Source organism: Anguilla anguilla, chromosome 2 (assembly GCF_013347855.1).
Source record: "Anguilla anguilla isolate fAngAng1 chromosome 2, fAngAng1.pri, whole genome shotgun sequence".
Classification (NCBI taxonomy): Eukaryota; Metazoa; Chordata; class Actinopteri; order Anguilliformes; family Anguillidae; genus Anguilla; species Anguilla anguilla.
In genome coordinates this window covers 9,093,263-9,236,320 of record NC_049202.1, presented here as the reverse complement: position 1 = coordinate 9,236,320, position 143,058 = coordinate 9,093,263, and the positions used below count along the sequence as shown (strand labels likewise).

Sequence of the window (143,058 nt, the reverse complement as noted above, 5' to 3'; positions counted from 1 at the left end):
AGTGGATGTGGGTTATGTGGTTTTGTGTGAAGACTGGGAAGTGCATAAGGATCAGACACTGAAAGATTCTATTCCATTACTGCACACTAGATACTTTCTAACAATCAGATAGAAAACTATTTACATCCCATGTCACATCCAGAATCCCTTTTCAGGATCATTTTATATCTAATTTTGCCAATAATAATAATAATGATAATAATAGTAATAATGTAATGGTTAACGATAGTACAGTATATTATTATTATTATTATTATTATTATTATTATTATTATTATTAATAAAAATAATTACATATCCCCAGTGACAATAAATGAGCTTTCCTGCTGTGATATCCCCAGGGCTAAAAATACAGAACACAAAGAGGACTTCCGGTTGCAATACATCAACCTGCACAATATCTGAAGTAGAATATTAATTTTAACCGAAATTGTTCAAAGCCTTTACACTTTACACTGACTGTACAAATGCTGTTCAGTCTGTTATATGTTATAAATGTATATTATTACATTTGCAGAACATGTATGAATTGAGTTTAAGATTTTTTTTTTTGTATTTATTGCCATGAAACACATTTTAATTAACTCAGTGTAATGTTATATATATATATATTTCTCTTAGACTTGTCACTAAGAGCTACCTGGAAATGTTCTGTGGGACTGTGAAGATTTTTTCAAATAATTTTCGGTTTGAAGTCAGCGGGTCAGGTGTGACTGTGGGCAAACGGTCCCTCACACCGCTGCCTGTGGTCGGGCTCGAAAACCGACGCCGGTCTCAACGCGATGGGACGTTTTCTCTGCAACGTAAAGGCAAATCACTCCATTCTGGCGATTACGGTTAGTGCGTTTTTACTTGTACCGATTTGGCACTTCCACGCGGCTCTCTCTGAGGGGGAGATGATCTGTTTGCCCGAGCGCCCTGAAGAAGCTCTTTTCATTTCACGTGCATCGGTCTTTCACTGCTGCTGGTGACAAAAAAAAAACAAACAGATTTCCTCGACAGAAAAATCTATGACTTGTGTTCAATCTCAATTAATATATACTGTGTCAATGCTATGAATTCAGTAAAATCGATTCGCACACGTAGACATGAATTTCAGGTTTTTTATTTATTGTTTTTGTTTATAAATTTCAAACGAAATGAACAGCGTGTAGTAACTGCAGTAATGGCGTGCGTAATATCGAGACAGACGAGGACTTGCCACCTCTCGCAGGCTGATGTGCTTCGGCGCAGTGGAATTCTGGGTGCTGGTACGCTTTCTCTCTAAAAGTCTGTGATGTGGTTGGTGTTGACCTGCATCGCTAAGGAGATTGTACACCTTGGCTGAACCGACTCCAGGCAGAGTCTTTCTGGCCTCGGGGGAGGGGGGGAGGGGGGGGGTCCCTGATATCACACCGTACCCCACACAGCGTATGTTGTGGCAGCGCCGGTTCTGAGCGCTGCGTTCGAAGGGTGCCGTTTTGCACAGTAACGGTTTCGCCTTCTTTTGCACTCACGTGAGAAGCTGGAGGAGAATATCACTGAAAAAAAACATTTTTTTTTTTCTTTTTTTGATTTTCTGTTATATTTTTTTCTGTTATCTTAACATGTTTGACCGCCTTAAAACTACTGTAAACCGTGTTAGTTTTTTTTTTTCTTTTTCTTCAGAATGCTGTTTTTTGGAAAAACTAAAATTGTGAACTTAATTGCTGGAATATTTCTTTTCATTTATTATTATTATTATTATTATTATTACGTAGGGGGAAAAGCTGTGAAAATATGACCTGTCAAGCATCTCCAGGTATTTTGGTTACTTGAAAACTATGAATTTCAGTGTAAAAATAAATTTATTATATATAGCCTATATATATAATTGTAGATGTAGGGGAAGTAATGGGGGAATAAGAATGATTTAATAATCTGTTTTAAAAAAAAGGACAATCACTGTCTGAAGAAAAAGCTATTTTTTTAAGGATTTTGCGTTAAATTGTTAATCTCAACGAGGCAATTTTCGGAGTTGTTATTTGGTTGTTTGGATTCAGAATCTCATTTAGCTTTGACAATCATAGTGTTTTTATTTTCTCAAGGGGAGTAATTTATAAGGCTGTTTTAGTTTTGTACTTTTCTGGTGTGCTCTCAGTGAAATTTTTAAATTGTGTGCTTACTGTAATAAATTATGAGAACTTGAAAATTACATTCCTTTGTCAAATGTTTTTGTTTCAGAACTGTCAGTCTTTTTTGGTTGCAGGGGAAATGTAGTTTGAAACTGCAGATTTTTGTATTATTCACAAGATATTTATGAAAGCATGTGCAGTAATTCATTATACGTGCAATACCATAAAATATTAAATTTTGCTTTTAAAAACCCCCAGTTTTTAAAAGAAAAAAAGACAAAAGTTGATGCATTAAAGCTGATTATCTGATGTAAATATATACAAAAAAATTTTTTAAAACTGAATATAAAAATAATTAGCAATATATTGACAGGTCAGAAGCATGTCTAAAACTGACAGTTGAAGTGACACTGAAAAGGTGATGTGCTGATAAGGAGGAGGGGCTGAGGAGACAGTCTCTAAGCCCCTCCCCTCAGTCAGTGGTTTCCACGGTTTCAGGAATCCATGGCATGAAATCTACGTCCCCTTTGGTCTTCGGGCTGATTTTGGAAACGGTCAGGTCTCTGGACTGGCTTTTCTTGCCCATTTAGCCACAGACACCGCAACTATACGCGTTTTTAAAAAAAAAAAACAGCGTCCGCTTGCAGTGGTGTCTTTGCGTTTGTCGACCAGACGAATGCGAGAGTGACAGGGAATTAATGGAGAATGAGTTTCACATCGTTTCTCTCTCCATTTTTGTCAGACTTTCACCCCACGCACTGCTGGGAGAGCCCCGTTTGCTTCTGATCAGGGGGTGAATGAGGGCCTTCTGCCACTCCACTGTGCTCTGTCCTGGTTACTGCTCCTATCTGCTTCAAATGTGTGTCCAAAAACCAAAAGCCTATTTTATTTAACCTCTTTTTTAGTGCATGCAGTTGGTCTGGATTAAAAACTCCTAAGAGGGGCCATGTGACTTTCCACAGACCACTCTTCTTCCAAATCTCTGAGATCCAGATAATTACTACAATAGTAGGATATTCTGTGGGCTTCTAGTGTTGGGCTGTTGACTTTCAGACCCAACATTTCTTATATTCCAGTCACATAAAATGACCTTTAAAAAAAAAACAACAACGTAGCAATACATTTGTAGTTAATTATACTTGCTTACACTGACACAGACTGCACAGGGCTGGCCAAACCCTGGACTCTGAACACTGAAACTGGGTTTAATTTATTCTACATTCAACACTGTGGTTTCAAATCCACTCGTTCCTTAAAGCACCATACCCTTAGTCGCCCCCGTGCACCTGCTATGGTATTCAGCATTATGTTGTAAGTTAGCGTAAGAATTCCTACCATCGGTGACTTAGTATCACCTCTGTATGTATCTGTACTGAGTACGAGAATCTCAAACTCAAATCCTGCAGGGCAGCTGCGTCTGCAGGTTTCTGATGTGTTCCTGCACTTCAACTGCTGAAAGAAAATGACAAAAAAACCAGCAGAGACTGCAGCCCTCCAGGACTGGAGTTTGAGACCCCTGGCTTAGTACACGCTGAATGCAAATGTTCACCTTTTAACAAAATCAGCGGTGATGAGAGCAGGCTTGTCTGAAGGGTTGGGCGTGACAATGTGTTATTTAGATTTAGGAAACGGTGTGTTTTAATGCAGACCTTATCAGTCAGGTAAACAAAATCACCGGGTTTAGGGTTAGGACAACTTATTTCCTCCCATGCATCAGGAACTATGCCACGAGGAAAAGTGATTTAGAAGTGTGGACCTATGCTATTGTGAGCTGTTATTTAAAAAAAATTAAAAACTGGAACTATGCTATCATGAACAGTTATAAAATCTGAAACTATGCTTTCATGAACAGTTATAAAAATAGGAAACTATGCTATCATGAACAGTGAAAGGAATAGTTATAAAAGGCTAAATCGCCATTGCTAGGCGGGTGATGTAATCATCATAACAGTGCCTGATGAACAGAAGAGATGATATAATCTCACCATAGTCCATGCGGTAGGTTCTAAAAGAGAAAGTACTGAAATGTCAAGGGTATGCAGACATCTTGTTTGTATGTTAAATCCCCACCTTCTTCTCTGGTTTTCAGTCTCCTGGCTGGAATGCTGGCGTGTCTGTTTTCAATAAGTCAAAGGACAAATCGACACATTTCCAGCAGCAAGGCCACTTATGTCAGTTCTGGCGCCATTCAAACTCGCGCTTTTTGTTTCCACAGGAACGCGCATTCCACACACGCGTGGATGGCACGAGGATTGTGTAATTACACTATGTTACAAATGGGGTGAAATCCGCAAAGCCCAAAGTGTTTATAGGTTTAAACAAATTCCGAAGAGGCACCAAATAGATCAATACAGTACAAGACATGGTTCGCAAAACTGACCATCATCTGTGTTGGAGTAAGTTCTCGTGCCCGTTTCCTCTTACACAGCCCTTTTGAAGAAGCATTCCACTTAACCTAATCATTCACACTTGCCAGAATTTTTTTTTTCTCTACTACTTGCAGAGTAACTGAAATTAATATCTGAAAATGCTTTAAATGTGCTGTTGGGTATTTGCGTTTCGCAGGCGAGATATTCGTAGTAAAGTTCGGATACTTTCAAGAGTACGGTCTTATGCTATAGGTACCCTTTATCGATTTTTTTAATTTAAATGAAATAAAGCGCACTAGCAGACAGTAGGCAAGCTTCCAGAAAAAGCACGGACCGCGACACGCGCATGCAAAGAAAAACAAGCCCAGTAAAGATGAGTTCTTTTGCAAGTGCCAAACAAAGCAATTATCCGCTAATGCACTCGCATGTTACATTTTACTTTAACATCTGTTTGAGGAGGACAGTTTGTTCTCAGGTCGGACTGTGCAGTTCGGCTCGAAATTTAGGTCATTAATTTGTAGCTGCCCTTTGTTTACATAAGGAGCATGGACAAAGGGGCAGCTGCAGAAGCATTTGGCTGCGCCGAAGGCAAGCGGGCTCAACATGCTGAAGTCCCTCTGCACCAGCTTGGGCTCCTGCTTTGCAGCTACCGCGCAGAAGTTCGCAGGAGCGCCCTGCCAAGCGGTGCGTGTCTGCGAGCCAGGGGAAGAGCACGCACGCGGATTCTGAGCGAGCGCGACGGCGGCACAGCAAAGAAACAGCCAATATCCCGCAAACAACGGGACCGTCCGTGTGAGCTGCTCTGTGTCCCACAAACAACAAAGCCATTGCTGCGAACTGTGAATGCAGACCCACACACAACAAAAACACCTCTAACGGGGCACGGAGTGGTCTGCTCTCTCCGAGCGAAGCGAACCAATCCTCTGTCCTCTCAAAAGCCTAATTCTAAAACTTTAAAAATGTTAAATTAGGCCCTTCCGTCATATTACTGTTTTCATCACTTTCCTATATTATGGGGGAGTTTGAATCGAAAAATAAAAAGATATCACAGCATCTTCTGACATGCCAGTTTACTGAAATAAAATAATGACACTGAAAGGAGGTGGAATGTAATCTAAAAGGAAATCAAGCCGAAGTCATAGGAAGGTAAGGGTGCTGAATGGCAGATCAGACAGACTGTAAAACGGGACGGGATTTTGCTTTCTTCTCAGTGTTCGTCTCTTAAGTAGAGCATCAAGTGCACAGAGGGGCCTCATCTCCCCCTGAACAATGCTGCAGGCTGCAGACCCTGGCATCATGGAAGACAAGCTGTGTGTGTGTATGTGTGTGTGTGCGTGTGTGTGTGTGCGTGCGTGTGTGCATGTCTGTGTGTGTGTGTGTGTGTGTGCATATGTGTGCTGGGGTGGGGGGTAGGTTTTAGGGGCTCGCTTAGTATTTTCTTGTCCTCATCCTGGGAACAAAAACAAAAGGAGACATGACTCAAACTTCACTGCATCTCTGTGGGAGGAACCCCCAAACGCAGACACGCACGCACACATGCAGACACACGCACATACACGCACACACATACACACATGCATGTGCACACAAACATATATATACACACACACACACATACAAATAACACAGATGCACATACGCACACCCACGTGCACAAACACACACACACACACACACACACACACAGTGTGGTGATTATTCAGACACTATGAGTTGCTTTCGCGTGACAGTAGCCGACTAGGAAAAAGCAGGTTTTTCACAGAGGAGACCGAGCTGAACTTCACTGAGTTAATGTAACTCGAAGATCTACAATCCAAGTGTCAAGATTTATTCAGCTATGTTTCGGCTTATCCTGCCTGGTTGTTGGGTAAAAAACAGGGAAAAGGTGAAATAATAATTTAGAATTCTTCAACTTTTTAATTATCGTTTGGCTGGACTGGGTTTCTCTAATTAAGGTGTTCTCAAACGCAGTCCTGAGACCTCTTTGTGTGTGCTGGTCCCAAACATAATAGCAACGTCTGGACTGTAACAAGCTGTTAATTGTTGTTCACCAGACTCATTAAATATCTAATTAATTAAAGATGATTTACACTCTGATGATTTATCCTGTGACCACAAAATAAGTCAAATGAACACATGCTTTCATTTTCATTAATGTGATACAAGGCAGATGATTCCTTTTGAAATAATTATATATTTTTAGATGAATAAATTATTCTATGTTAAAACTTAAAATAAAACATCTGAGAAGACCTTTGACATTTTTTGAACAACCCTAACTGAATAAGAGATTTAAAACCAGCTGACACAGTGGCCCCCTAGACTGTCTGACAACCCCCCTCCTACCATATGCTAATTGACAATACGTTGAAGCTGTTGATTGAATCGCACAAAGTTTTGGCTTGTTTGGGGGCGGGGAGGAACTGTAGTTTCTGAGAAATTCCCACACATTGCGGCGATTCATACAAATACACAATATATTATAAGACTAATAATAAAGCTTATTATGTGTTTTACCTCCAGCAAGCACACAGATCATAATTTATCATATAGCAGACGTGTATGAATTCAATACTTTTCAGTGCTTTCAGCACATAAGCGACTGAGGTAGTGACTGGCTGAATTGGGCTCTACTGTGTTTGCTGGTTTTTGATTGGTTGAATCGGGAACCACTGTGTATGCTGGTTTTTGACTGGCTGAATTGGGACGCACTGTATGCTGATTTTGACTGGCTTATTAGGGACGCACTGTGTATTTGGGTTTTTGACTGGCTGAATCGGAACCCGCTGTATATGCTGGTTTTTGATTGGCTGAAGCAGGAGGTCTAAAACTTGTGGGGACCCACTGTGTATGTTGGTGGGTCCCGATCTCTTGATAAAAGCTATGGTTGTTTAAAACAGTTTTTATTTTACGTTTGTGGATAATTTCTTGGTTAAACCTGCAGGCGCTGCAGCCCCCCGGGGCTCGAATGCAACACCCCTGTCTTGCGGAGCGGGTCGCTGGTATTTGGGCCACTGGCGGTAACAGATTTGATTGGTCGCCCTAATGAGCTGTGCTCCGGTGCTTGGCGCCCGTCAGAGACCTGCACGCCAAGGACGGGTGACGCAGGGCACCGTCTCTTTGAAAAGTGCAGAAAACGTTTACTGATTAAACATTGTACAGTTTCAAAGTGTTACACTCCCCATTTCTTTCGCTTCTGAAAAAGAAATGGACCAAGCAAAAAGCACCACTTACAAGTGATTAGTGAGGTACACTTCTTATTACTTATTATATTGGAAACTTTTAAAATATGCCACATTCATACATCATGTATATCATATAGTTATGGTTTAAGCATTGCAGACATTAAAGTAAGAGTAATTGATATGTCTGTGGTACACACACATAATGCACACATGCTGATGTTCATTACTCTTGAGGAAATAAATCCATAAAATGTTGAGCCTCACTCACTCACTCACTCTCTTTCAGGCACTTTCTCTCTCTCACTCTCCCTTTCGCTCCCTCTCTCTCGCCGCTTTCCAGATTGCCTCAGACTGACGTCCGAAGAGGGAAGCATGACTGTCCCAAAAGTCTGTCTTATTCTGGTGTCTCCATGGAAACCCTGTAGTTCTTCAGCACAAAGCAAACCCATTTAATCAGGCTTATGAGCTAGTCAGATAGGGTTATTTTAGCAAAACACTTCATATACATATTATATTTTAGAATAAAAAATTCTCTCTCTATTTCTGCTATTTGGAATTGCAGTCACAGTAGTAGGTCTGTCGTATTTATCAGGATTACGCACACCCCTGAACATCCCAGCCAGTCGGTAAGACTTATGTTATGGGCCATGTCCAGCATCACTGCACATGAACTTGAGTATGAAAGAGGCATGAAACTGGAGTTCAGCTATCAGAGAGAGGACAGAAGGAGCATTGTGCATGCGTGTGTGTGTGTGTGTGTGTGTGTGTGTGTGTGTATGTATGAGAGAGATACGCACACATTGGTCCATAAAGAAGGAGAGAGAGACAGAGAGAGAGAGGAGGGGAGGGAGCATGTGGTGGCACTGAGGAGTATGGTGTGAGATGGAAGCAAAGTGAAGAGGCAATCAAAGTAATCAGGAGCAGCATCCATACAGGAAGCCAGAGAAGCTAGTGGACGAGACATTGGACTGCCACAGAACCATGCATGTGTTTGCATGTGTATGTGTACATGGTGTATGTGTGTGTGTGTGTGTGAGAGCATGGTTTGACATCTGGCCCCATCTCCCCAGAATGACTCCCCTACACTTCTGCCTCTCCTGCACCCCCCTGTTATCATTACCTAAACCCCCCTTACCTCCCAGGCAGGCCAACAGCGTGAACAATACCAACACCCCCCACTCCCCCCTCCCCCCAGCCAAAAACATATGGAGCTCATTTTAGGAGTCCGATGGGGAAAAGAGGAATATTCACACCGCCATCTGTTGGGCAGCGTGCGGACAAGCCGCTTTGAGGACAGAGGTGACTGTGGTGTTAGCTATGCTAACGATAGGTTAGCTGATGTGCGCTAGCCTTGCCTGCTTCACCACAGTTTCGCTAACCCCAGGTTAGCTTTTGCATGCCAGTCCTGCCTACTTTATCACAGCTATGCTAACACCTGTCTTAGCAATGGCTGCTCATCATAAAACTTGTATGTATGTTGACCTCTCTAAGCTAGGGAATACCATGTAAAATTCTGAGACAGTCTGAAAATGTTTGTACCATTCACCATATGTTTTTGCAATTATATTATGTTGTATTTATTTATTTATTTATTTAGTTAGTTAGTTATTTATTATTATTATTGGCAGGTGACTTCCAGGAAAGTTTTTTAAAGCATCTTTGTCCCCTGGATGCCCATGTAAAGTATGGCCATAGCTGCTCCTGACTTCATTTCCATCCGCATTTGAATTTCATGCAGATTTGGCTGGGAAAACAAGGAAGTGGATGCCTGACACCCTCCAAAACCACTTCCTGCATTCAGCCTTGCTTCTGAATGGAGCAGCTAGCCTGGTGCTCAGCTACACTACTACTGTAAGAGAGAGCCCAGCCAGCTCAGGCTAAAGCATTTTAACCCCCTATTCCAGTAAATCACTGTGTGTCTCATCCTTAGTATCTAGCCTTTTATCGTATGTATTTTATTTATCTTATTATGTATTTTATTTGTTATCTATTTTATTATTTTGTTGGTGTATTTTTGTATATCCCCCTTCCACCCATTGGTGTACAGCTGAGTCCAAGAGGACCCTGCTAACACTATAATATCCACAGACAAAGCCATCTACACCTTCAGCACCTGCTTTGGGTAGCCTCATTCCTGAGAACCTTACGGAAGATGGACCAAAATACTCCTGGTGAACCAGGTCATTCAGAAAAGATCCGCACTCAGCATCTTTAGCTTTTAGAGGAGGCTAAAAGATTAAAATATTTCAGCATAGTGCCTTCAGCCCTTGGCAGCCGAAATTATTTTATGAACTGAAGGCAATCTTATAGACCCTACTATCAAACCATCACCACAGCTGGTACAAGCTAATTAGCAGTGAAGTACCATTCAGAACCTTTTGTCTTCAGATTGGATTATCACCGTCATTATTGTATAAACATTAGGCACATTATCTATAAAAAAAGAAGTATAATAATGATAAATCATAATAATAAAGATGTCATGACCACATTTAAAACGACGAGTATCTGCTGGTGGATACAAACAGCGCAGTATGCAGTCTGAAAATCAGCTTCCCGAAACCTGTCAACCATACGATCGCATTCCGTGTCACTCCAGAGTGTTCCAGGGCATTCCGAGGCATTGTCAACGTTGCGGGTTTAACACCCTGCTAGGACTCCTGTTTTCACCTGTTCTTATTCCCACCCTGGGTATTCCCACCCCATCCTGAGCAAATATTTAAAGTGAAAACAATCTGGGGGTGCAGTAAACAGCACTTTGGGGTGGGGGGGGGGGGGGGGATGAGTGTTGCTGCTGCATCTGTCCATGTGGGGGGCGGGGGTGGAGAAGAGGATTTTTTTTGGGGGGGGGGGCAGAGACAGCTGCAGAACGAGCCTGGACAAGGCTGGCGGTAACACCTGTCAGTACTGTAGGAACAGAGGGAGCAAATGGCCCAGCTGGCCACGCCTCCCCCCCACTCCACTCGCCTCTTCAGTGTTTTTCGGCCACACCCCTCTGTTCTGCACTCCCAGGGTTCTGGATTGACACAGAATTTTCCCGGGTCTGTCTCTCTCTTGGAGACTCTCAGGTTGAATAATATCAAGCAGATTGTATTTATCCAGGTACTGCAGGTCAACTGAGAACTCAGTTCCAAATCCGAGGGGGTAGGAAGTCCAGCCAATCAGATGCAGGATGGGTGGTTTGCATGGCCAGATTTGTGGGAAAGCCACTTTTGTGGGAATTTGACCAGTACACTGGGGTTAACAAAAAAGTGCCACAGGATCTTGTTCTTGTGAGACTTGTGAAACTGGTCATTGAAATAAATTAAACCATTAGAAAATGAAAATCTTGGTGTCCATTACAAATAAGAAAGATGCCTCAAACGGATTTCACAGCCTTTCACTGTGTGTTTGAACACCGCTGACAATTTCAGCACGGGACCCCCCTCAAACAAACGCTCCCTTTCTCTCGTCCCCAAAGGTCATAACATCTCTAAAATTATCTACCCTCAAACACAACAGAAGTGCATCCCCTGAGCATGACATTATCGTGGATTACATCACGTCTTCAGTTCAGAAAACACCGCGTGCCTTCAAACTCTGTCAGACGCTCACCCGAATACTGCGTGTACTCGCGCGTTTGGATTCGCTTGTGAATCGAACTACAGTCGACGCTTTAATGCTATCTGAGGGCTTATTGTGTGGTGAAAAGAGCCGTGTGAATTTGTTCTCACAGGGTAAAATATTCACCGCGGGGCGATCGGCGCCGAAGGGGAGTTGCCTTCCGGGCCTTTCCATTGGCTCTGGCGGTTGTCAAGCTGTGCGGCGCGCTGGTAGCTACCCCTTGGCTGATTCCGCCAACAAAGGCTGTGGCTGCTCCGCCGCCAGAGCCAGCTTACCACCCAGGCGCTTATGGGACACCGTCCGCAACAGATGTCCTTTTGTGCGCCACGAGGAGAGGGGCAGCCATTGGACGTCCTCCTCCAGCAGCCCGCGCTCACAAGCCGCGCGCGGCTCCCCGAGAAACACGGCGAATATTTCTATTCATCGGGCCGCGAATGAAAATGTGAAATGAGCCCCTTTCGCCTGCTGCCCCACGCTGTCTGGGACCCCCCCCCCCTCCTCCCCCCACTCCTCCCCCCACAAATCTTTATTCTGCAGTCTGCCCCCCCCCCCCACCACTCTCAAAACTCATTGCCTATACCGCCAGCCAAACAACCCCCCTCCCCCCCTACCACACACACACACAGATACACCCCCCCCCACACCCTTTCAGATACACATACACTTACCCACATCCTATTACCCGCGCGCACACATCACTACCCACACACACACACACACTGCGGTCCTTATATGCATATGCATGCACACACACGCGCACACACGTACAAAATACACACACACAATGCGGCCCCCATATGTGCATCCACGCACACACACAGACACACACACACGGACGCACAAACACCGGCCCTCCACTGTTCCTGTTAGCCCCCCAGCTGCCACCCCCTGCCCCCCCACCCCACCCCACCACCCCCCCACCCCCCAGCAGGGGGGAGGTCAGAGGTCAGGCAGGCGGCGCAGCAGACCGTGCAGCTGCCACGCTTCTCAGGGGCAGCAGCCGCAGCGGCAACAGCAGCGCCTGCAACATCTGCTGGACTGGGGGCGGGGCCTGGGAGCCGTGGGCGGGGCCATGGCAGCGGTGGGCGGGGCCACGGGAGCGGTCGGCCCAGCTGCCCGCGCTGATGGCCCCAACACATGTGGCGGCCAGACCACCGGGTCAGAAAGAGCTCCTTTGTGTGTCTGGGCCCTGGATACCCAAGCGCTGATGCATTAATAATGACCCCTCTTTCTCTCTGTCTGTGCTCACACCGCTATGAGAGAGAGGCCCGCCTGGGCAGCATCTGCACGTACACGCCATGAAAAATCAACACTGACAAAGCATGTTTTACACTAACTGAGCTCTGTTAGACTGATAGAGTATGTTTTACACAAACACAGTACCTGTAAGACTATGTTTTACACTTACAGAATACGTTAGACTGTTAGAGTATATTTTACACTGACAAAGCATGTTTTACACTAACTGAGTACTGTTAGACTGATAGAGTGTTTTACACAAACAAAGTACCTGTAAGACTATGTTTTACACTTACAGAATACGTTAGAGACTATTAGAGTATATTTTACACTAACAAAGCACGTGTTAAACAGATAGTGTATGTTTTAAACTAACAGAGAACGTGTTAGACTGTTTGAGCATGTTTTACACTAACAGAGTACATGTAGACAGGTAGTGTATGTTTTAAACTAACAGAGAACATGTTAGACTGTTTGAGTACGTTTTACACTAACAAAGTACACATTAGACTGATAAAGTATGTTTTACACTAACAGAGTAAATGTTAGACTGATAGGGCACGTTTAACACTAACACAGTACATTTTACAGTGATAGAGCACACTTTACACCGATAAAGTATACTAGTACTGTGAATGTGAGAAGCTCTCCCAGATGTGTCCCATGGAATGGGGCATTTCATGCCCTTTCTACACCCTGGTTTCCACTTCTACCCAGACACCTTCTTTGACGATACCCCATTGACCTTTCACCTTTGACCCTTCAGCATTAAACGAGAGTGGGAATTCTCTGATTATTGCAGCAAAGCACAGGGCAAGAGGTGCTACCTGCAAGATGGTACCTAATGCTAAACAGATTTTAGAAATCTATGTGATCCCCCATTCATCCAATCAAAAACACTATCAAGGGAATGCCAGAATTCATTATGAGAGTTATAACTGATAAAACAAAACCATGGACTTCTCTTCCTTTGTGAAAATGTGTCACACGTGCACTTTATAGCCTTCTTTGAGAAGAGCCAACAGGTGACAACATCTGACAGAACACAGCTGTTCACGCATGTGCGCGCGTGTGAATGTGTGTGTGTGTGTGTGTGTGTGTATGTGTTTCCGTGAGTGCGTGTGTGCACATGAGTTTGCGTGCATGTGTGTGTATATCTGTATGTGTATGTGTTTGAGTGTTTGTGTGTGTGTGCGGGGAGGGGGGGAGGGGGTTGCATGTTACCCAGAGTGCCACTTCAGTGTTGCATGTGAAACACACACACAGGGCTTTTTCTAAGAACTGAGCATCACACACTGCTAAACTCTGACAGACACCAGTTAGACATTTGCTACAACAGAGAGATATGTGCAGCCACCAGTGTCATCAATCTATAATGGTTTCATTCATAAATACTAAGTTGTCAAACTCCCTTTGACAGGATTCACAGAAATTGGTCCAAAATATATTTTCACCAAATATCCGAAAGATCAGTATTATGTCATCATTTCCCAGGTTGTCAAAGCTCACGTAAATTATGGAATACAGCAAATGCATTTACATTCATTCACTTTCCCGGCACAAGACATGGAGCAAATCTTATCTGTCTTTATATATATTTTTTTTTTTACATTTCACCAGCAGCTGAAACTAAGACTTTTATCAAAAGCATTCCATCAATCATCACAGCAGAATGTCCCACAATTTGAGAATAATGAATACGTGTGTGTTGCTCCTAAGAAACTAGGATTGGCCAAATGCAGGGGAGAAATCACTCACGGGGTCAATACAGAGCAACTTTTAATTTATTAAATACATCAGTTTATGTATTGTACTTTGGGAATGATAGATGCATATGCATTATAGTTTGAGAATGATAGATTCTGTCATTTATGTGTTACAGTTTGAGAATGATAGTAGCTTATGTGTTAGATTGAGTATGATGGACTCTGTTGTTTATGCGTTACATTTTGAGATTGATAGATTAATTTGTTTATGTTGTTTTCAACTGACAGTTTCCGTATTTTATATGTTACCGTTTGAGAATGATAGATGCAGGCATTTATGTCTTACAGTTTCAGAATGATAGTTTCATTCTTTTATGTGTTACAGTATGAGAAGGACTATTACAGCTAAATGCGGTTGGAATCTTTTTTTAATCCAAGGACAGTCTTTTTTTTCTCCAGAGGTCTGACTCACTCTCATTGTTTGACTGGCTAAAACAACTTCATAAACGTCTCTATTTATATTTGTCAAGTAAGAGACTACATAAGACAGCTTTACATAACCACAGAAGGCAGTCTGACAAAACACAATCAAACAAGCACATACATAAATAGCATTACCTGTGGTCTGATTATTAAAAAGGCACAACAGACGTGATAATGACTACATATTATCTAGATAATGTATTATTTTACAGTTCATATATAATGACTTCTTAATATAAAAATAATGATAATGCATCACCAATTTTAATGATAACAGGCAGCGTATCCGTGGTTCCGGACGTATAATTTTATCTACTATCTGTATACTAGTGTGAGGTTTCCCTCTAGTGTTCAAAATATTAACTGCACCGACGAGAAATAACCATTAAACAAATTGAACTAATGAGCCGGTGTAAGGGGAGCCCCCCAACCCCATTAAAGTAAATTCAAGTTATCAATTGATTTCACCTTTAAAATCATCAGCAGTTCTTGGAAATGCCCAGATGAGGTTTTAATTGAGGTTTTCAGTATATAGCTATTTTGCTTTGTCAATAAAGGCCGTTGCAATGACGTTCATCTGAAAACGTGATCCTAGGCCTACAGCCTGTATTCTTTTCATGGATAGGCCTATATATTATCATATAATATTGAATGTCCAATCGTGCTATTTTCAGTAATCATATATATATATATATAGAAATACATACAACGTGTGATACTTTCCAATATCAATTATTTATCCGCTTCACAACAAATTCAGTTGGCTACATTCAATATAATTATGTACAAATTTCTGTTGATTTAACATGGTGAAATAGTACGGCTTGGTCAAATTAATGTTGTTCGGTTTGTTGTGTTAGCTGATAGTAGCCTACCTGGTACCTGTTTCTTGGTGACACCTGTTCTTGGTTACATGGATGAAGGCCGGGTCGGGTTGCTTGTGCAGGTAACTCAAGAAGAGGACGTTCCGCTGAATCATTCTTCGCGCACAGGGCTGCGAGTTCGGATTCCGGCATAGACTGACCTCACCTGGCCATAACTTTATGCACGCGGACGCGCAGGTAAGCCCTGTTCGTGTGAGAAACTATAGACGGATAACTGATCATAAGAGAGTAACTGGGATGACGCTTATGGGACAGGAAGCAGTAACGTTTTGAAAATGTCAAGTTTCACATTTCAGTTTTTTTCATATTTTCCAGTTCACAGTCATTTGGTTTCCTTTGGCGTGTAGTCGCGTGAGATACATGTTCCGTGTGCACTGGACGGAATTTGAAACATACTTGGAGTACTACAATACATAAACCCGAGACTACAGGTTCGGAAACCGCAGCTCGATTCACATCGTTTTGTAATGTGCGGTCATGCGCTGGTTTCCCAATTAAACGCTGTACAACAGTGCCCTCGTGTGTACAATGTCAGATGTACACGCACATTTTAGTTATTCATGAAGGAACAACCAACTAGTATCTTGTTCCTCTTCATTATTTGGTGTAACTGCAGATTATGTCGTGGATTTTGGGACAATTCAGGGTCGCAGTTTATTTTGAAAGGCCTGTTGCCCTTTTTTGAATTAGTCAGAAATAAAATTACTACTTGTAATCTAAATATATATATTTTTAAATATCATAAACAAACATTAAGGAGGATAGAAACTGCAAGGAGTCAAAATCCCCCAAATATATTACAATTAATTCTGATGTTTTTTTTTACTGTTTTGACAGTGCAAATTAGCTTATTGGTCTTCCACAGGACAACCATAGAGTGTGAGGAGTCTTCAGCAGTCAGTGCATTGTGGGAGGAGTCTTCACCAAGTGGGAGAAGTTTATTCTTCAGAAGGATGGCAGGACCTGGCATTGCTCTGAGATTACATGCGTTTAAAGAGCCCTCGTGTCCCAACGCAGCTGCACCAAATAGGTGGGTTTGCCAGGTATTTTACACTATATGAATGTTTCAGTGGGCCAGTTCAGTATAGAAGAATATGAATTTTACGCACACCCAATGCATGACCATATTAAAAGGCATTTCTGGAATACTTAGCCCCTTTCTGGACTACATTAACACCTGGTCCCAATTACAGAGTCACGCGTCAGGGGAGGGACACGCTTGGCCTGTATCCAGGACAACTGGGACGGGTCCATGTGGCTCCTTCATCCAATCACAGGTGAATAAAAATGGGGGGAGGGGGACAATATAGTGGAGTATTACTGGCTTGTATTTGGCTTTATTACTGAGCATTCTAATACACTGTCAGCTGTCAGACAGTGGAAAAGCTCTTGGTGTGTGTGTGTGTGTGTGTGTGTGTGTGTGTGTATGTGTTCTTATAGTACACCCAAGGTCTTCTGCCTCTAAAAGAGACATTATGGTCTGAACATCAGTATTTCCTGATCAATCAGAAAAAATTTCACCCGATTTGTACCAATCAATTGCCCAGGTTTCATTACCCACAATGCCTGTGTGTGTCTTGGTTTGGCAGAGTGAGGTTTGCCAGCGTGGAGTTTCGCTCCGGTGCTCTGCAGGAGAACCGTGAGGAGCGCTACCCAGAATCCTTTGATCTGCAGACGCTGCGTGCTCTCCAGCTTGCCCGTGAGACCAGCGGCAGCCCGCATGGACGAAGTACCGCCACTAGCCACCAGGCGGCGTTTGGCTCCCTGTCCTGCCTCTACCGTAGGTCCTCTCTGGTCATGTTCTAGATCAGTGTTTCTCAAGCTACTGTTCTATATCAATTTCAGTTCAGGTCGCTAGTTTTAATGAGATTTATCATTCATATTATTTTAATGAACACATAAAAACTTGTCTTTGGCTAAAAGAACTCTGAATTGCAAAACAAAATAGCTTTAAAATAAGGAGTACAATAAAACAATACATGCCAGCACTTCTCAGATGGGTTTTGTGACGCCTGCTTCAACAGCTCCGGGTGACAGAAAATTCACACCAGTCTCACATCCAGGGCCTCTGAAACGTACGGATCCAGCTGCAATACGAAAGCAGCCTGCAGAGGGCGCTCTCTGAACAGCCTATTTGAGTGCATTTTCTACATAAAATACAGTCACAAGGCTTGATACTGTATTTTCTGAAGCAATTTGTGGTTAAATACTTTGTTCAGGGATACAACGGCAGTGCCCCAGCTGGGAATCAAACCCGCAACCTCAAGCCCAGTTCCTTAACCACTCAACTCTTCCACCACCCAGTCATAACAAACAATTAAAACGCTAAAATATCTGATGTACTGTGATTGGTTAAACCATCTGGAATGTTGACACTGAAATACTGTTGTTTCTGTTTCTAGTGCCGTGTTATAACCTCAGTAACTGTGGTGAACACATCAAGACAGGTACAAAGCAGTTTCAAAGTTAGACACTTTTATTTTCTGGGCTTTAGTTTGGATAATTAAATGTCCATGTATCCGAGAGACCCGAACCATACGATCAGATTCAATGTGGAAGATGAAAAGTACAATAAATTCTTAAAAGGCAAACATGCAACCGTCTCCAGAATCACCTTACTGAACCCTGTATATAACAGCACTGAGAGCAACAGAATGTCCAAACACATCGATACGCACGCACGCACACACTAGAATAAGACCGGTCTACAACTCTGCTCCTGGAGATCTGGTTTTCATCGTAACTCAGCACTTGAGTTAAATTAAAGCAAGACACCACACAGGCAACTCACCAGATCTAGGTTTCTGAATCTGAACTAGTTGCTCATTTTCAAATTAACAGACTCTGTGGCTCCCCAGGACTAGGGTTGCAGACCACAAATTTATCCCTGACTTCTTTTAACCTGTTGTTCTGTCTTCCGACACCAAGGGGGCGATGCAGAACTTTCTGAATTAATCATTCAGCTGCTGCAGGGGTGTTCAATCTTTTCCAAAAAAAAAAAAATGTTGATGGGGGTCCAGGTTTTTGTTAAAGCCAGGTATTACGATACTTGATTCAACTAATGAATTAAAATGGTCTTCAACATAGACCTTAACTGTTAGCTAAATCAAGCCTTATAGTGCTGAGCTTGAGCAAAAACCTGCATCCAAACTAACAATTTTCAGACAAATTCAGGCACCCCTTTAGAGACTTGCACCAATAAGCTCTTAAATCTGACCTTATTTGTGTAATTGGTTTTGCTCCTTTGACTGGTGACTGTTGATTACTGCAGTTAGAGAGCCAACAGTGCCACCTAGTGGATAAGAACCGAAATACAGGTTAAAGGTTTCCCAGGTTACATGTTCAGGAAAAACTCATGATCCAAACTGACACAGATCATAAACAGAGCAGCGAAGTAGTACAGTAGACTAGACTGAGGCCAAGCTTAAACATTTGTGCAAATATGCATTAGTATGACAAACAACTGAAACAAAATATGGTGGCACAAATGAACAATTAATTGGAAAGGCAGCCCCACCGTCCCAAGTTTAATTTAATGTTAAGATAAAATGAGAAAAATAACTGTATGAAAATGAGTCAATTCAAACAGAAGGCTTTGACTCCAGACCCAGGTGTTGGTTTTTTGTTGTTGGTAGTTGACCCAGTACATTCCGGAAGCACAAAAAAAAAAAAACTGTAGAAACAACAGAGCTGGTTGTACAGTTTGCTGTTGTGGATAAACTCAACTGAGCTTCCAGCTGCTAGCAGAAACCACCAGACCCTTAGGTGTCTGGGCCTCTATTTAATTCCATCACCATCTGCGCCATTCGTTCTTAACGCCGAGGGACACATTAACTCAGACTCCCTTTAGCACACCGGTCTGTTGAAATTATGGCATTTTATATTAAACCTAGTTCAGCAGCCAATATAAGGCTGATGAGTTCCCCCCACCCACCCAAAAAAAGTTCAAATGCTAACAAAAAGACTGCTCTGTTGACATCAGAACTGTTATAAATTCAAATCACCATTTAATAACAGAATTATGAGCTGGTTCACCATATCCAGCTCATCTCTGAGCTCTGAATCAGGCAAACCACTGCAGAAGTCAGCAGACGCTTCAACTCAGCAGTTCATGCTGAACAGAATTTCTTCCCGAAAACGTTCTAAAACCATCTCGTGGCTGATCTGAACTGGCAAAAAAAACAAAACAAAAACAAGTGCTTTCTTAATCTCTCTACAGGCAAGAGCTGAGTGCATTGTGGGTCGATGAAGTGCCCTGGAGTGTTGGCATGGTTACATATCAGAATGGGGTCCAAAAAGTTGATGTCAAGAGGGTTCAGTGGTTTCGTAGCAGGGAAAATGAACAAGGAATGGAACAAAACAAAAAATAAAAACTTTGAACCACAGGTGTACATGCAAAGACAGAATACATTCCACAGCATTTTGAATCACAGGGCAATGGTCTAAAGTCTAAAATGACTGCATGTCCACTGAGCTGATAAATAAGTTAAAAGGGAGTCCAGGAAAAAAAGGTTTTTTTTTAAAAAAGCTAGCCATTTAATTTGGCATTGATTATTTATTAAACCTAACAAATCGCTAAGCAGCTACACGTTTACTGGCTCAAAAAAGTCACCTCACAGACCCAAAAGAGTCTGAAGGAGGTTGGCTTCAGGACTAGCGAGTGCAGAATTAACATATAAAAGTAACTGCAGCATGATGATCTTAAACTCTCCAATGAGGAAGTAATCCAGTACAGAGCATTTGGCAAGAAATCACAAGGGAGAAACCAAGTTACAAATGCATAACAGGACACCTCAAGCAGGACTAAAGACCTACAGGGAGACAAACTCAATTAGCTAAATTTTCTAATCAAGTTCGGTCGAATTAGTAAGCAGATCCACCTACAGTGGGAGATAATGTATAATATAGTGGCTTGTAATGAGCTGTACTGTGATTCATTCCGAGTTCCAACTCAATACAGATTTAATGGCGGGTGCATTTTGAAAGGCACTGCATTTGATGCATTCTGAATGCTAACACTGCCCTTTTTGTGCAATGAAAAATTAACTGCACTTAAGTAAATGTTAAACACCTGTGTCAGGGGATATGACACTATATGACCAAAAGCATCTGGACACCCCTTGGATGGGGCTGTTTTTCATGGTTTGGGCTAGGCCTCTAAGTTCCAGTGAAGGCAAATCTTAATGCTACAGCATACATACTAGATGATTCTGTGCTTCCCCATCAGTTTGGGGAAGGCCCTTTCCTGTTTCAGCATGACAACGCCCCGGGCACACAGCGAGTTCTACATAGAAATTGTTTTTTTTTGAGAACAGTGTAGGAGAACTTAACTGGCCTGCACAGAGCCCTGGCCTCAACCCCATCCAACACCTTAGGGATCAATTGGAAAGCCAACTGTGAGCCAGGCCTAACCGCCCAATCAAGTGGCTGACCTCACTAATGCTCTTCTGGCTGAAAGGAAGCAAATCCCTGCAGCAATGCTCCAACATCTAGTATAAAGCCCTCCCAGAAGAATGGAGGTTGCTATAGCAGCAAAGGGTGGAACCAAATCCATATTAATGCCCATAATAATTTTGGATGAGATGTTGGATGTCAGGCGTCCACATACTTTTGGCCACGTAGTGCTTCTGGTAAGGTAAATGCGTATGGCGCTGCAGCTGAATCCATACGTGCTAGAACAAAGATCTATCTTTCCTTGAGGGCTAGAAAGCGTGAGGAACACACACACACACCAGAATTAAAGTGTGTACATGAGCATGTATAACCAGCATCCATCATTGATGATACTCTGACCTAAGCTTTCATTATCCTTTTTTTCACTTTTGACTGCATTCATTGTGTAAGGCTTAAGAAATTACACATGGTCCATATGTATAAATATGCTGTCAATAAAAATCAACATCTGCACCCCTGGAGTCTTTTTGGATAAAGTTCAACCTTTTCTCTTCACAAATATAAAGAAAAAATTTAGAACACTGCAGAACCAAAGCAGAATAACTCATCCGTAACCCGGTGAAAAAGCAGCAAATTGATCAATATACAAAATACAGAATGGTAGGAATTATGTCTTCTATGCCAGAGTATTGCCTATAATAAATAACAAATACACCAATGATTACCAGTTTCATATAGACAAGTACTTTTATGCAAACGTCATGCAATATACGCAAAAATGAGTATAAAACCGCCATTTAACCATTTAATTATGTAAAATGTCATATATTTTGACAGACGTTACAGAGTAAAATATCTTAGCGATGTCTCCGCTTACACACATCCACACGGGGACAGCCGGTGAAGAAGGGCCATTCTAGAAACAGGTTTATCCGGCTGCTGTTAACCGTTTTCATTTTTTTGGTTTCTCGTGATGTCGCATAACAGAACACAGACCGATGCTGAACGTGCTGGATCGGCTCCACTGATTTCTGAAGTCACAGTCTCTGGAAGAATATCCAGAGACACTGGCAGCCAAATGCAGGACGATACACCGTTTCAGAAGCTAGGCCAGGCAATCAGCAATCAATGCAACTCCGGCACCGCAGTTCAGTCTAACTTCATAACACATTCAGAATCTGCAAATCAAGAGAATCGAGATGCGTGGCGTTTTATTTAAACTACATCCAACGCCAAATCTTCCACAGAGCCTCCAGTCTTTCGCTAGAGCACAAAACCATCGCATCTTAAGCTACGCATTTGTTCCGATTAGTTTTTGATTAAAAGAAAAAAAAAAAAAAAAACATTCTGAAGAAAAGTACAGTGGTCTTTATTAAACAAACTCCACACTGAAATTAAATATGTACTTCAATATATTAAAAACAGCTCTGTTTCTTTGGAAATTGTAACATTAGACTCCTTATGAATCTGCATATTTAAAAAAGGACAGCTCCATTCTATAGTTCAACATGTTGTACTGTATGTTTAGTTCTTACAATCAATAGCCAGAGGAGGCTGACGTGCAAAGTTTACTGTAAATGAAGGGTGGGAGACCCAAAGCTCTGGAAGGCCACATCCGTTTCAGGATTTCTTCCAACTTCTGCTCTTAATTAAATAATTAGCTCGTTTGCACTGAACTGACATTTTTAGCTTTCAAATGACAGCTGAAGGATTGTTCTTCCGTCCCTTTATTAAACGTTTTACAGTAGTTTAATAGTAGGAGTAATCTGCCAGTGATGATGCTAGCTAAAGAGTTCATTCAACCAGACATAAAGAACTGGCGAGAAATGAATGTGGTATGAAGTCCACAGAGAGGAGGCCAGGTCTCTACACCAGCTCAGATTTTAACGAAAATATCTGATAGGTAATTCATCTCATTTCTACCTTGTAATGGCATCCATGGGGAAAAAATCAGCTCACAGGCCAGTAGTATTTTCCACTCCAGAACGTTATGCGCTCACACGGTTTGTCCAAAAGAAGTATTTTAACCGTTGTGAAATTTAATTTCGAAATATTAACTGTCACTGAACTGGCTTGAACCAGAGCAGCCAGAGGTGTTCAGGTGTGTTCAGATGCACCTGTCAGTCACCATTGCTGATACAGACACACACAACATTGGGACCCGTAAACCTGGACCTTTGGCCCACCTCTGAATGAAAATACAATCACTTCCATCGACGCGTGTGGACATTAAATTATGAAAGACAAAAGTCACAGGATCACGCAATCACTGGACACATGGCTGAATGATACTGTGTTTCTCCTGGGATAACAGACTTCTCCTAGGACACTGTCATGGATTTATTAAAGGACAATAGATTTCCCCACGGATAATGGACTTCTGTTTGATTATAAATTATTGCTACAGTAGTTGTATATGTCCTGCTCTTCAGTAGTTTTAAGAACACATTCTGACCTCTTTAAACGCAGGGCTGTTTGCTTCCCTGACTTTAGACTTAGGACCACAAAGACATTTCCCCCCTTTCCTGGTTTCCACAGGCTATGTAACAGGCAAATGTGAGAGAGAGAGAGACAGTGACAGAGAGAGAGGCAGAGAGACAGATAAAAAGAGAGGTTAGCCAGTCCAACAGAAACAAATTAAAAGATTTTTTCTTAACACCACCGGACCGTTGTCAGCAACAGCGGCACCCTCCCATAATTCCCGTGGAGTGGAAGAGAGTCAGTCAGACAAGGCAGAGTATGAATGACAGGCATTCTCAGAACAGCTAAGGCAAACAACGCATGTACACTTAAAACAGCTGCGGGGACGTCAGACACAGACGAAAAGCCCAGAGACAGGGGAACCGGAGAAAAGTGGGAGGGGTTTCATTTTGACACTGCGCTACCGATTGGTCCTTTTCCTGGAAGAATAAAGAAGGAGGATATATACACGTGCGTGGTGGGTGGGTGGGCGGGCGGGGCTAGAGGTGGGCGTGGTTGCTGTGGGGACATGCCCCCTGGTTGGTGCACTGTTGTGCTGCTGCCCTGGAGATTGAGGGGGGGGGTCCCGCACTGAGAAACGTCGACATGCAGCGTTGTCCTTTTTGTGGTAACCCCGGAGCCCTGACCCTTGACCTCTAGGGGGACAGGAAGCTGTGGAATCTCAGGGGGCGGGGTTACGCCGTGCTGGGCTGTGTGGTCCTCAGAAGAGCTGGATCATGGACTCCCGTGATTTACCCACGCCGATCCACTTCACTGGGAGAAGAGAGAGAGAGAGAAAAACAGGCTCTCATCCACCACAGCACAGGCACTCTCACTCACAGCGGTACAGAAAGAACACCAGCCTGCCAGGACATGATTTGTGTGAAAAGATTGGCTGAACAAGTTGTCTGGGCAGCATATTTTCATTTAGAAATGCTTCAACTCTCACAGCCAATCTTGAACTTAAGCATTAACTTAACTGCTAACTTAAGTGCTAACTTCATTAAGCGTTAGCTTAAGCGCTAACTTAAGTGCTAACTTCATTAAGCGTTAACTTAAGTGCTCACTTAAGCACATGCAGCCAACGCTGAAGCACCAGCACCATTCCTGAGTTAAAATGCCTCACCAGGCACTTGCAGGTGCTCCTCGATGTAGCGGACAAACTTCTGCGCCTGTTCCGGAAGCTCCTGGAAGGTGCGGACAGAGGAGGTGTCCATGTTCCAGCCGGGCAGGGTCTCGTACTGCACTTCCACCTTCTGCAAGGCCTCCTGATTCGCTACCAGGACGAAGGAGGAGGAAGACGAGGAGGCGTGAGGAGAGAGAGGAAGGAGAGAAAAGGGGAGGGAGGACAGAAAGAGAGAAAGAGGGCAGCAAGAGGTTTTTCTAAATACTATATAAAGTCAGTCTCTGGCTCTGTGCTGACACTAAATTTATAGCTGGCACAAGATTTGATACCAGCTTAAACGTTCACACTTTTCAGTTTTTGGTATTCGGTACTGGGCACAGCAGAGATCTGCTTGAAAAGCCCGAAACTTCACCACCAGTAATGCAATTTGGATCAGAGCCAGAACATGCAACATGAATATTTTTATCTAGACAAGTACCAAAGCAAAGATTTCACACCAAAACGCTGAACAGGAGCTCCACCTTACCTGGGAAATGAGGTATCTGTTCATTGTTGACCTTGTAGGCCACGCCCACTTTAATTTCTGGAAACACATCCAGGATGTCCAGCTTAGTAAGGGCTAAACTGCAATACAGCAGCCGAGAAAGAGAAAGAGAAAGAGAAAGAGAGAAAGATATTCAGCCATAAGAGAGAGATATTCATCGGCCATAGCCCCACCTCTCTTCCTCTATTAAAATAACCCCACATACTACTGCCCCCCCCCAGTGGTGGAACGAGCTCCCCGCCGCGTCTCTGTGCATTTCCCGCCGCCAGGTCATGTGACTCACGCGGTGAAGCCGTTGATCATGTGGGCGTATTTGAGGAGCACCAGGTCCAGCCAGCCGCACCGCCTCTTCCGGCCGGTGGTCACGCCCACCTCCCGCCCCCTGTTCTGGAGGAGCTCCCCGATTTCCTGTGGGAGGACGGAGAAAAAAACGTCAGACAGAGAACTTCAGACTTCCTGAATTTTCTGTCTCTGACAAAAATAACACTACGCAGAGGAAGCTCTGCTCTGTTTCAGATAAGAAGCAATGGGCGTTTTTTTTAACACAAGCACCTTACGCAGCATATACACTATATGGCCAAAAGTATGTGGACACCTCTTCTAATTAGCGGGTTCAGCTACTTCAGCCACATCCTTTGCTAACAGGCGCACAAAATCAAGCACACAGCCATGCAATCTCCATTGACAAACACCGTACTCAGATGGGCTGTACACTGGGCTGGACTTTCACCGTAGTACTGTCACTGTCACTGCTCAGTGCTGAAGCGCGTAGCACGTACAAATTACTGTCTGCTCTCGGCTACAACACTCACTTCTGCGTTCCAGACTGCCTCTGGAAGCAACATCAGCACAACTCCGCATTAATGCCGATGGATTTCGGAACAAGACGTTCAACAAGCATATACTGGTGTGATGTTTGGGTGTCCACATACTTTTGGCCGTGTATTGTATTTTTTGCGTGAAATTCATGTTCCTGTTCAATTTTCAAGGCCACCCAAAATGATGCTTTACCACCAGGGGGCGCCAGATAGAGCTGTCTGAGTACCTGACCCTCCTGGCTGTCTAAACCAAATGTCTTTTGAGGCTTATTAATATGCGGCAGCAGAAATTCATGGCGAGGAAGCCGGGGGAACGCAGCCAAGCGCAAGCAGTGATTCAGACTTATTTACACCCCGCGGCAGCGGAGCTCACGGAGAGTCTGCACAGCGTCTAATTAGGACCAATCAACGGAATGGATCTGCTCCGACCGCGATCGCATCCAGGGGAGACATCTGATTAAACGGATGGGTCTGCGGGGACGGGCAGGTCTGTTCCTGGAGGGCTGGTGCGTTTGCAGGTTTCCTTTCCACCAATTAGCCACGGTTCAATCAGCTAATTAGCCGCATGCAGCAACAAACAGCTCATCCCTGGACTGGATCACTGTAAATTGGTTGCAGGTTCACGTCCCGAGTGGGGCACTGCCAATGTACTATTCTACACCCTCCCCCCCGCCAAAACAAGGAACTTAAACTGATATCTGTCTTTAGAAATTCAACAGGAGCTCTGGATGAGGGGCATCTTCCAATAAAAATGATGCAAAACAAGTAATAACTATCCTATTATACATTTTGAATGACGGATGAAAAGCGGTCTCTCTCACATTGCTCTGCTCGGTGGGGAAGGCCCCGATGCCCACGCGGGTGGTGTAGGCTTTGACCACTCCGTACACCTCGCCCACGTTCTGGGGCGGCATGCCCAGCCCGGTGCAGACTCCGCCCACCGTGCAGTTCGATGAGGTCACAAAGGGGTAGGTCCCTGAGGAGAGAGAGCACAGGGGCTGCTGGGAAGGGAATGACGTAACGCTAAAGGAGGACGTAAACCAGGCCTCCATAACTCAGCCGTGTAGTCAGGAGGAAAGGGCGTGAATGATAAGGGCACGTTACATGCTGCACTTTTAACCCAGTAAGGTCTGAGGTCACAAATACGTGATTACAACGTTCTTAACCGAACATTCTAACGCTGATGTTACAATCACTGCTGGTTATTTAAAACAACAGAGTTCTAGAACACTGACTTGATGCATGCATGTGCAGTCTGCAGCTGTAAGCTCAGGACTTTCACACAAGGTCAGATTACATAAATTCGGGGACCATTTAAATAAGGGGGGTTGGGGTCAGGACAGGGGGGTGGGGGGGGGGGTTAGGAACAGGACGGGGGAAACTCACCAAAGTCAATGTCCAGCAGGGCGGCGTTAGCTCCCTCTACTAGAATCTTCTTGGGAGGTCCATGCAGGGCCTCATACAGGAAATACACACCATCCCTGACCATCGGCTTTATCCTCTCAACATAGACCTGCGCACACACACAAGCATACACACACAGACACACAAACATAAATACAAAACACACACACACTTTTTCATAAACTAATGCAGCAGGACAGTATAATTATGTGGGTTACTAAATTTGCCACATCTAATTATCACATAATTTCTCCAAGTTTGATGGAACTTGTGAGCGCTGGATAATTCCGCTTGTGCTCAAAATTCTTTTCCATAACTACACACTCTTTATGTGGAATCACTGATCGCAATAGCTGTCCGGAGCATGGAGCACATTCTGAAATTTCATGGAGTACTGTGACCTGGAGCTCGTCCTTCAGTTTACAGTAATTACATCATGGCTAAATCAATAACACTTAGTATTCCTCTTCGATACCCTGATCAGTTTTGGATAGATCAGCTGGGAGGTGAAGACCCACCTTTAGCCTTTCCAGCTCGCCGTCAATGTCGATCTCCAGTTTTGGGTACATGGTCTTGTACTGCAGGGCTAATACTTTAAATCTGAGTGAAGAGACAAAAGTTAAAACTGACCAAAAAAGGGCCTGGAATCAATAACTGCTACGTGGTTCATCCTGAACCCTCCAAGGTGTGAGATCACAAATGTGTCACTAGAATGTTCTTAACTGGACATTCTAATGCTGATGTAACAATCACTACTGGTAACTGAAAGCAATGGGAGTTCTAGAACACTTTGAATGTTGGACAAAAGTTCCAAAAAAAACCTCCCCTTCAAAGGTTTAACTGTAACGCTCAGATTTCCCCTTGTCTGAAAGTCAAGAGATAATATAAGGAGGGCTGCCCGCTCTCTTTAAAATAAAAAAGGAAAGCAATGTTCCTTTAGTTTCCCCACTGATGTGACTGAAAATGCATCAAATTTATTTTTGCAGATTCAAATGTAATGACCCCCCCTACACACACACACCCTGGTTACACATCTGCTGCTACACATCCCTGAGACAAAGGCAAACCAAAAGAGAAACAACAAAACAGAACAACTGTTCAACAGGAAGAGCAGGACATTCAACAGGAAGTTCTCTTACAGGGTTCCGGATCAGTATGGGAATTCCGTTACCTTTCGGAAAACTCTTGGAAATCAGCCAGGAGGTCACATATCCGCAGTCCGCTGCGGGCCGCTTTGGCCGAATATACCGGGCCGATTCCCTTCTTCGTCGTGCCCAAGCTGGGTGGGGCATAGGTTAAAAACAAAAAAAGGGGAGAAAAACTACATTACCCACAGGTCATATGGTTTGCCTTTGAACAGTGCTTTTAGTCTGAATTTAGACTTTACCACAACAAAAACATATCAACTTCGCCACAACAAAAATAGTTATGTTAAGTTCAATTAAGTTCACTCAAGGATACAGGCCAAACCCGTTTAGCACCTGACAATCATTCCTGGAATGAGCTTCTCTCACTAGCAAACTGCCTAGCCACATCCTGCTAGCCACCGGCTGCTAGCTCTTGGCAGCGAGAGACACACCTCTCTTCAGAACAATGCTAGCTCTCCGGGAGCGCTCTAGGTGGCACAGTGATAACAATCTGAAATCCAAACGGGGCATTCACTCGTGGTCTAATTTAACCATAAAAACACAGGTCACTATATTTGGGCTACAAACCCTGCCAAATCACACAACAGACTATAGCAAAAATTTCACTTTCATATTCATAAGCACACCTGTATCCTTCTATATTAATTATGGCACTCCTGAACTAATGCACTCATTACATTACTTTGTATTGCATTAAATACAGAAGAGGTTATACAGTAAGTTCTGAGTAAGAAATACTTCCTCCTCCTTGTTTTTATTTAGCCAATTTCATGATTCACACTGACATACAATTTCCCAGCAGAGGTAACAGCACTGAAGATGGCCATCCCCAAACCTCCCTGACGTTAAACTCCAATGCTAACAGAGCAGGAAAACATGAATCACGCAGGCGGCTGATCCCATGGGAAGCCCGTTCTCCCCCGCAGCTCAAAGATTCCGGCCGGATTCGTCCAGCCTCCCGAGCTCCATTCAGACCGAGGAGAGAGGGGCGAATCAGCCCCCGCAATCTCCCAAACCTTTCCGACTCCGCACCCAGGAGGAATGACAGCAATGTGGCCCGTGCCACGCCCACACGCGGGTATCCCAGAGATCAGCGCTCTAGTCAGGCCGCGGGGGTTTTGGGAGGGGACCTCAGCCTGACTCTGCCCTTCAGGGGTGAACCTACCCTGATCTACCTTTTATTGGCTCCGGGGGCTAAAGAGGCCAGGGTGAGGGAGGACAGCAGAGGAGAGTGTGTGTGTGTGTGTGTGTGCGTGCGCGCGCGTGTGTATGTATGTGTGTGTGTGTGTGTGTCTGTATGTGTGTGCGTGTGTGTGCGTGCGTGTGCGTGTGTGTCTGTGTATGTGTGTGTGTGTGCGTGTTGCATACGTGTGTATGTATGCGTGTGTATGTGTGAATGTGTGTGTGTGTGTATATATGTATGGTGTGTGTGTGTGTGCGTGCGTGTGCATGTGTAAGTGTGTGTGTATGTGTGATTGTGTGTGTGTGTGTGAGTGTGTGAGTGTATGTATGGTGAGTGTGTGTGTGTGTGTGTGTGTGTGCGTGCGTGTGTATGTGTGTGTGTGTGAGTAAGTGAGTATATGTATGGTGAGTGTGTGTGTGTGTGTGTGTGTGTGTGAGTGGGGACAGCGATGCGCAGAGCCAGTCTTACTTCTTCCCGGCCTGCTGTTGCCTCTCCTGCTCCTGAGCCCCATCGACGGCCTGGTGGAAATCAAACACTGCGGAGGGAGGAAGAGGATGAGAGGAGCGGTGAGGAAGATGAACCGCTGGCGGTGTAGCATAAGAGTCAGGGAGCTGGGCTTGTATAACTCAGAGACTGCGGGTTTGACTCCCAGGAGGGGCACAGCTCTTGTTCCCATGATCCAAGCATTTGGCCTAAATGCTCAGCTCTATACAAGTCTGTAAGCTGTATTAGTCATTCTCATACGAGCGTCTGTTACGGGCCTCAGCATTAACGGAAGTATGTAAATTTCAGAGAGAGGCCCAAACCCTCCAACCACAGAGCCCCCATCCCCGTTCCAGAAGAGTGAGCCAGACCCCTGGTTTTCAGGACAAGAGTTCCCCGTGCGCTGAGTCAGGTCTCCAGGGCAACGCCCCTCAAACCCCAAACATTGGCGCTGAACCAACACAGAAGGTTCATTCTCCATTTGCTTAAAGTTTAAACACCATTTAAGGAGCTCCCGCATCACCACTGTGACACCGAAGGGTTCGACTCACAGAAAGAAACACAATCGACCATGAACCCTATGGGCTACAACTGGGGGAAAATTTATTACATACATTAATGCTGCAGTGATTAAATAAATAATATATTTTGGTTTGGACTTACCAAACACATTAGCATGCAAATGAGCAAAGATGGCTTCAAATCCATCCATTTACTTTTGCGGAAAGTAAATCAAGCGAAAGTAAATTAAGCTGCTGGCGTTTAGTGATTTATTTCTGAGGGACGCGTGCAAAGTTCTCACAGTCATACTCCTCAGCTACACCCAGAACCATGAAGAACCAGCAGCAGCTCTGGGAAAAGAGCCCTGTCCTGTCCCTGTTGCTTTTGTGTGTGCACTGTGCTGCCCTGCTGGAGATCAGTTACCTTTTCCGTATTAAATATCACCCCCTTTGTGTGAGTGTGATTTGTGCGTGGCATTTATACAGTACGTTAGCCTTTTGTTAAGTACCTGGTAGAGTGACAAACACACACACACACACCCACATAAGCACACACAGACACAGACACACGCACACACATGGACACACGTGCACACACACACGCACACACACACACATGCATGCAGCCAGGCACCCACACACACACACACACTTGCGCACACACACACACACCCACACACACACGCACACACACACGTACCGATGTGCGCCCGGTCAGAGATGATCAGCCTGCTCTCCCAGCCCTCCAGACCTGTGGGCACAGAGGAAACACAGCTGATAAGCCCCGCCTCCCGGCTCAGCCCGGCTCCGTACGATTGGCCGCAGTCCTGCGCACACCCTCCAGCACCACCTCCTGATTGGTCAGGCTGGTGCTGACGGCATACCGCCAAAATCTTTGCCCTCTCGGGGGGCGCAGTTCCATGTCTATGGAAGTTCCCAGAAAGTGGGTTTTTGCCCCTGCTTTATATCTTCGGGGAAAGGAGGGTTTTATGTCCACCAAACTTTGCACTCTTACAGACAATGGCCTGGTTCATGTATTACAAAAGGAATTTTGTGACCCAGTCATTAAATTATATCACAAAAAAACAAGAGAGTTGATGGCTTACACCCCCCCCCCCCCCCCAATTTCAAAAACTCATCGGATCTACACGAATCACACAAATGACCTATTTTGGATTTCGGCGAATTTTGCCGAAAAGCGACTAGTTTGCAGGTATGCTGCAGGCCATGCCTGCTTCTTAGACAAATTTAATGAGCAAAAAAGTTTCAAAACAAAGTCTGGTAAAAAGAAAAAAAAACTGTTTCCACGGGCAGCAGCAAAACAGCACCAAACAAGGGACAAGTCTGAACAACATCCTGGGCCGTTGGACCCACCTTTCCCCTTGGATACGTTCTTCGCGGCCTCCTCGAAAAGGCCCGGCAAATGAATCACCACCCCGTTGCCTGCAGGAATTTAAAAACACAGAAAGAACAAAAAAGCCACGTCAGCCTCCGCTTCTCGTCACGTCGCAGTTCGCGAGTCGGTCTCACACAGACATGAGTCTGAGGAGGACTCTTCACCTGCAAATTCACAGCTGGACCCGCAGGCACCCATTTGACCAGCAGGGGTCACTGTAACCCGTAAACCCCCCTTTCCTGGGGTGAGACCACAGCCAACTGCACCGTGCAGAGCTGCCGGTTACGGTCAGCACGGTCCCAATTCAGGACCAGACCGCGGGGCCCGTCCCCACCCCCCTGGATAGGCGCCTTAACACAGCATGAGCCACCCAGCAGCCCTAACAGGGACGCGGTCTTACCAAAGAAGGGAAAAGAGCGCGACAAACAGAATGCAAGGACAGTGAGAAAGCACTGTGCTCTCAGCTTTCACAGTGACATCACATCCCTCTCTCCTGATACACACGGATCATCACATTCAGCTGCAGGCGTCCTTCGTCTGAGAACAGCTATTGTAAACGCCTGTAAATCATTTTTTAACGAAGGGCATTGAGATTCAGATTAATTGTCAGAAAGAATGGCAGTGGTTGCTTAGCACAGCAGAAGACATCGACGCAACCCAAACACCATAAATAGGCCTGCATTTCCACTAGTAGAAATATATTGCAGGGTGTAGGCCATGAATCTGCTGAAGATAACCCCATTAGGACCCGGAGTCCATCTTGTGCGGCTGCTGCTGGTTCCTTCTGCAGCCTCAGACAGACATTAAACGCATAAATAAGCAAAGTAAAATGAGATTATTGGGTCATCCCGAGCTCAGCTCCTGCGTTCACTCTCTTTCCTCCAGCTGAACTCATATGCATACCTGGAGCGCAGCAATACTGCACTATTTATTTTAAGCGACACATTGGGGCCAAGGTTTCACATATTTTATGCCTCTCTTATATTGCGACTCTCACAATGGTGGTACCAGTAAGAACTTGCAACTTCAGGAATTTTTTGGGGTGAGGTTAACACCTTGTTTCTACTGATTTTCAAACATAAAAACACAATTGATGTGTTTCAAAAGACAAGATGCGGTGGAAGCAGGGGTTCTCAGCTCTGGTCCGATAGAGCTGCAGGTTCGGCTGCTTTTTGTTGTTTGACAGAATTTAAAGTAGTCAGTTACACTTTTTTTCTTAAAGGAGAGCAAACCTTCTATTTGTTCTGTGGCTGTATTCTGACAGGGAGAAAGCAGAGAGGGTAACAGGCAAAGAAGGGGCCGCAGCTGAGAGGGTGCCATGAAGGGGCTCGAACCCGTGCCCACGCGGTGCGAGGGGGACATCACATAGGGTCGAGAGTCAGCTGCCCCACGCACTGCACCAGACGCCTCACCGCACTTCAATTTCACAGTAAAACAGAAAACAGCATTCCAAACATGTATCTGCATGGGACAGGAGTCACTCCACATTTTCTGAATGCTTTTTATACCTCTGTGCTGCCTATTAAACAACATACGGCCTCCACCGTGTCATTACAGTTTACAGACTCCCGAGTTTCTCTGGGAGACATTTTTTTATTCCGTGATAAAATGCTCGCTGCAGTGTATTCTCAGAGGAAGACATTGTTTAAACCTATCTGTACTCTACCTGTTAGTTAAATGTGCTTATGGCTGCAAGGCTCTGCATGTCGCAGGTCACTAAGTGACCAGGGAAAGGAGTCCTGTAGTACATGACTGTCCCATCTGCGGAGTGGCTCTCTTGACAATGGGCTGTATCTCTTGGCTCAAGTGCATCACTGCTGTTTCTGTCTTTGTGCTTTATTGTATTTTAGCCCCCCCCCCACACAGGGCCCCAGGATGAGGTTGGAGGGTCCCCCCGCGGGGGACGGAAAGATCCCGAAAGGCGTCCCGGAAATGCCACCGGACACTCACCGATGAAGGCGGTGACATTGGGGTTGATGATCCCGCTGGGGAGGAGGTGGAAGTCGTACTCCACCGCGTCCACCACGACGGTGTGCCCGGCGTTATTCCCCCCCTGGAGAGAGACACACACACGGGAGGGGTACATTACTGCCCCCCTCGGGGGGTGAGACACACACAGGAGGGGAACATTGGCTGCTGATTTTACGGTGAAAAAAGCTGGGGTATTTCGATAACCAATATAAAGAAATCCCACACCTGTGTATTCCCATCCCCAAAAGACAGACATCACGTGTCACCAGCTGCATACCTGTCCACATGGCACATGTGCACTTCATGCAGAATGCCGGGTCAACCTTAATTCAACCTGGAGATTGCTCCGTCGTCATGCCGATGGCTGGGCCATTGTTTGCAGCCTAATATTGACACCCACCCCTGAAAACCCGTTGAGGTCCTGTCTGCTAATTACTAAGGGTGTCGTCGTCAAGGCTATTCACTCAAAGGAATGCGATCCCACTGAAGAGAAAAGCGTGAAAATCACAGCCGAGCTGCCATGGAAACGCGGCACCCAAACAGAAATCTGGCCACCTGATTAGCTGAAGAACGTGTCACACAGGATGGGGGGGGGGGGGGGGGGGCTGACTACAGGTCACAACAGATAAAGGGGAGGGGCCAACTATATCCACAAAACACCAGTGACTAACAGGGTGTTTTCCCTGATGAAGTGATTATCCATCAATCAATTCCTTTGAAAAAAAGAGGATAACGAAAAAATGTATGGGTGTGGATACGCTCTTTCAACACCCCCTGGAACGCACAGTACTCTCAACCCTGCAGTAAGTTTACTTCGTTCATGACCAGGGTGCCTCTGAAAAGTAGGTTTTTTGGAATGCTTTCTCAAAATTCTAAGTCAGTGTTCTAGAACTCCATTTCTATCAACTACCGGAAGATTTTCTTACATCAGTATAAGCCTGTTCGTTTAAGAACATTATAAACACATACCTTAAAGACTTGAAGTAGGACTCAGGTATATACAGCCCTTCAAAATACACCATCAGCTTCCTCTAAGGATTTATCATCTCATTTGGACGGCTAGAAATGTTTTCCAATCTTAGATATCTAAGCCTATTTCTACAAACATTGCAAACATTGGATGAGCTTTTTAAATGATTGAAATTAAGTAACTCTACTGCATTCAGACAATCTCAGAGACAATACACTGTTACTGCCCAAAGGAACACAAAGACCTTGACCTTGAACGTAAGTCTTAAACTCCAAGTCTTGTCTTTATAAGTAACAACCATTAGACTGTGCAAATGTTTAAAGACCTGAGGAAATCTTTAAACTACCATGTGTTTAACTTATCAACTTATCAGAATGAGCTAAATTCTCAGCTTGCTTTTTCTTGTCTGACCTTCCTTACAGAGCAATGATCTGATTCACCATTGACTGCAGTTACAGCTCTTTCCTACAATGAAATAACAGCTCAGTTCACATTATCATGTGCATTCATTGAACAAAAATCACCAGTTTGCAACGCCTTCTGCAATTTCACCAATCACAGAGGAGAGAAATAAATGCATAAAACAGAACAGGAGATAAAATTCAAGGCTGTCTCTGGCCAGTTTTGGTTTTGCAGTTCTGGAGATTTGTATCTACTACACTTACACAATTGTCCACTTCATCTATGAGGAAAATGTTTGGCTTAAACACAGTTTTTAACTTGTGCCCAGGATCCTGTCCTACTTACACACAAAAAGCAGGACACGAGCAGCTCAAAAAAACACTCTGATACTGCTTTCTACCCCATGCCTGAATCTCAGCCCAAACACACTGCTACTGCTGTCCTCTCTGACTGAAGCTGTCCTTAGGAGCACTGCACTGGTTTTATAGCACGTGGTAGTTTTGGCACCAAAGCCCAAGCATCCTCGCTATTCCAACCAGCTCTCAAAAGCATGCACATCGTCAGAACAGGGCACGCAGTCCTATGACTGTAACAGCATTCCCAGTGTCAGATCAGGGCATACAGTCCTATGACTGTAACAATATTCCCAATGTCAGAACAGGGCATACAGTCCTATGACTGTAACAGCATTCCCAGTGTCAGAACAGGGCATACAGTCCTATGACTGTAACAGCATTCCCAGTGTCAGAACAGGGCATACAGTCCTATGACTGTAAAAATATTCCCAGTGTCAGAACAGGGCATACAGTCCTATGACTGTAACAATATTTCCAGTGTCAGAACAGGGCATACAGTCCTATGACTGTAACAATATTCCCAATGTCAGAACAGGGCATACAGTCCTATGACTGTAACAATATTCCCAGTGTCAGAACAGGGCATACAGTCCTATGACTGTAACAATATTCCCAATGTCAGAACAGGGCATACAGTCCTATGACTGTAAAAATATTCCCAGTGTCAGAACAGGGCATACAGTCCTATGACTGTAACAATATTTCCAGTGTCAGAACAGGGCATACAGTCCATAAATAAGAGCATTCCCAGGACCGGAATAAGGCATACAGTCTACATGTCCAAATGCCCCGGTGTTTATCCCACCCAACAGCAGCCCACAAGAAGACAAACGCACACAATACTGGATCTGAGAGCTGTCAATTCAGTGCAGACGCTCTCAACAAACACCCCGGTCAGTCGACGCGCTTGCAAAACTCGTTTACGCCCCTGAGGCAAAAGCGGAGAAAGGAAATCCTCAGTTCAGGTTACTGTAAACAATTCACAGACATAAAAGGACAAACTCACTGTAATCGAAATAAGGGAGACACTGAGTCTTAAGGGGAAAAACCTCCATCAACGAAAGTCCCCCAGACGGCAGTGAGCTCCAGCGAACGGTTAAGCAGAGATGATGTGTTCCTGACTGAGGCCCCCAGGCCAGACTCTGACAGCCACGGCTACGCAGGAGCTGGTGCAGCCCACAGGAACTGCTTCTGCAGCCACCAGGAACCACTCCTGCACCCCTCAGGAACTGCTTCTGCAGCCCACAGGAACCAGGAACTGCTTCTGCAGCCCTGAGGAACCAGGAACTGCTTCTGCAGCCCTAAGGAACCAGGAACTGCTTCTGCAGCCCTGAAGAACTGTTTCTGTAGCCCTGAGGAACCACTTCTGCAGTCCTAAGGAACTGCTTCTGCAGCCCTGAGGAACCAAGAACTGCTTCTGCAGCCCCGAGGAACCGCTTCTGCAGTCCTAAGGAACCAGGAACTGCTTCTGCAGCCCTGAGGAACCAGGAACTGCTTCTGCAGCCCTGAGGAACCGCTTCTGCAGCGCACAGGAACTGCTCCTGTAGCCCGGAGGAAGCTCTCCTGCAGGAAATCCACACTTACGCTGGAACGCAGGAAAAGGGCCCCGACTGCCCCGCACCGCCAAAGGCCGGCGGGCGCGCGGCCAACCCGCTCTGCTGATGAACAGCCTGCCTCTCTCACTGACACAAACAACAGAGGACCACCCCAAACGCCCAGGCTCTCTTACGCGAGAGCCGCTGAACAGGCAAAGGGCCAGCGTCCGCCAGTCAGGCTGACACTGCCCCACTTGACCTGGTGGGGAATGCTTTGTGAGCAGCCTGTGCAGGCAGTCCCCCCCTGTCCAGAGGGGGGCGCCGATGAGCGAGGAGACGCAATCACGTCTCAAAACCCGTGCCGCAAAATCTCAGACCAACACTGCAGAACTCGTCATCTACAGCTCAGCTCATAATCTGGAGCCTAGACTCGCGCATGCGGGCGACAGAGAGAGGTCTTCAGAAAGTGAGCAGCAACCGAAGAACCAAAGAACTGGAATAATGAATTATGGGTAAACTGCCGTCACAGACCCGAAAGACATCGGTAAAACCCGGTGGGGATTTCAAATCCATTTCAACGTGGAAGCCAACGCGCTCAGCGATCAGCAGTGCTCACTTACTGATGAACATTTCGGGGAAGTGATTAGGATCCAACATTATTGTAGAACTGAATTCCCGTCTCAGAATCCATCAATCCTGAATCAGTTAAAATGATTTGTTAGATTAATTGTCACAGCCCTCATTGTGTTACCTAAAAGAGTTGGTGTAAAGGGAAGGAACAGCCTTAGATTTAGAATATCCCCAGTGTGTCTTCATGTTCTCACACCCATGGGGTCATTTCAGGACAGCGCTGCCATTTCGAAACACGGCCATTACGGGAATTCATATGAAAGCCAGAATGACTCATCTTAGACAAAAGGGAACCAGGGCGTGCGTTCCCAAATTAGCCCGAGAAACGGCCGCTGAGCACATCAGCACACAAATTCAGAGCCAAGAAACCAGGTGAGCTCAATTAAACATGCAATCAAACACTGATCAGCCGAGCGCGGAGTATCCACGAAGAGCAGCGCACCCTGCAGATCTCCAGCACCAGGGACACAGTCCCCAGATCTACAGTGCTGCGAAAGGAAATCATTGTGTGGTTAGATGTGAAGATAAGAACTTACAGCATGGTTATCTTGTTCCCTCCCCCGCCCCCACAAGGCACCCCGTCTCATCTGCTCTGGGGCTCAGTCTGGCTGTACTTCATCTGGTGATTAATCCTGTGCTACGTTCGCCGAAAGGTACCAGTGTGCCAAATTACACCGGGGTCTACTGACCCCTGGGTGTGAGGCGAGCTCAGTCAGGGGGCTCACCCGCATTTTACCTTGTCCCCTAAATAATTTATGGCAACAAAGGCAGAACAAATCCACTTAGTGGGTCCCTCGCAAGGAGAAGCGTAGGTCTGAAGCTGGGATGAAAAGCAGGCTGCAGTCGAACACACACAACGGACGTTACCTGCAGCCGGGCCTGCAGTATCTTCTGCAGTGAAAACACCTGTGTGTGGTGTACGTGCAGATTGTCACGGTGTTTAGTACTGTTCAGGCTGTAGAGGGATCCTGTCACTCATGCTGATCTAGACCTGCGAACACCTGAGGTTCTATTTAGGGGTGGAGCCAAAGTCCACACCTCCAAGCTCTGCCCTTAAGGGGATCTTGCATACTATCAACAAGACCAGTTTGTGCTGTCTTTTAACATTCAATGCATTACAATATGAAAAAACTAAATCTACAGTTGAAGGGAAACTATGGCACCTATCCAGGAAAGGTTAGGAAAGTTCACCATCTCTCTGACTGCTCTTCTCACGGACTTCCTTGTTTTTTTAGGCGGGGTTTTGTCGATGGTGTGCATTTACATTTTTTGTGCCGGTTGTATACGTGATGAAGAGACAGACAGAGGATGGGACCATTTAGCAGGTTGGGTGGGTTCTGTGTGCTATCAAGCAGATCCGTGAGTCGTGTCCAAGACGGATGTGACAGACATAGGGGGAGTGGTCAGTGTGAAACGGATTTGCCACAAACAGGGGGAGTGGTCAGTGTGAAAAAGGACATGTCACAAACAGGGGGAGTGGTCAGTGTGAAAAAGGACATGTCACAAACAGGGGGAGTGGTCAGTGTGAAATGAATATGACGCACACACATGGGGAGTGCACTGACTCTCGGCTTGGAGCAGTGCCAGCCTATATACAGAAGGAAAAAACACATCCATTTGTGCATTAGTCATATCCATGCAGTTTCCCCTTAGAAATGCTCACACCATGGACACAGGTGGCCGGAAATAAACTGTGTTTGAGCTGAATAAAATTAAAGTAAGTGTAAATTTTAATTAAAATGCAGCAGACTTCAAAGTTTTTTTTCTATGAAATAAAAATTCTAGTGCTTGGTAGGATTTTTAAAATGCAAGGGTCAGAAATGTACTTGTTTTTTTTTGTTTTTTTAACTGAGCTAAAGGCAGGAATTCCCCCGGTAACGAAGGTGCACATTATGTTCAAAAATATGACCTGTACAAACCGCAGTAAAAATAAAGCCAATTAAACAAATAAATAACCAAAGGAAACAGTTTAAATAACTTTTTTCTTGGGGGGGGGAGGGGGGGGCTCTTTAAAGAAACAAAGACAGGATCAAATCAGCTCTGGTCTGCAAATCACAGAACTACACTCATTACCTGAAATCTGATTTTCTAATGAGCATGGAATGTGATTAAGACCAGTGACTGACCAGCCACCACATGATTAGAACATAACATGTAGAACAGGAGACCGCACCAATCCTGGCTCTTCCAAAATAACACGGTCCCTCCTTACTAGGGCAACTGACATTCCAGCCAATGCAAATACACCGGACCGCGCAAAGAAAAGCTACAATGCGTAAAAATCACAAGAACAATAGAATGCGTAATCGTGAAAGAAAAGCCCTCTCAGCACATCGACGCCTTTTCACCCCGGCTCAAGTGCATCTGGCAACGACATATCGTACCACCTGATATTTTTCATCTCCCTTTATGTGATTTGGCAAAGCAAAAAAAAAAAAAACTTTAAACATTATTTTAAAATCGTTTTTGAGATTAAGAATCTATGCGATTTTTTTGCTACTCAGTATTTCACAGTGAATGACTACATGTGAAACATGAAAAAAAAAAAAAAAAAAAAAAACATTTCATATTGTCCGAAAATAGGCTTCCATACATTGTTTCAGCTTACATTTCCTCCTCACGTTTAGAAGTACATGTCAGGACATCAGCTCTTGCCTGGACATAGTATAGGGTTTTCCTTTTAATATATATATATATATATATATTGCACCTCGAAAAGAAATACACAAATGCAGTGTGACTCTCCCTTCACTTATAAAGGTCAAACCTAAAGGTGAAAAACAAGTTGTGATTATCTGACAATGATCTGGACAGCACACCCCATATTTGGCACATTCCTAAAATGTATCATTTTATACTTGAACATGTTGCCTGATATTTTTCGGTCACATTTTCATCTCTATGTGCTTATAAAGACACTCTAACCACTGGTTAACTGCTCTTCTCTTGTTTTAATGCCGAGTTTGATATGGTAAATCATGCATGATATCATAGAACACTAGTCTAATGTCAAAGTCAAATCAATACTGCATTACGTACTATTGCACAGGGGGGCTGGAGAGACAGCCACAGAAGCTATGAGATTACTGGACCACTGCCAAAAGACGATCGCTCTTAAATATATGCACTCTGATTGGACGGGGGAAGCACTTTTATCCCACAGCACAGTCAATACAAAATACGGGTCAATATGAACTCTCTTTAAAACATTACAAAGATGGAAACAGCACTTCCACCGCACATCGGTTACTCTCACCAGGTTTTACAACCGGCACGTGAACGCAACGTGCGGAGTCAAACATAGTGGTGTACATGCCAAGATGCAAATGCCAGCTCGCAGGTCAGTGGAGAATGAGGTCTGGAAATGTTCTGTCAGATTTTAGTGCATCAGGGAGCTTGGACGTGTGATGACAGCCCAAACAATGTTTATATATTAATATTTGAATTTTGAAGAATATTCAAGCAGAGTGCTGGGGAGCTAATCGTTCTATTTGTCAGTCACGTGAGAAAGCATAACAACATGAAGAAATGAATTTGTTACTGAACCACCCAGTAGGATAACTTCCAAAACAAATATGAATCCAACTTCATAAATATGCTTGAGGAAATACTGTTAGAACGATTCTAGTGCTATATAAAAATATTTCTCAAACCACATACTTAGAGTCTCATTTGCATTTTAATCAGCATGCTTTCTTGACGCCCTAGGCAATACTAACAAATGATTCAACAAAAACATGACTTGTTTAGTCTGTAAGCAAGATGGCTCGCTTGAGACATGTTTGGGGGAAAAAATCCTACTAAATCCTATTCAAACCAGAATAGTACTTAATACTTTGCATAATTTTGCCGTTTTTGAAGGACAGAAAATCCATCAAGCTGGCACTCCCTCTCTCTGATGCAGTGCACTCACCTGCTGCTAGTAAAAGCTGGACCGGTTTAAACCGCTATGCACTAGGAGTGCCAATTCCTTCTCCGTAAGGTAATTATTCCTAATATAGACTCAAATCGAACAGGGGCAGTAGCTGAAATGTCTGGAACATGATTTCCGAAGAGCTGTCAACAGGAATTAAAAAGGCAACACAGAAATATATATTCAAAAAAGATTTTAGAGTAAAGTTCCCCTTTAAGACCTAGTTGCAGTGTGCTAGCAACTGTATGCAACACGCTTTAGCAGTGCTCTAAACCAGTTTCCACCCAATCCTCAATAACAGCTCGAGGTGCCCTTTCGATTTCAATCAAACATTAATGTCCCGTTGGGGGGTAACCTTTTATGCCCTTCCTCATTTAGACACTTTTGGTTTTCAACCACTTCCTGTGACCTTGTTTAACCGTTTCACAACAGCCTGTCCTCAGCAAAAGCAAAGTAGTCTGGCACCGTCAAATATTAAGCACAAAAACTACCAAGAATCTTAGCTACAGGTCACAGCTGGAAACATTGAAGGAGACCTGTGCATTCCCACTGAGATTAAACAAGTTACTGTTACATAACTAATCACAGTAACATAATATACAACATTTGGTCAACACTGGTCCCACACTTAGGGGGACCAACACCAAAATCTGATCAATGCTCAAGTTCTGACAATTTAACACAGCTCTTCGTGTTGTTACTGCCATGTGCAATGCAAGATACTGCTGATTGTTTGGCACAATGTAAACTACTTGATTGACGTTCAGACAATGATGATTATATAGCACATTGTTACATTCCAGTCTGCGTGTTGGTATGATGCCAGTTTGTTTTTCTTAAGGTTAACTGTTAGGTACCTACCTATGTTCTTTTTGGCAGTGCACTTTAACACCGTTAAATACTGGTTCACCTTAATACCTGTTTGTTGTACTGCAATTGCTTATTTTCTGTACCTACGTTATTGCTGTTATTGTGCCAACCTATTTTGGAACAATGGTACAAAACAAACGGCACAAAACAAATGTATCATATTACGAATAGTTTCATTTCAGTTTTACATCCCGGGTAAGAAATGAGAATGATCTCGTGCTGCTATATTATGTAATTAACCAGGCGTGCACTGTAACCGCAGACTGCTACTTACTACGAGTGCACCTGACGCCATCTCGAAGAAATCTCGGCACTCTGTCAAAAAAACTAACCAAATTAGCGTTTTATTGATCTCAATGCCCAGCCAGCTACGCACGCCCGTCTCTTAGCTACACTGCAAATGTTTTAGACCTGTTGCGGAGAAAACGAAATGCGGAACCTGGGCTCGGTGATGTGAAATAGGCTGCCCTGGTTTACTTAAATGGGTGCGTTTGTGTTTATTATTAATTCCTGGTGAGCAGCTCGCTTGCTACATGGAAAAAGAAACACAACAGACCAATATTCGTGCAATTAAAACATTTTAGAGTGCGTAATAAATTAATTTCCCTGTGTTATGTTAATAAATAGCCACTCTGGCTTATTAGCGTTAATGGTCACGGACACGAAGTCCCAGCTACGGGTTCCGCTCTCATTTCCCGACACAGCTAACGCTAGCGCCTACATGAGCTGGACCTTAGCTTATGTTTGAAAACAACTGTCCATTTAAACACTTTCAAGTAGCAAAGAAACAAGTATACTACACAGCCAAGCGCACTTATTTAACACGAGAGAGGATTGCTAAATAGCCAGTGAGAGCATGCACCTTAGCGAGCCAGAGACATCCAGGGTGAACGCCACTGGTCTCAAGGTGACATCGACTGCTAACTGGTTCTGCAAGGTAGCAGCGGCTGCTATAGCCGTCGTCACTCTCGTCAGTCAAGCAGTTTATTTTTCTTTTCGCATCTTGGCTATCTTATCCCCCTGTCAAAGCTGTTAAACAAAAATAAGGTAGCCAACTAACTCAGGCTATCCTGACTAAATAACTCAACGATAGGGCTCAGTATTGCCCTAAGAGAGCTCACGGTGACACAATTAACTATAGCGTGAGCTCGCTGGCTTAGCCTGGTCCTAGAACCGATTTCATTAAAACCGTTCAGATTCCCATAGTTATCTGCACTGCTAGCGTTATGTTACTATGGCATCAATGTGCTTAGCTACCGTTGGCTAATTAGCTAGCCAGTTTAGCTAGCTGGTTGTGTCCTCCCTAATTTAATATATAATAAGATAGTCAGCTGGTCAGGTTATATTTCAACTGGTCGTCTTGGCAGCAAACGCGTTGCATTGCTCCGCATCTATCCCCGTCGCTTATCCAAAGTTGTGTGGATCTTGTGGTCATTAGCAGCAGGATTTGCGTCCTACCCGGTAGCTGGGCAGCTAAAGTAACGTTAACGAGCTGCAATGTCTGTACTCCCTACCTGACATCTGCAGACGATGTCGGCGTCCTGTGCCAGCAAATCCACGACTTTCCCTTTACCTTCGTCACCCCACTGAGCTCCGAGCACCACTGTCACTTTATTCCCAACGCTGCGACAGCCCACTCGGGAGCCGGCCACGGCGCTTACGGCTCCGTTCTTCCCCTCGGCGGTGGACATGACTGTCTGTGGGTCTGTCTCTCCGCCGCTTGCCCTCCGCTGTCAGCCTGGCCCAGCTCTAGTTTATCCACGCCCCCTACGTTACTGACTGCGCATGCGCAGCACCAGTCGAATCACACCGTTGCTATTAAGATTATTTAGCTACCAAATAGATATGCTGTTGATAATAATAATAATAATAATAATAAGAAGAATAATAACAACAAAGCAACAAAACAACAACAACAATAGCAATAATAATCTGAATAACTATCATTATTATTATTATTATTATTATTATTATTATTTTGTCAGATATAGCTGCTATATATTTTCTGAAATGACTGATCTACACGTAAGTTTTCGTATGGTAGCTAAATAAGTACAAGTTATACTCATCTGCCAAGTTTAGCAATGTTTGGTTCGCCTACATCAACCTGTATTTAGGAATTTTGTGAGGGTTCAAAGAGGAGACACCTATCTTCTTCTGTTTTCCAACCCTGTCCCATTAAAAAAACATAAAAACATTTTGGAGGATGGCTCATCCTGTATCTAGACACAATTAAAGAAATTGCTCAGATAACTTGACACTTGCTCAATTTACAACTATTTCCTTTACGTTCATTACTTACTTATCCTCTCCATCCTAGATGGCACATAAGGCGTCAATAATGGCCCTCCACTTTGAGCAAAATGGTAACTTTTGAGTTCAAATTAGGAAGAAAAATCGTTTCAAGCAGGCCTGACTTACCTTTGTTAGTAGTGTTAGTAGTTAGTATGTTAGTAGTGGCCCACACTGTAAGTCTGGATTTTTCTGTAATGGTGGTGTAACAGTAATGCTGAGCTCACAGTCATGTGTCAAAAGACAGCCCAAAGGGAGACAAGACTCTTTCCTTTGCGTCCTGTTCACTGGTTTCACACAGAGACCGACAGGTCCTTGTAGTGCTATATGGACACCACAAGGTGGCAGCAAGTGCGCACGTGATAATGAATTAACACAAATTAGTTTCTACAGTAGGCTACATGTAAGAAGAAAGTATCATCACGCATCACACAATCATATACGGCACAACATTTGAATACAGAATTGTAGTGTTCTTGTTGCTTTTATAACTGGAAATCTGGCAGACAAATATCATGAATCAGTCTACAAAAACACTAATGAATTATTACTCAAATATGTAAATGACAGTAGAAATACACAACCGTTAATGATAGGGAAACGTCAAATAAAATAATTGTCGAAAGGTCAATTCGTTAAGATCTTTACGGTCAGTACAGCTATCTAAAAACAATCAGTACAACTGTCAAATACAACCAATAAAATGGATAAAATCATGGAACATGAATTGATAACTCTTGTAATACACCATTAATGTTCGATGTTTGAATGTTTATGGATTTTAAACAGCCATTATTGCTGCTGCATTCTTTTTTTTTTTAATCACGGTACAATTTTTTATTGACTTTTCTATTACACACGCAGCATAAAGACAAATGAACATTGTAATTTGTTGGATTTAATATTGCCAGTGTTCATTTGCTGCCCCCGCGTGGTTTGAATGCAACAGTGGAAGGGGATGGAGCCAAAACTATGAAACACAATACAATTAATGAAACTAGTCTATTGAACATCCAGACATCCATCGGTTAAGATACTGTACATTGCACAACCGAGCATGTCACATCGAAGAAAAAAAACATAATTTTAATTTATTCAGCCCGGTATATCAAGGCCAGAGAATAATATGCGAACATTGCATGTGATTAATTAATACTGATATCCAGGGGAAACTTTTAATTTAAATAATTGAGATGGGATGGATGCCGGACGCTGTACCGATGTGATCTCTTTTCTGGATCTGAGAGTTCAACACGTCCAGTCCAGGAATAAGGTATTTTAAGCAGCCTACTGCACGCTATGGATTTTTTTTTTTTTTTTTTTTACTGTTTTCTTTGGAAGGATTCGTTTCTCTCTCATTTTAAATGTATGCCTTAATGATCCATCACTGTAAAATATATAACACCGTAATTCCCCTTACAAACCTTCCACCAAAAGTTCCTTCATTAAAGGTTTTCCGGAAATTTGGCAACAGCTATCGTCTGTACAATGTCAGACAGGAACAGTACATTGACTATCTAATGAGCATGCGATGTGGCTGCTGGCAGGCGGAGTAAACGACCGCCGATTTCAGGCACCGAAGAAGAAAAGCCGAAAGGAAGACGGCTCTCCACTTTCAATGAGTTAAAAGCGCATGGGTCCGTAGCATAGAGCTTCTGGTCACATGCCGAAGAAAAGTCTAGTTTGACGTTTGACGACGTTTTTTTGCATCTTTTCGCTACACACTTCGCTCTCTTGTTGAATTTCTATAGGCAAGGTCATAAGCTATATGAAAAAAAACCTTTATATAATCCGGAAACATTGGCGTGTCTCTTATCTGGGAACTAGATACAGTAGCAGCCATCAATCTAGCTAGCTGGCGGCTGGCTAAAAAGTACAGTTGCCTTGAAGTTGCTCTTCTGATGTGTATTTGGCGGATTGCATGTACTTGTATGAATCTCGTGGACAACTCTGGGGCGAAGAGGAGAGACTTGGATAACAAAAAACAAGTGTGGAGTCGAGGATAGTATATTTTGCCGACTAAACAGAATTTGCTGTAGGTGTGCTTGAGCGCTGTGGAGATAACGGAGAAATTCAGCCTGCGCGCAACATTGCTCGCCACATATGATGGCAAACGAGCCGATCATATTGAACGTTTATGACATGGTAAGTACTTTTAACTTTCATGTAGACGGTTATGAACTCAGACACAATATATTAGCCTATATTAAGTTAACTAATTTTATTTATAATGTGTTACTTCGTCTCGATGCAGGACTTTATATAAAACGAAAGCAACACTGGTTGGCTGCACTGTTACCGCCTTGTTATGTATGATAGATTAAACCAAATTAGGGGATTTTATAATTAATTATCATAAAAAAGGTAGAAAAAAGTGCATAAAAAGGTGCAAACTCTATAGGTTGGCCTACTTAAAATTGTATCCCTAAACAGCAATTCATTATTAATTTGCACCTTTTTGCTTGTAAAAGGTACTTATTAGTACCCAAATAGAGCATAAAGAAACAAAATATACCTCCACTGTTTCTTTATTTCTGTGTTTGATGTCTTGATACGTAGGCGGTAGCAAGCACTGGTTGTGAGTTCAGAATAATACTTCAAATTGTGGATAAAAGCTTTTAACTTTACTTTTTGTCTCTATTGAAACCAAAGAATAAAATTGTGTATATATATTTTTTTTTCTCGTTAATTTGCAATCGGGGGAACAGTTTCATATCAGGTAACTTGCGTTGATTCGAACTTGTCGTTTCCGACGCATTCCATGAAAGCACTATGGAAAGGGTGAAACAACTGGCCAATAATATTGGAAAGCTTTTTCTTGCATTAATTTCTTAATTTCTCCTGGATTATGTTTAGCAGGAAATATGATTAAAAGCTATGAAAAGTTAACCAGGCATACAAAGTATTCTCTCTCACACTTAAGGTTTACGGACATTTGGTCCTGGATTTATTTACATGGGCTATAAATGACATTGTTGTGTGATTGCTTTATTACTTAGGCCTGTATTTTGAACAACAAACATAAATAAATTGTTGGTACTTAATACCCAAGTGAGTATAAACTGTAATGTTATTTTGGATGATTTCCATAATGGAAATCATTCCTTTGTGTCTACATTCTGTTGGCACAAATAACCAGTGATAACCGTCGCTCTCCGTTTCGCTACTAGATCTGTGCAGATGTTGATGTGCTCGTTCTTATCAGGATCAAGCACTAAATTGTCTTGAGGGAAATAATATCATTGACTCGGTTACTAAATAATTGATATTAGTATCAGTTATATGTGAAAAGATAAGGTGGTCCATGTCTTAACAAAATGCTGATGTATATGCTGGCACCCTCCTGGGGATATACCAGCGAATGAATGACATGCTATTGAAAAAAGGGATGTTTTTGAGAATGTAATTTATTGGACTAATAAACAGCCGTTACAGAAAGATGGAATCCCCAGTGTGAAGTGACTTGTTAGGGTTTGGGCCACTGTGTGCCATATAGCTTGTATCTGTGCAGAATCTACTTGGCGTCTGAAATTGTGCAGGGTGGATGTGGCACAGTAGAAAAGGCAGTTAACTCTGGCCTTTTTGACGGAGGCAGGGGAAAATGCTGCAACACAGGATGAATGTTATCGCTCAAAACCATTAAGTAGCAATTAGCACTGGCCTTACCTTTTAAGGGGATGGAGGGAGCCCAAACCATGCCAGAAAAACGCACCCCACACCAGATCTGCCAGAACCCTTCACTTGTGGAACTAGGGCATGTAAAGCTCAGGCTTCACCACGATGGGATACGAGTTCAATTCTTGGGGCATTGGTTTGATAATTGGCACACATCACACATTTTTACTAGGATACGATCCAAAACAATCCGATGTAATGAGAAATTATTAATATGTGTGATCCAGTTTACATAGTCATGTTACATCGTACAACCAAGATGAGATTGTCTGCAAAAACGTATTGACATCGCGCTTAACAGAAGGAAAAACGGCACACGCACGAGTGATGATGGGGTCGAGTCGGAAACAGAATGACTTTGGCAGTGAATGGATTTACATGTTTGAAAAAGTCGATTTATTGTTTTAGTCCGGCTAAAACTGAACTTTTAAAAATCATGTAAACAGTGTTTCCCTAGAGCAAACAGCTGTAAGATTAAGAACATGTAAATAAGCGTTTTGCTACGATTCATAACGAGACGGGTCGATTTTCGTGTTGTATCGATTGCATTGGATCACTGCCCTTTGAACTGACATCGATCTGGATCAATGTGACGTTACACCCCTACCGAGAAAACCGAACCCTTCACTGTTGGAGGCACTCCGGCCTCTGGGCTTCTTTAGGCGCGTGCTATAGCCTACTGTACATTCACGCGTTCGTTTGTTGAGAACGCACCTAAAGACTGACCAGATTACATTTTTCACCGCTCATGAGTCTATTGCTTGTGCTCTTTGCGGTACTCAGGAGCACACTGTGCCAGGTGTAATGAACAGGCTGTACATTGCAAGGCTACGCTGTCCTGCTCTAATTCTCGTGGGACCATTCATTGGTGAATGAGCCTCCTCAGGTGATTTTTAGAGTTACTTGCCTGTTAACACTTGCACCTCCAATAAATGCTTTCAAATGAGCCTACATTATGACCTTAATTTAGGCAAGCATCTCCATCTAGGATCATGCTGTTCAAGCCTAATCTGTATTACCCTCTCTGTAGCCATTTAAAAATACCTAAAAATCTCTCGTAGCCTAAACTCACCACTCCAGGATCTTAAAGGGTAAATTAGTGCTGTAAATGGCTTTAATGTGCCCAACTTTACATGAATGGAGTCTTTGTATGTAGCGCACTACCTTGGAGTTGACGCGCTCAGTACGGAAAGCCACATTACCTTATTTACTGACGCAACACGCTGTTTGATGCAATTACTCAAAAGTGCTGCTTTTGCCTCAAGTTTCCTGTTACGTGTAGCGTGTGTAGTTGTGAAGTATAGCGGTAGCTCGCTGTTTGACGTGAGCGGGTCTCGCAATACCAGGATCAGTCACTGATAGTACACGGGAAAGCGTGCGGTGGGCTTGATTTCCCGTTGTACTGGAATTCTGTAAGAGCGTGACGTTCGCGCCTGAAATTGTCGTTTCTTGTCAGAGCGTGACGTCCGCGGCTGAAAACTCTGGTGCTTGCTGGAGTTCCTCTGTCCGCCTGGGCTTCAGAATTAAATACGGTTCTGTGGTCTGAACCGTTGGCTGAATTGTCATATTTCAGTTGCTGTTCTCGGGTTTGAGGTTACCAGGGAAGCAACGGTGATGTAACGTTAGCCGGGCGCCCACATTGTGGCCATGCTTACAGCTGTACTAAGCCACACGACCCGCACTGTTGTGTGAATACATTTTTGTGACTTTTTTGCACCCTATCATCATGAACGGTGGATTTCAAATGAATGTGCGGAAAAAAACTGGCTGGACAATGTGCCTACTGCAGTGAAGTTTTTAAATATGCTGCTGTGAATGTTGTTTGTATTTTCTACCATTAAGTTTGTCCCAAGTGCAACTGAACCTCAAAATCTCCCATGACCCACGAGTGAGTCCCGAAGTGCTTTGGGGCCCACAGCGTTAAGGTTCGAGTGAAGATACTGCCAGTGGCTCTGACGCTTTATCTTTCAAAGTGCCCTCTCGCACTCAACTCAGAGCCATCGCTTCAGGTCCTTATTCCACCTACCCAGGCATAAAACTGCAGTTAGAATTACTCCCCAGAATTCTCTCACCCCAGCACACAGAAAACACCACAGCAAAATTTGGACTGGTAGATTAGAGATTGACTGTCATGCATCTCTCCACATTTTTTTTTTCAGAATTTAATTACACGCTGGAGTGCAGTCTCTTGCAAAAAGCTATGGACTTGTGCCACTGACCATGTGCCACAGACCATGTTTAAAAGGCATCTTGGCTGTTGTGAGGTCTGCATGTTTAATTGGCTGTTGTGAGATCTGCCCATTTGATTGGTTGTTGTGAAACCTGCCCGTTTGATTGGCTGTTGGGAGGCTTGCTCCTTTGATTGCACTGTTTTTGTCTGATGTAATGGTGGTGCGTTACATGAAGAATACTGACTGGACAATTCTCCTCCTGTCAATGACTTCCTTCCATGGGGGTTAACTATTTAACTGCCACATCAAGAAAAAAGAACAATGGAAGAATAGGCTGTTTCCGAGGGTACCACATAACTCTATTAGATAGAAAAGCTTAAGGGTTTTAAAAAGGGTTTTTTTTCTCTAACATACATCCTGAGCATTTTTTTTTCGTTTTTAAATAGGTTCCATCGGTTTTAATTGTTCCATGCATCCATTAGGGATAAAGGGCTAAACTGGGATGTCCCAGGTGAAGGTTGGGTATAGTGTGTGCCCCAGTGGAACATCAGCGGAATGTCACCGGAATGCCCGTGCTCTAGAGAGCCCCGGTTATGATCAGAAGCCCTCTGGTTTTATCTAAGTTTTGCCTTCCCCAGGGAGAACACCTGGGTCCCCATGCTGTCTGTGTGTCTGTCTGATAGTCAGTCAGAAAAGGCCCATATGCTCCAGGGGCTGGGTGGGTTAAGCTCCGCCTTCAAATGGTTGCCATGGCTCCTCTCCTGCTGCCCAGGCTAAGCAGCCAATTTGATTTGCTAATGTGCTGCAATTAGACGCTCCATTGATGTACACAGCTGCCCCTGCGACGACAATGACAGCAATAATACCTTTGTTTGTGCTGCATCTTTCATGCGTACATGTTGCCTAAAGTGATTTACAACCAAATTATTAAAAATAGAAAAGGAAGATAGCGCCAGCAAGCAAATGTGTGACTGCCCCAGTGTAATCTGACAGTACAGGATAAATCATAGGATATAATAAGGAAAATTGTAAGCCTTAGGATATACAGTAATATTGAAAATGAATAAGGATAATAAAAATGAATAAAGAGTAAATAAAAATTTCAATTACAAGGTGGGACAACAAAGGAGATTCAGTAGAATAACTCAAGTGAATTGCAATGAAATATAATAAAACGAAATGGCATATAGAAATAAAATGGGGTTATAAAAACAGCTGAAAGACCTTAAGACCTGATTTTTAAACAGGATGAAACGGTGCAGGCGAAGGGGCCGATCTGATGTGTTCAGCTGCAGACTGAGTGACGCGCTTTAACGGCGTGTGCGCGTGCGGTGGAAACGCTGGTGTACGATACTGCCGCTCGCGCGCGGGGACCCGAACGTGTGCAGCTGAAAGACGAGCCGGCTTCCCGGCACCGGCTTCATATCTCATTCCGTTCGTGAACCACGTGAATATCGTCTTTCTGCCAGCTAAGCAATTATAACCACGAAACATCCTTAGCCTGCCAAATCTCTGCACACAGCGTAAAAAGCATTTAAGAGTCGCGCGTATGGATTCCATACAGGGTCTGTGGTGGGTCAACATGCACAGATCCGCTTTTACGTCGGCGTTATTTCCAAAGGAAGTCATCTTTCTCCAGCTCTGCTGACTGTGCTTTGTCAGCCTTCTGACTATTCCAGTTCTCACATTTAAGAGATTTAATGTTAAGGAACTCAATTAATGTGCCTAATATACAGTTTGGTTGTGCATTAGTTGTAAAGGACTATGGTCAACAACACTCTGTGGAGTGGTGCACAGAAATAATGACAGATTGTTTTAGACAATGGCAGGATTTCTGTTTTCTCATGACAATGCAGATAAATGCACCTGAAGCAGATTGGCTGTGTTCCTATCCATTGTGAAATTCATGTGGTCGCACAGTTAACATCAGGGAACACACAACGCTCCCAGCAACACGCACAATTAGCCTAATTGCTGGCCTTCAATCCCAGAATTAAATTGTCAGTTCCAATTCTGAAGCAGCAACTGGAGCGGAATGCAGATGTGAGGGCTGGGTATGAGGTAGGAATGGAGAGAGGAATGCAGTGGAAATTTGAGGGAAGAAAAAGGAAAGGAGAGTGTTTTTGAGAGGGAATTGAGAGCGTTTTTGCAAATGAATTACAGTGTTTTTGAGAGGGAATTGAGAGCATTTTTGTGAAGGAATGGAGAGTGTTTTGAGAGGGAATTGGGTGTGTTTTTTTTTGGATCTGTATTATTGAAATGAAGGCCGTAGTTTTCAGTTTACATCATGCAGTGCCATGTTTTTTTAGAAGCAGGCTGGAATTTTCTTAGAAGTCTTACTTCCCAGATTTTGAAACGCTGGAATTATTAGTGTTTATCCTTGCTCCTCATTTGCAGTTAATACTCCATGACCTCCTTGGTATCTCAGATGTTTATAAAAACTGTACTATAAAAAAAATGTTTTTAAATGCAAAACGGTAAAACGGTTCATAAATGCCTGATGGTTTCTCCAGTGGAAGGACACGAGTTGGCGTACGGAAGCGATGTAGTGGAAAGGAATGAAAGGCGGTGATCTCTCCAGTGGCACTGACCCGTGCCGAATGAGCCCCATCGTTGGCGCAGATGCTGGCCCGGCGTAGCTGCGGTACAGTGCCCGCCGCCCGCGGGTGCAGCCTGCTTCCGCTGAGCTCAGGTCTGAGGAAACCCTCGGCCTCGGACCGCAGCGGAGGCCCGGGGCAGGTAAGGAGGTTTTGGTGTCGTAAGTGTATTGCGGCACTGCAGCGTTTCGCAGGTAACGCACAGGAAGTAACGCGGTACCACAGCGAGCCGGCTGGCTTCCAGCGCTCTCCTCACCGGCTCCGCCTCCGCAGTGGAAACGCGCTTCTGCTCTCGGTTGGCTGAGGTCACGTGATCAGCGAGGCAGCGCTCAGTGACGCGTAGCCTGAAGGCCAGCGATGCGTGTCTCCGACGAGGCGGAGGATCTGTCCTGAGCTAGCTGCTGTCGGAATAGAACACAGAACCCGGGCGGCTCAGAAGGTTGCCCCTGCCTGTTACCTGGGAGGTTACCTGGAGATCTGCCTTTCCCACAATGCTTTTCTGAACAAAATATGCCTGTTACTATTAGTCTAAACAGAACGTGGTTTTCTGCTAGATCTGAATTGTGCCAGTTTCATACCACTTTTTTTTTAGCCCCTGCGAGTTCAGCATTTTGGAATTTGTATATTAATTCCTGATGTTAAAATCACACTCGCTCAAAGAACCTCGGAACGTTTTCAGATGGTGCGGTCTCGTTAAAACAGTGAAACGCCAGTGTGGAATTGTGTGCGTGTGTGTGTGCGGATTGTTTGTCTGAATTTTAAACGCGCGTCTTTAGTGTGTGACGTGGGTGCTTGGCTCGCCCTCCTTCAGAGCCTGCTCATTTACATGCCTGTTTAAAGCCGCGTTAGCCCGAAACCCGTGGCGCTTAACGCAAATGTGAGGGAAAGTCCCGTCCTGCGTGCGATTCTCAGCACCTGCGTTTCTCCCCAGGGTTTTCTGGTGCTCCTAAAGTTCTCTTAAAATGAAATCACATTCAATTTTAATCACCTCTTTTCACACATCACAGTGAAGTCACACACCACATACAGAGGCTGAGTCCCTCTATAAGAGAGCAGAAAGAACCTGATAATGGCGTTTTTTTGTCCAAAGGCACAGGTGTGTACCAGGACCGCACTCTACAGGTCAACTGGTTATAAGGTGAATTGGACACAATGGATTTTATACTGCAGGACTCTTCCAACCACACAGTAACTTGAAAAGAAGTCTCGGGTTACTAGGGACTTTGATAGATAGATAAATCAAAGTCGCAAGTAACACGGCTGCATGCTCCTGTAGCATCACTGACTAGCTGAGAGCTTTGGCACCTGAAGTTTATTTAACTACCTTTGTGTCTGAGCATCAAGAGTTAACTCTGAATAACACTCATTCACATCTTGTTCTAACTTGTTCGCCTTAGACTGTTGCTCAAGTGAAGTTTCTAAATTCCTCGTTGTCTGGACATTGGTCCCATTGTGCAAGATTGAAACCGCAACGGGATTACCCCACTTTTTCCTCAGTAGTGTTGAGCTCAGAGATCCAGAGAAGTAAAGCTTTTACAGTATGTCCTTCCTGAGGTTAGAGCTCTGAATTTACACGGTTTCCTGATTGAGACAAAATCCGGGGGTATGTGAGCGTCGTCTTTTTCACGGGTTTCGGGAAGCCGTGAGTCTGTGGGGCCACACCCACTGGATCCCGTCAGCAGTCGATCATATCAGCGGCCTCGTTACGTCAGTCGGCGTTTGTGTTTTTAGTCGTGGAAACCACCCTGGGCTCTGGCATGTCTGTAGAGCCTGTAGCAAAGATCAGACAGGTGTGGGAAGGTTGCACCGATGAACATTTTCCATTAAAATGCTGGGCTTCTAGAGATGAATGCCCAATCTGTGATCTTTACAGTTGACAGATGTTGCGCAACAAAGGGTTTATAGGCTTTATCGCTTGAATTTGAATGGCATTTGAATGTATTATGCTGGCTTGGGGAATTGATATTGACACTGGTGTTGCCTTATCTAATGTGGCCCTTTTAATGCGGAGTTAATGTTTACCCATGCTTCAGTGAATGCCTGAACCTTAACAAAGAAACTGTAATAAAATAAAAGTAACGTGCAGCATTGTGGTTGAGATGCTGTTTGAATTGGCTCCGGTCATTGTGTCCATCTCTGTGATTGGCTGAGGCCTTTAGAGTGGTTTGGGGCTGATGTGCCTGAGATGAATTAAGCTATTGCTCCGCCCTCTGAATAGTGGATCCTTGTTGCTATGGTGACCTGTTACACAGAAGCTCCCACAGCAGGATACTGGGGCACTGGTTTTCTGCTGGGTCCAGATGGCCAAATAGAATAGTGCCCCCTACTGGCCCACCAACACCTCTCTCTGCAGCAACTTATTTTTCCCAGTAGCCTGAACAGGGCAGGCCCTGGATGGGAAATTAAGAAGTTTTGATCCCATAAAATGAGTAATTAATCCAGTTTAGCCCAAGGTATCATTCCCTGTAACAAAAGTGCCAACTACATAGGAGGTTATGCTGCAGGGTTTTTTTTTCTGCCATACGTGCCAAGAAGAAATGTGTAGGCCTGTGGAAATCACAGAAATCAGTACTAACCTTAAAAAAAATGACTGCGTTGTTATTCATGGATGATGACATTTATCTTCAACATGTTCAGTCAGGCATTTGTGTTTCTTTTTTCGTCCGGGTAGACACCTTTATTTCAGTTCATCAGGTACAATCATTTGCCAAAACTGTTGGAAATCTAAGACCTGTGACCTTTTTTTGAAGGATCTGCATAAGTGGCATAATTCTGCCTATAAGTGGCGTTTGGGAAGCACACCTTAAGCACACCTGTGAAGAGAATTTTCTCTATTATCTTCTGTCCATCGCTGGCCAGGCTGCTGTGGATCTAATGAGCCCAGGATGGTGTAACCCCCGTATCGCTGACCGCAGGGATGAGGGAGCGGTCACACTGCCCGTGTACCTGTGTTTCAGGTGACTGTGCCTGTATCCAGTTCCTGTTTTGCATATAGATTTTCCTTTCCTGGCGCTCTGGCCTCAAGTTGAACTTGACTGGAAGTTTCTGCTCTGTTTGTGAAAGATAAGGGCTCTCGCAGGTAGGCTGCGGTTGAAATGTGGAAGCTAGCGCTGGTCTCTGAGCCGGAGACTGACGTTAGCATCGAGCGGCTGTTGCGTGGGACGGATTCCGAGGCCTGTCAGTAAATGGGCTTTGGCCTGAGGCTTCAGGCACAAACTCACTGGAGGCTCCAGCTCCATCTGGCTGGCCTCTGTGTAGAACTGCAGCCTCCGATGGCCTCTCTCACCGGACGGACCTTGAGTGCAATCCCCTGTCCATTACTCTGATGCCCGTGCTGTCAGCACTGAAGGATGAAGGTTGGCTTTAATTGGGTCTGAAGTAAGGAAGCGAGTGGGCTAAAGCCTTAATGTACAGCCAATGGGACGCTGTGGAGGCAGACAGCCAATGAGCTGAAAGGCTAAACTGATCCAGGTAAATGTTCATATAGCATCTCTGGGTAGGAGTGCTGATCTAGGGTCAGGTTTCTATGGTTCCTTAATCTGAACCTGTTTCCATTATGAACTCAAAGGGAAAACGGAAGTAAGGCCCAGAACAGTGCTCCTAGTCTGAGAAGCTCCTGGTGTGAGAAGCTCCTAGTCTGAGGAGCGTAGTGAGCAGACGCGCCCCTGGGGTCTTTCAGCGGTGCTGCTGTGGTGGACCTCTAAGACATTACATTTTAGTCTTATTTAGCAGACGCTCTTATCCAGAGCGACTTACACAACGTTTTACATAGCATTTACATTGGATCCGTTTATACAGCTGGATATACAGTATACTGAAGCAAAGCAGGTTAAGTACCTTGCTCAAGGGTGCAACGGCAGTTGTCCTACCTGGGCATCGAACCTGTGACCTTTAGGTTACAAGACAAGCTCCTTACCAATTATGCGACCCTGTTCGCTAACTCCTTTCTGTAACAGCAGGTCTGTGTAGCGGTGGTTCCACGTACCGGCTGGTCTGCATACCGTCGGGTCTGTGTGCCAGCAGGTCCGTGTAGCAGGTCACGCACACCGTGCGAAGGCCAGGGACGTGATTGGCTGACTCCCAGCGAGAGTCACTCCGCATCGCCGGGCCCCACAAGCCCCCTGCTTTCTGACACACCTCCTTTCAATACCGCGGTACGGCCGTCTGGTTCAGCCTCGACACTCACAGCACGCTCACATGATCAAGCCACCGCCTTTACAGTGCGCATTCGACAGCTTTATCATACAAGATATCCTATATATATATGCATTATTCTCTTTGAATAATTTAAGAGCGTGTGTGGAATCCTGTATAGAAACGCATTCTGGTATTGCGTCGAGGCTCCGTGATATTGAGAAAGCCGACCGAGAAGAGGAGGCTTTGAGCATTAACCCCAGGTACTGACCGGAACATTCCGGACTCACAGTCCTAGCGCTTACAGGCCTGTGCTGGAATGTTTTATGGATGCTGTTTCCTGCAGCCAGTCCCGTTTTTCCTGCAATTCATTTTCCTCTCAGCCCTACCCTCGGTTCCCTTCACAGGGTTATAGGGCCCTGGAATGGACAAGGCTTGAGACCCAGGCAGAAATAGCATTTATTGATCCTTCGTGTGTGTTTGAGGGGGAAAAATGCATCTGAAGTAGTTCCATTGATTTAGGACCTGGGGTTGAAATACGGCACCTGGTATATTTCTGAGGGGAAAAAAGAGAAAAAAAAAAAAACTTATTTACCAAGCTGCTGGACCGGTGTTTTCTGTGTGTGTGTGTGTGTGTGCGTGCGTGTGCGTGGGTGTGTGTGGGTGTTTGGGGGGAGTGTTCTTCCTTGGCCATTCCCCTTTAAATCCTGCCAGTGTAGACCTATAGAATTGTCACAAATCTCACATGAATGGGTTTAGTAATCCTTTCTTGATTAATGTTCAGCCCTGTCATATGAACAGTTAACACTCCCATCTTTTAATGTCCTGGGGACAAAAAAGATAATGTGCAGCGTGTATTCCTGTATGTTTATGCGTGTGCATGTGTGTGTGTGTGTGTGTGTGTGTGTGTGTTTGTGTGCGCACGTGCATTTGTGTGAAGGGGGAGGATTATGAAGTAATTTCTTTTGAAACAGGAGTGCTGTTTCCATGGTAACCTGGGGGGTAGGAGGTCACCCTGACCTCGCTCACCCACCCAAGCCCCCCCCCCCCTCCCACCCCCAAGTAGAGCTCCATATTGGAGGGGTTACCACCAAGAGTTCTGCTGGTGTCTGTTAAGGCACAGATCCAGTGTGTGGATGGGCCCCATGGTTTGGTATCTGGGCACAGTTCCAGTGCGTGGATGGGCCCCATGGTCTGGTATCTGTTAAGGCACAGTTCCAGCGTGTGGATGGGCCCCATGGTCTGGTATCTGTCATGGCGCTGTTCTGAAGCATTTAAATTTAAATATCCCAAGTACATGATCTAAATTGAAAGCTTATGAAGTGGTAGAGACTGTCTGTCAGACACACTAACTTTTTAAAAAATGAAGCACAAATTGAACACTGCTTGCATCCTGGATTTTATGTTTCATACAATACTGATGGCACTCAGTATGGCTCAGAACGTTAGTCAAAACCAAACAGACCTTGCATGGGTTTTTTTCTGCGCTCCTTTCCTTTGTGGGAGCTTAAAGAGAGAGAGAGCTGTGTGTTGTAAATATTTATTAAATCTCGACCGTTTGACATTTCAGGATGCTGAGGGATTTGCGGTCTTGCCGCGCTCTGTTCTCTCGCACGGTGGGTGGAAGGTTAAAGACTAACGGGAGATTCTGCGCTCTGCTTGTTTTCAGTACTGGATCAACGAGTTCACCACCTCGCTGGGCATCGGAGTCTTCCACTCGGGGGTCGAGGTCTACGGCAGAGGTAGCGCCCGCTGCTCCCATTAGAGCGCTCTGTGAAAACTGTGACTCATCCAGATGACATTAAGTCACTTTCAGGCGCTTGGTTATAGTGTCACCTGCCTGAATAAGACATACAAAGAGTTTTTAAGATGCTAATAGCATAGCATAGGGCTGATCATAATACTAATGTGGCTAATCATAGTGCTCATTACATGGTATTGGGCTGATAATAGTGCTAATGACATAGTGTAGGGCTGATCATAGTGCTAATCACATAGTGTAGGGCTGATCATAGTGCTAATCACATAGTGTAGGGCTGATCATAGTGCTTATGACATAGCGTAGGGCTGATCATAGTGCTAATGACATAGTGTAGGGCTGATCATAGTGCTAATCACATAGTGTAGGGCTGATCATAGTGCTAATCACATAGCGTAGGGCTGATCATAGTGCTAATGACATAGTGTAGGGCTGATCATAGTGCTAATGACATAGCGTAGGGCTGATCATAGTGCTAATGACATAGTGTAGGGCTGATCATAGTGCTAATGACATAGCGTAGGGCTGATCAAAGTGCTAATGAAATAGCATAGGGCTGATCATAGTGCTAATGAAATAGCATAGGGCTGATTCTTGTGCTGATGGCATAGCATGGGGCTAATCATAGTGCTAATGACAGCATATGGCTGATCATAGTACTCATGACATAGTATGTGGCTAATCTTAGTACTCATAACATGGTGTTGGGCTGATCATAGTGCTAATGACACAGCATAGGGCTGATCATAGTGCTTATGACATAGCGTAGGGCTGATCATAGTGCTAATGACAGGGCATAGGGCTGATCATAGTGCTTATGACATAGCGTAGGGCTGATCATAGTGCTAATGACAGGGCATAGGGCTGATCATAGTGCTTATGACATAGCGTAGGGCTGATCATAGTGCTAATGACATAGCGTAGGGCTGATCATAGTGCTAATCACATAGCGTAGGGCTGATCAAAGTGCTAATGAAATAGCATAGGGCTGATCATAGTGCTAATGAAATAGCATAGGGCTGATTCTTGTGCTGATGGCATAGCATGGGGCTAATCATAGTGCTAATGACAGCATATGGCTGATCATAGTACTCATGACATAGTATGTGGCTAATCTTAGTACTCATAACATGGTGTTGGGCTGATCATAGTGCTAATGACACGGCATAGGGCTGATCATAGTGCTTATGACATTGCGTAGGGCTGATCATAGTGCTTATGACATAGCGTAGGGCTGATCATAGTGCTAATGACAGGGCATAGGGCTGATCATAGTGCTTATGACATAGCGTAGGGCTGATCATAGTGCTAATCACATAGCATAGGGCTGATCAGACTGTTGATGGCTAGGCATAGGGCTGATCTTAGTGCCGGGTGATGTGTCTCCTGACACACAAGAGACACCCGCTGGTCATTCAGGTGCCCATGTGTGCAGAAATGAGCACAAACACACGCAAATTGGGCCCTTGCAATCTGAGAGAAAATAGAATAATATTCCACTTTTCATCAGAAAATTCTGCCTCCATTGTTGAGGTGCCCTTCAAGGTAAAATTGTGTATAATCCAGTAGAATGGAGAGTGCTCGCATGCTACCCTTGTTGTTAATGAGCTATAGCGAGAGAAACTGAGAAGCTCAATAACAGATGGCGAGGATTATATCTCCATTAAACTTCAGTTTAATAATGACCCGAGCTGTCAGTTACAGCAGCAGGTATCGCCGAGTTTGCGTACGATTATGAACAAGTGATGACGTCTGTGTGTTCATTGCCGGACGTCTATTAAAAATGTTTTTTTAACAGCATGGTTTTAGAAGTCTTTCATGAGAAGTTTGGTACAGAGCTCCTGTGGTTTAGAACGAATAGGTGTATTAGATTTGTTAAGTGTTAAATTACTGGTACCTTTCAGATATTTTTGTAACATACATGGTATACATGTAACATGATTCCCTTAATAGATTTGCTCTTTTGCAGTGTTCCCTTTACCATATAAACCTCCTGAGAAGTTTTAAGTATTTACGTTTCTTGACAAAAAACAAGTGTCTTGGATGACAAAAAGTGAAATATTGCAGTGAAAATATTTTGAATGAATTTCCGGGTCTTAAGAGGATATCATATTTCTTATCAGCAGTGGTGCGATTTCACTCGTTTCTGCCCTGACAGAGTTTGCGTATGGAGGACACCCGTACCCATTTTCCGGCGTGTTCGAGATCTCGCCCGGCGAAGCCATGGAGCTCGGGGAAACTTTCAAATTCAAGTGAGTGTCACAGACCCCAAGGTGCAGCGCGCGTTCCCCGAACGGTTCGATGGTAAAACGGAGGAACGGCGCTCGCTGCAGGTTTACAGCAAGCGGCAGACGCGTCGCCGTCATCTCTGCCGTTCTGCTCGTGGTCACGTTCTCCCCGACGGCGGGAAAATAATTCAGTCACGCTGCACGAGTGGGGCTTCCACTGAGTCAAACTGATCCTGCGATAAAGTGTGCTAAATTGCTGCTTATATTTACATAAATACATAAAATGTGTATTTTTAACTGACAGTCATGGCTCTGTTATTACTTTCTTCCTGTATTTTAAATATTTTAATATGCATGAAACTTTATGTGACCCAGTATGGGTTAGCACATGGTGACACACCTGTCCCTTTTTACTAAGCTTCTGTGCCTGTGTTATGTGTGTGTGTGTGTGTGTGTGTGCTTGCATGCCTGTCTGGCTGACTGCCCTGTATTGCTAGAATGAGAGCACCGAACCGTGCAGCTTGGACCGTAGCGTCCAACCGTCAAAAATAGACCAGACAGTAAGCAAGAAAAAAAAGAAAGAAAAACCTGGGTCTGAGCCACAGGGTTCAGGGTATGGTGACATCATCACAGAATGCTGGTAGCAGGGCCCCACGTTTCCACGGAGACAGGCCCCTGGATGGGTCCCCCTCACTCGTACAGATTAGACCCAACTCTCTTACTTCCTGTCATTTCTCTTGACGGCTTTTTCTGATGTGAAAGCTTCTACTTTGACTGTGAGGCCCAGGTATTACCCTGGTCATGTGACTCTGGGGCTATGTGCAGGGTTTTCACGGTCCTTAAACACAGCCAGAACGGTGATACCTGACCTCTCTCTGCCCGTCTCTCTATGTCTCTCTGTCCGTCTTGCTCTCTCTCTCTCTCTCTCTCTCTCTCTGCCTCTGCCTGTCTCTCTCTCTCTCTCTCTCTCTCTCTCACTTTCTCAGAGAGTCCATTGTCCTGGGCAGCACAGATTTCTTGGAGGAGGATGTGGAGCGTATTGTAGAGGAGATGGGGAAACAGTACAAGGGGAACGCCTACCACCTCATGCACAAAAACTGCAACCACTTCTCCTCTGCACTTTCCGAGGTAAGTGTACACTTCTCCTGTCCCCTGTCTGAGGTAAGTGTACACTTCCCCTCTGCACTGTCTGAGGTAAGTGTACACTTCTCTGCACTCTCTGAGGTAAGGGAACACTTCTAGGTAGTCTGTGTTCCCTCCTTTGTCACAGGAGTAATCAAGCATTCTATGCAATATGGTGTGATTACACTCAGGGGCACAGAGGTCTATATATTCTTGCACATTTCCAAACGCTCAGAATGATGTGTCCGCTTCCAGTACCTGCAGGTTTACTATGACTGTTTTAAGTTTGAGTACTTTTATGTCTAGGGCAGCATCTATTGTAATTGCTAAATTAAACAGGCCTGTTATGGAAAAGTGATACATTTGGTTTAATGGAAATTTTTCATAAATCTGTGTTCCCAGTTTCCTAAAATCCTCAGCTTGCCAAACATCTTGGCATTGCTAAGGCCCTGAACACAGATACAGTTTTGTTTATATAACTTCTGAAACACAGCACATAACTTCAGGACTCTGTGTGTCCTGTATGAGTGCAGGGGTACTAACTGCTGATCAGCACCTGACTCTTTCCAGGTTTTAGGCTGAATGCACGGACACCATGTGACGTCCGTTCTGCCCAGTTCACAGCAGTACTGCACCCCCCCACCCCACCCCCATCTGTATTATACCGTTCAGTTAATAACCCCCTGGTCTAGATAATGAGGCAGGAGATTTCTTAAAGCAGCTTAACCCTGTAACCACACCTTTCAGAGGGTTCCCTGATGCGTTCACGTCCTGGGACGGGAGGCCGTGTCACAAGGATCGCATTACCTGTTTGTTCCTGTGGCTTACAGCATTGGAGTGTGAATGCTTGCATCACACGCTGCTGATTGCAAGCCTTTGATTAAACAGTGTGTCCCTTAAAGGGTTCTGTGCAGAAGTCAGGTGACCACTCCATGCAGGGTGTCCCAAGCTAACACTTCCACCAAAGATAACTGAAAGTTGCAGAGATGACAATAACACTTCCTCCTTGCTATAAAGATAACTGAAAGTTGCAGAGATGACACTAACACTTCCACCTTGCTATAAAGACAACAAAAAGTTGCAGAGATGACGCTAACACTTCCTCCTTGCTGCAAAGATAACTGAAAGTTGCTGAGATGCTGCCAACACTTCCATCTTGCTATGACGTTAACTAAAACTTGCAGTGATGACGCTAACACTTCCACCTCAGCTGCTGCCGTCTTCCTCGTTGGTTGTGATTAACCCAGACACAGGCTGTTCCCCCGAGCGCTTGCAGGCCCGCTGTCTCTGACTCGGCTCAGTTATCAGGCACAGCGGCATTCCGAGCGGAGCCGCAAGGCCTCTGCCATCCCGGGACATCTCCCAAACTGGGTTAATCCCATTATCAGCCAGACAGACAGTTACAACCCATATGAATCGCCTCTGGGAAGAGGGGCAAAATGTGCATGTAAAAATGCCAACCCATTCTAATGCATGTGCTGTTTCAGTCTTCTACACACACACCACACACACACACACACGTGCGCGCGCGCACACGCTCACTCACATGCACTCACATTAACACACACACACACACACACAGACACAGACACACACACAAATACCAAGCATTGCTTTTCCTTTTCCTTTCAATATTGGCCATACTTTTTATGGATACAGCCTCCTTAACAGTAAGGTGTTTTCATGTTCTGATCAGAGCACGTGTGATCAGAGCAAAGTGTTTCAGTGCTTAATTGATCAATCTATGTCACCGATTGCATTAAGGGGTCCACATACCATGTCTCCAAAGCCTAAATTAGCTTTTGATTTAAATGAAAACAACAAGAACCAGCAGACACTGTCGCTGTCCATGACAGGAGTCTAGGTCAAAGAATGCTAATTCAATGAATATAGCCAACGATTGTTCCTTTTTAGCAGTATGTGGTTTTAGTTTGTGTGTTTACAGTCCTCTTCCAGCTGATTGGCTATCCTCTCGCTGATTTACTGCCCTCCTCCAGCTGATTGGCTGTGCCTGCGCTGTCTCCGCAGATCCTGTGTGGGAGGCCGATCCCGCGCTGGGTGAACCGCCTGGCCTACGTCAGCTCCTGCATCCCCTTCCTCCAGAGCTGCCTGCCCAAGGAGTGGCTCACCCCGGCTGCCCTGCAGTCCAGCGTCAGCCAGGGGCTCCAGGGCGAGCTGGGGCAGGCCGAGGACGAGGCCGCTTCCGCCCCCCTGCCCCGCTCGTCCGTCGCCCCCCTGCCCCGGTCGTCCGTGTCCCCCCTGCCCCCTCGCGACCGCTACCAGCCTCGACGATAGGCCCTGCCCCCTCCCCCCTCCTCACATCACCCGTGGCAACTGCACATGCCCCCTCCCCGCCCCTCCACGTTAACTGGGACCACGTTCCTCAGCTATGCTCTTGGAACACAGCCTCCCCCCACCTCCACTGTGATTGGCCAAACGGTTCGGCCAATGGGCTGCCACGTTCCAAGAGTGGACAATTAGGCCCTTCCGCGATTGACTGAAAGCGCAGTCTGCCAGAAGACTGAGCATTAGGGCCGAGGGCTTGGAGGACAGAGAATGAACATTCCTCCTGTTTTTTTTTTTTTTTTTACCAGGGAAATCTCCAACTGCTATTTGCATTTATTTTATATTCTTGGAGTTCTCCTAGAGACGAGGCCTGATTATGATTGCCGTTATTTTGTCTTAAAAAAGTGTTTCTGTTGTTTTTATGCTGACCTTCTTCTGTTTGTGTTTAACGTGTTGGCCACTCTCTAGGCTTTTTAGAACCTGAAGAATCTATTTTTAAACCTTTTTAAATTAAGGCAAGCTATTGTTTACACCCTGTGTGTCTGTGTGCGTGCGTGTGTGCGTGCATGTGTGCGTGCGTGTGTGTGCGTGTGTGTGTGTGTGTATATCTGAGTCCATTTCCCTTAGGAAAAAGCAACATATGTTGAAATATAAAATCTGAAATTTGAAAAAGAACATTTTTATGTGTCAAAATGTACTGTATGTATTAAAAAACATAACATTTACTTGTTTTTGCCAGATGGAATTTTATTATTGTTTTAAAATACAATATATTTTGCAAAAATACATAGAACTGCATGCATCATGTGGCTTTTTGTTTTAGAATATATATAGTAAATTTTGCCATGTTAAGGCACATCATCCATAAACTTCAATTTTACATTTGGCAATAAATGACAAATAATTTCTTTCTAAAGGGGTACCAAGGTTGTTGTGCCAGCTCTGTATTGTTTTTGGACTGTTCACCTGACCAGGTTTTTACTCCACTGGGATACAACTATGGTTTGTTTCATAGAACAATTAAATGAAACACATGACATGCAACTGCTGACCATCATGATGATTCTGTCTTTTTACGTTTGTGCACAAGGAATCATTTGAGCCACATCTTTAGCTATATCTGTAGAAAAACAATGGAGTATTGTATAATTGTATTTGCTTATTATCCCAAAATCATACAGGTCCCTTTTATACAGGTGTGTTATTATTATAAGCATGTTGTATACTACAAATTGTACACTCTACACGTGAATATTGCTGATGCACTATCTAGGTAAATACATTGTAAACTCTTCACCAGTTTCAAAAGATGTACCGGTATTGTGTGGCAACACTGCCCCCTCCTGGCTGATAATATAGAAACGCTACGCTGAACAGCTGGGGAGACTAGAGGCATTTCCGACGTTTTTAAGATGACGTTAACACTGAATTAGTAAAAGAGGTGTGTCCGAACCCCAGCACCGTATTTGGTAAGGCAGGGGTGCGTTGTATCAATTGCATTTCCCCCATTTCCCAAGTCAAACAATGATAGTCGGAAAATGAGATCAGTGAGCAGTAAATAGAAAATGAAATCATTTGTAGTTGTAGTAAAAGTAAAATAGAGTAATAGAATAAAATAGGAGCTATGTAAAATAAAGACGCATGACTGGGGTTTAATGAGAGGAAAAAAGCCTGAGATGATAGTACGCAAGTATATGGTTGTGCACTAGATGGCAGCATCATCTTTTGTACGATGATCCATAGGCAATTTATCTACAGGCACCAACTCTGAAAGCAGCGGGCATACAGGCACATCAGGCACTTACTCGGAGGAGATTTGCCCGCACGTTTACATTGTTAAATGTAAATAGTTATTATGCCAGATCTCTATGTTTTACGAGGCATGAGGAACTGAAGCTGGAAGGTTTTGCAAGATTCACAGTCAGCTAAAATGTGTGTGAAAGCAAGTCATTTGGTGTAAGGTGACGCCGGTGGAAATTAGCTAAAGATGAATCCAGCACAGATCAAGAAAAAATGCATTCGTAAAGAGTAGCCAGTGTGCGGAACAGCTCAGCCAGGTCATGCAGTAGAGGCAGAGACCCACAGGGTGTTCGAGTCCAGGTGTGGCGTAGAGCTGGGTGCTCTGCACTCTTTAGGTAAATGATACGCCTAGATGGGATGAATAACCTGTTATCATTATGAGTTTTTATGGTTCTACACGCTTCACCACGAACATAGACGCTGCAGATATGTCTTTCAAGATCATTGCTGTAGGTCCTACCATTCCAAAATGTTATTTAATCAGTTATACATTGTATATACATATGCATATCTTTCTATTAAAAACCTCCATGCCTACTGTGAACTTCTTTTTAAGATATTGAAAGTCTCAGTTACAGTTAATGTTAAAAAATTATGAGTGGCAATCAGATGTAACTTTTAAAAATGTAATATTGACGTCAAGTCATACCTCTAATGAAACAGATATTATTTTGGGGGATTTGTTGTGCCAGCACAATGTTTCTACTGTATTTTTCATGCTGGAGGGGAATGGAGAAGCAGCTCTTTCTTTAAAGTTTGCTTGTTTGATGCTCACTGCAGTGTCCAAAACAATGAGCTTGGCAGGGCAAATTCACTAAACAATGCATGATGAAAATTCACTCTGACAAGGACCTGACAGGAAAGATGAAGCAAATTGAGTCCTATTGTTCCAGTTTAAGTTTAGAAGAAAAAACAGCTTTTAGTTTTCTTTCTTTTTTTTCTTTTTGGTGACTCATTAGTCAGGATTAGGCATCAAAGCCCCTCTCGGTTAAGTAGAAAAACAGGAAGTAGAGGAAACCTTGGCAGAATGAAGTGAAAAAACATTGGGATTTTGAGAAGGGGATGGGCATTGTGGGAGTTGTGTACTGAAGAGGAGCTGGCTGCAGCACCCAGGCCATGCTGTGTTGACCAGGCTTAGAGAGGTGTAGTTCTGCACTGGCAGTACCTCATCATATTCATAAAAAGGGGGGGGGGGGTGTTTTGATGATTTTATTGATGGAAATTACGCAATCCACATAGCAGAAGAACAGTTGTGGTCAGTGCAGAGATCGAACTGTTCTAATAAAATCACATACGTGCCTTTCATTGTAGTGTTTGTCTGCCCTAATTTGAGTTTGCTCATACTGACATATACATAATGGTGCTATGCAGGTTTGAAGTACTCACTTATTATAAAAAACACGGTTGTGGAAATGTTATTGCATTAAATCACATGCCATTTTCATGTGCCTGAATAATATTTCTCTGTGCTCTTACGCATTTACCTGAACGGTTTTCTTATAATGGGTGCTTCAATCGCTGATCGTATAAAAAACTACTCTGATGTATTTGACGCATCACAGAACATAGAAGCAAATTGAGAGGAATTAAGAATTATACTTTTTTTAAAGGGACGATGGGAATCATTGTAAATAAAAATTAAATTTGGCATTGCACAGCATAGTGATACACCGTAAGACTGAATCCAAATATCATTTTCAACCCATCTTCGTAATGGCCACGTTTGGAACTGGTTATCAGTGCCGCGTCGCAACAACTAATTCCACTTATATGTGTTCTTTAAATATGTCTGCATCAAAATATAGCCTAAATTGCAAACACTGTATGCATGGTTCTGGATTAGAAGTATTAAAGAAATTATATTTGTTAAAAATTATTTTCACTATTAAACTTAGTCAGCATAAAGTCGTGAAATGATGTGCACGCGCACACAACGCAAACTACGGTTGAAAAATATTCCATGGAGCTCGTGGACTAACTGTTATTTGAACACGAATTAAAATCAAATGAAACTATGCGTGGTATGTTGTTTATAATGCTGTGCGATGACAACCCGTTCCCGGACAGCACGTGTTGGATACGAAAATCCAACATTCTTTCATATAATCAAAGCGCATTTGTCATAACCTGTAGAGGGAGCAACGAAGTGGCTTGGACAGGTTGAAAACTCAGATTGGCATCCGATAAACTCCTATCATACTGCTGCGGTTCGCAACCTGCAGAGAGGCCCGCCCCCCAGCATTGCATGCGCGCCGCATGTTCACAGAAAACGCTGACAGTATTAAAACCATTCAATTTACAGTTATTCGTACAGTAAGAAGTTGCCATACCATCCACTGAGAAGTAAACGTAAGGTCCGGGAGCTGTACGAAGCATCAAGGAGGATCGCAGTTCCAAGACCTGAAGCCGCTTTATGCAACCAAAAAGGATATTTAGCAGGTAGCTGTTTTCAAGCATGCGTGCTATTTGATTTTGTCGAGTGTTTTTCTTCAGGTGACCTGAACAGGTGTGCTGCAAAAGCATCATCAACAAAATAATTTTTAATAGAACGGAATGTCAACACGTTTGGCATTCCTCCCGTCATTTGGCTTAATTGTGTAACTTTAAAAAAAGTCGCATTTATACGTGGTATTTTAACATATATATAGGTGAACTGGGTTTTGTGTTTTTAAAAGATGTTTCTGTGTTTTTATGTTCTTAACTTTAGAAACAACTGTTTGTTTTTGTATGATGTGCATCATCGGAAATGTGTATAATTGCGTGGACTGGTGCAAAAAAAATATTTGGTGACCAAAAACAGAGAGAAAAAAAAAACAAAAAACAATGAAGCTGTTACATCAATTGACGGTTTCATGAAGTATACACTTATGTGGCTGCACAGAAGTCAACGCATTCATTTAATCTATTGAAGTATATGGTACGTATATGCATTTAACCTGACACAGCGAAAAAGAAACCAATGTTTCGTGGCGTAAAAGGTGTGCTGCTGATTCACTCATGAGTAATGCAAATAACAATAACTGAGATCGGTTGAAATATTACACTTGATAGACGTGCTACATGAAAAGGACGCATGCTTTTCCCATCGGATAACACTAAACATTTGTGGTTCGAGGGGAAGACGCAAAAGAAAAACAGGGTGCTCCAAACTGTGTAACCTGGATCCGTGCCAGTAACAACAGTGCACGCGCACTCTGTGGGGAGATGTTCGCACTTGCTCAATAATTCGACTACCGATGTAATAACGGGTATTAAACTGTGTTGGTCGTAATGAAACCCCAGCGTAAATACTAACAACGTTTTTCTTCTCTCTCCACATTTTCTATTTTAGAAACTTCACGATGTTCAGGACCTGCTTGTATTTCGGTCTGTTCATCTCTGGTGTTGTTTCCCAAGAAGCCGAGGAACCGGTGTCCTACTCGGTAGGTGTTCCTTTAGAAGCCAAAATTAATTCACACGGGGCAATCAATCACCTGAACTCATTGTGGTGATCCTTTGATTGTGAAAGCAACCAAATTAATTGAAAACAAAAAAAAAAACAGGATTCATAATTTAGATTCATTGATAAATATGTATACTTGTGAAATGAAAAAGCAGAGCAACACCATTTTACTATTTTATTTCATTACTGCACAGCGAGGGAGACCGCATATTCAGGTGTTTGTATGCATATTACAACATGGCCGGCATTAAAATGCAACGTTATACTGGCGATTGAGTGCAGCTGAGTCCATATTTCCAGTTTTCAGCTGTACTTTGAAAGATAATTACTGTTTCTGTTAAAGAAGTTGAAAGAAAAAGATGAAACGCAGCAGAATGGCAGGACTTTGGTTAAGGAAGGAGACTGTAACTATATATTTGTGGGCTAAATCAGCCATGTTAGCAATAGGAATCTGGTCATATAAAAGCAGGGGGTTACAGTTGGACATGAGGATCACAGTGCAGAAAAAATTGTGGGGTGGGGGGTATTGATATAAGATATAAGGGAGGCGGGGGGGGGGGGGGGGGGCTTCTCCACCTTACAGACAGGACCACCTGGGCTCCACTTTTGCTGGTCTGACTCTTTTGTGTAGGTGCAGGGGGGAGGGGCTTAGTAACAACAGGGCCTGAGGTCTGTGTTCAGTGGGTCAATGGAAGCTACAGATACTGAGACTCTGAGTCATTGGGAGTAATGGAGACAAACAGGTCCTAACAGGGACCCTTGGAGAACACCTCTGATGATTCCGTGCAGGGAGACCAAAAGCACTGTGTGGGAACAGCAATCAGCAGAGATTTCTGCCTCTGGTTTCAAATCTGTAGAAAAGACCACACTGACTTACTGTCTGCATTTTTTTAAAATAAAACATTTTAAAGGAATAACCAAGTGTAATTCCACAATTCATTTAAAGCTATGCATTGCCAGCGTTTAACTAATCCTTCGCTATTGTGGAAATTAAGTCTGGCTGTAGACACATGTACGATGCGTTAGGCTCTGCTTCAGCATTGCATCAGTGTCTAATTGTACTAACCCTAACAAATAAACTAATAAATAAAATGAAGAAATTGACCTGGATGTTTTTTTTTTCAGTGGTGGAATGTAAAGATGGCATGCTGTATAAATGTAATGTATTTGAACTATAACTCCTTGCCTTCCTGTCAACAGTGCACAGATGGCTATGAATATGATGCCGAAACCCACAATTGCAAAGGTAACGTACCTGTACTCAATGCCTTTCATTCTTGAAACTTTATATTCATTTAAGGGTAATGCTTGTTTATATGAGTTTGTGTTTCAATTATCTTGGCTTATTAATACATACACACATCAGTCTTATGTGCTAAAAATAATTTTAGTGGCATTAATAGTGTGAAAGCACTGTCATTTCTGTATTTCAACTAAAAATGTTTTTGATTTGGGTGACTATTGTAGTTATATTGTAGTTATATGAAAAATTTTATGGTAAGCACTTTGTGTACCCTTAAGGAGACTGATTATAACAAAACATATTAGATATATATTTAAATTTGAGTAATATATTGAAATATCTGAAAGTAGTGATAATTTATATGTCTGATTATATTTTGTGAAGTGTTGCAATATGAGAGTGTCGGAAAATAACAGTAGCGACACAAGAGCACCTCTCGCTTTCAAGGAGTCACAGGTGATTTGCTTTGTGCTCTTTTCAGACATCAACGAGTGCGACACCCTGCCGGACGCCTGCAAGGGGGGCATGAGGTGCATCAACTATTATGGCGGGTACTTCTGCCTGCCCCCCAACGCCCAAGTCATCTTCAGCAGGGATGAGTCTGACCCCGCCGCTGGCTCCGCCCCCAGCTCTGGTCCCGCCCCCGTCCCAGCTCCCGTCCCCGACCCCACCCCTGCGCCTGCACCGCAGCCCGTCGCCCGAAATCCCCTCGCCGTTTGGCCCGGTTACCGCGGGAACCAGCGTGGGACGGTCCAGTGTCGCACGGGGTTCTTGGTGGACGGGCAGAACCTGTGCAGAGGTGAGCTGGGCCGGAAGGCTCCTTTTCCCCCAGTCCAAACACATGGCACGATGATAAAAAAAAAGACCACGTTGTTACTAATAACGGCTATATCATCATCTCTGTACTGGAAAAACCCAGATTTGTGTAGCATCTTGCAAGGGGCTCCTTGATCACCGGCAGTAACAGAGTTTACAAGGAGTCCATCAGTGATCACATTACATTACATTACATTATAGGCATTTAGCAGACGCTCTTATCCAGAGCGACGTACAACAAGTGCATAGGTTTCATGATGTAGAGGCGCAAAAGAAACACTAGAGTGAAGTAAGGATCGTAGTGCCAGAAGTGACCACATCGATCAGGACTCCAACCCTGTAGAGTAAGCTTGTTCACATGCACTCACTGGAAAATATGCTCTTTAAGGGCTGATTTAATTTTGAAGATTTTACTGTACAGGCTTGCCGGTTTGGCATGTGCTACCAGCTGTCCCAATGAGAATATCATGGTTTTATAACATTGGTGGTGCAAAGCTTTGGTTGAAGTCCTTTTTTTAGGCTCCTTGGAGAATGCTGTCCTGACAGTGCTGTTTTTACACATCTTGGCTGTTCCTTTTTCACTACATTCATCTTCTCGCGCATGTTCCCTGGCAAAGAAGCCTTTGTCCCATTATGTGTCTTTTATAATAATGTGTATTTTGAATTTTGATTGTCTAAACATTTGCTGAGTGATTTGCCAGCTTCAACCACGACCACACAATTACACTATTTGTTTCAGTCTGCTGTCTTCTTGAGCAAAGCTTCAACCAGTCCCGAGACACTTTACTGTAGTTGTACTTTCTCAATAGAAATGGAGTCTTTCATTGGAGAACCAGTGCTTGAGCGGTAGGGGTTGTGTTAAATGCGACCATACTACAATAACATTTCCACCAAGTGTGGAACATAGTCAACAACCACAAACAACCGAGTAATATAATTTACCACAAAGCTCATACACAGCACTCTTGATTTCTCAGCCAAACCCTCCTCACTGTAAAGCTTGCTGTGGGTTGAGGCTGTACATTGAGCAGAGTCATTTTAAAGGCTTTTGCCAGTTTGGAGTTAAATGGTCAGGGCTAACACAAGTCCCTGGTTGTGTCAGTATAGATTGGTTCTGCGAATAAAAAGGAGTAAAGTCTTGCATTTTTCAGACTCATATCCTTACAGTAATATGAGCTTGACCATGCTGCTCATATCCTTGTGATAGTATGAGGTAAGTCTGTGCCTTGCATTGAAACACCCATAATTCTAATTTGCCTCTTCCAACATGCACAATTGTCTTCTACTCAAAAGAAATGAGCCTTCCTGGATTATCTGATGCCACGATAGGATGACGAGTTGCGAGTCCATGATCCGCCTTTTCTGTCTCAGTGCAGCAAACAGAATTGTTGTTATTGTAGGGGCCAGAGGATGACTCCTTTCTGTAAGAGCTCCAGGCTCGAACCGTGAGTCACTTCTTAGGAAACGGGCCTGTAACTGCCACTCCCCCTCCCACCTACCCACCCCCCACTTTGTCTTTCTCCTGCTTCTCAAAGTTGTTGTTGAGCCTTGCTTCTCCTTCTTGTTACTGAGCTTTTTTTATGTGCAAAGTCTGGCACAGAGACGAGCATTTCAAAGCAGCTGAATGCATTTGTGAAGGTCTGCAGCAGTCGCTGGTGATCGCGGTTATTAAAACGGGATTAAGAGCGACTGTGACTGTTGACACAGCCACCCTTTGATGCTGAACCAGACCTAAGTAAGGCTACATCACTTCCGCTTTGTGCGTTCAGTGAGCGCATATGTTACAGTTCGTCTTTTAATCATGCTAACTGGAAGGGTGAGGAAGATCATTCAGAATTATCTTTCAGCGAGGCAATAATGTTTCTGCTATTCAGGAACAACCTCAAATGCGTGCTTGTGCTTTAGCCTAGCTTAAGAACCAAATGTTATTAAAGAAAGAAAATGTCTTTCCTCCTTTGCTAGAGACTGTAAAAATTATTTAAGATACCTCCCCCCCCCAAGGCCTTTAAAAAGGCAAGTGTTTTGAGGCAGATTAACAGCTCCTTGTATGCTGTGTAGTCTGCTGGGTTTGTACAAGCATTCAAATAGCTAAGCACCTACTGGGTTTGGTAGCTAGCATTGCGAATTACCTACTGGGTTAGGAAATTCATTAGCATAGCTAATTAAACACTGGGTTTGGAAATGCATCGGCTGGCAGACAGTCAAGATTAGGATCAGCTGCTGATGGAATGTATAGCTGGTCCTGCTGCAAGTGGAACTCTGTAGTGCTGATCTGCAATGCGCTGGTGGACCAGCAGATGGCACTGTCCAGACCTTGCTCATCCAGTAAAACTTACTGCAAAAGGTGGTGAGGAATGAGCAGGTTTACTTCGGTCTTACATGTTACCTCAGGCCTGGTTCCATAAAGACATCTCAGACGGGCATCCAGCTTCCTGTGGAAATGAGAAAAGTAAGGCTGACTGGAGAGTTATAACAAGTGTGTGCAATTATTAAAATTATTTAAATGGCAACCAGGTTGCAAATATAAGGATACACTCTGTCTGTCCCTCATGTTCTGCAACCAGACTTGCATTTCAGGCCCATTTCTGTTTTAAAAGTTTCATGCAATTTTTTATGCTTTCAAACCCAGTACAAATAACGTTGTATGCTTGAAGTACACTGTAGTATGCTTTGGAAAACCTGAAGTCTGATTAAAGCTAATATAGTTATGCTTCAAGTCTGCTGAAGTATGCTGATTTTTCACATGTGAATAGAATTTGGGGATCTGGAGACACTGTGCTGTAGGAGGTGTTGTCTTACGGATGTCAAATAGGTTTTACTGACATATTGACTGACATGTTTCAGGAACTCAGGGCGCTTCTAGAGGGAGAATGAAAAATGCAGAACTCTGTGGACTTTAATAAAGTTTAATGTTGTCACTCTACATTAACACAAGGTGAAACCCTTTCACTCCAACAGCTGTACTCTGCCAGTGTAAAATGTACTCTGTCAGAGTTGATTTAACACTGAACATTTTACAGTGCTGTGAGTGAACTGAAATACCTAAGACTGGGAAAGGTAGAAGACGATATGTAATGAAAGATGAGTTTGTGATTCGTTTGACCTAATTCACTCATGATATGTTGGAGATTTTTGGATGATGTGTGTTTGGGGTGAATAGGCGTATAATAAAGTGGTTACATTCCATGGAGTCATTTTTAATTAGGCCTACGTTCGTCAATTAGCTTAACACATACACATACACATGTCAGGACACGATCATGTATCACTCCAAAATCTTGAACTATTCAAAATGTCCAGACACTCCACGCAAATGTCTGATGCAAGCAAAATAACTCCAGGTATGTTGTAACAGGGTGTAATAGAAATGCTTACCTGGAATTTAAAAGGCTAACCTTTCTTTTGGCAAAAGGGTGTATACTCCATTGACAGAATCTTTGTGAATAAATTCTATTTATCCTTGTGGGGGCAGTGCTTTTGCAAGAATATGTTTTGGCCTTGTGTATTTGTCTCTTGGTGATGATTAAGTTATTGTAGGATGACAAAAGGTGAGATCAACACTGACCACAGGGAAGGCTACGGAAGTTTAAGATCGACATAAGGGGATATATCTGTCAAATATCTGCATGCAGGACCATAACAAAGCCTTAGTCGTTCAGAGATAAAACTCTTACAGAGCTAACGCCATCACCATTTCCTTTAAAATAAATCGGTGAATGAAAAATTACGAGTCAGAACATTACGGGTCACAATATTACCTGGCTGTCCGCTGTGCTTGAGCTGTAGGTGGTGGAATCAATGTTTTGGATAGTAGGGGCAGTTAGAAATTGAGTTGAACAAAAAGAAGCTACTCTAGGAATGGGGGGATTTGTGGGAAATCCTTGGATACGGCTTAATTTAGACAATATATCCTTTGGCGCGTGTACGTGCGCAAACCCGAAATACATACGACATGCTAAAAATATCCAAGGGCGCCTCTGTTGGGGTGCCGCAATTTAATTTGGCCCAATTAAAGTTCGGGTTTTTGGGCTGGGCGCAGGTTCAATGCTGGCCTTTCAAAGGGGCTGACAAACAACCGACTGTATGCGCTAACGTTCCCGCTGACCTCACTTACTGTACCGGCAGACCACTGATTAGGCGCCGCCGTTGCTAATCATAACAACCCGCAGGATGAAAGCACTGGATCCTCGGTCTGTTAGCAAATGTTCTTTACAGGGAGTCTTTGATCCCCGTTTACCCATTTCTTTCCGCGTCGAGGCAGACCTCGCGGTGCAGCCGATGCGGTCTGACGCGGTCGCACACCTGCGAGCGTCTCTCTCTCCCTGTAAAGCCTTTCAAGTGTGACGCGCAGGTTCTCTTTGATTCCCGTTAATGCTTTTCAGGTTTTCTGATTTCTGTGGGGGTTAATTTGATTTCAGCTCACGTTGTTAAGCCCCAGGGGATACGCTGTAGTGTAGGCCCACAGTCCAGTTTATCTTTCCCTAGTAATGGAAGCATGACTGTAATTTGCCCAGCCACAGGACATCAGGTGTTATTTCTAGGAAATAAAATAAATATTGGGCAAATTTTTTGTTTGGACACCCCTAACCACCGATCATTCTGCCCTGCTGACTTACTACGTCTAGATAAACATTTGCAGATTTCTAATGTCATAAAACATGCCATAGTTTTTACAGGAAGCTTAAAATAAGTTCTCATGTCTCCGGGCACTTGTTTTCTTGCCTTTTTGGTGCTGCTTAATGACATTTCTTACATATTTCCGCTATAATGATGTTTAATTGGAAAAGGGCCTTGGGTTGGGCCTTGGCCGTGGGTTGGGAATGGATGGGTGGGCTACCACTGTGAAACAGTGGCTTAGTTTCCAACTGACAGGTCATGCCTTCTCTTAAAGAAATGGAATGTATATGCAATATATTGTAAATATGTGAAATTCTTTGGAGAATATAATGACGGATGTCTCACAGCAGGATTTTCTTCAAAATCTGAAACAAATAGTATATTTTGCCATATAGCGAGAAGAAATGCAGCATCTCTTCTGGTCTTGGTAATTCTGTGTATAATTTGGTACCTGCCGGACCCCTGTTCATTCCAGCTGTTGCTCCTCCAGTTTTGCTAAGTGTCACAGCTGTCAGGATGACCTTTAAACCCATTTTAACAGTGCATTTCAAATACGCTGCCTCAGGTGTCAACTAGCTAACCACTGTTGGGCTGATTTGCAGAAATCCCATGGGGCGAATACAATCCATTGGGTTCCCAACCTGCTTTGATTTCCAAGATTGTCACTGCAAATAAGAATCCCGGTTGACCTACCTCTTTTTAAATAGAGTAAAATAAATAAACCATCCCTATCAGCAGAGGACCCGGAGTCTGAGCTATGTACTGGAACATGGAGTCTGAGCTGTGTACTGGAACATGGTCTACACTACAGTAATGTCTCGTAACAGATTAACAGTCCTGGCTGCTGTAAGACGTGTTCCCGAACTGCACTCCTTTGGGGGCCCACACATCCAGTAACTAATTTAAAATCTCCTCTGAGTCACCATATGGCCCGGCTCTCAACGTCCATGCGTTGGCTTGGGTTCGTTAGGCCCACGTTTAGGAACTTACATCACTTCTGCTCAATCTAGCACTGGCTCCATGCAAAAAGACTGGAGTCAAAAATAGAATGGAAACTGAATTACGATAATTTCATTTCACTGTACGGCAGTTAATGTTTTGACCCACTGGTCTTTGTTACAATTTCGTCAGAGTTCTGATTAAACTTTGGAGACCAAAAACTAAAACATGACCTTCCTATGGCACCTCGGCTCTGTGCCTGGAGATCATAACAGCTGTCTAATTTCAGTTCTCCTGAGTGATTGGTTGCATAAACGGCAGAACATTGCGTAAAACGGATCGCTGAGGTGATCTTTGTTTCCCCAGCCATTTCAAGGCTTCCACAGAGTCATTCTGTCATTTTGGGGTTCATGTGTCAGAGAGCCCTGCAAATACGCTGCCACTTGGTGACCCCAGGAATCCCCATAAACCTATGACAAAGGTCAAAGGTTACATCTTTCTAGTTCTAGCCAGTCTTTGCCACATCGTTGTCTGCTGTTAACACTTTACCCCTCATAGCGAGATATTAATCATCCCCTTGATATTAAAATAAAATATATTATCAGGCTTAAATCCAGTTTCAGTTAATGGTTTATCTTTCTAAAATATACACTTCTGTGAAACAAGTGTATTATTATGTACTTTAAATAATTGTATGTATTTGCCATATATTGCAGTATATGCTTTTTCTGTAAGGAATATTCCAGAGGGGTTGTCGTGTTTTGGCCAGTATCACTTCTTGGGGCCTGGAAGGAATTGCGCAAACGTTGCTATTCTAGCGCTGGTTTGTGTGTGAAAGGAGTGTGCCGCTGTATTTGAGAGTGATTAGGTTATTATTACACTGGGAATGAGGACATGCAAGGATATAAAAGGGGAGGGGGAAAAAACCCGCTTTGACTCCATTTTGGCTCCACTTCATCATTTCTCCATCAGTTTTTCCACACGCGTGTCAGGGCCAGCTGTGGCCGCAAGCACAGCCCCCCCCCCCCACCCCCACACCCCACATGGATGCACTGCGAGGTCAGCCCAGGTTTATACACTGGAAGTGGGGCCATAGAAAAAGGGGATTTGTTTACACAGACCGCAGGCTCCAGCTCAGGCGTCGCGCCAATATGACGTACTCCCACCCCCCCAGGTTGTTCCTGTTCGAGTGGAGCCGGGCTGATGTAATGTTGGTCCCACTGCAGATTTTAAACTATAGTCACCCTGAACAGCAAGAGGTACGGTCACATTCTGCTCCAGACGGTCAACGTGCTAACTGCTGCACACGGTCAACGTGCTAACTGCTGCAGACAGTCAACGTGCTAACCGCTGCAGATGGCCAGCCTGCTAACTGCTGCAAACAGTCAACGTGCTAACCGCTGCAGATGGTCAACGTGCTAACTGCTGCAGACAGTCAACGTGCTAACCGCTGCAGATGGCCAGCCTGCTAACTGCTGCAAACAGTCAACGTGCTAACCGCTGCAGATGGTCAACCTGCTAACTGCTGTGGACAGTCAATGAGCTACCGGCTGATGATGTTCAACACATGCCTCTGAACTCCAGCCCAGTGTAACACATTAATGTGGTGTCCAAAAATAAATAAATAAGGTGAAAACTTGTTCAGGCCAAATCATCTCACCCGTAAACATATCTGCTGGCCCGCCGCCGGTGCCAGCTGTTGGCACACTGGTGTTTTGCAAACCAGCACTGGTGCTAGTGGCAGGACCATTCACCGACTCTTCCTATTAACTCCTGATCTTCACCTCGCCTAGATGTTACCAGTGCTGCTGCAGGGTTGATTTACAGAACGCCAGCGGACCACTGGCTGCGCCGGTGCCAGGCCGCCAATGGCCTGCTCTACACACGCATGGACACTGATGGCCAGAGGAGTTGGGGGTGGCAGTGAAAGAACCAGTTTTATAAAAACAGGAGGTTGCAGGTTTGAATCCCTGTTGGGGGGGGGGGGGGGCAGAGCAGCCTGTTCATCTGCACAAAGTCCTTCAGCTGAGTGCCTCGCTTCTTGTAAACTCTATTTTTCCAGCCAATACCACCAGCAGAGCAGCTGGCAAATCTAATGCATGTTCATCTCGGTGAGGTCTATTAATAGCCAAAGTGCAAAGTATTTGTATGAAGTCTGTTTGCTGGTCCTGGCCAGGAACAGAAGACCACCCATGGTTGCCCCCCCTCGAACGTGACACTCTCCATATGTGGGGCCAAAAGAGCGTGCCTAAAACATGCACTGTTCAGCTGAAAGTTGTTTGTTGAGCTTGGATCCACAGATAGAGAACGTGTTTAATATCTGATATGTTGTAGGATAGAAAAGAGTCTCACTGTTTAATTCCCCCCCCATATGCCATTTATTAAAGAACAACAACACATACTCTTGGTAACGTACACGCCATTTGTATGATACTAAGTCTTGGGGTTTTCTGCAAATGTCTATCTGCATTTTCCAGTTGCCTCCATGAAGTTGAAGGTGCCCAGCAAAACAATTGACAGTAGTTTTTTTTAATCAAAGATGCAGCTTTCAATACATTTTCAACACCCTTAATTAATCAATAGGTTGCAGTGGCAACGAAAATCATTATAAACGAGGCGGAACTCCAAAACCAGAGGATGCGAGTTTGTGGGGCAAGCAGTTTGTTCTGTATAAAGTCCTGAGAAACCAGGGGCGGGGTGGGGGGGGACGGGACCTTGGATCGTTTTTTTTCTGGCCTGCATGCATCCGACAGGCATCTCAGAGGCGTTAGAACGTGGCGTAAATGGATGCGCTGCCGTGTTGCATCTCTTTGTTGCTGCTCATTAAAGCGTGTCATTCTGAATCCGCCTGTCCAAACTTGCCCTTCTCTCAGGGGGAAGACGAAAAAAAATAAATAAGGAGAGGTGCCATCAAAGATCCAAAAAGTGAATCAGTAACACACAGGGAACGCACCTGCGTTCGCCTCGGATTACAGACTTTACGTCTTCAAAAAAAGAGCCTTAACACGCCCACAATGCACTGCACACAGGTGGCTCCTGACGAGCGGCTTATGAGGAGAGACTTCAAAGAGGAACAGAGAGAGCACTCTAAATAAAACTACCCATGGTGCATGGCAAAAGAAAGAAACTGAAGTAGTTCAGGTGACTTACCTTGCTCAGGGGTACAACGGCAGTGCAATACGGAGGATTGGAGCATGCAACCTCTGAGTCCAGGTCCCTAACCACTGTACTACACAACCTTACGTGTTTGACCTTTGCCCTTTGTGTTGTAGACATAAACGAGTGTGAGACAAGTAACCCGTGCGAACACATGTGCTTCAACATCATGGGCTCCTACATCTGCCAGTGTAAACAAGGCTTCGAGCTGGCCCCCGACTCCATCTCCTGCCAAGGTACGGCTTCTATCATGGGGTTCATCAACCCAATAATGGGCGGGGCTACCGTGAGCTGTCAATCACTGTCTTCTTGGAACCAAGAATTCTGTTTGGAATACTGGTGACAATTTTTTTTTTTTTTTAATTGTCTGTATTTTGTAGGAGTTTCACTTGGGTGCAGAATATTTCATATAATTATTTGACTCAGTTCCTGGTGCGATGTAAACTTATTGTCAGAGTTCCTTAAGCATTTCCTTATGGTTTCCCTTTGATAGTATGTTGCATTGTTCTACCGTGTCCCTGCTTTGTGTTTCGTCCAGATATTGACGAGTGCAGTTTCTCCAGCTACATGTGCCAGTATCAGTGTGTGAACCAGCCGGGGCAGTACACCTGCATGTGCCCTGACGGGTACCAGCTCCAGGGAAGAAGTTTGTGTCAAGGTACTGTGCCATCACTGGTGTTACCACTGGAGCTCTAAAAAAAAAACTATCCATTCATATGTACCCTAAAAAAACTATCCATTCATATGTACCCTAAAAAAACTATCCATTCATATGTACCCTAAAAAAACTATCCATTCATATGTACCCTAAAAAAACTATCCATTCATATGTACCCTAAAAAAACTATCCATTCATATGTACCCTAAAAAAACTATCCATTCATATGTACCCTAAAAAAACTATCCATTCGTATGTACCCTAAAAAAACTATCCATTCGTATGTACCCTAAAAAAACTATCCATTCATATGTACCCTAAAAAAACTATCCATTCATATGTACCCTAAAAAAACTATCCATTCGTATGTACCCTAAAAAAACTATCCATTCATATGTACCCTAAAAAAACTATCCATTCGTATGTACCCTAAAAAAACTATCCATTCATATGTACCCTAAAAAAACTATCCATTCGTATGTACCCTAAAAAAACGAGTTACTTGTGTGCACTCTCAAAAACCTATAAATTTGTGCGTACCCCAAAAAAACCTATCCATTTGTGTGTACCCCAAAAAAACCTATCCGTGTGTGCGTACCCCAAGAAGCCTTTCGATTTGTGTGCACAATCCTTGTGAGTAACTCAGCAAAAAATAAAACCTCCAAAGCAATGGGCTCTGTTGGGATCTCTTTCTAATCTTTTCTCCTGTCCGGAGAAAGAAATGCTGGACATGGGGGGGGGGGGGGTCTAGTAAAAAAATAAAAAGCAGCTCCATATTTTCAACCCAGTTCAGTTACATCCATAGTTGTTTTTCTTGAGATCTATTAGCTGTGCATTCACCATTCTCTGCCAAGTTCTACATGTCATTAGCAGACACCTACGGTGGGAAAATAAATCAAATAAAGTATTTGGTTGGACTTGGACATACCAAGCATTTTTTACAGTAAATTTACCCTGCTAAAACCATTTATTTATATTGAAACAATTCAGTTGAGGTCCATTTTAAATTACCCCCTGGGTGTTCCCAGATAACAAAGAATTATCTCTAGTATCAGTTACGTGTATATTTATGTAATAGCTATGCTAAACATGTACTGTATAAACCATTTTAAAAATAAATCGCTAGTATCATTTTCAGAGGGAATTGATGTATGTGTACACGGTGTTCAGGGGGAAGATTCATCTAGGATAAACAGATTTACCACCAGAATTTGGTTGGTAATCCAGTGGGCTTGCTGTACTGGTGGTGGCAGCTGCAACAGGCTTTTAGTCCAGCTATGGGTGGCCATTGTGGCTCACAGCTTTTTTGGACCTTTGGTCCAGCCGCTCCAGCTGCCTGGTTCTCCATTTTGGCTCAAGTTACCCAGTTACCAAGAGGTGCTGCAAGTCCAGTTTATAGATGAACTCCCTGTGTTTCCTTCATGTCGGCAGACATAAACGAGTGTGAAACGGGACACAACTGTCGCGAAGACGAGATGTGCTGGAATTACCACGGCGGATTCCGTTGCTATCCCAGAAACCCCTGCCACGAGCCGTATGTGCGGACGGGAGAGAAGTAAGTCAGGTTGCCGGAGGCTGCACAGAAAAAAACAAAAAAACATGGAACTAACTAAAAGTAAAGATGGTATAATGTTATCATCTGGTAAACTGCTCCACTCATGGGCCCATTACATTCTCTTATCTCCGGGGTTAATTTGTTTTTTTCTAGCCGATGCACCTGCTCCTCCCCAACCCTGTGCCACGGAGTGGCGCCATCCATCGTGTACAAGTACATGAGCATCCCGTCGGACCGCTCCGTCCCGTCCGACATCTTCCAGATCCAGGCCACGAACATCTACCCCAACACCCACAACACTTTCCGGATCAAGGCTGGCAACGAGGGAGGGGAGTTCTTCCTGAGGGTGAGTCTGGCATGTCCCAAAAAAAACCCGGCACAGTTCAATGTCCTTACGTCAGTTGACATCTACCGCCATTGATTGCTTTATATGTGTTTCTGTAACTTTGCGGTGGGCTTTCTCGCGGCTGAAAAACGCATCTTTTGTTCCCCCAGCGCTCCAGCAACCTTAGCGCCATGCTAGCGCTGACCAAGCCGCTGACGGGCCCGCGGGAGCACATCGTGGACCTGGAGATGGTCACCCACAACTCCTTGCTCAGCTACCGCTCCAGCTCCCTGCTGAGGCTCACCCTCATCGTGGGGCCTTACTCTTTCTAACCGTGGGGGGGGGGACCCCCACTTCACCACATAAGGGTATCAAACGCTCTACGCCAGGGGGGGGGGGGTCGGATTCTAGTCCTGGAGGGCCACAGTGTCTTACTGGTTTCCGGAGTGTTTCATCTCACGTGTTCCGTGTTAGTCACTGGTTGGCTACAGAGGTCACACATCTTATTCCCAAGGCTTCTTACTGAAAGGACACAACAACAAAAAAAAAAACCTCCTCACATTGTTGCTCCCCAGCTCTCGAGTTTGACACCCCAGCAATACGCTATAGGCCAGCACTATTCACTTTGCCCTTGGAGAGCCACCTTAAAATTGGCAATCGGGTCAGAACCGAGAGACCCGGTGAGCTAAGTTAACTGTATAATCAACTGCTTTCATTACTCAATTAAGTGCCTGGCAATCATAGAATACTGCAGCCCACCCAAGGGCAAGAGCGAACGCCATCGTTACAGGCAGTTGATGGAGCCGCTAGCCCCTTGCTTTGCCTCCCAGATGGAGGTGTTTCCCCAGCAGGACACGACAGTCTTATTCCCCTGTCTTTATAGGGCTATTTTTACACTTCACAAGCAACGCACTGACAGCTGCAGGCAAGACTCTGCCACCAATCTCCAGTTTGCTTTGTGAAATATACATACATTCCTAATCCATTCTGCACCGAACCACACCATAAGCTTCTCATCTGATGCCACATGCAGTGAGACCAAAAAAAAAATATCACTTAAACAGCTTACATTTATGCATACAAGCTACATATACAGCTGGATGTTCACTGAAACAATAAAGGTTAGGCACCTTTACTCAAGGGTACAACAAACCTGCAAGCTGTCTTACTAATCAAGTTTCCTAACCAATGTACTACACTGCAACCTCTCCCCTCCCCCTTCAAAAAAACCTGCGTATTACAGTCATGGAAGTACATAGTTTAAGTATGTGCATTTGAAACATTACGTACCCCGGATCTCATAAAGAATAAATTATCATTTTAAATGAGGTTGTAATGATTGACTAAAGAAAATTAATTTGCCTGTGTCCAAGGAAGCTCACTACAAAGGAGACACCACTGACAGTTACACAGATTTTCAAATCTATAACTGAATACATTTACCATCATCATCTATATCAAACTTCTGCCTATATATTACAAAATCAAAGATTTCATGTTTTCACACACACACTTTATACATATATTTAGAGAATTGTCAGCTTGTGCAGTTTAACATATATGCATACATATGTAAGCCTGCAAGTGGCACTCGTATATGCTTTATATTCTGACACATTACACAATTTTGGATTTAATATATAGACGTATATTAGTTTTCCATATGGAAGTGGCTAAGCTGAAATGTTTTATTTAACAAATATTAATGTACGACTCTTTTTTTTTTTTTTTTTTCTCCTTCTCTCTGTTGAACACAAGAGCCAATATTTTGGGGGAAAAATTGGCAACGTGAGTCACAGCAGTCTCTGGGTAATCTTCCCGCATAACCCTTACTTAATATATTGGCGTGGCTGCCAGGTTGCAGTTTGATTGCACGCACTTTTTTCCATTACCGACTACGGAGCTCTGGAAGTTCACAGCTGGCGCCTGTGCTGAAAAAGAGTGGCGCAACTTCAGACACGGTGGCACTTAACTAGGCCATTTCCATGTCAGATACAGGCATAATAACACCATAATTATAACTAATGATGTCCTCCAACATGCTATATAAGGACTGCGTCATCAAAGTAGAAACGATACGCTCCCTGATAGTCCACCGATGCCCATCAGTAGCCTTAAGTCCGAAGTTAATAAAACGCGATGACCTGGTGGAGGCCACGTTAGGAATAAAATGCGGATTCGCAAGTCCTTCGAGTGAATGTACTGAATGGGCGAAACAAATTGCGAGGGATTTTGAGTAGTCGATCGCCAACAATTAGGCTGGGTGATACCAACGGTAACGAATGCACTTTCATAGCGTTGCTCATCAGTTTGTGTGCTACTTAAGGACAACACCTTTAAGGTACTAATAGATTATATCATGAACTGATATGATGAAATGACCACCCATTTTCCCGATTGGATGTAGGCTACATAAAGGCATTTCGTTAGCCTGTGTGTAACTCGTACCAGTAAGATGTATGATTGCGTCTTTATGCTTGGCCACAAGATAAAATCCCACTTGCCTTCAAGTATAAATGTATTAAACGTTTCTTGCTTACAATTTTTTAATCTTTACTTTGAATATGTTTATCTGTAGAGTCTTATAATAACTATCAGTTAGTGAGTCAACTCGTGCTCATTTTTATGTTTAACCTGTAGAAAACTGAGAAGAATAGCCCTTGTATAAAAGTGCCTTCAGCTGATTTTTATATCCATAGTTTCAATTTTATACATAAATACACTTTTATTATATGTTTCTATTTAAAAATGTACGTCCTTTTTCAAAAATGTCTTTTTTAACCTCTGAAAAAAATCTTACTCTGATGTGCAAAAAATTATTTTACGATGGAATAAATACATTTATACTTCTCTCTGTGCGCGCATTACTTTTTTCCGGCTGTAACAAGACCACGGAAAAATATGTCAGATATTGGCAATATTCTTGTTTGGAAATGATTTAACTGAGTGGAGACAACCGTATCAGGTGTAACCGAGCCAAATTACCAGGTTCCAGTGGGGTCTGACCTGCTGACTCGTGCACACACGCGGAGCGCCCAGTAAAAAAAGACAGCCATCTTACAGGAAAGATTTATAGAGTTCCCTGACTTGTTTACAAAGGCTAAGAGTGCACGGGGGAGGCAGGGGATTAATCCAAATGCTAAAACAATACAGAAGGCTCTGGAAATCCGACCGGCGTTGAACACGCCACTTCTGGCTGACGTTCGCCAACGATCGCTCTTCAATGACTCAGTGGAAAACGGAGCGCAGCGACCGTGACGGGGAAGGTGAACTTTTGTTTTCTGGAAGTTTCCGCCCCCCCCGCACCGTTGGATGCGGGCCAGATGAAAGCCTGGTCCTGTGTTAGGACACGTGCCTGGGGGATTTGCGGGGAGCCGGGTGCGAGGAGGAGAGCGCTGCTGGGAAGAGAATCGGGGACTTGGGAAAGGACCAGCTGTTGCGCAATTTTCCAGTCCTGCTGGCGTGAAAGTACCGGGAGAAGATCGCAGTGAAGCAAAAAGCCACACGCGATGTGTCACAAAGTCACCTGCAACTTGTTAGCGGACTATTTTATATTACCAGAAACGTCACTTGGAGGTAAATCCTTTTTTTTTTTTTTTTGCAAGGGACACCTGGCCAGCAGGCAGCACAAATAAGATCATGTACATTACAAATAAAAACATGACTACATGAATACAAGCGTCACGTAACGGCTGTTAGAACATGTACACATGTATCCATCATTGCCTTTCATCTACATAAGTCAGGACAAATTTGTCATGAAACCAGTCTCTCTCAGTCCTCTCCCTACTGAATTTGTATCGCTCTCGCTCCTTCCTGCGCACCCCCTAAAAATCAGCAACCAGTTCAGATCCATGAAACCAAGTGAGGCATGATACCTGTGTAATCAACCTGCTTTAATTAATCAGTTAAGCACAGAGTAACAATGGAAACCAGTTGACTCTGGCTGTTCTGGAGTGCTCATTCACTACTTTGTTTTTAGAGGGCATATGCTAAAGATCAGGCACAGGGGGATTTGGGGGTGGATGGCTATTGCAAAGGTCTCTTGTGGTTTTAAAAAAATAACACCACAGCCAAAAAGGGCACTTTTGCCATCTCAGGGCAGGGGGAATATGCTTCAGCATATGTTGCTGTCTATCTGTGCACAAGCCTGATGTGCACCGTATAACTGATGGTAATACAACTCTGTCAGCTCTGTCAGTGTCAAAATCAAAGATATTCTTTCAGAGTAAAATGTACTCAGAGAATTTAACGCAGGGCATTTTACTGCGTATCTGCCTACATATAAATCGTGTTCCTGCTTTGCAGTTAATGCAGATAAGTCTGATTATTTTATGGGTGAGTGAGTGTGCGAGCAGAATTTATTTAATTTAGAGCAGAATGTACAGCGTGCTGCTGTGCAAACCCCATCTCAGCAGCAGTAGGTGGTAGGAACAGCTCAGAATGTGAACTTGGTTATTTATCTTTCTTGTCACCAAATAAACTTGGGTTAACATAACATTCGCGCCATATATCTTTCAGTTCAAACTTATAAATAGGTCCTACATGCGAGAGGAAGGTGGGGGAAGTTATTTAAAACGAAGGTATTCAGGGCTGCTGGGTGGCTCGTTCTGTTAAGGCACTGTTCCAGAGCATGGAAAATGAAAACCAAAGTAAGAAGGTAAATGTGTTAGAGGTACAGTGCACTAATGCTTATGGGCCAGTGTGTAGCGACCCAAGCGGTCATGAAATGCCACACACTGACACTTTTATGACAAGAGTTTTGGGGAAAAGCTCAGCAGGGTCTCTCTGAGAAAAAATAAATGGATTTGCATGTTTGCATTTTTGCTGATGGCAAGCAGGCAGTTGTAAGAAGAAAGTCGTGCCTGGGTGAGCGGTGCATTCTGGGAAGGGCAAAATTAGTGGGTGTTTGAGATGGACCAAATGATGAACCCAAAAGGTCCTTGAGGTGGAAGGGAAACTCCTTCAGGGATAACTGTAGACCAGCGTGAGGTTTTTTTTTTTTTTTAAATCATGGCATACAATCCCAGAATGCAACGGCGGTGGCCCAGCAGAACCAGCAGTTCAAGTCATCGTCTTTCTGCCATCTGCTTGGTCTTTGTTATATTGGTTCAGTGTTATATTAACTATTTCACAGGACATACAGTTACTGCTAGACTTGTGTACTCTGCTACAGTTGAATTAACACTGGACATTTTGCTGTGCAGTAGTCCAGACAGTTGTCTGATATCACCCATAAACCAATCAGCACTTTTTCTGACAAATACCACTGAATGGGGAGTAGCCATTTCAAAGTACAGTGTAAATTATAGCAAATTTGATTGCGCTGTCTGTAAAACTGCATATTCAAAGAGGAAACTCTGATTAAGTGACTAGTGCACGAGTGCATTCAGTGCCTGGGACTCTAACATGAAACAAACCTTCTGGGTATGAGCCCAGCTCGCATCGTCTCATCCAGGGCCGTTTTCCGCAAGACCGGGCAGAAGAACAGAACGAGGAGAAGTTCCAACTGTGCGAAGGTCGTGACCACGGTGGGCTGTGTAGCGCGACCGACTCTCAAGAATTATACGAGTCCCTGTTCGTGGTTGGGGGTCAAATCCCCCTGCCATGACACCTTCTGAGCTGTGTGACCCCTTCTCAATGTGTGCTACCCTCTCCGCTTTCTACCAGTCTGAATAAAGCAAAAAAAAAAAGTTAAATACATAAGGAGCTTGAAAATTCAGGTCTTGTTTTTTTTATTGTAAAAAAAAAAATTGACCCAAACTTCAGATGGTGAGGCTGAATACAATGGAAACAAATCAAATTTTAGAGGCTGTTGGTAAGATCAGCGTAATAAGCAGCTACACACATCGTCTGCTAAACGCCTGTAGCTTCAAAAAAAATGATGGGGTGTGAATAGGTGGACAATAAAAAAGAAACTCATATCAGGCCTATAATTAAGGAGGCTTATATTGTGGCACAATAAGGAAAACACACAACAGGTAATAGTTCCCGTATTGCTTTCCCAGATCACACAAGGAACCCTACAGCATCGGGTATTTTGTATGTGCAGCAGGTTCCAGGAATCTTAGATTTTGGAATGGATACATTAGGCCAACTTTTCGAATTCCGACTCTGTGTAACGGTGCTTCCATCCAGTCCAGTTCACATGAAGTATTTTTGCGCATTAATTATGTAAGTAGAGACATGTTGGATATAGCTCTGTAATCCACATCTTTACCCCTCCCTTATTAAATTACATTCTTGTTTTTATGGTGCGTCTCAAAAAAAAAAAAATCTACATTCCAGCCACATTATTGAACTTGTCGGTGCAAACAAAACATCAGGCTCTGCCGTGCGAGCCAGGCCTACAAAAACGACCAAAAATGCTGCACATACGAACTGTTTCTTGGAAGATGCGTACCTGTGGTCCCCGTCCCCCCATAAGAGATACAACTTTCGACGAAAACAGCGACACCGACCTGGAAATAATGTCCGTTATTGAATTATTAACATTGAACGCAGGTTTGATTGTTCATTTGGATTTTAATGCAAAACGTTATCTGCATGATAAATAAAATGAACGTATTCAATTTCTTAACCAACTAATCAACGAACGAACATGACGGTATTCTCTACTTACAAAATTCCATGTTTTACCATTTCAACCTGGTCGTCAGTTCATTCCATTTTTCAGTTTGTCAATAATCCATGTAGTGTGATGCACTATGGCTAGGTTCAAGTAGAATATGCACATTGTGTGTGTATTGGTGACATCTGGTGGCAGTGAGCAGCCATTACAGCTGGTGGTGTTGGCTGCTCGGTTGTAAAACAGCGGGTAATCCAAGCGTAGCTGAATGCCGCTTGCAATTAGTCGCCATTTAACCAATTAGATCTGACTAGAAATATTGAGCGACCGTTACCAAGTTCGCTGCTTGACTTCCAATTAATCAGCATTCAAGCAGCTCTGCGAGGGACCGCATGACATCGGCGCGTTTCACGGCGTTTTGAAAGATTAATCGTATATTTTTGAGCACCTGCTGAGCTTGGCACCGTATCGTGTGCCTTTACAGTTGAAGCGTTTCAGCAGCTTGGCCCCGTCAGGTCTGCATGGGGGTCTTGGCACTAACAGACCCCCGTCATCGTCCATTTGTATATGTTATGGAAGCAGTGAAACATTGGATTCTGGAAATATTTGGTTGGCTTTAAACATGAACTCACTAGCGAAAATGTCAGCCTACCCGAGGTTTAAACTCCAGGTAAGCACACTGCAGTTGATCCGCTGTGTTCTCACCTCTCTATCTTATGACGCATACCTGTAGTACATTTTTGGTTGAGAACTGGCTTGCAACCATCTTCTTTTGTTACATTTTTGTTTTTATGATGCAAGAAGCAATGTAGCAGTTGAGGCAGGACACTAGAGGAGATTTGTATGAACTATCTGCTTATTGGCAAAAGTAGTGGGAAGCAACATGCTTGAGAGCTCAAAAAATAAACTTGACTGAGCAAACAAGCAAGCCTGCAAGCTGGTTTATGGAGTGCCAATCCAGGAAGGCAAGACACGCGAGGGCCTAGCACTCAGCACTGACCCTAGGTCAGTCTAAACTCAGTCCGATAATTGTGAAGTTGGGCATTAGGGTAGATTTACCAATCCAAGCTGGTTGGAAGCACAGTCATTAAACACCAGCAGCAAAGGTGTCCTCTGGCCAGTAGATGGCACCATTCCTTCGGACAAAGAATATAGAGCCGTAGCACATGGTGGTGCACTGAATAGCACTGTCCCCTACCTGCAAGAAGGGAGCGGGTTTGAATCCTGACTGAGGGCCTTTGTGTGTGCAGTTTGCACAGTCTCCATGTCCATGTGGGTTTCTGCCTGGTTCTCTGGTTTCCTTCCACAGTGCAAAGACATGCAGTAGGCTAATTGGAGACCCTAAATTGTCCATGGGTGCAATTGCAATTCCCTGCCTCTCGCCCACTGCATGCTGGGATAGGCTCCAATTCCCCTGTGATCCTGACCAGGAATAAGAGGTTTATAAAATGGAAGGATAGATGGGTGGTCCTCTCACCCTCAGAGAGCAGAGCACACAGGATTCACTCACAACAGAACCACACACACACACACATTCTAGTTTTTGCTTTTAGGATTAAAATAAATTGTTAAACATTTTTTCAGTATAGAAAAGGGGCAGCTTACATTGTTTATTTAAACAAAAGCAGAAGAAGATAGACTGTACTTACTAGGTGTGTACTTTCACATTGCTGTGGAGGAATTTTAGCCCACTTTTCTTTACAAAACTACTTGAATCCAGACAACTTGGTAGGTTTTTGAACATGTACTGCTTGTTTGAGGTCCTGCCACAGCATCTCTATTGGCGCTTATAGAAACTTTGTGGTGACTATTTCACCCAGATGGTAAGGGTCAATATGAGTGAGGTTTAGATTTAACAGGGCTGGCTGCAATCAGCTGATTCCAATCATCAAATACATTTCAATTGGTTGATTAACAAATGGAGCAATTACTTTTTCACATGTGATATGGGTGTTTGATACCTTTCTTCATTAAGTAAATAATATGTTTTTAAATGTGTAAAAAAAAAAAAAAAACTAACCAAACAAAAAACGGCATATTAACATAAAATGATCACATAGTACAATCTTGGAAGTATTCAACTTTTTATTTGAGCCCACATTGGATAAAAAGCATTTCATTAGGATCAGTAAACCACATTCGTATACAGTACACGAAGCATGATCGCTGATTGTTAATATAACCCGGTTTAATTATTCAGTGGAAAATGCGTACGTTTCCCCATTTCTCACTCGTTACACACTTTGAAAACGTCTGAAAAAACAGTGGCGTTTCTTTCGATGCTGAAGGCAATGCATGAAGAACTGATGGTCTCAGTACATTATCCAATCAGTTCCTGATGCAGTATCATCGACACCAGAAAGCTCCGTGCTCACCCGTGCCATCTGTTCCTTCCGCAGCAAAACAAAACGTAGCATATTCTGGAAGGAGATTAGACGCAGCAAAGCAAAAAGTCCACAATAAATAGCTAGACCTTTAAAGTAAAAAAGGAAGAATGGATGGGTGAACGAATTAAAAGACCAAAAAGAAAGAAAAGAAAGGGTATGTGGCCTCAGAATAACTTTTTTTTTGGCTGGTGAAGTTAACCTCATTAAGACACGCTTCCGTAATTGCAGCGACATCTTCATTCAGAAGGCGGATCTCCGAGGCTTGGGTGACAGCTCGTGCCGATCGATCGGGCAGCGCGAGGAAATCGCTGCGTTTAACATAATCCCAGCAGCCACCGTGAGGGGGGCGACGGCACAGCTCACAGTTGCCAGCTGAGATTATGCGAAATCGCAGCCGTTGACAAAAAGGCGTGTCGGACTCGGGGGGTCTTCTGCAAAGACGACGACACACGTTCACGCAGGCGAGAAAGCCACGAGCTCGAAAAGCGTGTCAGTGACTGATGCAACACTGCCAATATGTCATACCGTGGCACGTTCAACAGCCAAGTCAACCCCATCGAACAGTACGTGCAAAAGTAACCACAAGCAGGGTCTTTGCCATTCCTTAATATAATAAACACTACGTGGTTTAGTATTGTGTATTTTTCATTACCCCAAAAATGTCTCATATCTGCAACACAACACTGATCAGGGAATAACGGTCCACTTAACATATTACCGGCTTTACAGGTGTCTTGATGTTTTCATTATTTAAGGCAAACTGTGTTTTCTTTTCCTAAGAATTCCAGTGAAGATGAAAATTACACTGGTTTATTTACAGCCAGGTGTATCGATTTTAGGAATGATGGCACAGTGCGGCTAGAGGACACAGAGCAGAATACATAGGACACAGGGCACACAGACTACGTAACAGGCACAGAGCAGACTACATAGGGCATAGGGCACACAGACTACATAACAGGCACAGAGCAGACTACACAGGGCACAGAGGAGACAGACTACATAGGGCACAGGATACACAGACTACATAACAGGCACAGAGCAGACTGCATAGGGCACAGAGGAGACAGACTACATAGAGCACAGGATACACAGACTACATAACAGGCACAGAGCAGACTGCATAGGGCACAGGCTACATAACGGACACACAGCAGACTATCGGGCAGCCAGGGCACACAATGGAGCACAGAGCAGACAGACTGCAGAATCTCTTCAGGTTAATGTGAGGAAATAAAACACATCACAGTTGCCTGCAGAGATTACCCAGTCTGTCCTTGGCACCCAATATCACATGTACCTACATTACACACGCGCGCGCACACACACACACACACAAATGTAACATCAAAAACATGGTCAATGTTCGGTTATGCTATTTATGGCTTAATTTTTATAAAAGATTTAGTCAATTAACTAGCTTGTTTTTTTCCCCCACTAAATGGTTTTTTCATACTTGTGGCTATGATGCTCATGCACAATTACACATCTGTGTTTTCAAAATACTGTGTCTACATCGTGCGCATCTGAAGTGATGAAACGTTCTAATAAACAGGCCAATTAGCTGAGAATAGTCCAAATCACAGACGTGTTTCAGTGCATTTGGATGTGTGCCAGGCAGGACAAATTTCCCTCATAAGTGCAAGAGACTCTAAATACACTTAAGTGTCCCACATTTGTGCCATTGCTTGCTAGCCATATATTTGTTGTTTGTTTTGCCTTCTGAAATGCTGTGTGCTCCTCTACTTATAGCAATCAGATGGGAGGATCCCTGTGAGCGTTGCTTTCTCCTCTGGTGTGCAGTGGTGTGCATGCCGGCCCCGTCACAAAGGAAGTGTGCCACAAACAAGCCGAGGTTTAATCTGCTCACCGGTGCAGCCGGAACAGGGGCGAGAGGGACAGAAAACTCCAGCTGGTCTCCAACAGGGGTCTCCCAAAAGCAGCTGTTACATGTTCTGTCCTTATAAAGACCCCCTTCTAGGAGGCCAAATCCCTCCTTTTTTTGGGGGGGGTGGGGTGTCTAAGCCCTGTTGGTTACCATGGTGATGGTGCAGGGGCACGTGTCCCATTGTTGGACTGTCCGTGGAGGTGAACCGTCGAGGCTGGGGGGGGGGGGGGGGGGGGGGGGTGTACGCTGCCTTCAAAGCAGAAGTTTGGGATTTTAGAGTCACCCCCAGACACTGCAACAAATTCAGGGGGGGGGGGAGAGAACAGAAAAGAAGAAAAAAGCAGCATTTGAAATGTGTAGAAGAAAAAAGAATAACATTAACCGTTTCATTAGCAGATGCTCTTACCCTCTAACACAGCTTACATTCTATCCAAATACACAGCTGGGCATTTTTTACTGAAGCGGCTGTTTAAGCACCTTGCTCAAGGCTACAACGGCAGTGGCCCACCTGTTATTTGAACCTGCAACCTCTGAGTCACAAGCCCGGTTCCCTAAGGGTCACACTACCGCATCGCCCCACATGCCTGCTCTCTGAGTCAAAAGGCACTGCACAATAATGCTACTGTCATTAGTTGAATCGCAGTGACTTTAACAGTTATCTTTTGACATTGCCTTGCATCGTTTCTGTATAACTAGCAAGTAAAATAAGGATAGGTTGAAATCATTACCGGTCTATATATACTAAGACATAATAAGATATTGGTTGCATTATGTTCAAACTATCTGTCAATATAGTTAATATTTTCATTGTGATCGCTAATATTGCTTGAGAGAAAGAGAAAGACAGATTCCATAAAAATAGAATTTACTGGTTTAAACAATTTTGTATATGAAGCGTAAAAAAAACAGCCAAATAATTTTGTACTATGCCAACACATTCAACTCCGTATAACATATTTTGAAAATTCTAACTTTTAAACTCCACAAGGAACAGTACTGGGCACCATATATCTAACACATGGAGAAGTATATAGTGCATCTTTTCCCCTTGTCTGAAAAATCATATGGTTGCATGGCTGCACATCTTTACATGAACAACAGATTATTAGTTAATGAGCAGAAAACCGACATAAACGTGAGAAGGAGAGTCTAGTAAAATCTTTCATCAGGTGTGTTTCTTTCAGTGATTATAAATGTAGTCTAATCCTAAAATGTTCAGTGTCAAATAAATTCTTCAGAGTACATCTGGTCCCTATTGGACTCATATACTTAAATTACCCCTGGACAGTTTACTGCCTACTGGTGAATTTTTTTCTTTGCACATTACCAGTAACTGGATAATGTTGCTAAAACAAAACAAAAGCCTTTGTCGTCAAGCCAGCCCTTTTCTCTGATCTGTGGGGATAATTTGTCATTCTTGTTAGCCACACGTCTCTTGACCAAAACCGTTTCCCAGGACACAAACACAACAGTTATCAAACAGTATTTTGAAAATGACAAAAGAAACGTCTTGAATTTATTACATGGGGCAGTCTGGCATGATTCAGGACTTGGTTACTCACTGGATGGACAGTCTTTTTGACAGTCCTAACCTCCAAAACAGCGGGTCCCGCTGAGCGCAGCGGGACTCAAACGCTGAATGCCATCTGTCTCAAGAGTAGCCTAGCCTTACTGTTTCTCTCAAATTTAAAAAAACTTAAAACAACAGATAGACGGTTTAACAAACACCAGATGGAAAGTTCGTTCGAAAATAACTGCTTTTTAGTTCTGAAAAGTTGATGAGCTTTCTGTATAGCAGTATATTCAACACGTGCATTAGTTTTGCTTTGAAGATTGCATGTTGCCGTCTGAATCGCTGTTAACACGTTGTTATATTAGTCACTAACCGTCAGCGCAGTCGTCGTTAACACACGTTGATTGGGATTTTCTTACTGGAAACGTATCAAACAATTACAGGAGGTTGTAGCAATACAGAATATATAATTAGCACCGTGTGCGCATATTGCATAACACGCGATCGTAGCAATACCAATTTAAAGTATCTGCACCAATTATTTTACAGTCCTGTTCCAAAAAATAACTAACTATAAATTAATTGCACGATGTGTTTTCCGTTTTTTATGTTTTTACTTCACGTGATTGAGCATCGCGGTGAACATTCGAATGATAACATTTTAATTAATGACATTTTCGCTTATAAAGAAACAGCATCGTAGATTACGATCCCAGCTCCATTCTTTCATCTCCAGCCCAAGCCCGCACAGTTTGGAGGACCTGCCCCAAGTCTCCGGCGAGGTGCGGCGTTGGTGCACCTGCTCCCCAACTGCCCCCCACTGATTTCCTCTTGTTCCAGGCTGCTGTTGCGAGCAACTGGGAGGGTCACCCGCGAGCGGCCTGGAAGCGCAGCCGCGTGCAGATGTTCCATGGTGATGATCCGTAGTGCACGAGTTTATTGTTAAGCTTAACGCCACTACACTACAGCCGGGAATTGCATACACCCAGCACACTAATCCCTTTTTTGTGTGCCTCATTCATCAACACATAATGCATTTCTGGCCCAACTTTGATCAGAATGCATGATCGTTTTTTTCGTAGGCCATGCATTTATGAAGTTTGCAATGTGCACGCGTAATTCCTTACGTAAACACGAAAAACGATCATTTCCCGAAAAGATCTGCTAGTAAAAAAAGAAATCACGTCTGCTTCACACAGTACCTTATATAAGTTTACCGTCAGAGCATAATTTCTGTCCCAGTGCACACTGCCAAGGTGTGTTTTCCCCTGGTTTAACGCCTTCCTCTCCATTTAAAATAAGTAGTTGTTTGTTGGTTGGATGCAGTTTTCAAAGACCCACTGCATAATACTCCTGCCATCTGAATTATGAAATGCTTTGAGCGGCAAGCCTCCTGTTGAGGTTAATTGTATTCTTTGGCGAAGCCTCTGGTGGACGAGGAATTCAAACAGGAGGGAGAAGAGGGAGGGGGCTTCAGACGAGGGAACAGCCTCGGAACCTTTCGGGAGGCAGAATTCTAAGACCACCAGCATCTAGCCCTGGCTCCAAAAAATTGAAGCCTACATGAGCAGGACTGACATTATTATTTTGTTCTGTCCTCACCAGTTCAGAATAGGTGCTCGCTGGAAGAAGCTATGAGGTGGTGCAAGAGGGCGACGGTATCACAACGGAGTAAATGCATCTGGCACCACTTCCTGTTCAACCCCTCCAGAGCCACTGTGTTGTGAAAAAATGATATATGTATATTATTTATTATTTAATAGGTACATGTATATCCACACATGTTGGATGACCATGCCCTCATATTTAAGTTTGTAATAGTGGAAGAAGTGAAGATTACTATACTGCATCCACTGACATCCAGCATGATATGTATACATTTACAATATTTACTCTTCCAATGAATTTATTCTCCCACAGAATTCTCTTGCAGTCCTATAGAACAGCCCATTCTTCCATTAAGAAGTATCCACCCAGCATCCATCCTGGTCAGCAAATCTACCAAATTAATTGTGACATATGTGAATTTATTTTTAAAATACTGTACGACTGTATCCTCAAAAAAATACAGTTTCACAATAAATATTAATGTTAAACCAATAACTGTTTAGATTATTTATGTAATTGTGATTTGTAAAAGTTTGTGACATATTTATATGACTAGAGAGAAATGATGTACTTTTATGTAGGCACTTTTGTAAGTTACACTGGATAAGATTTACTCTGCTAAATGGTGTGTGTGTGTGTGTGTGTGTGTGTGTGTGTGTGTGTGTGTGTGTGTGTGTGTGTGTGTGTGTGTGCGTGCGTGTGTGTAAACAAAAGTAACACACGTTTAACAAACACAAATCTTTTTAAAGTTAATTGTTAATTACATATAGCTGACTTTACTCGGCAATAAATGGTGACGCTCTTTTAACCGCCCACTTAATTTCCAATTAACGCAACCCTCTGGTGGCTGTGAGGACCTTTTCAAATTGCCAATCTGTCTCGCTCATTGCCACTTGTCACCGACAATGGCCAACGAATTGGAGGCAGGCCTGCGAGTGGGCGCCGATACCCGGCCCGTCATCCATATTTCTCCCCCCTTAGCTTTATTGGACGCATAATTTCCCAGCATCCACTGGATCGGCTGACAGTGAAAGCCGATGAGGTTGGTGTGCGATTATAATTACACAGACCAGCATATATCAACATGGCAATTTGAGGAAACGTAGGCCTAAATCTTTATTTATACCGTGCGCAAACGAGGAGCCAGTAATTTGGCGCGTGAAGGAGCCTCTGACCTTTCGGATAATGCCCACAGTTTGCATGAAACTACGTGCAGACCAGGCAATCAACAAGCATCACAGCGCAAGTCAACTAGCACACACTGGAGCCACTCCTGGTATTTTTGCTCTTACGTCCGCGAAATCCGTCCCTCTGATTCTATCCCTGGCCTCTTATGTATTAACAAAATAACGCATCAGCTGTCGGTCCAAGGCGTCTGTCTTAATTATCGTGCCCATTCAGAGGACACAAATAGGAACAGTTACACCAGCACTAAAGTTGAGGACGCTTTAACATAGTATAAATACTTAAAGCCTTTCCATAGAAGAGCTTCTGCGAGAACCAATCACGTCCTCCCTAAACGCAACGGCTTTCTGCCTCCGTGTCTAATGCAACACTATATAGATGCTGCGCATACATATGGTAGGCCCACATTTGCACATGTCGGTGGATTACAACAACAAAGGCTCCCTCACCTTTCCTTTGGCGGCGGGTTTCTAGAATCCCTTTTCATGCTCACACCGTATTTGCACATTTGAATTTTCTCCTGTTCGTCTCGGGGCGAGTGTGGTTCGGCTGCGAATTTCCGCCCGCCCAAAAGTGGCCGGTGCTTTCATCCCCCGCGTTTCTCTTCCAGCTGCCCTATATTGATCTCATTCACAACCTAATCAGGCAGCTGTTTCCCCATCTGGCCGACCGAAGTTTCCCCGAGCCAATTATCTGATGGGAAGTGTGGTCAGAACGCTGCGCGTGACCTTTTAGAATGTATTTAACGGCTGCCACAGCGTTACCCGGTCGCGTGTACATACACCACTGTCCTTCTCCCTATAGGTCCGGGATTACAAAAATGTGGACTGTAACTGTCGATGGGTAAGAAAGTGAATATGGTCAGGTGCAGAAGGGGTCAGCGTACACAAAACGTTATCGTAACGCCCTTATAGGCTACAACATGCGATATGCAACGTTAAGGCAAATATTTGTTTCCCGAAACCAAACACTTTGGTTCGTGGCGCTCCGAGGGAAAGCATAAATGAATTTACTCAAGTGTAAACTATATCATATGAGCGCCTAGTTATGGCATAGCGTTATTGCCTAAATCGTAAAGAGAATTCCATGTGGACAAACGAGTGATCAGAAAAGGGATTTCTTAAGATGTTTGGTTTCAACTTGACATTTATATAATTAAATACACACTTTACACAATGTATCATATTTTTTAGTTGGATATCATCCCTTTTAATTAGTTCAATGGTTGCAGTTATTCCCAGCACCAGTTGTTTCGTACAAATCAGCCACTACAGTTTTTTTTTTTGTAAACAAAGGAATAAAGGTCCCTGCACCCTCAATCTCCTCTTATCAAAAATACAGACAATAAGCAATTACTACAGCAGCCAAAATTATTTTTGCAAATTGATTTAAAAAACTGTATTCCTTTATCTTTTTATATTCTGGTGATTGACAACTATCATTTTATTTCCATAATTCTGATACAGGTGTAAAAATGTTAATTTTGAACATCCTGAAAATATAACATCTGGGATATTAATAATAATTTCCAAATAATAATTTCAAAACTTGACTTAAACATAATTTCTGTATTTTACCATTGTTACGTATTCTCACAGTTATTAGCACAGTCTTCAGCAAATGTTATGACCAGTTGAATAAAAATATTAAAATGAAACTCAGTGAGTGGCCATGCTTAAATATTATTCTCCACTGTAACGAAGGAACCAAACAGTGGCCAGATCAGAAGAATGGAGTAAGCCTGTTGGATGCATGTCCATTCAGTTACAGATATTCCAAAAACAGACTGATTAACCTTCTGCACCTTCCCACTACAGTCTGAGGCATAAGAAATTCTCCACAGAACGCATCATTATGAACAAGCAATTCTGCCCATCGAGTCAGAATTGGTCACTTTCTGAAGCAGAGAAAGAGCAGGTGAGAGACCCTTTCTAGCATTAGAAGACAGTTCTCAGGAACAGTGTAAGATTGCTGCCATATTAAGGCTGAGATTTAAAATTTTCTTGTGTTTCTCAGGAAGGTAAAATGAGGTGCCAGAGGTGGAAAATCCAGGTTCTGAAATGAAAGTCCTCCCCCGTATTTTGTTCCAATCTCTCGTGTTAGGGAACCGAGCTTGTTGTGTAACTCAGAGGTTGCAGGTTTGACCCCCCAGGTTGGGCCACTGCTGTTGTACCCTTGAGAAAGGTACTTAACCTAAATTGCTTCAGCAAAATATACAGCTGCATAAATGAACAGAATGAAAGCTGCGGAAGTTGGACAATAGAGTCTGTTATGATCTAAGTGTAGGGCCGTCTTGATCCAGTTCTGGTCAGTGCTGCCGTTACAGAGGTGGTGTAGAAGAAAACTTTGCCCTGGTCCAGTACACATACAGACCCTTATCGCTGGGCCTGGACCGGCTGCTGTCCTTCACACACACAACCCTTTACTCTCTCCGACCCTCCACTGGCCTTGCTCCCTCTCAAGGCCCTCTCCCTCCCTCCCTCCCTCCCTCCCTCCCTCCCTCTCTATGCATCCCTCTCTCTCTCCATCACAGCTGCTGTTTTTCCCACTCTTCTCATTCGCATGCAGGGTTTTTAAATCCATTTTTTAAGGATATTCAGCACCGCGCCCCCTTGCGCTGCAGAGGGGGGCTGAGAGGCCAATGCGTCCACAGAGCCTCGATTCCGGAAGCTTCTATCACTCCTTTAACGCACAGCACCGTAAACCTTCTTAGCTAGGTGGCGTTAGTTTAGCCGCACTCTACTCATCCCTTTTGGACTGGAATGGCCAAAATGCAAAGAGAAAACTCAGTGCGCAAGCATATTACTGCAGAAACAGCTGAAGCTATTAAACTTTTGTGAGCAAACATGGATAAATGGACTGCATTTATATAGCGCTTTTATCCAAAGCGCTTTACAATTGATGCCTCTCATTCACCAGAGCAGTTAGGGGTTAGGTGTCTTGCTCAGGGACACTTCGACATGCCCAGGGCGGGGATCGAACCAGCAACCCTCCGACTGCTAGACAACCACTCTTACCTCCTGAGCTATGTCGCCCCAAGAGCAAACATGAATGATGTGGTCATCAGGCTATTACAAATTACAATATATCAATCACTGACTGAACATTTACAAATTATACTTTTGATGTTTTTCAGTTGTCCACCCACTCAATGTCAGCTTAGCACACCATTTAGCAGAACACGTATGTCTTTTTAACTTCCTGTGAAATGTCAGCGGGGTGGTCACATGATGGGGGTGGAGCCAAAAAACCTGGCAGTGTCACATGGTGACACATTTCTCTTTCTCATTCCCTGCATCTCTCTCCCTCACCTATCAAGTACATTCTGAACCCCCCCCCCCCCCCCCCCCCCCCAACGTCAAGAATTACAACATGTAAATTAAAATGTCAAAGAAAGTTGAAGTTTCCTACACAATGTTCTGTTAAGCATACTGGGGTTGTAACCCTTATAACTTGGAGGTTGCAGGTTCAATGCCCAAGTGAGGCACTGTGCATCCTTGAGAAAGATACTGGAATTGCTTCAGTAAATATCCAGCTGTACAAAAGGACCTGACCAAGCAGGTGCATAGCTATGCTTAGACATTACCAGTTCCAGCAGGTATTCAGCTATGTTAATGATGGAGTACCCACTATGGTTTGTTGCTATGCTAACATATTACCAGCTCCAGGAAGTACTTAGCTTTGCTAGCGCATGATCAGATTCTGAAGGTTATTAGCTATGCTAGCACATTACCTGATTCAAAAGGTTCTTAACTGTGCTAACATGACACAGGTCTGATCCAAGGCAATAATCTCCATTGCTATACCTGTGTTAAAGAATAAAAGAAAGAGGAAATCATAGCTTTCTGCACAGTTAACAGTTCATTGTAGTTATGTGAGGCTTTATATTGAGCCTATCACAATTCATCCATCACCAAGGAAACGTGAGGTAACCATGGTAGCAGTTAAACTGTGAACTGTGTCAGCATGCCAAAGGATAACAGTCCAGTTACATAACATACATGATATATTATTCATATTTCTCCTTAACTAACAATTAAAAGCAATATTTTCCCCCTTCACAAACACAGTTTTGTGAGTTCAGTGACAGGTATTAATGCGCCAAAGTGAGTTTGTGAAGGAAAAAGTTTAGCACTTTTGTTTTCTTGTATAAGTCAAAGGGCAAATGCTGATTGAATACAGGCCAATGGCTTTATCTATGCTTGACAGCCATTATAAACCTAACTCAGTCCTTAAGTCCTAAGTTGTGGGTTGTAGCAACACAATGTTAGTAATGTCCCTCAGAAAAAAAGTGTTTCTAATTCCACTGTTTCTTATTTTATCATGGTCTATCCTGGTAGGTTTTTATTAGTGTATGTTTGTATGCCCGTGTGAATATCTTCATGTAAGGTTGTTCAATTTTCCGTATAGTTTGGGCAATTGCAAGCCCAGTCTGTTAACAAGATGGGTCATTTTAAACGACCATATTGAATCTTAAAATGCTCTGGCTTTTAAATTTTGGGTCTGTGGCCTGGGTCCTGGGGAGCCGCAGGGCGTAGCTGGTTTTTGTTTTCACCTTAAAATTTAGTTCATAACCAAGAAGGCAGGTGATGTGAATTACCTGTGTAACCAGTTCATTTGACTGATCAATTAAGTGCTGAGTAACTACAAATCCCAGAAGACTCTGTGGCTTTCCAGTTCATGTTCCATTATTTCATTCCTCAGCACAATGTTAGGGGAGGGGAAAGTGTTAAAGGAGTTTCGAGAGTTAGGGTGGCAGATAGCATTTCGGATTTTGCCAGTGTAACCGGTCTTACTTCCAGTGATGCTGTAAACCAAACCAGCACTACACATCCCATAATGAAACCCACATACAGTGTGAATACTGTATGGATGATGCAGGCCAGATAGCTGTATTTCAATGATATGATAATAATTAAGCGTAAAACCAAAGGTGTGTTCCATTCAGCCACATCTCTCTAACTGCTTGGGAAAGGAATGCTGGGCTTTCACGGAAGTTGAAGATTCTCATTTATGTTTATGCAATCATTTTAAAGTAATTTGAATCCATTCTTCTGTTCTCTTTTATAATAATATATTAATTTCCCTTTTCAGTTCTGTATTAAATGCTGAACATCCTAATGCTGATGTAGCAGTCACTACTGGTAAATGAAAACAATGGAGTTCTAGAACACTGTCTCAAAATTTTGAAAAAATCATTCTAAAAAACGTACTGTTCAAAAGGCTGAACACAACCCTTTCTTTAGAAAAGTGATCCTCAATCCTGATCCTGGACAGCCACAGGATTTCCTGGCTTTTATTATTACTCAGCACTTGAGTAGCACAGAAATTGATTAGTTGATTACACAACTCAGGTTACCTGGTTTCTTGGGTCTGAATTGGTTGCTGATTTGTTCTTAATCTGAGCACAAAAACCAGCAGACTCTGTGGGTCTCCAGGGTCAGGATTGAGGATCACTGCTTTAGAACACATTTTGCACCAACTGCATTTATTATAAATGTCTTATTCACCAAACACAAAACAATGCTATGAATGTATGAGAGATATTAGGTTATTGTCGGTGGTGTTCATTGTGGTAAACTGCTTTTCAAACTGAAATTTCACCAAATGAAGAACCAAAACAGTTATGAAGTTCAGGTGGAAAACCCGTGCCTTTTAGGATGAATATGAAAATGGAGGGTGGGAGGGGAGGGGAGGGAAGGGGCACGTGCCGTTTGTGTGATGTGGAATAATGGGGTGCAGAGGTGATTGATTGGGGCCCCTCTTCCAATAGCATCCCTGAGTGACCTTGCCCTCTGCTGGGCTAAGCTAATTAGCCTCTGCCTCTGTGTGACCCCTACTGACCTCCGACCTCTGCCGTGAAAGGGACGAAATTGAAAGATGACCACATGCCCTGCCCCCCTCAGGCCCTTCTGCTGACCAAATGGACTGCCCCCTCCCCCCCGAGCAGAAAGGGGCTTTCCATAAAGGAGGACGCGGTGATAACCAGAACTTAACCACACACTCCATGGATAATTCCATTAACATGTCAATGCCGGCAGTGAAAGGGGGCATTTCGGGGGGGAAGGGAGGCAGGGGGCAGGGGTGGGGGAACTGGCCTGAAAGGTTGGATTTAGTGTCATTTGTATTTCACGTGAATGGATGGACAAGTGTGCCGCCATTGTTCAGAAAGGCAGTGGGGCACGGCACGCTCGAACCCTGGCCTTCCTGGCACGTGTCCACGAGCTGGACAGGAACCTCACCCTACACAGGATTACCCCAGTGTTAAATCGGTTAGGGGGGCAGGCATATGCCGCTTTCTCCCTTCCTCCTGCAATAAAACCGTGCGCCAACTGCGACAATGCCAGCTCAAAAGCATTCGCCACAAAAGCAGGGATGCCACACAAACATACGCTGACAAACACTAAATGTAATCCTTTTTTATTCCGAAAGGTTCTCCACAAACAGGCCTCGTGGTTTATCATTCTATTGCACGTGTTGGCCCCCCGGACTAAAAGCTGGAATCCTGCCTCACTATTCAAACAGCGTCCCTTTCTTTCATTTGTCTATCGACACTGTTACACTTCAAGTGGCATGGAAGTTAAATGGCTAACAATTAACCAAGTCCTCAGAAAGAAATTATGAAAATAAAAATATTCTGATGTTTCCATTTTAATATTTTGCATGTGTGCCATTACATTTCTCTGTCTATTTTTTCTCAGACCCCTCAATCACTTCCTGTTGCCCAATTTGGGACCTCTTGGGCAGGGTGCTGGAGGTTCTGGTAATTTCTCTCAGAAAATAAGCAAAGCAGGTGAATCTGGGGGGGGGGGGGCCCGTGCCACATTCAGATCTCTCCGCCTCTGTCAGAACGCAGGGAATCTCCCTACCAAGGCTGCTGATTCTGTCAACCGACAGCTGAGATAAACATCTCCCCTCAACTCTGCCACTAACGCTATCACATGTTAGTTACATTTTACATTCAGTTGTTTGGTCTTCTGCAGAGAACCTTACAAATGGGCACATGGAATGGATTAGACAAGGAGCACTCAGATGATTATTCAAGTTATTAGCGTCACAATCAACCGTCTTTACACAAACCTGCAACACAACGTTAAGTGCCATCGCAAGTGAGAACATTATTGAAACACTGAAACCAATAACTGATTTAGGATTTAAGGTGCTTGTGGTGTACCTCTCTCACATTGTAATTACCCCACCGTTATTAACCAATTGCTTAATTCTTGTAGTAATTTCTCCCCATCATCAAAGGTTATGCATGATACGCATTAACCAATGTATTGTTCATAGTTCTCACATTTTAGCCGGATTTTGATGAACTACATCTCAACTGTAAAATGCAAAAATATATTTTTGTAAAGCATAAAGCACAACAAAGGTACAGCTTCTTTCAGTGCCTTTTACTTGAAGTTAAAAAGCATGTACCGATTGGTTAAAATTGAGATCATGTTCCTGATGTCACAGAGGAAGCAATAAACCCTGCGTGAAAGAAAAGGTTCCGTAACCCCACCATAGAATCCCGGCCCGTAGATAATCGCATGCGCCCATCGCAAGTGAAGAACATTTCACCAAAAAACAAAAACTTGCTTTGCACCGCAACTCAAAAATCACCCCAACCGCTTTCTAGTAAATGAAATACAAATGCACTGCTTCAAGCGCTGTAAGTAATACAGCATTTCGTATATTTGCATTCGTTTCGAGCGCAGGTGTAAGAGGAGCAGGTTCTAAAGTCTGAATCGCACTGACGACGGAAGACCTGCACGGTCCGGTTTTAGTCACACACGGGGACAGCATCTGTAAACACCCCCAGCGCCTGAACCCCCCGACCGGCCGACAACACTCAGCAACGGGAACAAACGGGAGCGCTCACACGCCCACTCTTAGGCAAAGTTGTCGGAGGCACGGCATCACAGACCCCACAAGAGCAGCGCGAAGGAGCACGGAGCCCTGCTGAACGAGAGAGGGAGAGAAAGAGAGAAAGAGAGAGGAAGAGAGAGAGGGAGCGAGGGAGAGTACCTGGTGGAAGCGGAGGGACTTGCTGGAAGCGCGGAGCCCGTGGGAGAGTGCAGCAGTCTGGTAGTCCGTGGAGAAACTGCGAGCGCGAGAGAGAGGCAGGGGCGTCCTGCCGAGAGCTGTCTGGCGCAAAAGAGGGGTGCCCCCCCCCCATCCCCCCGCCTCCTCTGGGGTCCCCCTGGTCCAGCCCTAACTGGGACAGGGATGGCAGAGGAGGAGGGAGGCGGAGTGACCACAGAACCGTATATCAAGCTCTCCCCCTTTCTGTTTTCCGTTATCTCTCTCTCTCTCTCTCTCCTTCTCTTTCTCTCTCCCTCTATATCTCTCTTTCTCTGGCCCACCCCACTCTCTCTCTCTCTGTCTCGGTTTCTACCCCGCTCTTTCTTCATCTCTCTCTCTCTGTCCCCTCTCCCTCTCTCTGCCCCTGTCTCTCTCCATCTCTCAATCTCTCTCTCTCTCTCTGCCCCCTCTCTCTCTCTTTGCCCCCCTCCCTCTCTCTCTGCCCACCCCCCACCCCACATCCCCTGCTCTCTCGCCTGTGCAGTACTGTATGTTAATATTAATACAGTCTCATTACTCTGGGTGAGACAGACATATGTTGATCCTGGTCTACTACCCACTTGGCTCCTGGAGTGGAGTGTGTGTGTGTGTGGTGTGTAAGTGTGTGTGTGTCTGCGAGAGAAGTGTCTGTGAGAGTGTATTTATATGTGTGTGAATGAGTTTGTGTGTGTGAATTTGTGTGTGTGTGTGCGTGCGTGTGAACAAGTGCGTGTGTGTGTGTGCGTGTTCGTGTGAGCAAGTGCATGTGTGTTTGCGTGTTTCTCACGGTCTTATAATACCCAGTCAGGGATTACACAGCTGGAGCAAAAGGAGAGAGAAAGAGAGAGAGAGAGGGAGAAAAAGAGAGAGCGATGAAAAAAGAAAAAAAATCTTGTCATTGGAATAATCACTGTCCAGCCCCTTACTCCTGACAATTTTTCTCTTTTCCTTTTTCCCCTCTTTCTCTCCCCCTCTCTCCGTTTCTTCCTTCCTCTTCTTTCTGCTGCTCTTGTCTCTATCTCTCTTCATCTCCGGTTCGTTCCCTTCATCACTGCGGGAAGGCCCAGCTGATTCGGTCCGCATCCCTTCGTCCATAAATCACTCCGTTATCCCATTGGCTGTGCGGCGAGTATCGATTCCCTCCCTCCAGCCCTGCTCTGTACCGCCAGGGAGACCCGTGGAGCCGGAGAGAGAGACGGGGAAAACGCGAAAACGCGGAGAAGGAAAGGGGAAGGTTGCGGAGCGATCCTTGTTTTTCGGCCGGGGAAGGACGGCGCAACCCTTCGGCGCGTTCGGGGTGTCCCGGGGAGTCCCGCCCCGTCGGAGCCGCCACGGGGCGGGCGGGCGGGCGCGCTTTCGGGCCGCGGCTCGGCCACCGGAGAGAGAGAGCGCGAGCAGGTGCGCCCTCGGCCAGGCTGTGGAGGGATACGGCGTCCGGTCTCATCGTCCGCGCGGCTCGCTGCTCGCTGTGCGTTTAACTACGGCAGAGCCCCAGCGGGGCCCGAACGCGCTCGCTGTCACAGCACAGTCCGCTCGGCCAGAGGCGTTTTTTTTAATGCTGATCGTTTTTCCCCTGCGTGGATGACACGCGTGCAGCGAGACGCTTCGTCGGTCGGCTCTGGGGCCAGTTCGGTTTGCGGTGGTGCTGTAGCACCGAGGCCCGATGGGTTTTTTTTTAAGGCTTTCAATCGTAACCGCGTCCCGTCCGGTTAGGGTTAGATTTACCTGAAGTGTATATCTCTATATGTCCCCACAACGGCCGGCACATGGGTCCTTTCTAGCCGACCTATCGGTGACCAGCAGCATGGGTCAGCTGACCAGGGCCCGGGGCCGGTGACCTTCGGCGTAATGGGATGCAAATTGAATGCGCTTTCGGAATGACCCCCTCGCCCTCTGGGTCGCACCTCTACCCCCGGAGTGTCCGAAGCCTGTAAATTGTCCAGTGACCCCCCAGGACCCTGTGCAGGGAGAGGGGGGCGAGGGCAGGTCCCTCGAGACCTGCCCCAAATCCCCCCCCGACCCCCGTATAGGGGTCGGGTCATATGGTAATCAGCCCAGGGACGTAACACCTCTCCCGGTTACATAACACTCTCCGATCAACCGTGCAAAACCCTTTCGCCCAATTTCCCCCTTATCACTAACATCTAAGGCCTGCCCTGCACACTGCAGGATGTGGATCCACACCTTTTTCAGGCACATCAATAGATCTTCAAAATGCACCCGCAATATTATTTGCCACAGAAGCCACTGAACACCAAGGACAGCTGCGCAAATACTGAAGCTTTTTTATATAAGTACAAATACAATAAAATAAAACTGTTTGTCAGTCAACTAGCTACTGCTCTTTGGGTTTTGAAATACAGTCTTACTTGTCCCATCATTTGGATCTGTTTTTATCTTTTTATAGCTGGCAAAATGGCTAACTGGCCACAACAGAAGGAAATACTCAGCGAACAAATATGCTACCTTGAAAATGATGTGGAGAACATTCTGGAATATTATTTTTGGTAATGACTTGGTGATTTTGTGATTGTGTGTCCATTCAGGGTTGCGTGGAATGTTAGAATGCACTGTGACTGATTAAGTGACATCACAATGGATATGTTAATTTCAGTTACAGTAAAATTGTGATGACATCACAACGGGACGATGGTGATGAGGTCACAGTGGAATAGAAAATAGTAGCAAGGACACCAAATTGCATAGTTATACATTTGCCCAATTCATTTAAGAGTCTTAATTATCGTCCCTAAAAAAACAATAGACAATGCACCACAACGCTTGGCCCCCTAATATTCAGGCAGCAATATTGCACACAAATACATTTCAAAGGACTGTGGACTATGATGGTCTGTACATGTACTTAAAGGGTTGTGTATGCATTTTCTGTGTAGTAGTCTTCTCATATTTACAAGCTACATAAATGTAAATGCATACACGGTAATTTTGAAGACAAGGAAAAGGCATGTCAAATCCCTGAAATACTGAAAAATAAATTTAGGTGGAGGATCTGAGGAGGATCTGTCTCTGTGATAAAAGCCAAACGCTGAACACAGACGTACAGAACTCCCATCCCTAGAGATACTACAGTGTCAGCTGGTATTTGTTTGTTTGCTTCAGCGTTAAGTACTTAACTTAAATCATTAATTGGATAAAGAGTACACGACACACTAGAGTTAAACCTGCAGACCTCCAGGACTGGAGTTAAACCAGCAGACGCAGTGGCCCTCCAGGACTGGAGTTAAACCTGCAGACACTGCGGCCCTCCAGGACTGGAGTTAAACCTGCAGGCACTGCGGCCCTCCAGGACTGGAGTTAAACCTGCAGACACAGCGACCCTCCAGGACTGGAGTTAAACCTGCAGACACTGCGGCCCTCCAGGACTGGAGTTAAACCTGCAGACGCTGCGGACCTCCAGGACTGGAGTTAAACCTGCAGACCTCCAGGACTGGAGTTAAACCTGCAGACACTGCGGCCCTCCAGGATTGGAGTTAAACCTGCAGACACAGCGGCCCACCAGGGCTGGAATTTGAGAGTCTGGATCTGACCTGTTTAGTGAGTCCATCCTTACCTGTGGACCAGCTAGGACTGCAGATCAAGGATTTGAGAGTTTCCTAAAATCGCCACTGCTACCCCCCCCCCCCCCGGCCTCCCCCGCACGGCTGAAACTTTTTAGTAAAAAGTGAAAACAGGACAGGGGTGGGGGGACAGCAGGGGGACGCCGGAGCCCGTGACACGCGACGAAGCGACCCAACGGCTTTCCCGCCCTGAAAGGCGCATTAGGACACCTGACTGCACCCTTTCAGTGTTCCCAAACACACCCCCCTCCTCTCTGCCCACCACTCCCTCCTGCCCTGTGGAAACTAAGAGGGGCAGGCAGGGGGGGGGGTTGCTGTTGTGGTCAGAGCGCAGATCAGTGCAGAGTACAAAAGAAGGGGGGGGGGGGGGCCCAAACTCACCCCACCATCTGCTGCACAGGCAGGGAGGGGTGAGGGGGTGGGGGGGGCGGGGGGGCGGGGTTCAAGGTCCACCATGTGCTTTACGGTAGGGATGTGAGTCACCAAAATTAGGGATGCCCCCCCCCCCCACCCCACACCACCCCACCCCACCCCACCCACTCCCCTCCCCTCTTAGCCGGCCCATTCCACCTCATTCTCCCGTTTGATTAGCGATGCGGTAATTAGAGAAATGGCTGTCTGCGGGCGATTACGCGGCATATGCACCTTCCTCCCCGTCGCGGGAGCTTATCCCCGAGGCTTCGTTTGCGGTAATTAAAAGACTCGCCGCTCAGAACGCCGTTTAAGAGCCCCGCCCACTCGCATTATCATCCCTCGCGCTCTGCTGTTATTCGCTGTTCGCCCGTCACTGTGCCACAAAATGCACGCGTCGCGTTCAATTAAGAGATGTTTTTTTTAAGCGCTTCTTTTTTTCTTCGACTGAAATGACTGTGCGGGCAGTTCAGGGAGGTCAGTGAGCGATAAAGCTTTCCCATTCAAAACATCACTGCGAGCAGGAGGACGTTCTCTGTTAAATATGAATCCTGTGAAGCTGCGTGGTCCTGCCTGCAGACGTAAACAGGCCTTGTTTTAGGATTCATAATCCCTACCTTTTAAACCCCTGAGTAAGATTAAGGACATAACATGAAAGCCCCCCTCCCAAATCAAAACAGAAAGGCAGGGCATTATGGGATTATGTCACTGTAAAACACTGTACCCCTGGGGGGGGGGGGGGGGGGGGGGGGGGGCGAAACCTCCCTCTGAGACAGGAACAATAGAACTGCCCCCTGAAAATGTGTCATAACCAGACGTGGATGAATGGAGGGGGGGGGGAGGGGGGCGCTGTAGGTGGGGTCAAATACAAATTTAAATGGGTACATCCCAGCAGGTGTCTTCTAATTACCTCCCAAAATAAGTTTGTGAGAGCAGCAAGATACTCTATGGTAGAGCTGGTCCTCATGTCAAATGGAAGAACTTAACACAAGCTAGGAAAAATGAAATTTGGGTCTTAAAGCACAGAACTGAACATTCAGCACCTTACAAATCGAGCGTAAAAAGACAAGCAACTATATCAGACTTATATATGTTTGATTTGTACAAATGGTATATCTGGTATGTCTAAAGAGTCTGTGCAGTATTGTGGTGTGTCCACCCCCTGGCCTGCAGGAGTCGAATCCACAGACTCTGTACAAAAACAAGATCCTGAGCTCTGTGTTATTAACATTGAGAGTTCCGTCTTCCAGCCATTGAAGCCAAAACATTCCAATCTGAAGAAACGTCATTAAGGGGTGTGGTCACTTACAATGCAGTGACTGATGGACATTATATACAGTAATCACATGACACAGGAAACTCCTTTAACCAACCAGAACCTTCTATTTTATTTATTCTATTGTTGAACAGAGAAGCTAGGGGAGAATTGATAGACTTCTATGGCTTGGATTAAATTGCAATTAAATACTTATGGTCTATAATTTTGGAACACATAATTTACGACAGTTCATGCGTGTGGGAGGGTGCATTCAATCGTTTCTCAGTTGGAGATGTCTAATAAGAGAGAAAAAAGGGCATCACAAACAGACACAGCCTCCATAAGAAGCACATAATCTGCAAATGCAATAATCCCGCGTGGTAGCGAAAGAAATCTGAGGGGCCATCTGATCCCCACTGCTGAGAATATGAGTGCTTTGCAAAAACCTTTAATATCAAACCTTGGGCTATGCAAACCTGTGTCATTACCAGGGCGCTAACTGATGTGCTAACCCCCCCCCACCTACATGCATCTCTGATGATCACACTGAGAAAAGGCTCCCAAATACGTCTGCGACCCGCACAGAGAGCACATTCAGAGGCGGTGCTCCTCGCGAAATTTACAATCTGAAGGTGAGCGGCTCGGGCCAAAGGCCAAGTGTTCCTGCGCCTCAGAGCTGAGTGATGGGGGGGGGGGTGGGTGGGGGCAGAAGGACGGGATTCCATAATTGAAAAGGCAAACTGATCCATACTTTCGCTCACATCTATCTGCTTGAAGCTGATTTATGTATATCTGGAGAATTACTTTCGAGTGTGTGTGTGTGTGTGTGTGTGTGTTCTGTTATTTGGCTTTCGGTGTGTGTGAGCTGCAGGAAATTTTCTAAATGTTAGTAAAGCGTGTGACAGAAACTAAAAAAACATGCAGAAAATCTGTTTGTGCCATGAAAACGTTTTTTCCCCCTTCCTGATTTCCTGATTATTTGTGACACTGAATGGTTTCAGACAAAATTAAATATTAGAAAAAGGGAAACCGAGTAAACACAAAACATATTTTTTTTTAATTACTTCAGTTACTCAATGAAACACCCATATCACCCATGTGAAAAAGTAATTAATTAACTAAATTTAACTAATAGTTAGATTCAGCTGATTGAACACGGACAAACTTTATTTGTTACTTTCCTTTGAAGTGCTAGAATTCCTCCACAGTGATGTGAAATTATAGGAAGCATTTGGTTGCAGTTATTGCTAAAAATGGTGTCACCAGTTACGTTTAAGGGGGCCATTGCTCTTTCACAAAGGTAATATGGGAGTTTGATAACTTTTAACATCAAATAAATTAAATGAAGAATGGTAATTTAAAAAATGAGTTCTGTTTTCACTCAGGTTCCCTTTGTATGATATTACATTTTGTCTAAAGATCTGAAACCATTCAGTGTGATAAATATGCAATAATAGAGGAAATCAGGAAGGGGGTAAAAACTCTTTTTTTTCCCACAGCACTGTAACCGTAGATACAGAAGAGGACACGCAAGCCAAGGCAGCGTAGCAGCTACCAAAACGTTAGAGACGCTGCCTCTCCTGTCAAGCCCAATTTCACTGACTGCAGCTCATTTTCGCCAGAGAACACATGATGCGGAAACTATTTCTTTGTGGGACAAAAACCTCTGTTTTGCAGAGAACTGGCTCCATACTGTTCGGCCTTTGTGGCTTCATTTGTACTGGACGCTTTGGAAAACACCCCAAAAATGTGTCGTGAGGAGAGGGGGAGGGGGGAGGGGGGTGTGAAGACTAGATACAATTTTACAGAAAATGAACTGCAAGTAATATGTCCAGTGCTGACAAAATAAGTAGGTTTTTTTAAAATTAATTTGTATTTATTTTTTAAATACTTTATTTGAACTAGTACTTTGAAATGCCATGTAGGCACCTGTTAAATTCTTGCAAATTACTGACAATTTATAAAGAAATGTTCTTTTCCCCCAGTATTTAAAAGCAAAATTCTTATTTTTTATGATTGTAAGTTTTGGTTTGTATGCTTTGTGGAAATTGTAAGGGATCTGTGCAAATCTAAAGATGTATTTGGCCCAGGTGTGGTAAGTCAGGTGTGGTAAGTATCCTTGTCATAGCAGCACCACTGATCGTCTCAACAAACTGTATTCAAAATCTGTACTTTTAGGATTTTTCTTTAAAATGGCGCCACCTGCAGCCTAATATCCGCATTATAGCATGCGTAAGGCATTTGTTCCTCCTTCATTCCGAGGAAACAATGCCCTCTACTGGTCAAACAGCGCCAAACACAAAGAAGATCCAAGATCAGCACTCCTACTGTACGACGCTTTGAATCCAGGCCCTGGGGGGTATTTCACGAAGCAAGATTGCTGAATTAACTAGACAACAGATTTGGAAGGGTTCCGGGTTTTACTCAGTACAGTTATCCATCTAACAGTAACCCTGTTTCGTGAAATACGCCTCCGTCTTTTCCTAGGCTTCCCGGTCTGGGCTAGCCAGAGGGAAGAAAATGGCACCAAACTAAATCCGAAAGTTGATTTATTATGGTCTTCCACTAGGGGGAACCATTGTTGCAGCTAAGTTACTTGGTTGCCACAAATACAGATTTGAGGAGCAAACCCTCGCAGACTTACAAACCGCGTTTTACGACCTCTGTGTTCATAAATTGATTGAATTGAATCGGTGTTGTTTGAATTAGGAATATTATTGTCTAAGTTGGATGGTATTTAAACGTGAAGGCCACATTTTATGAGTTTTATATTATTAGTTTTATTACTCAGTAATACTCAGTATTACCCACGTCTTATCCCTCTTTTTTTGAAAGTGCTGTTAATACAGTCTGAAAAGGAATTTATAAATTACGTTTTTTTAAAATGATAAAACAAAGCCGTAAAGCACAAACACTTCAGCAGATCACCATAACATAAGCACAAAGGTTAATCATGCTGCGCTGAGAGAGCAACTTCGGCTCGCTGTTCTCTGCTGCCCTCTCCTGGTCTTCCGCAACAGTTCTGGCTGCACCTAAAATGTAGGCCCACTAACTAACTTGGATCAAATAAGCACTTTAAAAGTGTAAACTAAAAACCATCTTCAAATCTGTCCCACAGAAGCATGGGAGTAGAAAACTGAAAAAAGGGGAAGTGTCATTTCTACACAAGAAAGAACTGCCTGCTAAATTTAAATTCTGATTTAAGTCGCAGTCCTGAGATGAAGACGACACACAGTGAAAAAGGACACAAGACAATAAAAGGGTGCAAACGCATTCACGTCATAAACATTTTCAGTTATTATATAAGCTAATGATCATTGCTATAAAACTTTTCTCTGAATGGTTCAGCACCTATAGCAGTATTTTCAGCGTGGACATGAATAAGGGTCATGGCTCACCCTTATGAAAATGGAAGCTACTTTTAAACATCAAAAACATGTCAACTTTCCAGGGGGAAAATGCTTTGGCATATATATTACAATTAAGTTTTTTCATAAAATGATTTCAGGGAATACTGTTACTTGCTAATGTTACTGTCTATAGAGATACTGAAGATATGCCATGCCCTGTGTACAGGTATGTCCAACTGCAGTTCCTATCAAATGTACACATAAATTCAGTCCAGCTTTAGCATCAACTTCCTTCTTCAGAAAAAGCAGCAAAGAGACATTTCACACAATGTATGCAGAGCATGATTTGTCACATGACCAGCCGGTTACAGATATGCTGCATACCATTATCGTCCACGTGCAGAAAAGCATTAAAAAAATGAATTTCAAAAACACAGCGTGGCTTTCCGAGTGCAAGTTCATCAGCTTCTCTCTTCAGCAAAACAATATCATTTCACAAAATGGAGGTACAGCGCCACTGTAGCCTGTTTCTGTAAGTGACCAGTCGGCCACAAAGAATTAATTGTATTGATTGTGACTGGAAGTCTCTCTTGCACAAGTCTCTCTTGTGTGAATTTCATACACTCATAATGAGTGAAATGAAGATTCCACTGTACAATTCTCTCCATTATCTCTCATACAACAGTATCCCCAGTATCCTCCATTCACCCCCTCTCTGTTCTGTCTTCTGTCCAACAAAACAACTGCCAGTGTGGATATATTAGGATAGCTATCTACGATGTTAACTTCCTGCTGGACACGCACATTGCACACACACACACACACATAAGCACACTTCCATGAGTTACTATGCAACAAAGCGTGGGCAATTCCATTCCTAGACAGTTTGAAAATATGCAGGTGTTTGTTTCTACAAATTATACATGCTCAAATAACTAATTACCTATATACATCAGCACTGATTCACTAGAGAATAGACTCTGGTAAAAATTCCTATTGCAGTGGTGGGCCCTGTCCCTGGACATCTACTGTTCTGTAGGTTTTCATTACAGCCCTAATTTTGCACACCTGTTTTCTCTAATTAGCAGCTGAACGACATCTCTAGCAATGAGGTGTGCTTTGTTAGGGTTGGGAGTGAAAATGGTTGATCTCCGGGAACGGGGTTGGGAACCACTGTCCTATAGGGATGCAAAAGCATTATGAACCGTGATTTATGAGCTTATCATTATTTTTATCCAAAATATGATTAGGCTAATGATAACAAGAGAACAGAAGTTGGCATGAAATCCAAATATAATGTGGTCTTCCTTGCCCTTCTCTCGAATGTATGATACATATGTGTCTATGAACAGTCATCCCTGAGCACAAAGAAATCTTAAAATTCACAGCATGCTTTTATAATGGAATAAATATGAGAGCTGTGCAGTATTAATGTTCTTGTAGAATTGCCAAGGGACTTCGGGTATCTGCATACCACACCTCCCTGTCCAAATTAAAGTGATTTACTGTAGAAACGCACTCAGCTAAAGTCAAATAGACACGGACGCGAGCACGTGTCAGGAAAACATAACCTATAACTTTCAAGCAAGCGGCCCAAGGTGCCCTTTAGATTCCTCGCTAATTCCGCAGTGAGAAAAAAAAGGAACACGCCTTGGGGGTTTAGATACGGAGAGCTCTCCGAATGCGCGCTCGCATTCTCCCAGTCCCGGGAGAGATACGCGCGCGGCTGCCGCGCATAACCGGAATTAATGCTGTATGACACAAACGCCGATATGATAAGGCTCAGAAGTTTGATCCCCCGGTACTCCACCCCTATATCTATGCTCCGGAGTGTCAATAGGAACAGTGACGCTTGCGTACCTCGGCTTCTTGAGTGCTTAAAAAGAATAAATAAATAAATAGATAAAACATATAGAAAAGACAGAGGGATGCTTCTACCTTAACACTTTATTTCAACTATGCAAAAGTAGGTGCTCTGCACTAGTGAAATGTTCAGCATTCAATCAACTCTTTCAGAGTATATATGACCCTACTCTGGTCCCTATTGGGCTCAAATGTCTGCTGTTAGAGTTGAATTAACACTGCACATGTTACTGTGAATATAAGCCCCCCCGGATATAGACATTTTCCCATCCATACCTGAACTCAGGGGCACCACCATAATTTTGTTTTCCCCAAGAAAAGATCTCACATTGGTCCCCCACCACCCCAGAAAACCCTAAGTTCTAGTATTTTTTGAGGGCCCCTGTCAGTCAGGGCCCTTGGAACTGTCCTGTCTCACCCCCGCCCCCTCATACAGTGCCCCTGTCTGAACTTAAGAATGTAATAATATCTGTTGGAGAGCAGGGAATTCAGCCCATTTACTCTCATAATATACATGCAGTCTTGCGTTGACATTCCCAACCCTGGTCCCAGACAGCCACAGGGTCTGCTGGCTTCTGTTTTCACTGTAAAATCAGCACGCAATTCAGACTCAAGGAATCAAGGGAGGTGAGTTCGCTGTGTAATCGACTGCTCCAATGAGCCAAATAAGTGCTGAGTAACAACAAAATCCAGCAGGCTCTGTGACTCTCCGGGACCGGGGTCGAGGACCACTTTTCTACACAGCGAAATGTTTGGTAGTTGTTCCAGTGACCTTTTTGTATATTGCTTTGGACACCTCAGTCCAGCACGTTGTCATACAAACACATTTTCATGTGGAAACACGTCCACAGTTCTAAATCCGGGATTACAGCAGAGGCAGTGTGAGGCATAGATTAGGAGGGCAAGGTCACCTTGAGGGGCACCTGTGGCAGGTGGGCCGTCCCACAGGGAGATGGACACTCCTGTAAAGGATGTACCCGTTAGGGTGCCAGGTGGTGTGGGTGTGCACATCACAGGTAAATACTGGAGATAAAACAGAGCAGTATCATTCAAACATCTGAAAAAGGCAGTTACAGAGCGTGAGATTGATTTCCTGCAATTTGATTGGTTCTAGGAAGTTTATGTCCAGGGTTCTGTTATGAATCAGCAGTTATTGAAGCCCCACCAACATGACATTGTGATTGGTCAGAAGTAACTGGTTTATTAGCAAAAGACACAGCGGGAAGTTGTGTAAGCTCATTTAACATCTCGTTATCAACCAGGTCATAAAGTCATGAGCAACCTGGTCAGGCTTGTAGTACGTAACGTACCGTTTTGAGTCTGACTAAGGAAGTAGCTACCCTCTACCTAGTTCTTTCTGATTGAAAATTGGAAAAGGAAACGGGATATTTCCAGTACAGAGAACAACAGAGCAACGCATAAAAGCCTTTCCTTGAAGGAGCTCCTCAGCTGCATTGGCAAGAACAAACAAAACACTTCCAGCAGATGGCAGCTGTCATCGGCGATTTTCACCAATAGGAATAGAGATAAGCCGCAGCAGTAACCTGCCAGTGAGTTCAAGAACACGCCACACACACAGAGGCAATCTATCCTAGCGCTCAGAGTGAGAATCACAGAGCGACGAAGTCTTCGTACTCCATAAATCTCCTATGCTATAATTAGACAATGCAGATACGGACACATCACTCGTTATTGTCCTTCAAGTTCCTGAAAACTTTGTAGAACAGGGAAGTATGTATCGGCTATTGGTGTTTACTGCATGGTGCTATTACGCCAAACAAACAAACAAATAAAATAAATAAAATAAAATATTTGGTTTTGAAGGTGGGCTACTACCTAAAATTCTGTGGAATTTGTCAATCAGAATGTAAACTGCAAGTAACTTCTTAAAATTAAAGTGTAGAAGTACATTGCTTTTTCAAAAGCTGCGGGAGTAGTTTATTTTATATTAACTGTTCATGTCAGATTGCTTTTAAAATGTAGAATAAAATTCGTCCACTTCCAGTCTTAATTTCAGTGATCACAGTGCACACTCGCTCCACTTTAAAAGGAGTTACTAAGGCGATGCATTTTTTAAGTTGGTTTTAACCTGGACTTTATCCTAGTCAAACGACCGATCTGTCATTAAACCGGTGCCCGGAGTGCACAGCGTCCCATTGTCTCGAACTGAGACCAATGGGAACGGAGGACAGGACGGGGAGGAGTCGGAATTCCAGTGGGATTAGTTTCGTCGCGCGACGTCACTCCGGGCAGGGCCACAATTTGTTGATCCAACGGAGAATCCCACTAGTTTCTACTCCGAAGATCGGGAGTAGACAGACGCCGCTGACCAGCGCGTAGCGCACATATTGGGAATTAAACGATAAGTAAACGCGTGCATTCGCACTCACCACCCTGTTGCGAATAAATATGAACGTCAAACCGCAACGCTGCGTGTGCCAGTGACAGTTAGAATCAGATTATGGACTGATTTTCATATCTTTAGTGAGGCAGTCGCCGCGAAAAAAGTTTCCTCACTGCAAGAGGGCCTCATCGTGCCACCGCAACAGGTTTCTACCAGAAACAATAACCGGACTTTTAACCTCGGTTCATCCAGCGCAAAACCGCGGAATAACAAGGTCCAAACGTAACCGAGACCCGAAGTGTGAAGTCGGAAAGAGGGGCCAACAAAGGAAACCCGACTCGGTGGCATCACCATTGCGGTCTGGAGGATCTCATTTTGGGGATTATCCGATACGCCTGCTCTGTGTACTCTCAAAGGAACGGGCTGCGTTTAAATGCGGTACGGAGCTAAAATGATGCCGGTAAGTTTTGTTTTTAAAAAACTATCTTAGTAATTAGCTAAGCACCCGCAATTGGGTACTGGCACCGACAAATCAGGATAACTCTATTATTTAGATATGGGTTTTGAAATGTCCGAGATTGTCCAGGATGAGGCAAACATGACATGGTTCAGGAGATCAGTCTACTCTAATTGCCTTAGTGATAGACTGTAGCTCAGTTGTTGTTGCAACATCAGGTAGCCTATTATGTCTTACAATACAGTTGCATATATATCCTATAATATCCTATTTAACTGTGAGTTAAAATAACTTCTTAATTTACTTTTGAAATAGGCCTGTTTCCGTACAAAAATCAGACCACATCGGCACGGTCTGTTTATGCTGATGACGACTATTTTAGTCTGTGTTACCAAGGCTACTAACAGATACGGGAAGTGTGCTGTTACTGTAAGCTATCGTGTCAGGAACATATGACTAGAGCCTTTATCCCGAGCGAAACGATGTGTATTATAGTATAATTATTATTATTAACCACAGTAATAATAATGATTATAAAGTAGCCGGTTCATGTGTAATAAGCTACGTATTGCTTTTATATTTTTATATTTAGGCTACATTTTGGGAAAAAAAGACCCGACTCATAAATATTAATCTGATTCCGTTCCGTAGATAAAAAAGACGTTTTCTTCTAGTCAAAATGAGTTCCTGTCAGGGGCGCTATCAATAACAGTTATGTACAGTATGCATACAATTATAACAACGCGTAGACTAAATTGAGCGCTATTGTGAAGTGATGCTGGACGATATCCGTAAGATTAAGATTTTGGATTATGTGCTGATTTTCATGTGTTAAATTACTAGCTACGACAGGCACAATGTTCTCGGTACATACAGGTTGTACAAGAAACGCGGATGGCGAATTGACGTCCTGTTTCCGCACTGACAGCTTTCAAGGCCAGGTGTGATGAAGACGGCCAAGGCCGTAGGTTAGCACACTTGCGCCTTTCTTATGGCGGAGATCACGCTTTGAATAGCCTATACATCAATGATATACAAATCAAAGACACTCGAATTAAAGACACTTACACTACAGTAAGATAAATTTGAGATACCTTTCACAATTTGGCATTGAAAGTTTTTGTCGTCTCTGCCACCAGAATGACAGGTGATGTGGTTTACTCAACAAAGATAACGTCACCAATGTTGACATAACACGCTGATCACTGTGAACACAGTGCTCCTTACGTCAGGGGATCACGCACTCTTGAAGGGCAGAACCTTAGTTACTTTTCCGAACTTGGGTCCTTTCACGCATGTACGTAATGAAAGTTGCAACATGCTACTCTGAATCTATATCCAAGTGATAATAGCTGTGCTGTGCAACTCACATTTTAGTAGCCCATATAAATATACCATAGTTTGTGGTTGAAGTAAGAGTAAAGTCTGCAATGTAGTTTTTCCTCCCTCTCTAGGTATGCACCCACTGACAAGTTGTGAGAGGGCTTAGTATAAATATGAAAAAATTAAATTTCTACTCCAACCGTGTGAAAAAACTGCATTGGCTACATGCACTGTACATGCAGTTGATTTGACAGTTTAAAAGCATTCTAATTCAATATGTGAACGTACACCAGGCTGCATTTGGGTTAGCAGGGAGAGATGTTTGGCCATGAAGAGGGTTGTGGTCTCAAGGTTTTGGAACCCTGACTCTGTGTGTCCCAGGTAGTTTCATATGCAGAGGTTAATCTATCTCTGCACATGAACTGTTCCAGTGATATGAATTATGTATCACTGGTATAATGAGAGCTTTGGAAATGAGTAACAAGAACATCTTTATCGACTGCATATTAGAGCTCTTGGGTCCAAATTCACACAATAGATGAGTTTTTAAGACATATATTTTTTTAGGACTTTTCAGCTTTATTGCATAGCAGTGTCGAGAGACATGAAGAATGGGAGCGAGAGTGAGGGACAGACAAGCGAAAAAGGTTGCACGGCCAGATTTGAACTACAGACATTGCAGATTGCAATGTGGACAGACTCTACAGGCTATACAATGCCAACACATCCAACAATAGATGCTTTTTAATAGACTATATGTGTACTTATTGGTCTATAATACATACTAGTCAAGCAGTAAGCTATGTGCATGTGTAAATTATTTTGTCAGAATCTTCCAAGGAATTGTTTGAAAATGAGTAGGAAGGTAAAATGGCCTCTGCCTGTGGGAAGAAAGCTGGATTTTTGAAGAGATAAGTGGTGGTGTATTCCTTTGGATATAGCTGCTGCTCTAGGCTCATAGGCTTTTGCGTGTCCTCAATCAGAGTTCACCTGTCACAGTCGTATGCGATCGCTGCGGTGGTTTCATCGCCCCTTTCACGGCAAAAACGTGGCTTTGGGGACAGGGCCCTGGGGTTCTCTGCGAGGACAGATTCCTGCCCGGGTAGGATGTGAGTTGCCAGGCAACGTCACAGAAATCACACCAAGCTGGGCGATCTGAGAATTAGGGAGAAATCAGGGGAGTTGTTGTGGAAGACACCATTGCTCTTTGCCAGCAAGGAAGTGTGCTGAAAAAATCACAAATACACAAAGTCTGTAAAAATGTGAAAATTGCCCCTTTGGAATTTGGGCATTCCTAAATTCTTACATTTGGGAATGATGGGTTTTGACTAATGAGCTTTCAGGAGATGCCTGAGCTGCCTAGCTACCTGAATAATATAGGAGAGTTATTGTTTTCATATTTGCATAGGAGAGCAGACAAGGTCGCCTTCCTTTTTTATTTATTTCTTTAACAGTGAGAATGTGGGGGGAATATATTGCTAATTAGTCAGATCCCCTACGCACTGCACCACACATCTCACCTTCAGTGTTACTTTGATGAATTCTGATTATTTATCTGATTTATAAAGGTGCAGGTTTTAGAGCTGGTGCAGGTTTGAGAGGTATAGTAAAGGTGTAGGTTAAGCACAGTGAGCCCCAAACCCTTTCACCTCTAACAGGGATTTTTGGGTGGAGAGTTTCCTCAAACGTCGGTCTTTTCTATAATTAGCTCCTAGGTCCTTGAGTAAATCTAGGAGGGAAACTCAGCCCACGTGAGTAAGTTTCTCTGGTATTGTTTCTGAATATGGGGGGGGGTTTGTGTTTGTGTCCTCCCTCCTACTCCCTCAAGAGTGGACCTGTTGGGGGGTGGGGTAGGAGAGCTCTCCTTAAAAATATCATGCCAGGAATACACCATAAATGATCTTTACAGCGTTGACAGCGTAGCCTATTGTCCAGACTGCTGCCCTCTGTTAAAAAGCCCGGTATTCGTGGCGATAACGTTTTTACAGCACGGCAAACTAACCTCACTCCTCGGCTGTCTGTAGAACGGCTGAAAGCACTCAGGTGCCATGATGTTGCGGGGCAGTACTTTGTGGAGAAAGCCGCTGGAGAAGACTGATAAGGCATTTTCCTTTCGTCAGATTGTGGAAAGAACCACAGACCGCGCTGCGGTGCGGTTTTGTTTTAGCCATTTCCTTGGTACGATGAGGGGAAAAAAAAAAAGAAACCCTTGTTAAAATGTGTACTTGTTGGGGCCTCATTTATCAATCGAGAGATGTTCGAATTTGATCGTAGATCGTTTGCGAATGCATTTACGCAGACAATGTGTGATTTGTCAAAGTTTTCGTATGTCAGTTTGTTTGTTGGGTCCGAACAGATTTCAGGAGCGCTATAAACTGTTCATAATGTGTGCGTAAGTGGAAATAATTGGGATGAAAAGTATGTTTTATTTTCTTTTGTCTTTTCTCGGCTATCTCTTTAAATGGCATGCGACGGAATTCTGTGCTCCTTATGTGGTACTTTAGTGGCGTAGTTTTATGCTAATCACTGTGAACGTGCTTTTAATTTACGGTTGATTGGTATTTATCAGCGTACGCACGTGGATACGGAAAAAAGCTGTTTCATGCATGCTTAACAAATCCGGCGGAATTTGTTAGTTTGTTTCCGATTACACGTATATTTACACGCGGTTTTTCGAAAATATGGATGAATGCGACCCACTGTGTTCCAGATTGATTCATTTTTCCCGCTAGTATGAAAAGACTTGTGTTTGTGTCGCACATTGCACTGTTTTGTAGTCTAGAAATAACACGCATAAAATCAAACTATCAGTTCTGTTCCAAAACTGTTTCACTGTCCAGAGGCGTGTGGTTAGTTTGCAGCGGTATAAAATGGTATCCACGTGCATGTCTGTGGGGGAGGGAGTTCTGGCACTATGGCAAAAGTCGGTACTTCCTGGCATTTATTTTTTCGCACCAAATATGCTTAATGCTGTATTTCTGAACTGAAGTTGCTTGAGGGAAAATTAAGTCTGTCTGTCTGTCTGTCAACAAAAGGGCCTTCTGTGTGTGATGAAGTCTCCTGCAGGTTGCCACAGCAACAGATGTCACTTCCCTGTTCTGTTGGGGGGTGGGTGCGCTTGTCTGTGTTTACATGGCTCTAGTCTCTGTGCCCTCCTCTGTTTACTCAGAGTGGACACCATCGCTGCCAGCACATCCTCTCTCAGGGAATTATGTCCCCTGGAATCTCAGTAATTGTCCTTTTAATTATGGGAGGCCCATGCGAAAAATGCCCCATCAAGAAACAAAATCGTTTTTTAAGATGGCGCTCCCTTACACGTGTAAACGATAGCATGCAATTTGGTGTAAACATGGAGATGGTTAGTACAGGAAATCTCTGGGGTGCGAGACCTTTAATGTTTATTTTTTTAAGGGAACAGAAGCCAGGGGAAATTTATGTGGAAGCCCTTTGTGTGTGTGTGTGCGTGTCTGTCTATGTGTCTGTGTGTGTGATGTGTGTAAGTGTGGTGCTTGTGCATGTGTGTACGTTTGGTGCGTGTGGTGTGTTTGTGTTTGTGTATGAGAGCTTTTATGAGCTGTTTTGCTATGACTGTAGCATCTATAAAAGTGAAATGAAGGCAAAGAAACCAGTATGCGATTCAATTTAAAACAAAACAGTAAAATTATCAAAACATTATCCAAAATTATTCATCTTAGAGCTTCGAAAAGAGCTGTATTTTTAGATCTCATTTCCCACAAAGAAGTGAAGTTCATCTGTAACGTAATCTACAGCAGATAACTACAGCACTGTTGCCTTGTTGTTCCTGCTGCAGATAAGTAAGTTGTGTAGCTTTAAGTGTGTATAGTTATTAAACATGTTCTCTTGCCTCAGATTGAATGTTGTTCATGTCCCTTTAAGGAAAGTAAGGAAGAAGAGTACTGCTGTACAGAGTTTTAGAAGTGAGCGTGAAGCTCAGGCAGGGCCGGTTATAGTTTCCTCTCTCTCTTGTACGGGAGCCATTTTGTGCGAGCGGAGTTCGGCCTGTAAAGAGAGACGCTTTGGCCGTGTGGTATTACTGTGCGGGAATTGGATCTGTTGACCAGAGAATACGTGGGCGGAGGGAGGGGGAGAGCACAATGGGAGAGGCGTGGAGCGCAGCCAGCGCAGGGGAAGCTTAACCCACGCCTCCCCTGGGGTTGGTGTACCGCTGTTGGTCACAAGTCATGCGCTTATTAATTCATGGGTCTGAGTGGAGGTGCTGCTGTACCTCACGTCTGTGGGAACAAGGCGTGGAATCTCATCCAAGGGTCCTGTGGCTGCTGCTGCTGCTGCTGCTGCTGCTGTCGGATGTGTTGAGAGGGAGAATGTGAGAGAGCTGTGACAGGATGGAAAAAGGGAGAGGGAGTGATTGAGTGAGTGAGTGGAGAGAGTGAGCAGAGAGATAGAGGGATTAATAGAGTGAGTGAATGAGTGAGTGAGAGAGAGGGGAAATAGAGAGTGAGTGAGCAGTGTGAGAGAGAAAGTGAGCAGAGAGAGGGGAGAGGGATAAAGTGTATGAGCAGACAGAGAGAGAGGGATAGAGTGAGTGAGATAGGGAATGTGAGGGTTTTCATTCACTCTGTAAAATGTTTTTTTTGTGCACCTGTGGAACAGCTCTGTTTCTGAAAGCCTTAAGACTTTCCGAACAAAAGTAAAGCCACACACGGAACTGAATTCTAGAATGTGCTCTGTTCCTCCGTACCAGTCACAATCTGCGACTTTCATTTCTTTCACCCGTGAGAACCAATCAAAACCCCACAGCACTGACTGCTTTATACAGTGTGTGAAGGCCTACAGAAGGCCGATGCTGTTCTCACAGTGTCACAGCCTTTGTCCGCCCCTGGGCTCATACAAAGATGTTTATCGCATGGGTCACGCAGTCACTTCCTGTCCTTAGTACTTGGAGTTTTGAGAATTCTGGTTTAGCAGGAGGGGGTGGGGCCCGGTTGCGTGGCGACCAGCACGGCAGCGGTCAACCCCGCCCTTCCACTGTCCCCTGCAGAGGGACATTCCCTCAGGCCTCTGTGACCTGCCCGGTCTCTGTCATGACTTTAGGGTGGGGTTGCTTGCTTGTGGTGCCTGGATCCACCCGCACCACAACACTGTACACAAACTAGACCAGACTAGGCCAGATTAAACCAGACTAGGCCAGACTGGACAAGCATTTTGTGGCTCATTATTATAGCCAGTTTGGGTAACTGAGGAGAAGTAAATTCCCAGGGGTCAACAGTCACCCTGATGAAACTGGAGAGAGTGGTTCTGTAATAGAGTTAGGAGGTTACACTAGAAAGGGTGATTCAGTAATAGAGTTTAGGGGGTTAGACTGGAAAGTGTGATTCAGTAATAGAGTTAAGGGGTTAGCCTGGAAAGGGTGATTCAGTAATAGAGTTAAGGGGTTAGCCTGGAAAGGGTGATTCAGTAATAGAGTTAGTAAGAAACCACTGTTTAATCGGCTCAGACTGTCAATAGCAGCTGCTGCCTTCAGCAATACATCTCCTCATTTCCTCTTGTTTCGTTTCCAGAGTTTTTGTTACAGATGCAGTTCTGTAACAAAAGCAACAGGGAACATCTCCCCCTTCTGCCTGTAAATTTGGAATCATCTGAATTTCTGCCTCAGACTCCAGAGAAACCCACCTCCTCTCTGTCTGGCTCTCTGAGGGTTTATGCGGACGTGCCTGCAGTTGACCCCCCTGCCCTCAGAACAGGCCATTAATCCTGCGCTCAGCATCGCTCCTGTGGACTGCCTCTCCAAAAACTCTTTCCCCTCTTGGGCTCTATTGCTACTTTTAGTGCTGTCTGTGTGCACTGTGGCACTTAACATGGTGCTGTAGCTTTGAGTCCTGCTGTTGGGTGACTCTTGTACTATTGTGTCACTGAATGACTTGGTGTTGCCTCTGCTCTTTGCCTAGAACTTGATGTGTGCACTTCAGGTTAGGGTATTTATTATGGGTTTAGCTGATATGTTTTTCTTCTTTGGGCTTGTTGCACAGGTGTGCTCTGTATTTGGAGTTTGTGCTCGGTCCTTGTTTAGTGTAGTTAACTTGCGCTAGTGCTTTAGTGATGTTGCATTTGCTCTCGCTGGTCTCTATGTTGTTAGCCAGGTTTGGTGCTGTCACTCATTAGGTGAATGCACTCATGTTTCTGCTATGTTTTAAGTAGCTCTGTGTAAGAGTGGCTGCTAAATGGAAAGTTTATTGCCGTAAATCTATATGTGTGTACTTTTGTAAGGGTGAATGAGGGTATAGTCCTCGCCTGACTACAGTGACGATAGAGAGCAGCTGTCACCTCCGGCTCCTGTGGAATCGGTGGGGGTGGGGGTGGGGTGGGGGGGGGCATGGTGGGTCAGGCACTGCTGATCCAATCAGAGCATCACGTGGGCCGTCCAGGTCACTCGGGGTCACGGTTGACCTGGAGGCGTGCAGCACGGCCATATGGCCCACCTCACGAATCGCCCAAACAGTCACAAAGAGCACAAAGGGTCACACCAGAGCAACGAGCGTCGAAAAAAGTCACAGGACCACGCCAGAACAGTGGTCAAGTGCCAAAACACCCCCAGGACCATAACCAGAGCAACTAGAGCCCAAAAAACTCTTAGGGCCACACCAGAGCGAAGACAGCTCAGAACTGACAGGACCGCACCTGAGCAGTCTTTTGTATTTTGTGCTGCTGATACCTTCATGTGTCTGAGTGAACCTTGGAGGAACACTGCCCAAGCACAATTAAGGTCTTCCAGAACCAAATGCAGCCTAGGCCAATTGTGATGTCACAACAGATTGTGGTTTCAGCAAAATGGGGGGGGGGGGGGGGGGGTCAATTCTATTTTAAGTCAATCACTTCAGGAAGTGAACATTTCAGCCCATTGATGATGTTCTGTGCGAATGTTTTGGCTGGCCTGAAATTGAACTGAGCCCTGACTGGAAGCCGGATTGTGACATCACCATACAATGTGATGTCACTTTGCGATGTGTCACACAGCGCAGTGTTCAGGAATGTTGTTGGAGATGTGTGTGCATGTAGACAGGTCTGACGTGTGGTCGGGTTTGAATAATTCATGATCTGCTCAGGATGACTCTTTGGGGTTTGATTGTGTGGCTTCTCCTGCTAGACATCAAAGATAAGCGCACGCATTGATTGCACAAGCAGCTGAGTCTTAGCCCCTTAATCTACACTCCCTCCTTCAGGCTGGTGGCTCTTAATTGGGTGCACAGGGCACTGATGATCACTGATGATCTTATTAAAAATGCAGAACTGCAAGTGAGCCTGAAAGGATCACGAATGTGTTCAAGACGGAAGGCCTGAAGTGTGCAAGGTGGGGGTTAGCCTAGCCTTTGACAGCTCAGCTCAGTTAGTACACACACAGTCAGGTAGCTAATTAGATATGCCAGCATGTCAAAATTAAAGATGATATCTAACAAGCTACAGGCTTATTTGTATGCGAAATAAGTATGACTAGCGTATAACACTCCTGAATATGCTAAGGGCTTTGCCCTGCCAGTCTCACCAGCAAATTTCTTTCTCCATTTTTGAACACAGACTGTTTTCCACCTTTTTCCCTTTTCAGATAAATCTATTCAAGTGAACCTCCGAGGCTGGGTGCTGTGTGAGTGTGGTCATTTTGAAAAGATTACATTATCATCGTTACATAATGCGCGACAGACTCTGTAATCCCGCTGGCTTCGGTGACCGAGAAATGGCGGACCCGGTACAGAGAGAGAGCGCCGCTCTCCTTTCAGCGACGGTGGGTGGGTCCGGGTTTATTCATGCCCGCTGATTTCCTTATTCAAAAGAGCCTATCCTCTGGGTAAGGCTTCCCTGGGGGCAGTTTCTGTAGGTGTGAACCAGACGCGAGCGCTTCCATGTCCTGTCTCCACGGAGCATGGCAGCCACCCAGCTGTTCACAGCTACCATTTGTGTGACATGAGGTCGCGGAACCTGACTGGCAGGCAAAAGCCATTCAGTTTGTCGGGGTTATGGAAACACCGCGAGCATCTGCTGTTCAGCTCGGTCCGTAAGTTTTTAGGAGTTACAGGAGTGTAGGAATTACGCCCCTGAAACACCGCAACTGTTCTCCTCGACTGGAGCTTTTTTTTTTTTTACTGCGTGACAGAATGGGAGCAGGAACAAAATCTCTTTATTAGAGAGACGTCAGAAGAATAAAAATGAGAAAAAGTTGCCGCTGGCTGTGACCCGAGTCCTCCCCCCAAACTTTTGGCAGGCTCATTAATAAAACACGTCGCGGATCTCAGGAGCTGAAGAGCGTTCGGACGTGGGTTAGCTGTGTGAACGTTGCAGCTTTAGCAGAGGGATTAGCCTACCTCCTTGGGCTTTTTCCTTTAGTTTTAGCTGGATTTGTTTCTTTGCAGTATTTACTTAACAAAATGACTTGAGCCTTTCCAATAATATTGTTTTCTTTACTAAGAGCAGCTGAAAGATTATGTGTTTTGGAAAGGAGTTAGGAAGCGTGTTTGAAATGCGGTTCAGTTCTCTGTCAGATGTGTGTGTTTTTAAACTGATATTTGTACTTTTCACAGCAATATCTTAAACCTGTGTTATAGTGGGAGAGGTTCTTTCATATTCACAGAAACACACACACACAAGCATACACACACACTTGCGTACATATCTCTCTCTTTCTCACACACACACATTCACAAGCATGCATGTATGCACACGCACACGCACACACACACAAACGCACGCACATGCATACACATGCACTCTCTCTCTTTCTCTGTCACACTCGCACACAGTGAGTAGATCAGTCCGCTGCACGCAGGCCCATCTGTTCTCCTGGCGGTAAGCGGACATTCAGGCTGCGATCCGTCCCCCCCGCCCCCGCATCCCCCCCCCCCCCGGTCCACAACCTCTGCACCCCCGGTTTGGTAGAGGGGTGCTCAGAGGACGGAGCACCGATGGGTCGGGACCCCCCCAGTGTCCTGCTCTCCTAAAAATGGAGATGCTCGGTCACATTCATATGCTCCTGTGGGACCGGGATAAGTGGGGTCCTTCATCTGCTGCTAAAATTGTCATTTCCCAAAAAATAGACACGGAGGCACCAGAGACCATCTGCTTTTGGTGGATTTAGGAGACCGTGTGTTTGCCGTGATCATCGGTGGGGGTGCAGTTTGGTCTTCAGAGCGTCCGCTGCGTGACAGTTAGCACATCTGCATGTGGGAAGAGGGCTAGGAACATTTGCTGAGCATTGGCAGAATGTTGACTGAGCGTTAGCTCTGAATGTCATTAAATTAGAAGCGTGTTTCCTGGTAAATCTGATAGACCTGAACATGCAATAGGCATTATACTGATGGTTGTGTGTGTCTCTGTGTGTGTTTTTCTTGCCTTGTGTTTCTGCAGATGTTCCTGACCGTGTACCTCAGTAACAATGACCAGCATTTTACCGAGGTCCCCATTACCCCGGAAACCCTCTGTCGAGATGTGGTGGAGCTGTGCAAGGAGCCGGGAGAGGTGGACTGTTACCTGGCCGAGTTGTGGCGGGGGTCAGGTGGGTCCAGACATCATCAATCAATCGGATCAGGTCGATCAGTCTAGGTTCAGCCTGATGAATGAATCCTGAATCCCAACTGAGCAACATGACTGAGTGACATCACAATGTGTGACGACATCACAAAGCAGCTTGCAGGGCTGGGGTTTAATTCCATTACAGTTCAGTCAGTTTAGGAAATTGAATTAATTCCATGAATTGGACAATCATCATGGAGCATTATGGCTATTTTTAAAGTCATAAATTGAATTGCAGTTTGTTTCGTGAATGAACTCTATTGGCATGGAATTACCTCCCTGCCAGTTTGATAGGGCTTTTGATAAAGTGTGTATGCTGGGCTTAAAAAAAATGAATGTGAGACAAATCTGTATTAGAATAGAGAAGGGAAGTTTTATTATTGTTAAAACGATCAGTCAAACGATCAGAGAAAAAAAAAATCACTTTCACTGCTGGAACTGGTCCACACGCACGCACTCAGAAGAGATCGTGTTACAATTTTTCACAAAGCCCCACAGCCAGGAAGTGTTCTCTCCTCTCATCTCAAGTACCTGTAGTTTCACCACAGGCGGGGGAGGAGGGGTGAGAGTTGCCATGGTTACCCAGACAACAACAGCAAAGCCAGCATTAGTCGGGCTGCCAAACAACACCCCCCCTTCCCAGCCCCCGGGCCAGTGGCATTACAGAATGGAGAATGGAGGTTTCATCCTCTGGAAATAATGTGCCTCACTGCTAAGGACAGGGAGTCAGCACAGCCAGGACCATCCAGCTTCACTTCCCTGTCTGTGAGATTCAGTTTAGTAAAGACCATAGTGGGAGCTCATGAATCAGGAGGGAGCAGGTGTGAGCTGTGTGTCAGGTTTGTCAGTCAGCCTGGCCACAATGGCATGTCATAGCACCATAAAATATTATTATCACATTTATTACCATATGAAACACTTTTATTGGTGTTACCTTTTAAATTCCAAACCTGTGTAAAGTCCCCAGGGCTTTTTCATGCAATGTTGTGTAACATTAATTTGCAAACGCAGAGTGTAAGATTCTATGAAACACCAAGCAGAAGTATAGTGCAAGATGCTAAGCTGGGCAGTAATGGTGTAAGATATGCTAATGCAGTATTTAATGGTGTAAAATATGCAAATGAATTGTGTAATAGTGTATGATATGCTGTGTAGTGTGTAATGGTGTATGATATGCTATGTAGTGTGTAATGGTGTATGATATGCTATTTAGTGTGTAATGGTGTATGATATGTTAATGGAGCATTTACTGGTGTAACATATGCTAATGTAGTGTATAGTGTGTGGCTGTGTTAAGACTGTGTGTATTGCTATCAGATGCTAACACCTCTCTGGCGCCCCCTGCAGAGCGCGTGGTGAGCGAGGCTGAGCGGATGCTGGACGTGCTGCAGCGCTGGGGCCAGCAGAGGGCGGAAGTGCGCTTCTTCCTGCGCCACGAGCGGGCGCCCAGCCGCGAATCAGGTGAGCCTTCTCTCTGGCCCCTCCCCGTCAGGGGCGGGGCTGGGACTGAGTAACATCGACGAATCGCGTCGCTGGGTTATGAATTGGTGAAACACTGACACCTGGAATTTACCACCCTGTGCTGACTCTGTGTCGACCCTGCGTTAACCTTCCTCCAGCCCTACGCCAGCTGCACTCCTACACTGTGCCTGGCACTGTAGCTGACGTTACGCTCCTCCCTGCGTCAGCACAGCGCAGCGCAGCCTTGATATGGGTGCGGGGGAGACTTATTTTGGCTCCGATTCGTTACCATTTTGATGGATACCACAGAAACAGACAAATGCTGCTCTTGCATATTCTCCATGTGAGAGAATGGAAGCAGATTTAGAGATAAAAGTCCAGGTCGTCATAGCAAGGGAAAATTGGGAGTTTTGTCTTGTAAGCGGAATACGAGTCGATTGTAATTTATGAAAATGCGATGCACATGTTGCCTTGCTTATTTGAATCAAGTCCGCAGTACAAAAAAAGAAGGGAGAACTGCTGCGGTGTTTTCTCCTTTCAGCTCCACGTTCCAGGGCTTTGATGAACTCAAGTATGGATTTAATTACTTGGCATGGAAACGAGCTCGCCAGAGGAGCGTCATGGTTACGCAACAGCTCGGAGAGAGCGGCCGCAGTCTGTGCGCTGGGGGCCTCACAAAGGCCTCCTTATTTTCGGCTTGAGCTCCAGTTCCAGTCGGTGCTAGGCTGGGCCACACTCTTGTTTGTTATTATTTTTGTTCCATTTTCGGTGCTGAAGTGCCTCTTTTATAGCTCCTAAGCCTCTGTTCTTGCCCCTCTAAGAGCAGTTATGCAGGGATTTGGGGCCTACGTTATTCCCTTTTGACTGGTTTATCTGGAAACCCGTAATAGGCGTCCTCAAAAGTTGCCTGGAAAGAGTTGCATAACCGATAGATTTGGCCGCGTGGGGGAGTGAGCTTGTCGGACGAAGGCCGATCGCTTTTGGCCTGGCTCTGGTGGGCCTTACGTAACAACCCAAATACCCTGACCCTCCCGAGCAGTCACAAGACTTTCCCTCTTCCCCGTAAATCCCAAAAACGTGACCAGGGAGAGCGCACTGCTGGGGTCCTGGGTCAGGTGCATGTTTATGTGGCTGAAGCTGTGGTTAATGGCGGCTGGTCTCAGCGGTAATTAACTGTGGTCTGAAAATGAGCCGAAAGGTCCTTTAATGGCTAGGCAGCCATTTTGGACAGGTTTCTCTCCTGCGGGTACTATGTTTTCCATTTTAAGCCCAAACTCATTGCCATTGGCTGTCCCTTGGTGCCGTTTCTCCATGATGGATACTGTTTTTCGGCAACAGTGTGTGTGTGTGTGTGCGACTGCATTTGCGTGTGTGTGTATTTGTGTTTTTGCGCTGTATGTGTGTGTGTGTGTGTTTTACTGATGTTTCCTAAAGTAATGCACTGATTGTTTCTCACAGGTGTGTCCAGAGGTCCAGAACACCTGGCCAAAAGAAATGGGGTAAAGGGGTCCACAGACCGACACGTAGAGAACGGGGTGAGTACCACACCTTAACCCCAACCCCACATTAACCTTTAAAATTGAACCACTGGGTGCAGAGACTTGATCAGCTGTGCTTGTGGTTGAACGCAAGCCATCCGGAGATCCAGCGGGGACATCCCATCGCCATTTGTTTGCACTGACAGTGTTTGCCCTGTGTCAGGCGCTCACGCGGGACGTGGACGCAGGCGATGACTCAGCGGCGGGTTTGTGGGAGGGGCGTGGGGGCGGGGCCAGGTCTGGCTGTGTGGCTGTATCTCGTGACACTGACGCGGAGACGGAGAGGATGCGGAGATGTTGAGCGTCCAACGTTGTTGTCCTTTCCAGGTGGTTCCGCCCCGCATGGACATGACCCTGGCGGAACTGCAGGAGATGGCATCACGGCAACAGCAGCAGATCGACGCCCAGCAACAGCTCCTGGCCTCTAAGGTAGAGCCAGGGGGATTTTTGTTCCGACCGATTATTATTCTGGCTCAGTGAAACTCCGCCCTCTCTTAAACGCATCACAGAGGCTTCATAGGAGTGGCGATGCAGCGGTTTCTCACACAGCGGCTGGGAAGTTAACGATTTTTGGGGGATAGCACTCGTCTCTTTTTTCCCTCTAGCGAATTATCCACCAAACGAGCGTTATATAGAGTCCAGTCTCCCTGGAATTCAGAGTTCTGTTGATCCGATCCATAGTCAGCTCTGTGAAACAGAGCCAGTGTGACTCTTCCAGGGATAAGACGGGCTTTAAGCCTTATCTAACCCAGCATATCGATGGTGGATAAATGCTCAAAGGAATTTTCTGCATAAGAGCGTTTGCTAAGTGATTGTAATGCAATGGATTATTTGAGTGAAAGTATAGTGAATTTCTTTTTTTGCGCTTAGTTAATGGACTTTTAATGGTAGCGTTGTGTGTAGCACTCCATGTTATACAGTGTAATAAAAATGACTGCGCAGAGCGGATATTTCATAATGTGTTGTCAACAAACTGAAGGCACTATAAATCAAGCTAGCACACATTGTTCTTAGAACAGGAACATGTTTTGACAACACTGCAAGTGTTATGCCCTGGCATGGATGCATTTCCTGTTCTATTTTGTCTGTCCGCTTTTGTGCAAATTAGATTAGTGACTAATAAAGTAGTTTCCAATCCCCATGTGACCAAACCACAATGTTGAAAAAATGTTGATGCTCTAGATAGTTCGGTTTTGGGAGGCACAGATTTTGGTGCAACCACGGTTGAACAAACCAGACCTCAGTCAGATATTTTTTGAAATACCTTGACAGCCCTATTAGAGACCCTAATAACAGATTGCTTTTAAAATTAGCATCTATTTTCACCAATAATAGTAATTCATGTGATTGTAGGCTCTGGTTCGTAAAACGTTTGCTGGGAAGTCCCCAGTCTATGTGGATAACAATTTGTTATCCAGATATGTACTTTACCCTGGTCTAGCCCAGGTCTAGCCCAGGCCTGGCCCAGGTTTGAAAGTGGTCTCAACAGCAGGTGTTCCCTCTTCTGCTTGACGGGAGCGGCAGCACTTATTTTTGCTGCTCTGGAAAATTCCATTTTTAGCGATGGCTTATTTCCACTGGAAGCAGGCATTCTGCATGTCTCTCTGGCACTGAGATGAAGGGTATGATGTAACGACAGGTGTTCTCTGTCTCCTCCTGTTCTTCTTCCTCGCTCCCTTTTTTTTTGATCTCCCCCCTCCCCTTCCCTCCGTTCAGGAGCAGCGTCTGCGGTACCTGAAGCAGCAGGATCAGCGGCTGCAGCAGCAGGACCAGCGGCCCTCGGAGCAGGAGAAGCTGCAGAGGCTGCGGGAGAACGCCGAGAGCCAGGAGGCCAAGCTGAAGAAAGTGCGGGCCCTCAGGGGCCAGGTGGAGCAGAAGCGCCTCAGCAACGGGAAGCTAGGTCAGCGGGCTGCGCCGACGGCGCTTCCTGAAGCGTTTGGAAGATGCAGAGTTATCTGGGGGGTCATGACGCTTTGCAGAAGCGGGTTCAGCTCGGGAGTCTCACAGTTGTTGATTTACGGGAAACGTTTTTTTTAAGAAACGTTTGTAGCTGGGGAAAAAAATCTCCAAAAATGTTTCCAGAAATGTTTTTGAGGCAGTGGGTTTAGCTGAGACTCGCAACTTTGCAGGTGACATTTCCAGAAACTTTTTTGAGAAAGCGATGTTAGCTGGGGGGACTTGTACGCTGTCGCCACTACCGATGTTCCAGAAACATGCTGTTTGTTGGCAGTCACACTGAGCCACCAATGAAGCTGTTCTTTGAGAAAACTGAATTGGCTCTGTCACACAAGTGCAACACATATACACACACACACACACACACAAAGTCACATTGACTCATTCACTGGGGCTCTTAAGTGGACTCTTAAGGGGAGTGATTTCTCAAATTTGATTTAATCCAGTTTTGGCTGTTGCTGCTAACATGTAACTTCGGGGCAGTGCCTAACGCACAGGAGCCGAATCCCTTAGCATGCCCCTCAAGCTCCTTCCTTTAGCTCAGTGTCTCCTCCTCCCACAGCTCTATGCAAACCTGCTGCTTTGAATGGTTGTCAGTGCTGAGGCCCTCTCTCTCTCTCCCCACAGTGGAGGAGATTGAGCAGATGAACAGCCTGTTCCAGCAGAAGCAGAGGGAGCTGGTCTTGGCCGTTTCCAAGGTGGAGGATCTGAGCCGACAGCTGGAGATGCTGAAGAACGGCAAGATGGACTCCTTTCACGACAACCAGAGCTCTGCGGCCGAGCTCGACCGGCTCTACAAGGAGCTGCAGGTAGCTTGGGAAAATGATCTGCTCCCTGAACAATATAATAATAAAAACAACAAAACAAGTATTATTATTATTATTATCTATGTAGTGTTGTTCTTGCATGGATAATCGGCTTGTCCGAGAGGTGACATGTAAATAGAGAACAGTATAGGCCCTAAACTGATCCTTGGGGAACCCCACAAATAATATTATCTTCCGGGGATTGTCAGTGCACTTCTCCACAATGGTGCACCGCAGTGCTGTTCATTGTGTGGCTGTCTTTCTTTTCACCTTAAAATCAACAACTAGTTCAGTCTCCGAAACCCAGTGAAACTTCCATGGTCAATGGAAGTTAATGAATAATGTGCTAATATAACGTGCCAACAGTTAAAGGGCAGACATTCGGTGTCATGTTATTGAAGTAGCCATGAGAAGCATGTGCACCCCAATAACAGGGTCTCTCTCTCTCTCTCTCTCTCGCTCTCGCTCAGCTGAGGAATAAGCTAAACCAGGAGCAGAATTCTAAGCTCCAGCAGCAGAGGGAGAACCTGAACAAGCGGAACTTGGAGGTGGCGTCAATGGACCGGCGGGTGAGCGAGCTGCGAGACCGCCTGTGGAAGAAGAAGGCCGCCCTGCAGCAGAAAGAGAACGTGCCTGTAAGTACAGCTCCCCCTGCTGGGCCTGCTCGGCAGTGCCACAGATTATATAAGTCAGGGGTGGCCAACCCTTGTCCTGAGGGGCCACAGGGTCTACTGGTACTTGCTTGTCACCTTGAAGTCAGCAACTAGTTCACATCCAAGGATCCAGGCGACTTCAGTTAACTCAGCTGCTTTAATTAATCAAAGCAGGTGCTGAGTGACAATGAAAACCAGCAGGCCAGGACTGTTATACCTACAGGACTGGAGTTAAACCTGCAAACACTGCGGCCCTCCAGGGCTGGACACATGGTCCTGGTCTGGCCATGGTTTGGAAAGGCACTGGAATCAAGTCAAATTCGCCAGCCTTTTAAAGCACATCTGTTACCTGATATCCCTCTAGTTGTGACTGAATTGCGATTTGGTGTTGGACTCCAACTGATAAGAGGTGTTTGGGTAATGGTCTGGTTTAGCTCAATACCTGAATGAAAATCAAATAAACTGAGATAGAAGTGGGCTTTCTCTGCAGATACCAACCTAAGGTAGTAGGAAACGGCAGCATGTGGGTTTCCACTTTACTTTTATTGGATGTCTGTTTTGGATTTCTACTTCTAAAACATTTTTGTCTGCTGAGTACACCCCTGGCTTTGTGGATGAGTGGAGAGGTAGACCCACAGGAATGTTGTTTGGTGGATCGTAATCTTCCCGCTATCTCCCAATCGAACGGTGTAGTTTTTTCCCGGTTGGGTGTCCTGCCTGGCCTATCTTGATCAGTTGCCATGGTAACCTTTAATCTGAGGTGGAACGACTGGAGTGAAAAAATATGGCATCCACAAAGCCAGCCTGTTGAATCAACAAAAAAAAATGGCATGTAGCAGCTCAGTGTTTGGTTTTAAACCTCTGGTTTTTCTGAAACAAAAATGGCGGTTTCTTCCAAATGTTTTTCACTTCCATTCAATATTTGTTTTAGTATATCTGCTGTGATGATGAATGGAGACATTTGAAATTGGGGCATTAAGGCAAAAATGTAGGTGATTAAATAAAAATCAAGAGTGCATGAAGTTATGGATAATCTATATATATTTTTTCTTTTCTTTTTTTTGTTGTTGTCCATAGCTGTTATTGATTTGCTTTGACAGGATTTGTTGTGCTCCGACTATTATGTAGAGCTTGTTTTTTTCTACTTCTGTTTATGTAGCTGGACATTTTCATTGAAGTGTGTTTGAGTACCCTGTCTGCATGTCATGTTACAGTGTACAGTATATACTCAGTATATTCAGTTTTTGAACTTTCATCCAATCTAGTTCTCTAACTGCTGCTCATTACTGTGGCTTGAATATGAGCACAGCATTAGTACAAGTTTACAAATATTGAATAATACTATACTGTAATACTGAAAACACCACCTGTAAGTCTGTTTTCTGAGGGAATGTACATAAATACAAACATGTCTTTTATATACATGCACACACACACACACACACACATGCATACCACCAGTTCCCAGTTAAAAACAAATGTTACTGTCCCACATACAAGCATTGAGTACAAGAGCATATTCTGGGGATTTGGCATTTTTGTAGTTCCAGTTCTGGAATCCTCTGAGGATTCTCCAATGGTTTTCTACACTCTAGGGTTAGGGGTTGTAAAATCTCCTGATTGGCTGATCGTTTATCTGTGCTTGAAAAGTTGTTTTGAAGGCCGTTTTATTTGGGGGGAGGGGAGGGGGGCTTCTAAACGTCAGGCTGATTTTAAATTTGTGTTTTTGTTTTCTAAAGAATGGCTTCCCTGTTAAAGAAAAGTCTTCAAAGGGCACTCAACAGGTAAAAGAACTGATCACCTGGCTGTACTTGGCCAGGTGTCCTATGTGCTTCATTTCCTGAACATAACTGCATTTCACACAGTCCAGTCCACCTGAAATATTTGACCTTTGATTAGAAGTGGCAACTGGAGTTAATCACATTGAATCCCATTCACACAATAGCCTTTGGTTGGCACCTTAGTTTTATATTTAGTGCATGAAATGGATTGTGATGTTTTCGTGTACTTGTTAGCGCAATTTCACTCATATTTTATAATTTAAGGTCTCATTCTGTGCTTAGATTGTTAGGAAGGATTTATAATTGCACTGGAGAGCATTTATGAAATCACGTCTTAGTGATCTTATCTATAACTTCAGGCACTCTGATGTTGTGGTTGAGGACCTGTGAGATTTCTGTCAGAAACGTGCCATAAACCTGCTCTTTCTCAGTGGGTCCAAAACTGTCCGGACTCCCTGGTGACAGATGCAAGGGCATAGGAGGGGGGGATGTGTTCTTCCCAAAATGGTTTCCCTCAATAATATGGTTACTTTGCCGTGGGCCTTGAAAACTGCTTCTCAGATAATTTCATCCCGGGGGGGGTGTCAGTGTGGGGGTGGATGGGGCACTCCTTACACCCCCTGTACCCCCCTAGCACATTGTGTCCCCCCCCCTCTCCCAGTGTCCAACTCGCTCCTATGCCCTTGGATTGTTCTGATAAGATGACCTGCAGTACATTATACACTTGTAATGATACATTACGCTGTGTTATTCACCCCAGTCAGGGCTGTGCATGGCAGTGATTATAGAGCGCGTGCGATCGTTCGCGTTTGACAATCAAAGATATTTTTAGGATGTATTTTAAGAGCAGGTGGCTCATTAAGCGGGTCCCAAGCTGAGAGTTTGGGAAACTGTAGGCACATAAATCACCAGGAGTGGGTTCTGCTGGGTTGATCTGCCAACCCCCCCCACTCCCCCTCCCCAGACATTTAAACAGTGATGTGACGGGTCTTTCATGTCCTGCCCCCCCCCAGGTCCCCTCAGATGGACACGCCCCCCAGCAGGGAGGGGCCTCTCGAGTGGCGGCTGTGGGGCCCTATATCCCGTCCTCCACCATGCCCCGGGGGCCGGCCCGGCACGAGCTGCTGGTTAAGCCCGCCTACCCTGACGGCACGGCGACCCTGCCCCCCCAGGACGGCCCCCTCAAAGCCCAGGCCAGGAGTGGGGCGGGGCCCGCGGGGAAACTGCCCTCAGGTACCGCTCGCACCTGTATACACCTCTCTCCCTCTCTCTTTCTCTCCCTCGCTCTTTCTCTGCCTCTCTCCCTCTCTCACCTCTCTCTCCCCACTCTTTCCAACTCTGTCATTCTCTCTCTGCCTCTCTGTTACCCTTCTTCCTCTCGGTATCTCTCTTTCCCTCGCTCTTTCATTCCCTCTCTCCCCAAACTTTCCAACTCTGTCATTCTCTCTCCACCTCTCAGTGCCTCTCCCTCTGTTACCCTCCCTCTTCCGTGTCTCTTTCCCTCACTCTTTCATTTCCTCTCTCCCTCGGGGCGACATAGCTCAGGAGGTAAGACCGATTGTCTGGCAGTCGGAGGGTTGCCGGTTCAAACCCCGCCCTGGGCATGTCGAAGTGTCCTTGAGCAAGACACCTAACCCCTAACCCCTAACTGCTCTGGCGAATGAGAGGCATCAATTGTAAAGCGCTTTGGATAAAAGCGCTATATAAATGCAGTCCATTTACCATTTACCATCTCTCCCCCTCTCTCTCCCCATTCTTTCCAACTCTGTCATTCTCTCTCCACCTCTCAGTGCCTCTCCCTCTGTTACCCTCCCTCCTCTCTGTCTCTCTTTCCCTCGCTCTTTCATTCCCTCCCTCCCTCGGTGTGCTGGTGTGCTCAGTACCGCTCAGGCAGTGAGGGTTGTGTTTACCTGGCCTAAATCCACAGGCTGAGAGCCATGTTCTCCTGTTACTGCAGCTGCTCAGCTCACCTGTGTTCCTGCGTGACGTGTGTGTGCGTATGTGTGTGGGCGTGTGCGTGTGTGTGCGTATGTGTGTGGGTGTGTGTGTGGGTGTGTGCGTGTGTATGTGTGTGTGTCTGTGCGCGCGTGTGTGTGTATGTGTGTGTGTGGTCCTCTAGCAGGAGTACAGTGCTCTGGGTCAGTTCCTATGTCCAGGGTAGAGCCCAGCAATGATGTCACTCTCAGCTCAGAAGGTATTCTACTGCCTGGGGGTGGGGGTTTGCAGTGATGCAGTGGTGCAGTGCTTGCAGTGATGCAGTGATAGAGCGCCCACCTGTGGCAGGTTATCGCCCTGTTTTTGCATACGCCACCTATTGAATTCCGGCAGTGAGACTATGCTCGTGTGGATAGGAGACTAAGCTTGTTGTGCATGCATGACCAGACTGTCCAGTTGCCGTGATATGTTATTAAGAGGCTCTGGAGATATAATCTAACTGATTAATTACATTCGGCTGAACAGCTAGCTGCCCTTGTAATCCACTGTGCAGGGAAACGTTGATGCCGATTTTGAAATGTTACATAAACTCTTTCTGAATCTTCTCAGGTTTGATGTCAAGAACTAGGCCTCCGCAGGCTAATAATACAGTGCCTTTGGCCTTGGTCTTTAAATAAATAATAATAAAACTGAAAACTTTATTTTGGAGTAAAGGTTATGTGTATGTTGCATTTTCTGGAAAATGCTGAGCCATACGTTAAAAATGAGTGGACCTGGAAAAGTTTCAGACTCACTCAAAACATCTGATTTAAACCAGGCAAATTTTTTTTTTGTTTTTTTAAAGTGATGACTCAACAAGATTTCTTTATAAATAGCTCTCCCCAAGGACAGGAAAGTGATGATTATGATTAAAAATGAATGAACGCATGCAAAACGTGTGATTCTACCGGGAGAAGTAAAAAAAAACAGATTTCTTGATTCTCAGCCCATCTGTCTAGGTGTATTTCAGGGTGATGGGGAAAGTGTGGAGGCTGGAACAGGTGTGTCCAGTTCTAGTGATCAGAGAGAAAGAGGTCATGAACTCCCGAAAATTGGCGGGGCTTCCAGGTTTCCTCTTGCTGATATTAACCAATGATGGGGCGCTTGCTGTTGAGCCCGGAGTTCAGTCAGTTCCATTGAAATTCAGCCAATTTAGGAAATTAATGGAACCTCAGTTAATTATTTTGATCCTTCTAGAAGATGATGGCTATTTTAACAATTAATCAATTGAATTTTTATTAATTTCTTTATTTGACAAGATTTAAATTGAATTAACCCCATTTTTGTGGACATTTGATTTTTCTTTTGTTGACGTTTTCTAAAAACATGAAAAAACATTTGCATGTGTTTGTCATTGATTTCATTTCGCTGCAGTGTTTTTAATGTGAAAAAGCATCATATTTCCAGTGCAGGTAATAATGTGGAGTTGGGGTCCGTAGCTACAGCATAGCGAGTTTGCGGAGGGGGCTCCAACCTGTTTTTTTGAGCTGCTGTACTTCATAACTTTGAAGAGATTTCAGTGCATCCCCAGCGAGCTCTGTTTCCTGGGGCTATATAATGGCTTTTAGGACACACTGCACCGTGCATGCTCACTTCCGTATTTCATTTTCTGCTTCGCTAACCGAATATTAAAACCTCCCCCCTCCCCCCTTCCATTCCCTCGTTTTTAGAAGCCATGTTCTTGCTAAACCCACTGAAAGAGCTGCGGGCTAAGAGGAGAGGTACCGGCCTCTGGTTTGCCGTGTGTTTGTGTGGGTGTGACCGAGCTTGCTGTCTGGTGCACTGGGGAGACCTCTGGCACTGCCTGTGTAGCTCTGTTTTTCTTGTTTCTGTGGTAGGTGGGAGGTTAACCTAAATTCATTTTTTTGTTTTATGGTAGAGCTTAGCTAAGATGAGGCAGAAAGGTTCAAACGTGTCTGTATATGACCTTTGTCAGTGAAATGTAAATATATGCAACATCTTTTCTGATTTTTATAATATTTTTTTATTCAATTATGTTGCAGTATGTTCTGCTTCCATAAGATGGTGCTATATGCTGACAACAGTGTTATATACCCAGGCTATTAACAAGTGCTTCGGACAGCAAG

The 143,058-nt window shown here is 44.4% G+C and overlaps 5 protein-coding genes and 2 long non-coding RNA genes across 18 annotated transcripts in view; 5 read left to right on the top strand and 2 right to left on the bottom strand.

Moving 5' to 3' along the window:
• The window catches only part of LOC118221102 (zinc finger and BTB domain-containing protein 18-like), a 10,176-nt gene extending 8,003 nt beyond the window's left edge, over nucleotides 1–2,173 (top strand). For all 8 annotated transcript variants that reach the window (XM_035405822.1, XM_035405819.1, XM_035405817.1 and 5 more), the window contains one exon: nucleotides 1–2,173. This exon is cut by the window's left edge and continues 2,228 nt beyond it. The gene's annotated coding sequence lies outside the window, so the exon portion shown is untranslated.
• Nucleotides 2,174–15,431: 13,258 nt separating this feature from the next.
• Nucleotides 15,432–17,987, top strand: LOC118221103. Of its 2 annotated transcripts, none has more exons than XR_004764056.1 (5): nucleotides 15,432–15,739; nucleotides 16,400–16,592; nucleotides 16,756–16,839; nucleotides 17,152–17,342; nucleotides 17,587–17,987. It is a non-coding gene; the product is annotated as an uncharacterized LOC118221103 (long non-coding RNA). The 2 variants fall into 2 exon arrangements; XR_004764055.1 differs by having other exon boundaries at nucleotides 15,439–15,739; nucleotides 16,428–16,592.
• Nucleotides 17,988–21,684: 3,697 nt separating this feature from the next.
• On the bottom strand, nucleotides 21,685–44,424 carry LOC118221487 (adenylosuccinate synthetase isozyme 2). Its single transcript, XM_035406610.1, has 13 exons — nucleotides 44,180–44,424; nucleotides 33,969–34,071; nucleotides 31,997–32,065; nucleotides 31,323–31,373; nucleotides 30,108–30,174; nucleotides 28,480–28,587; nucleotides 27,827–27,908; nucleotides 27,291–27,417; nucleotides 26,726–26,880; nucleotides 25,370–25,494; nucleotides 25,069–25,166; nucleotides 24,543–24,692; nucleotides 21,685–24,190 (listed from the first exon to the last, which is right to left on the bottom strand). Exons 1-13 carry the CDS (start codon nucleotides 44,354–44,356, stop codon nucleotides 24,138–24,140), a joined length of 1,365 nt encoding a protein of 454 aa, XP_035262501.1. The 5' UTR covers nucleotides 44,357–44,424; the 3' UTR covers nucleotides 21,685–24,137.
• A 2,114-nt stretch (nucleotides 44,425–46,538) lies between these two features.
• Nucleotides 46,539–65,973, top strand: LOC118219731 (deubiquitinase DESI2). Its single transcript, XM_035403069.1, has 5 exons — nucleotides 46,539–47,102; nucleotides 59,204–59,276; nucleotides 61,452–61,545; nucleotides 62,508–62,649; nucleotides 64,672–65,973. Exons 1-5 carry the CDS (start codon nucleotides 47,061–47,063, stop codon nucleotides 64,936–64,938), a joined length of 618 nt encoding a protein of 205 aa, XP_035258960.1. The 5' UTR covers nucleotides 46,539–47,060; the 3' UTR covers nucleotides 64,939–65,973.
• Nucleotides 65,974–68,949: 2,976 nt separating this feature from the next.
• On the top strand, nucleotides 68,950–84,071 carry si:ch73-173h19.3 (uncharacterized protein LOC563864 homolog). The gene is made up of 9 exons (XM_035402754.1): nucleotides 68,950–69,168; nucleotides 70,061–70,151; nucleotides 71,372–71,417; nucleotides 71,896–72,213; nucleotides 81,059–81,178; nucleotides 81,481–81,600; nucleotides 83,032–83,155; nucleotides 83,309–83,501; nucleotides 83,651–84,071. The coding sequence occupies exons 1-9, from the start codon at nucleotides 69,143–69,145 to the stop codon at nucleotides 83,810–83,812; spliced, it is 1,200 nt and encodes a 399-aa protein (XP_035258645.1). The 5' UTR covers nucleotides 68,950–69,142; the 3' UTR covers nucleotides 83,813–84,071.
• An 8,047-nt stretch (nucleotides 84,072–92,118) lies between these two features.
• On the bottom strand, nucleotides 92,119–94,389 carry LOC118220092. The gene is made up of 2 exons (XR_004763916.1): nucleotides 94,306–94,389; nucleotides 92,119–92,866 (listed from the first exon to the last, which is right to left on the bottom strand). It is a non-coding gene; the product is annotated as an uncharacterized LOC118220092 (long non-coding RNA).
• A 25,004-nt stretch (nucleotides 94,390–119,393) lies between these two features.
• The window catches only part of LOC118221105 (apoptosis-stimulating of p53 protein 2-like), a 31,247-nt gene continuing 7,582 nt past the window's right edge, over nucleotides 119,394–143,058 (top strand). The window contains exons 1-10 of one of the 4 annotated variants that reach the window (XM_035405825.1): nucleotides 119,394–119,945; nucleotides 130,638–130,785; nucleotides 132,150–132,263; nucleotides 133,722–133,798; nucleotides 134,129–134,230; nucleotides 135,518–135,701; nucleotides 136,385–136,566; nucleotides 137,034–137,198; nucleotides 138,956–139,000; nucleotides 140,011–140,230. In XM_035405825.1, the coding sequence (XP_035261716.1) occupies nucleotides 119,919–119,945; nucleotides 130,638–130,785; nucleotides 132,150–132,263; nucleotides 133,722–133,798; nucleotides 134,129–134,230; nucleotides 135,518–135,701; nucleotides 136,385–136,566; nucleotides 137,034–137,198; nucleotides 138,956–139,000; nucleotides 140,011–140,230 (1,264 nt within the window). In that variant the 5' untranslated portion in view covers nucleotides 119,394–119,918. Of the gene's footprint in view, nucleotides 119,946–123,908; nucleotides 123,997–130,637; nucleotides 130,786–132,149; nucleotides 132,264–133,721; nucleotides 133,799–134,128; nucleotides 134,231–135,517; nucleotides 135,702–136,384; nucleotides 136,567–137,033; nucleotides 137,199–138,955; nucleotides 139,001–140,010; nucleotides 140,231–143,058 lie in introns of those variants that run through there. The other 3 variants (XM_035405826.1, XM_035405824.1, XM_035405827.1) reach the window with 3 other exon arrangements.

What these genes read in the sequence shown, in the direction of transcription:
- si:ch73-173h19.3 (XM_035402754.1), top strand. Translation starts at nt 69,143, where the DNA reads ATGCAACCAAAAAGGATATTTAGCAG. An exon ending in AGGAACCGGTGTCCTACTCG is followed by an intron (nt 70,152 to 71,371) that starts GTAGGTGTTCCT and finishes TCCTGTCAACAG; the next exon opens with TGCACAGATGGCTATGAATA. An exon ending in CGAAACCCACAATTGCAAAG is followed by an intron (nt 71,418 to 71,895) that starts GTAACGTACCTG and finishes TGCTCTTTTCAG; the next exon opens with ACATCAACGAGTGCGACACC.
- LOC118219731 (XM_035403069.1), top strand. Translation starts at nt 47,061, where the DNA reads ATGATGGCAAACGAGCCGATCATATTGAACGTTTATGACATG. An exon ending in GGTCGAGGTCTACGGCAGAG is followed by an intron (nt 59,277 to 61,451) that starts GTAGCGCCCGCT and finishes CTGCCCTGACAG; the next exon opens with AGTTTGCGTATGGAGGACAC. An exon ending in TCTCCTCTGCACTTTCCGAG is followed by an intron (nt 62,650 to 64,671) that starts GTAAGTGTACAC and finishes CTGTCTCCGCAG; the next exon opens with ATCCTGTGTGGGAGGCCGAT.
- LOC118221487 (XM_035406610.1), bottom strand. Translation starts at nt 44,356, where the DNA reads ATGTCCACCGCCGAGGGGAAGAACGGAGCCGTAAGCGCCGTGGCCGGC. An exon ending in CCTGCTGGACATTGACTTTG is followed by an intron (nt 26,881 to 27,290) that starts GTGAGTTTCCCC and finishes CTCTCTCCTCAG; the next exon opens with GGACCTACCCCTTTGTGACC. An exon ending in ATGATCAACGGCTTCACCGC is followed by an intron (nt 25,167 to 25,369) that starts GTGAGTCACATG and finishes GCTGTATTGCAG; the next exon opens with TTTAGCCCTTACTAAGCTGG.